Raw genomic sequence first — 105,723 nt, 5'->3', positions numbered from 1 at the left:
TAGAGGTGGAGAATATACCACTTTGGAATTTGATCAATTCTGTGAAAAATTTGGAATTGAAAGACAATTAACAGTCTCATACTCACCTCAGCAAAATGGCACTGCAGAGAGGAAGAATAGAACTATTGTAGAGATGGCTAAGGCAATGTTACATGAAAAACAAATGCCTAAGCATTTTTGGGGAGAAGCAGTCAATACTGCAGTCTATTTACTCAATAGATGTCCCACTAGAGCTTTGAAAAATGTGACTCCATTTGAGGAATTCAGTGGAAGGAAGCCTGGAGTCAAACACTTGAGAATCTTTGGTTCCATTTGTTACACTCATATTCCATCTCAACGAAGGCATAAGTTGGATGAATCTGGTCAGAAGGGAGTTTTTGTAGGCTATGGCATCAGGGAAAAGGGGTATAGAGTGTATGATCTAAGAACAGCCAGGGTTATTGTCTCTAGAAGTGTTGTGTTTGATGAGTCTGCCTTGTGAAATTGGGAAAAGGAAGAGATTATATATGCTACTGTGCCCTGGACAGATAGGGAAATTGAAGATGATATGTCTGCAAGCTCAGAATTGCCTAATCAAACTCAACACAGTGTGGAGGAATTCCCAAACAATGATCCTCCTGCTGCTGAAAATTCTTTGAGGTCAGATTCACCTGAAGTCAACTCAAGAAGTGAGATTGTGCTGACTGAAACTTATGACACTACTCCTTTAAAATGGAAGAACCTGAATGAAGTATTTGCTCATTGCAAACTTAGTGTCATTGAACCTGAAAGCTACTTTGATGCTGCAAAAGATCAAGCATGGCAAAAGGCTATGGAAGATGAGATCAATATGATAGAGAAAAATCATACCTGGGAACTTGTGTGTAGACCAGGAGATAAGCCTATTGTAGGAGTGAAATGGATCTTTAAAACAAAGCTTAATCTCGATGGCTCAATACAGAAACACAAAGCTAGACTGGTTGCAAAGGGGTACACTCAAAAGCCAGGAGTGGATTTCAACGAGACCTTTGCACCAGTAGCTAGATTGGATACAATCAGAACTTTAATTGCACTTGCAGCTCAGAAAGGGTGGAAGCTATATCAACTAGATGTGAAATCAGCTTTTCTCAATGGAGTACTAGAGGAAGAAGTTTATGTTGAACAGTCTGAGGGATTTGTGGTTCCAAATGCTGAAGACAAGGTGTACAAATTAAAAAAGGCTCTCTATGGACTTAAACAAGCTCCAAGAGCTTGGTACAGCAACATTGATTCATTTCTACTGCAGTGTGGTTTTGAAAAGAGCTCAAGTGAAGCAACTCTGTATGTGAGGCACAAAATGGGAAAATGGACACTCATTGTATCCATCTATGTGGATGATATTGTATACACAGGGAGTGATAAGGAAATGATGGAGGAATTCAAACAAGAAATGATGAGAAGATATGAAATGACAGATTTGGGATTATTACATCACTTTCTTGGCATTGGTGTTGTTCAAAAGGAAGGATGTATATTCATTCATCAACAAAAATATGCCTCAAGTCTGTTGGAGAAATTTGGCTTAAAAGATTGCAAGCCTGTCTCAATCCCACTTGCCACTACAGATAAGCTACGAAAAGAAGATGGAAGCAAGGCTGCAGATGAAGGGTTATATAGGAAAATGATTGGTAGTTTGCTTTACCTAACAGCAACTAGACCAGACATAATGTTTGCTTCTAGTTTGCTGGCTAGGTTTATGCATTGTCCAACCTACAAGCATCTTGGAACTGCCAAAAGGGTACTGAGGTACATCAGTGGTACAATTGACCATGGAATTCTATACAGAAAAGGGGAATCAGCACTTCTAATTGGCTACTGTGATAGTGACTGGAGTGGTGATGAAGATGACATGAAATCAACCTCTGGCTATGCATTCTCTTTTGGCAGTGGTGTTTTCTCCTGGGCATCTGTAAAGCAACAAAGTGTAGCATTATCCACTACAGAAGCTGAGTACATGAGTGCAGCAGAAGCCACCACTCAAGCTATCTGGTTGAGGTTTGTTTTACAAGACTTTGGTGAAGAACAAGTGGATCCAACCACTATAATGTGTGATAACACATCTGCTATTGCAATGACAAGGAACCCTGTGTTTCATCAACGATCAAAGCACATTAAAAGAAAGTTTCATTTCATCAGAGAGGCAATGCAGGAAGGGGAGATTGATCTTCTATACTGCAAGAGTGAAGATCAAATTGCAGATATATTCACCAAGGCTTTAGCAAAGGAAAGATTCTGTTTGTTGAGAAGTATGCTTGGTGTGAATTCAATTAAAACCTTAGAAGGGAGTGTTGGAATTAAGGATTATAATTGAATTCCTTTCTTAAGTAGCTGCTTTAATTCAAGATCAAGTTAGTTAATTAGTTACAAATGGTTGTATTAATTTTTTTGACAGTTGGCACTGTCTTATAGGACAGATGCATGAATGGTGATGATGTGATCACAGTCACTCCACCTCATTTGCTTTGTAACCGTTTTCTTGTCCTTACATGGACATGCCTTGATATAATGATTTTTGTTAGTGGCTGGCTCAGTGTGAGCATCACGCATATGCTGTGCCTCCTTCTTGCTCTCTTCTCTCCCAATTTCCTTTCTCTGTTTTTATCATTTTACATCAGTATTCAACAGTTTAGAGATCATACTTTAGTGCCTGTCCACAAGCCTCCCGAGCAAATATAAAGAGACATTTTTCTTGTGATTGCGATATTTGCTAGTAGTGACTACAAAATATATAGGGGATGCATATATATATAATATATATACATGCAAGATTTGATTTTTTATTATTTTAATTAATATCTTACACATGCAAGATAACCCCATGGAGTTAATGTATGTTGGTATGGCCCAGTCATAATAAAATCTTCGTGTTAATGGTATTATATATATGCACGCACGTAAAATATGATATGACAATGAATAATATTATTTAAACCATCTTAATCGGTTATTTTGTAGACTATTCTTTATAAAAGTAAAACTAGTTTATGTGATTCCCACATATGGTCCATAAGATGTCAATTGACAATTGAGAGTTGAGAGGACCAAATATTAATACTCTATGACAATTAGTGTTATCATTAGTACACTTAACAAATTTCTGTTCAAACAATTTAGTTTGCCACGAAGAAGTAAGTGCCGAGTCTTGAAGAGAACTTTAGTAAGAAGGTTTGCAATCTGCTCATTTGAGGGAACAAAGACGACGCGATGACTACCAAGACTCACCTTCTCACGCACAAAATGATAGTCGAGCTCAATGTGACGGGTGCGTGCGTGAAAAATGGGATTGGCAGCAAGATAAGAGGCACTGATGTTATCACATTGTAAAAGGGTAGGGAAAGTGAGTCGAACAGCAAGCTCATGTAAGAGATAGCCCAACCAAACTGTTTCTGCACATGCATGTGAAAGAGAATGATACTCAGATTCGGCGCTTGAACGAGAGACAGTGGGCTGTTTCTTAGAGCACCACGAAAAAAGGTTGTTGCCCAAAAAGATAAGGTACCCAGTGGTGGAACGGCGAGTGGATGAGCACCCAGCTCAATCCGCATTCAAGAAAGCATGCAAAGATGGGGAAGCCAGCAAGCATGAAAGAGATATACCAAGATCAAGAGAGCCTTTGAGATACCTTAAGATTCACTTTGCAGCCACAAGATGAGGTTGACGAGGAGAGCTCATAAAATGGGAACATTATTGACTACGAAGGAAATGTCAGGGTGAGTGAAAGTCAAATACTGAAGACTTTCAACAAGCTGGTGGTACTCAGTAGGATTAGACAAGAGAGAGCCATCCGTATGAGCAAGTGTAGACTTAGGAGATATAGGCGTGGCACAAGGCTTACAGCCAACCATGTCAAATCGATTGAGGAGATAAAGAATGTACTTAAGCTGGGATAGATGGAGACTATGTGAATGATGAGTGACCTCCAAACCAAGAAAATAGCTCAAAGAACCCAAGTCTGCGATGTCAAATTTAGAGCCCATCCAAGAAATAAACTGAGATAGAACACTAGAATCACTGCCAGTAAGCACAATATCATTGACATATAGAAAAGAAGAAGAACCTAAGAGCGCTGCTTATATATGAATAGAGAGGAGTCAGCCTTGCTTAATTTGATAAAAACCAAACTGAAGAAGAAAGTACTAAACCGATGGAACCAAGCCCGGGGAGCCTGCTTTAGACCATACAGAGCACGATGAAGCTTGCAAATATGAGAGGGACGGCCAGGATCAAGAAACTTAGGAGGCTGAGCCATATAAACATCTTCAGTCAAAAAGCCTTGAAGAAAGGCATTTTTGAAATCTAACTGTCGCATAGACCAACCCAAAGTAGTGGTAAGACTGAGAACAGTATGAATGGTGGCATGCTTCACTATAGGACTAAAAGTTTCATCATAATCAAGACCGGGCTGCTAATGAAAACCCTTAGCCACCAAGCGAGCCTTGTAACACTCAATTGTAGCATCTGACTTCCTCTTAATCTGAAACACCCACTTACAACCAACGAGATTGATAGAGGAAGAACTGGGAACTAAGGACCAAGTGATTTCCGAAGCAAAGCATTGAACTCGGCATTCATAGCATCATGCCACTCAGGAGACTTGGCTGCTTGGGAGAAGTAAGTTGGTTCAATTGGGGAAAGAAAGAGCCATCGCATATGCCTCTATCAAAGGGTAACGAACAATGCCATCATTACGTGTTTTAGGACAAACAATACCATATTTACTTCTAGTTTGCATGGCATGAGTGGGCACATGCGGGGCTGGAAGACTCTCAACCTAGGGAGGAGCAGGCGGTGGAGAGGGAGGGCTCTGAGGTTCCGGTGGGGGTGTAGGAGGCGGCTGTTGGAACTCCGCAGGAGGCGGCGGCATGGGAGAATGGACGTTATGAACTGGTAAAAGGTCAAGCTCAATGGTGGGAGAGGGCATGAGATCAGTCTTGGAAGCAAAAGGAAACCGATTTTCATCAAAAATTACATACCGAGAAATATAGACTTTGTTGGTCTTGGGGTCAAGACAGCTGTAGCCCTTGTGCTGCAAACTGTAACCTATAAACACACACTTAAGAGAACGGTTCATCAATTTGTTAGAAACATAAGCCCCTATATGCGGATAACAAATACACCCATAAACTCTAAGATGGGAGTATACTGGAGATCCTGGAAAAAGAAGAGAGAAAGGAGAAGACCAATGGAGAACCGAAGTGGGAAGCAAATTAATAATGTGGACGACTGTCAAATTAAGCAGCCTCAACCCATAAAGTCAAGGGAGCATGCGACATAAAGAGAAGGATCCTAGTCATGGTGGCAATATGACGGTGCTTGCGCTCAACATGCCCGTTTTAGTGATGTGTATAATGACAAGAGATTCTATGTTGAATGCCTAATGAGATGCAAAATTTAGAAAAAGAATGATTAATGTACTCAGTACCACCGTCACTTTGAAAATATTTGATGGATGAGTTAAAAATATTATTAATCATAGAAACAAAGGTTTTTAAATGAGTTAATACCTCAGATATCTTACGCATAGGGTAAACCCAAGAGTAGCGAGAATGATCATCAGTAAAAAGAACATATATCAAAAACCAGGAGTAGAAGCAATATGAGACATCAAATATCAGAGTGCACAATATAAAAAGGAAAAGGAGAAATTTTATTATTAATTGAAAATGATAAGTTGGGGGATTTTCCTAAAGCGCAAGACTCACAAAAGAAGCGTGCATTACATGAAAAACCTAATAAAGCACCTAAACAACTAAGAACGACGGAAGAAGGGTGACCAAAACGCCTATGCTAAAGATAGGTGGATGAGCTAACGGCAGATAGAGCTTGAAGTGAAGATGGATGAAGAGGATAAAGACCATCCTCACATGGGCCTTGAAACAAAGGAAAACCAGTTGTAAGTCATTAATGTGATATGCATAAGGATAAAAAGTAAAACTAACAGAATTATCACAAGTAAATTTGGCAACATAAAGAAGATTTTTATGAAGGGACGGAACATGAAAGACTTTATTGAGAGTAAATGACTTAGTCAAAATTTAGTGGGATGTTACTGGTGTGGGCTATGTTTAATGAATCACCGTTACCCAGGAGACTGTGTTGGGGCCATTGTAAGGAATGAGATGAGGCACATGATTGCTTGTCATGTGATGGGTGGCACCAATGTCTGAGATCCACGACATGTCAGGAAAAGATTGTTGAGGAGAAGCATAGTGCATGCCAAGAAAAGGAACCTGGAACGACTCCAAACCCAAGTACCTATAAGGACATGCATGGGCTGCATGTTGGTTGGTAGAACACGTAGGGCACCACGGCAAAGGAGCAGCACCCAACACACCATCTATGGGTGTAAACGAGCCGAGCCAAGCCAAATATCATTGTGCTCAAGCTTGGCTTGTTTTAAATGTTTCGAGCTTGAGTTTGGCTTGGTTTGTTTTTTATACGAGCCGATCTCGAATGAACAAAAAAAAAAAATCGAATCCGATACGAACTCGTGCTGTATCGAGCTTATTTACATAATTTTATCTAAGATATTTTACTAGCTACTATTTTAATAAAAATATTAGTTTTTATCGAACATTTTCTTTTTAAAAGCATTATAATATGTTAATTTAACTTAGAGTTAATATATATTTTTAATTAAATTAGATAGGCACCAAAGACTTCTTTAAAATACCATAAAAATGAATATGGTTTTCCTGAAATACAACTGTATCAAATAATTTCATCTAAACATTCATAACTTTTAACACTTGCAAAAATTCTCATTAAAAAAGAGACGTAAGGTAGTAGAAGTCTTATAACCAAACAATACAAAAACAAAGTAGGAAATAAAAATAGCAAGTCCTCATATAAATTATGAAAAATGAGGTATGAAACGTATAAACTAGAAAATACGAGTTGTTCATGAGCTTTCCGAGCCAAACATACTAAAGCTCAAGCTTGGCTTGCTTCTTAAATGAGCAAGTCTCGGCTTGCCTTGTTTTTTTACGAGCCGAGCTTAAATGAACTAAGCTCGAGCCAAACTCGATACGAACTCGAGCTATATCGAGCCGATTTACAACCCTAACACCATTACCACGAGCAAACGAAGGATAATAAGTGCCACGACCACCGGACTGATAAGAATCATAGTACACAGGCTGAGAAGACTGCTGCCCACGACCACCACCACGGCTGCGATTAAAGTGCTACTTTTGTGGATGTGGAGAGTAAGACTGCTGCAAAGACTGCGAAGGACGAGGCGATTGCGCAGGTTGCTGCTGAGTTAAGAAGGCAGTGGACTTAGAGGATGAAACATGTGTATGAGTCGTGTGAGCATCAAAGGATAAGAGACGAGACCATAGATCGACAGAGTCGGGAAGCGGATGAGAATTGAGCAGCGCCGTAACAAGCATATCATATTCAGACCCAAGTCCCCGAAGAGTGCTGTCACTGTTCACGTATTTAAAAAAAAATTAAATGACACAAATGAGCATCATATGCTTCAATATTTTTTAAAATATATTAATAAAAATCATATGCTTGCAGATGCATCTACATAACGACATGAATCAATATTTTTTTTTAAAAAAATTCATATGTTTGCAGATGCATCCTTAAAATGATTAATATGATATTTAGAAGCATCATTGCATATGCAAGAGATGCAGATGCATCTGAAACTGCAAGAGGCCGGATTTGCATGCATCTGCAAGCATATGCATCTATAAGCATAAGCATATACAAGCAGTGACAGATCTAGAAATCAACCGTTATGAAGTTAAGATTAAGAATTAAGCTCATGATGTATCTCACGTGACTCACCCTTTCTTCCCCTTCTTCTGGTCTTCTCTTCTCTTTAGACATTTACACAAACACCTTGCTTGCATTCTTGCCCCTGCACCTGCCACCAAGACTCAAGCTTCATAGAGTCAAAATGTTTCCTCAATCCCAACATTTATGGATTCATAGGGTTAATTGACTCCATTAACCCCACCCTGCATCCGCCAGTGTATGCAAGCAAGGTGCATCCGCATCTGCAAGCATATGCATATACATTTACATCTACAAGAATATGCATATGTATCTACAAGCATATGCATATGCATCTAAAACTGCTGTATTTGCATCTTGATGATGATTTGGGAAGAACTAACAAATATCTACATTTTATATAAAATTCTAGGCAAATGGGGGCAAAATTACCAAAATTATAATACGAAGTCACTGAAACATGTAAGTATCATTTTAACAAAATCAAATGGAAAATAGAAAACAAACCCTCAACAAAATTATGACCAAACATACTCTAGAAAAATCGAAAGATGAAGGGTTTGACTCAGAAATCACAATGGCCCATCACATCAATTAAAAATAAATAAATCACGAAGGTGCATCTGCAAGCAAGCAGATGGTGCATTTGTATGCATCAATGATCACATTTAGATTTCACTACATAATATCACTGCTCTTGGTTTCTTTACAATTTACAACATAAAATTTTGGGGCCAACCAAACAATAAGAGCAGCAGCTGCATTGCCTGTGTTGTTTTCCTCTATAAAATGATGGTAGAATTGATAATAAGTAGGACCAAGATACCAACAAAATCATAGCTAGTTGTGGAATGCCCGCTTTACATAATTACATATGATATATTAGGGGTATTTTTGTCCAAACAAATGTAAAAGGGTACAAAAAATTTATTTAGGAGGAAATGGTCAAAAAAAAACTTATTGCATATTAAAAAAAGTTATTAAATTAAATTACCCAAAGATTGATAAAGTGTAGATGCCTGCTGCTTGTATAAATGTGGGCGCCCACCATTTTAGAAATTTGTGATATATCATCGACAATTAATTCGACATGAAAGTCATGTTTTAATTTTCTATAATCCACGTGGACAGGTTTATTATCGAGCGTTTTCCTTTTAAAAAAAAAAAATGCTTTTATTGACATGGAGCATTGCATGTTGGCAAAGGCGACATATAAATTAATTGCTACCAACGAACGATAATGCATTTTAATTTCTTTTTCAAACAGCAAAAGTAGGGTAGTGCACGTAAATTGCATGGTACTGCCCTATCTTGCCATCCTCCTGATCGACTTTTCTTATGAAATATAAATTCATGACTATGAGTGATAATGACATCCTCAGAAAATGAGTTCATTCAGACCCCAAAAGAAAAAGAAAAGACAAAGAAAAATTGTTAATCTGCCTTCTTTTTCCTTTTTCATTTTTCTTTTAATAAAAAAAATCTATGTAAATATATGTACTCTTTCTCTAATCAAACTATCCTCATTTGAAGATAAGTAAGGACCATATTGTGGAAGCCCAACCGACAATATGGTTCAATGATTCAATAATGTTGTGGATCTCAAATGATGTGTCATTATACATATTAGTGTTTTAGTTGTGAAATAAATAATTCTTAATGTGGGCTATGTATGAATTAATAAAATAGCAAATTTGGGATCTCCGTTCTCATTTAGTCATATTAAAAATTTTTCAATTATAATAAAATATGTGTTTTTTATGTTATTATTAATTTGATGATAATTTAATGACTAAACAATTCTAAATATTTTTTTTAAGAAAATTAAAAAATTATACAATTTGAATCATTGGATCACATTATGAAATAACCTCACAATGTAATCATTACTTTTCTTAAAATGAAAATATCTTCATACCGTTTGACACTGCTTCTTTGAAAGCGTTTATATTCAGTATCGCTTTTATTGAAAGTGTTTCTGCTCTGAAGCACATATAAATTTTCATAAAAATTATAAGTGCTCCATGCAAAAACATTTAGAAATGCTTTATGAGGAAACACTTGATAATTCTTCTCAAAAAACCTCTTAAAAGTATTTTTATAACTTAAAAATATTTTTATTTATTTTTTACGAACGCAACCAAAAAATACTTTTATTAAACTGAAAATACTTTTAACAATTCTAAAAATAATGCCAAGAAACACACATCTAAATATCTACTGTAGAGTTTTTAAGTTGTGGGATGAAAATTGAATGGTTATCAACAGACACGTACCTTATCCTTCCTTTATTGGGCAATGGACCGATGTGGGCTCACTACTAGTATAACTTCTCCACCATTAACTTAATTATCTAAATTTACTATCTACATAAAGTTAGACCCAAACAAGGAATAAAATTTCGAGTTTCGAAGAAATTTCGATGGAAATTTCGACGAAAATTTTGAAGATTTTTAAATTTCGACAGAAATTAGATGGAAATGACGGAAATTACTATCAAAATACGGAAATTTTAAATGAAACTTTACCGTATGTTTATTTAACATATTATCTACTCAATTGATAAAAAACATTGAAGAAATTAAATTATATAGTAGGTTTCATGTGATATAAGGTGAATATAATGCGCGCTGGAGCAAATACTGTTAAATAAAATTAGTATAATGAATAAACAAAATTAGTATATTCTTAATTTATACTGTATAATTTAATTATATACTAAAATCTAAACTCTAATACTCTATATATTCTATATACCCTAATACTCTTTATACTCTATATACTCTATATTTTTTAGGATCTTAGGTTTTAAGCCCTTTAGGATACTTTTAATTATTTTTTTATATAGAAATGTATTAAAGTTTAAGGTTTAAAATAACTAAAAGAAATCTCAAACCTTTTTTTCTTCTTTCCAATTGCCCAAAGGCCCCAAACCCCCCTCTATTTTTTTTTTCTTTCCTTACTTTTTTTCCTCGTACCTCTCTCTTCAGTCTTTTTTTTATTTTTTTATCTTTCCTTCCTTTTTTCCCGTGTCTCTTACTTAGCCAAGCTTTGTCTTCACTAAGTGTAACAACCCAAATTTTGGCTTATGGTAATTTTGTTACTTAAATTTTTCAAATTTGTTTTAAGGTTTGTTTAAAGGAATTAGAAATTTCTTTAAATTTATTTTAACTAACTTAGACTTCTAGAGCTTAGTTGTGTGGAAATGAATTTTAGAAAATGAAAATTCAAGAATTTGACGATTATTATTTTTTTTCAGAATTAAATTATAAGAGTAGGATTTTTCATAATTTTTTTTAAAGCAATTTAACTATTTTGAGGTTATAGGAAATTAGTACTCATCAATACGAGTTTGTAGAATTTTTCAGTGAATTATTTGGAGTCTTGAGCTATTTTTGGTGAATTTTTGAAGTTGGAGAAAATAGAAAATAGAAAATATGAAAATTTCGATAATTTCGATAAATTTCGGTAAATTTCGATAAATTTCGGCGAAATTTTCCCGAAAAATTATTAAACATGTGTTTCGATTTCGACACCCTAAAAAAACGAAATTTTCGGTGAAATTTCGAAATTTAATTCCTTGGACCCAAATACCCGATTGGCCTATTTAGGTGTGAGATTTTATCTTTGAGTGGGATTATTTAGACCACCTAAAAGGATTGAGTTGACTACTCTCTCATTTTTTTTGCTCCTGAATTAAAAAAAAAAAAAAAACTCATTTTTCCAGATTTGGTCGACCCCATCCCTCCCCATCGCCGATCGACCCCACTCCTCCCATCGCCGGCGTGACCCCACCCCCGATCTCCCTTCTCTCTCTCTCTTCCGTCTCTCTGCCTTCCTCCCTCTCTCTTCCCTCTCTTTGCTTCCCTTTCTCACCGAACCACCATGGGTGGTCGGCGTGACCCCCGATCTGGAGGTCTATGGGGTTGCGCTGGGTGGTCCAGTGAGGGAGGGAGGCAGAGAGACCGAAGAGAGAGAGAAGGGAGATCGGGGGTGGGGTCGCGCAGGCGATGGGGAGGGGTGGGGTCGCGCTGGTGGTGAGGATGGGTGGCCGGTCAAATTGGAAAAATTAGTTTTTTGTTCAATGCAGGGACAAAATAGAAAAAAATAGACAAAAAAATAAGAGGGTGGTCAACTTAATCCTTTTGGGTGGTCAGAATAGTCCCCCCCTTTATCTTTTCACACCCATGATTTGATATCAAGCCACACAATTTTAACGCTCTCACCATTTTAAATGAACCCCAAATGCTTATGCCATTTACATACATACCCTACACCTTTGTCCGATTAACTGTTACATTGCAGATTTTCATCTACGAACTTACATCATAGTATAACAATATTATTTTTTACTTATTTTAATTCGTACTTATCATCTTGATTCCTCCTAAACTGAATCAAAGTGACATCACTGAGACATGCATGAACCAATATATTAATTATAGTGTAAAGAAGGCCCGAGAAAGTCTTGCTCTGAATGAGACCAGAGAAAATTTAGAAAAACAGAAAAAAATAAGGGTTTTTTTTTTCATATTTAGTACCTAAACTTAGACCATTGTCTTAATGTGGTACCTAAACTTTTATTTGTCCCAATTGAGTACCTAAACTTTTATTTTGTATCTAATAGGTACCAAAATGAATTTATGTTAAAATTGTCAACAAAAGTTAGGGGCAATATAGTCACTTCAAAAAATTTATATTTATATTTTAATTATAATTTATTATTTTTTTTGTTTGTTGTGTGTTTTTTTTTAATAATTTTAAACATATAAAGAAAATAATTAAAATATACTTTGACTATATTGTCCCTAACTTTTGTTGATAATTTTAATAGAAATTCATTTTGGTACCTATTAGACACCAAATAAAAGTTCATGTACTTAATTGGGACAAATAAAAGTTTAGGTACCACATTAAGACAAGAGTCAAAGTTTAGGTACTAAATATGAAATAAACCCAAAAAATAATTATAAAATATGGTTGGTATTGATCCCAAAGACAACCCAATGCTTTATATATATATATATATATATATATATGTTTATTGGGCTATATAAGTACTTTATATTCGTTTCTTAAAATTAATAAGAAAAATAACAACCCCAGAAAGTGATGCTAAATTGTTATATATTAATCAATGTTAAATGAAATCGAGCAGTCCAATAATAAAACGCCAAACACGTTTATTTGTAAAGTAGAGTCTTACTTGACTTTTTTGTCTGGTTTTGACAAAGTGATAGCAATGTGAACTTGGTTGCTTCCTCACACCAGTTCCGTGTGTAGGACCGTAGCTCATGGCATACACAACCTAATTGTTTGTTGTTGAAAACATTTTTTTAATGTTCGAAATACAAAAGAGATCAATAGTAAGATTACATACTTGGATGCAAAGGCAACGATGAGTTGAGCTTTACGGTTCAGTGTTTATGATTTAGGATTAGGGCTTATAAGCATTAATTAGCACTCGGTCCTAGAAACTAAGCCCTAAAATCTAAGCTTTAAACAGAATCTAAAAATTAATTTAACTCAAATATATAATTCTCATTGAGTTATATTTTCTTTGAGAGAGTTTTTTTTTTTTTATTTATTTATTTGGGGGGGAGGAGGGATCGAACTTGGGTGCATTGTGGGTAATTTTACGACCCTTCCAACTTAGCTCCTCAACAACTGCTTATTTGAGAGAGTTACACTTCATTGAATTGATTTAATCTCATTGAATTACATTTTACTTCAATGTATTTATGAGGATGTAGTGCGGGGCTGTCATTAGGGATAGTGCGGGGCGACTTGTGATTACTGCTACCAAATCTATTTTCGGTGGCTACTTGGTGGAGGAGACAGAGATCATGGCTGGGATTTTTGGGCTGCAGGTGGCTCAAGATCTGCAGCTCACTCATGTCATTCTGGAGATGGACTCCTTAAGAGTTATGCAGAGAGTCAATCAGTAACTTCCTTCGTTGGCAGCTGATGGGGTTATCATCGAGGATCTTAAGGATCTTTTAGCGGCATTTGATCATGCTCTGTGTCAATTTCGTCGGCGTGACTCTAATGTAATTGATCATTTACTAGCTCGTTTTGTATTATCTAACCTTGGGTGCTTTCTATGGTTGGATGTGAACTCGGGGCCTCCTTGGCTCGAGCATGCTTTGTATGAGGATTCCTTTCATCAACACAAATTCTCATCATTCTCACAAAAAAAAAAAGAAAGGATGTAGTATGGTTTATTAAGATTAAGAGTTTTAAAAATTTGGACGGAATACAATTACAAATTCAAGGGCTAGACCATAAATCCTTAGCACTAAATGATACCATAAAAATGATAAGTAAATTGAGAGCATTTTTGCTCACCTCCTTTAACTCAGGTGTATGCTCACCTTCCATCTAAAATTCTGCCATGTGTTTAAAAAATTAACCATGAGTTAAAATATTGTATTTAATTATTTGTGATATTATAATGATGAGAGAGAAAAATAATTTGACAACTCTTTTTTACTTTTATCCTTATCTTTTATTACTCAACTTTTTTATTACCTATTAATTTTTATTTTCTCTTTTATTTAATTATTTCTAATAATTTTTGCTTCTTTTGTTTTTTTGCTCTTCTACAGTACACCTCTAGTATCTAAAAAACCACATGCATTTAATAATTTTTGTTTTTTTTTTTTGCTCTTTTCTAATAAGCCTCCAATACCCAAAAAACCACATCCAATTTTTTTGGGTCAATTTCTCATGTATACACCTTTTATCTATTTTTTTAATTAATTAAAAAAAATAATCCAACAACACCTTTTTTTTTTTTGCCTAAGAATTCTTCTTTCTTGTCTCATACATGACCTTTTCATATCAAACAAATTCTTAGGTCAATCTAAGGTGTTGCAGCATTTGAAGAGAGAAGAATAGTTGCAACGACATAAATTTTTTTTTTTTAACTCATGTAACTTTTTTATTGGATTTTCTATGTATGTAAATGAGTTGTTTTAGATTTTTGTTTGGCCAACATTTTAGATTAAACTTTGCAAATGAGTTTTTTGTTCGAATTGCAAATGTGTTATTAGAATATTTTATTTTTTAATTAATTAAAAAAATAGATAAATGTGTATACAAGAGAAGACCCAAAAAAATGGATGTAATTTTTTGAGTATTAGAGGCGTACTGGAGAAGAGCAAAAAAACAAAAAAGTAAAAATTATTAGAAATAATTAAATAAAAGAGAAAAGAGAAATTAACAGGTGATAAAAAAAAAAGTTGAGTAATAAAAGATAAGGATAAAATAAGAAAAGAGTTGTCAAATTATTTTTCTCTCTCACCATTATAACATCATAAATAATTAAATACAATAGATTAACTCATGGTTAGTTTTTTAAACACGTGGCAGTATTTTAGATGGGAGGTGAGCATACACCTGAGTTAAAGGAGGTGAGCAAAACTGCTCTCAAGTAAATTAGTGTAATATTTAATTCTTACTGAGTTACAATTGGGTTTAATAATGAGAGTATATAATTAAGGACTTAGTCGTTTCCTCGAGTTGAACATGCAAGCCAACTTGCAAGCATGCCACCTGAGTGAGCAACTCTAGGAACCTTTGGGGACGGGCACATGACTTTCGAAAGGCGGTCATGTGTCTTTGTGGGATAGGAGGTCCTATATACAGTACAAGTGAGCCAAGCGAGCGGGAGAGCTAGCTAGTTTGTATTGCGTTGTGCACGCGCAGACAAGGCTACATGTGAGATTCTTTTATGCCGCACTATATGCACAACTTGTGAGCTATATGCGAACTCCTGGAGACTCTGTGGTGCACCTTGACCACATAGTACTCAATGAAGGCATCGACGTGGGTTCGATCATGCGTAATATATGATGCTAGCAATCACGGGAAGGGGCGACCCCGTGCTAACAAAAGAAAGCTAATGTGGGGCATCAGACAAGAGTTGCTCACTCATGTGGCATGCTTGCAAGTTGGGTTGCATGTTCAACTTGAGGAAAGAACTATGTGCATGAGCTATCCCTTAGTGCTATGACCATTAAAATGTGGGAACAAAGTAAGACCCGACATAAGAGAATGAAATGCCGACGTCATGAGAACCTATCGATCGGGCGAGTGTCTTGGCTAAGAACCTTGGCACAAGAAAACAATCGTATAGTTGCTACGAGCGAGACTCGAGATGAGTAGTTCTTGTTGGCAAACCTCGAGATGGTAACGAATGAGTCTAAATCTTGAAAGGAGCATACGAGAAGGAAAGACTGGCCTTGATTCAAAGGAATCTTGGCGTCTGATGAGTGTGCATTTTGCATCACTTTATGATACTAATTCCTTAACCTAGAGAGTTAGAACTCGATATTTTGTTTTTCTTGTCTTGTTTTTGTATTTTCAGGTCAAATGAAGCAGAAATAAGAAAATGAAGCAAATGGAGCCATTTTGGGACATTTCCTGGTCAAACTAGAAAAACGAGTGAAATCCTGGTCAAACCAGGAAAAGTGCAGAAATCCTAGTCAAATGAGGATTCCTAGTCACACTAGGAAACATCAAGCCTAGAACCATCATTGGGGAGCCAGAAATGAGAAATTCTAATTGGAACAGAAAATCCTGGTTGAACTAGGAAACCTAACCCTACTAGAAAAGGAGTCCTAATGACACTAGGAGACCCCAGGGGCAATATGGTCATTACGAGAAGTCGAAATGGATAAGGAATCCTTCATTTACAAGAAATCCTAGTTGCACTAGGAAATGTTGGTCAAAGTCAACTCTACAAAGTCAAGGTTCCAGAAGGTGGTGGACATCCATATAAATGAATAGAGAGAAGAAATGAATTCAAATTCAAATAGAAATGAGGGGCAAAATGAGAAGTCAAAGTCAATGGTCAAGGGTCAAGGGTTAAAGATGACAAGTCAACAAGTCAACAAGTCAAATGGGCCATGGGCCTATGCGATGCCAAAGTCAGATTGGTCATGCATGCATGCATGCGCCAAACCCTAGCAGCCCAAGCCCAATGCGCATGGTCCAAGGTGGCAGCCCATGCATGCACATGCATGCCATGCAAGCCACTTCAGCCCAACATGCAAGCCCAATGTGCAAGCCTCGAGATGATAGCCCATGGAGTGAAACCCTAGTCCACATTGTGCAAGCTCAATGCGCCAAGACTTCAGCCCAAGACCAGCAGCCATGCGCAAGGACAAGAGGAACCCTAGCTAGGCTAGGCGTGAGTCACTTAAGCCCAAAGGCTTTGCCCTTGCCGCAAGCCCACAAGCTCCTAACCCTAGCTGCTGCCGCAAGTCACCTTCTCCTTGCCTCTCAAGGATTTCACCTCTATATATACATCATATACTTCAGAACCCTAGACTTCTTCCTAGTTTAATTTTCAGTTTTCATTAGGTTTTATTTTCAGAAAGTGAGAGAGAGAGCTAGCCGAAATTTAGAGAGAGGAAGAGAGTGGCGTGGCAGCAAGGAAGAAGGACCCTTTGCCGCAAGCCCTAGCTCACCCTAGCCGTGAGCCACTTGCTTGTGTGAGGTTTCCTTCTCTTCCTTGCCTTGCCGCAACCCCTCTCATTTGTTTTCTTTAATTTTCTTCTAGAATTATGAATTATTGCTTAGTTTATGCTTATGAATTTATTTAGTTTATACTTTTGAATTTATTTAGTTTGTGTTTCTGAATTGTGCATCAATATGAATTGAGATTTTATTATTTGTTGCTTTTTATTTTATTTAATTTAATTATGTAAGTTTATCTATTCTATCTTGCATGTTAGTTGTAGGTTGATTAATAGATTTGCATGTTTTAACAAATCGTTTATCCGTCTCTTGGTCTGTTAGTTTGATGTTTGCATGTATTAAATTTCCATTATCTATTTGAACCTGTCACTAGTTGTTTGCATCCTTTGACTGGCCACCTTAGGGTAATTGCATCTAGTTTATTCGTTAGATTTAGCTGTGAAATAGTCAAAGACACTAAACGACAAGTAACAAGAGAATAAGGGATTATTCTTGGTAATGAGGTTGGGCGACCTCTATAAGGAAATAGTCAAAGCTTATATGTTGTGCATGTTTGACCTTCTCACGGATCTTAATGACTCTTACATGGGTAACAGCTGTCTTAGCTTGAACTAGGGAACATGTAAGTTAACTGATTAAGGAAGGCCCAAGAAGCTTTTAGTTTATGCCTTAGGAGAACAATTGCGAGAAAGTAACTAGCCAAACCTTTTTAGTAGTCAAACTTTAATACATTGTGTTCAAATTAACTGTCATTAGCCTTGGATGGTTATTGCATGCTTATCTGATTTGAAACTGAAAACTTAACATTGCAAGATAGAATAAAGGGTGTGTGCGTGTGGTGATGTGTGCGTGTGTTTTCATCTCTTAAAACCCCCCATTTAGTTATTCTAGTGATTATTTGAATTAATTTGTTGTTTATTAACCATTCCCTGTGGGATCGACCTCGTGTTTGTACGCTTTGCTACTGATGCGATTCGTGCACTTGCGAGTATACTTGGAATGAAATAGATGTTTATTTTGTTCTAAGAAAATATTCAATAGCGCCGTACGCGCGGGCATATTCCGCTGCTTGAAAAATGAGCCCGTGACAGTTGTGTAGAGTTTAGAAGTTTAGGATTTAATGTTTGGAAAAAAAAAATTTTGATTTTTGTGTTTTACCTAGAAAATATATTTGGTCCATGTGGTTTCAAAACTTTGCATTTGTTCTTTTATATTGTTTGTAATTTTATGACATTTTAAAACCAACATAAAATTTTTTCTCCAATTAAAACTAATAACTTGTGTAACCTCGCGAGTTTTACTAAAAATGACAAAAAAAATCATGTATGTAACCTTCAATTTAATTTTCAAACAAAATTAAAAATTTGAGTTTGTTAATATTGTCTTCATATTGCAAATAACATAAAACACATAGATCAAATTTAGAATTTTGAAACAACATAGATCAAATATATTTTCAGGGTAAAACACAGGGACTAATTAAAAACGGTTTTTTTTCCCTTAATCTTTTTGACATCCTAAACCTTAGAGACTAAAACTTAAAATATAATCCCGAATTGATTGAAAAATGGCATATATCCTTGTATTTTTTGCATAAAAAAAAAAGGAAAAAAAAAAACTTTTCAAAATTTGGTGAGTTGCTACCGCAAATGGCAAATGTCAAATGTCAAGTGACAAACGTCAAACTTTGTGCTAAATATGTCATGAAGAATAGCAACGGGAGTTTTGATGTCTCCACATTCCGATGCATAATTATTTTCAAGTCCATTGGATATGCTCTAAGTAAGGGTGGATTACCATGTTGGTTAGTAAAATAGGATTTTAAACTTAAAAGCCCCTTTCATTAGAGGCTTAAATAGGAATGATCAACTGCTCACCATAGAGTGGAAAATTCTTCGTTCATCACAAAGCAGAAAATTCAATGATCGAGACTGTCTATTTTTTAGGTCATTCCTTAAGGGTCGTCCATGTAAAAAATTGGTCAAATTAATAATTGTTTGGTCATCTAAACTGTACAGACAAATATAGTCCGTCAGATAAAATTGAAATGATATTGACATTAATACACTAGCTAAACAATTTTTGATTTGGTTGTTTTTTTTGTAAGGGTACGTGATCTTTGAATGATAACCTAAAATATGGATAATTCCGATAATTGAAATTCTTTATTGGATGGTTAGGGAGCGAGCAAGAGGGGAAGGAAGTGAGTTATCGTCCTTGTTCTTGCTGACATTGGTCATTCAACGATCGAGGATAGATGAAAATAGAATGATCGGTGAGAGAGAGAGAGAGAGAGAGAGAGAGAGAGAGAGAGAGAGAGAGAGAGAGAGAGAGAGAGAGAGAGAGAGAGAGAGAGAGAGAGAGAGAGAGAGAGAGAGAGCGCGAGAGAGAGAGAGAGAGAGAGAGAGAGAAACCCTGATTCAGACAAAAAATAAAATTGTTTTAATAAATGTATACAAGGAAATAAAAAAGAAAGGGCAAAATCGATATTTTCAATAATAAAAAGTGAACATGCACTCAAAATGTGTTGATTTAGGGAGTTTAGGCAAAAATCTAACTAAACTAGGAGGTTATGAATTAACTAGGATTTAGGCATGAGGCAATGAATTAACTGGACTATGATTAGGGGGTTTATAAATATTAACTATTAAAAAAATAAAAATAAAAACACCGTTTTTTCAATGTGAAACCAAACACCCAACTAGAAAATACCCAACGAGTCTGGTAGCTAAGCATTGTCGAGTCGAGTCAATAACAAATTAACAACAGCTATGTAGATAATAAAATTTAGTTAAACAAATAATTGTCAAGGACTCAAAAGGATATGAGAAACCAAACACTCTCTAGACTCCCACAAAAAATATATAAATATATAAAATTAATTAATACTAATATGAAAAGAATGTAAACAATTTGAATATAAAAATACATAAATTAAGGGAGGCGATTTTCGCGCTCCACTTTTCTTCATTTGCACTCCTTTTATTTTTTTAAATTGTTTTATTTTATTTTATTACTTCTATTTCCAAATCTACCCCTACAGCTATTGACTTTCAAATTTTTTTTTTTTAATTTTCATTAAAGATGTTTTTTATTATTTGTTCTTTTAATACGTTTAGTCTTCTATGATCGTCAAACCTTTTCCCTCTTTATCTCTTTCTATATTCCTATTGCCTTCTTTCATACCTAATCAATTTTACACTTCGATCTCTTTTTCTCTAAGTACAAACAGTATTGTCATTCTCTATGATTGATGGTAAAAGATTAAAAATTGATGAGCAACACACTATGGACCCCGAATTACAGAAGATTTTAGATATGTTATACAAAGATGATATGGAAGGAATTTCAAAGTTTAGTCATCCTTTAACTCGTTTGTAGCTATTGATCATGGTAAGTTTTATTACTAAGTCTAATTTTTTCATTGTTTTGTTGACTTTTGAAATTTAGGGTTTTTCTATTTCGATCTAGAAGTGCAGATGTAAATTTTCATAATAATCAATTGGTGGGTCTCCCTTACAAGTTACGGTTTGTTCTTTTCCCATTCATCTTTCTAACTAGCTAATATACGATACAATACTATATACAATTATTTTGTTGTGGTAATAGTTAATTACTTCTTATCATTGGTAGTGTGACTTTCTTATATACTGATTACAGAGAATTAGTTTTACAAGAATTCTATTTATCATTCCTCATTGTTACTACATACCATCTTTATATAATGTCTAATTAAATGATTACACAACTTTGATATAAATATTTACACATTGAAAGGATAGATGCATTACGCATTTATATAACTAGTTTATTTTATATAAATGAGATGATTTATGGTTCAGGAATTAATGAGCATGAGAAAATGCTCCCTCTGCTGGAAGCAAATTTTCAAAGTCGAGAAGAACTCCTTGGAGCTGTTCGTAATATTTCATTAATGCAAACGCATGCAACAGTTATTAGAAGCTGAAAAACTAATAGATATGTTATCATTGGTTGTGATAGAGGTGGAAATTACCGAGGCCCTAAAATTCGACTAGAGGAAAAGAAAAAAGAATCAGCATCTCACCTTATAAATTGTCCATTTGAAGTTTGGGGCAAAAGGAAACTTGAAGGATTTTGGAAGTTGGAAATAAAAAGTTTGTTGCATAACCATGAACCTTCAATTGACATGTTTGGACATCCCTCTTGTCGTCGATTTTCAAAAGAGGAAATATTACGGATTAAAGAAATGAGTAAGGCTGGTATACCACCACGCCAAATTATCTCTTCACTTCGACAAAGCATTCCTCATCTTCAAGCAATTTCTGGAAATGTCTATAATGTGAAAGCTAAAATTATGAAGGAGAGCCTAGTGGGGCGTATAGTTGTTCAAGCATTATTGGAAGAACTTGGTGAAGGTGGTTTGACTTATAACATTGAGTATGATCAAACAAGACACTTGACTCATTTAATCTTTGCTCATCCCCTTTCAATTGAATTGACTAAGAGTTACCCAAATGTTTTTGTGATGGATTGCACATATAAGACTAATAAGTAAAAAATGCCATTACTGGACATCATAGGAGTCTCAAGTTTCAACAAGTCATTGTATTCTTGTTTTGTTTTTATGTAGAAAAAGGAAGAAGAAGACTATGTGTGGGCTCTAAAGATGTTCAGTAAACTTTTGGGAGTTGAGAATCATCCATTGGTGATTATATCAGATAGAGAGTTAGCACTAATGAACGCTATAAGCATTGTCTTCCCAACAACTGCTAATCTCTTATGTGTGTGGCATATTGAGAAAAATATTCTTACAAATTGTAAGTCCCATTTTAAAGAAGAAGTTAATTGGGTTGCTTCATGTCTACTTGGATTAATTTAATCAAATCTCCTGATGAAACATCAGTTAATGAAGCTTGGAATCATTTTGAAGTTGAGTACAAGGACAATGCATCTATTTTGAATTATATTAGAGGTACTTAGCTTCCATTGAAAGAAAAATTTGTTAGTGCATGGACAGATGATGTTGCACACTTTGGTAATCGTGTTACTTCAAGAGCTGAAGGTGCACATGCTATGCTGAAGAAATATCTTCAAGTTTCAACAGGAGATCTTCGAGAAGTAAAAGAAAAAATTTGTCTTGCTATTGAAAATCAATTTCAAGAAATCAAAACTCAACTCTTAAGTGAAAAGCTTCGTGTTCCACATAAGCTTCGCATTCCCTTCTTCAAAGACCTTGTTACTCATTTATCTATATTTGCATTGGATGAGTTATATAAGCAATATGAAGTAGAGAAGTCTCATAATCTGTCATCTCAATGTAAGGGTCATTTTTTCAAGACAATGGGTTTTCCTTGTGGACATATGATCATGATAGAATTAGAGCATCCAACCCAAAACTAATTGGCAATGGGAGCGAGGAGTAGTCCAAACCCTTCTAAACCACTATAAAAAGGCTCTCACATCCTCAATGTGAGATTTCTCTTAACACGCTCCTGCACGTGTGACGTCATTTAAGCCTAACACGTGGACAATTTATATTAGGTGACGTGAGAGCACATGTGGCCGTTAGGCGCATCACGTAGATAACCTGCTCTGATACCATGAAGAAATGTAGGCATCTATCTCAAAACTAATTGGCAATGTGTGGAGAGGCCCAAGACTTATAAGCATATATGCTAAGCTCTAGTTTTCCGATGTGGAACATTGCTTCACATTACTCTCAACACGCCCCCGCACGTGTGGCGAGATTTTGAGCCTTACACCTGAACAAATTGTATTGGGTGACGTGGGAGCACTTGTGGCCGTTGGGCCTTACACGCGGATAACTAAGCTCTGATACCATGATAGAATTAGAGCATCCAACCCAAAACCAATTGGCAATAGGAGGAATAGTCCAAACCCTTATAAACCACTAGCAAAGCCCTCACATCCTCAATGTGAGATTTCTCTCAACAGATCAGGGAGATGAATAATCAAGTATTGCAACTAAACCACATACATGAACAATGGAGGATTGATACAAGATCATTTACTAATGGTCATCATACAAGCTTGGATAATGAAGAAGATCAAATAAACGATCTTTTACTTGGGTTTAAAGATAAGTATGGAAAGCTGCCCCTTATTCAAAAGAAGATACCAAAAGACAACTATCTCAATTTCTTGATACTTCTCTTCCTTTAATTCTTGAACCTAATATTCAACCTCATAAAGGTCGTCCTTTGGGATCAAAGAAGAGAAAGGAATCTAGCTCAACAAAGTCGTGAGCCTTCAAAATTTGAGATAATGGAGAAGTCTCGAAAGTGTAGTGCTTGCAAAAGTATTGGTCATAATAGCCGTACATGTCCGTTTAAGGCTAAAGCTACTGGGTAAAGCGTACAAATGGTCTTTCCTAGCAAAGTTGATAATGTAAGCATAGTTGATTTATATAAATTTAATGTATCTTGAGTCTGAATACTTCTATATTACTGTTTGAATGATATTTACCATGTTGTATTGCAGGAATAAAAACAAAAGTGTCATACTCATTGACTACACTTTTTGGCATGTCCTTAGTAGTTTAGATGTGCATAGAGCATATGAAGGTACTTGTACATGTGCTTTAAACTTTTCTTTATTCCTCATTTGTTTACTTTAATTTTATTTTATTTTGTAGGTCGATCTTTGGGGATGGAATTGAGTGGATTCATATCTTTTTTACAACATAGACATCTATCTTTTCGAACAATGAGCTGAATAGAGTGTTAGGACTTAATCATAGAGTCTGTGATGATATACTGTATTTTTTGATACATGAGATTATTATTATTTTTTTTTTTACCACTGAGACATGAGATTATTAAAGGATCAAAATTTGTTCTGATTGCTTCAGTCCTATTTTCTACAATTCATATGAATTATGTATATGCTCTATTACTAATTATCATCTTTACGTGCATTATTTTATAATTGAGTCTTTTATTGTTCTAAGATGATTACACTAACAGACTATTCATTCTAGAATGCAATGTTCATATTAAGTTTAAAGAACTTAATTTTGTACTATTCTAATAAAGAATGTACAATTGATACAATATAAGTGAAGGAGTACAACAATCTTTTAAACAAAAAAAAAAAAATCTAGCAGTGCACTCCTCATGAAAGGATTGTAGGACGTACATTAAAATTTACCAATTAAAGGCAAAGGTTAGCCGGCAAAAAAAAAGGCAAAGGTGGAGAGAGAGAGTACAAAAGTTGTATAATTCAAAGAGTTTTCTATTGTTCATAGAGAAAAAAAAAAAAAAAAAGAGTAGAGTGTAGATGCATGCACGTATTAAAAGAGAATACTTTTTTTCCGGGCCGGTTATAGAGAAGATTTAAATGTGTTAAAAAGAGAATTTTTAAAATAAAAAAAAATATTTTGAAAGTCAACAATGGTAAGGGTAGATTTGGAAATAGAAGTAATAAAATATAATAAAATAATTTAAAAAAAATAAAAGGAATGCAAATAAAGAAAAATGGAGTGCCAAAATTGCCTCCCTAAATTAATTAAAAAAATTTATGCTCCTGCACAGCAAGTTTAATTAATTAAGTAATTAAATTACGAACTAAACCAAATAAAAATATTAGTTGAAGCCGATGTTGAGTGTTGACTCTGCCCATAAGACCATGAGCTTTTCTCCCACTATAAAACCCAACACCTCTCTCTTTCTCACCACTCACCACTCACCACTCACTACGTACTCAAACGTCAACCCTCTACACTTTCAGTCTTTCAAACACAAAAACAAGAGATCAACCCACAGAAATTCGAAAGAAACCAACCAACAACACTTTACACTTGCAAATGGCTTCTTCAGCTACAATAACACCGACCGTCGATCAAGGCGACGGCGCTTCCATCTCTGCCGTCCATCCGGACATAATCATGGCCCACATCCTCACCCGCCTCGACGGCCAAACCCTCGCCTCCGCTGGCTGCGCCTCCTCCCAATTACACGCCTTCTCCACCGAAGAGAAGCTCTGGCGGGACATCTCCGCCGCCACGTGGCCCTCAATCACCGATCCACGTGTCCAACACCTCATTTCCACCTTCCCAGCCGGTCACCGCTCGCTCTACTCGGATTCCTTCCCGCGTCTGGATCACTCATCCTCTCAGTCGGATAATCTGAACCATTCATTTCCGGCCACGAACGAATTGATCTCGGCCGTCGATATTTTTTACCAAGACAAGCTCATCTTCTCCAAGGTCCAAGAGACCAAGACCAAAACCGATTGGTTTCTCTGCTGGCCGTTTCGGGTCGACCTGCTCGACCCGAAAGAGACGGTCCCCACCCCGATACAACAGGTCGTGGAAAACCAAGAATTTCTTAAGCATTTGGAGGAGAACTTGGCTTTGAGCTGGATCATGATCGACCCGACCCGAAAGCGGGCCGCCAATTTATCGAGCCGGAGGCCGGTGTCGGTGCAACTGCACTGGCTAACCGGCGAGATACAGCTCCAGTTCGCGACGATCATGGCGGGCGAGCGCCGCGGGGAGTTCGTGCAGTGTGGGATGGTGGTCACGTGCATGGCGAGCAAAGAAGGAGAGCTGCACGTGGGGGAGGTAAGCATGCACGTGGAGGGCATGGAGGGCAATCATTTGAATGGGAGGGATAGTTTGGTAATTTTGCAAGGGGCCATACATGGAGGGAAGAGGAAGAAGGAGAAGGAGAATGGAAGGGAAGGGAAAGCGAGGTTTGGAGAGTACTTGGAAATGAAGAGAGAGAGGAGAGAGAGAATGGAGAGGAGAGAGAAGACTTTGGACCTCATCTGCATTGCCACTGGTGTTACTATTCTCATGGTGGTATGGTCCTTCGTTTTGTTCAGATAGATCATCATCATCAACCCAAAAACGTAAACTTGGGTTTTAACGTTTAACAGAAGTTCTTCCAAAGGAGAAAGAAAAGCAAATTCATTATATTCATTTCTTTTTTAAACGTGTCATTGATTGTACCTGTATACAAATTTTTTGTTTCATGTTAAATTGTTAATAAAATATATGGATAATGCTGTTTAGCTGAACACTTATACTAACTTATGTGGCATGTTGATTTGGCCAATACATTTTAGAAAATTATAAATTAATATAAAATATTGAATGTTAATTAAGCTTCATTAGAGAACTTACAACTCGTCTCCAATCCAAACGTTTATGTTGGAAATATGGAACCGGCCTAAAAATCAAAGTCTCTCAATCCATCTCACAACTACTATAAAAAAAAATAGCTTAGGAGACGAAAATATTTCATCGATAAGTTCGTCTCTCAAAGTATGGCACCAAGACCATTTTGGAGCGTAACTTTGGGAGACAAATTGATTTCATCTCTCAAAGGTGCTTTAAGAGATGAACGCATGATTCGTTTCCTAAAGTCCCCTTAGGATTTAGGCGACGAATTTTGAAATTCGCCTCCTAAGGTTGTTTGAAGTTCGTCTCTCAAAGTTTTGTCTCCTAAATTATTATTTTTTTTGTAGTGAACCTCAAACCGACCTAGAAATCAAAATCTTAATACGGAAAAATTGATAAGTACAATCCAACCTGAATTCTCATTCAATTCTCTTCTTCTTGTGACCCAAACATATTTAAAGTCTTCCCAACTTGAGTAGAATTCGGGTTGGGAAGACTTTAAACATGTTTCTAATAACCTAAAAAATTGATTTGAGGTGTTGAATTCGAAGGAAATTAGGTGTATTCAATTGAGATTCTAATAAATTTTAAAAGAATTTGAAAATTCATAGAAATCTAGGTATATTCAATTCAGAATTTTAAGGATTTCATAGAAATCCAGGTGTATTCAATTCATAATTTTAAAAATTTCATTTAAATCCAGGTGTATATATTCAATCTTTCATGGACTTTAAAGGATTTCATTAAGTTGTGGATTTTGAACTAAAAACAAAGGTTATGAGAATTCTAACTTTTTTCCTTTAGATTTTGATAGATTTCATGAAATTCCATAAGAATCTATAGAATCCATGAAATCTGCATGAGTTTATAAATCTTTTAAAATCCATCAAAATATCAATTAAATACACAGTTGGAAGAAATTTTAAAAATCTGAATTTTTTTTTTTAAATTGGGCAGTTTTGTGTAGCCTACTTTGTGATCGTTTATCTTGAGCTTTTTTTTAAAAAAAAAAGTTCATGCATCAAACCGAGATAAAGTAAACAATAAGTGAACCAAATTAGTAATTTTTTCAAAGAAAATATGTATGAAAACATGCACACATGATATTAATGAGAAGAATAATGTTATATTTACCACATTCTTATATAATCTCATGTGTCATTACTTTATTGGATAGAGTTTTTATTTTTATTTTTTAATGTCTAATGTATGAATGCCATATAAGTTGCCATATAAAATGGTATAAAATTGTGATATAAAAATATGAGATATCTAGCACTACTGTAACGAGAATGAGTGTTAAAGCACTGACTGGTTAGTGTTCCAGATTTTCATTCAATAACATATCATAGTAAGTACCTTTTTAACACATCAACCAGTAAATGGAGAGGTGTGTTTCCACGTAACTTATCAAACAATCTAACAAAAAAACATATTATTGATTTATTTAAATTCTTACTTAACGTCTTGATTCTTCCTAATTAAACTGAATCAATCTGACATCACTGATAAAGTCATGTTGACATCAGACCAGAGAAAATTTAGCATTTTAGCAAAAACCGAAAAAAAAAAAAATGAATTATAAAATGGTTGGTATATGGTCTCCATTGAGACAACCCAATAATTTATTTACTTGTTTAATAGGTACAACCGTACAAGTACTTTTTGTTCTTTTTTAAAAATAAGAAAAATAACGACCCAGGAAAGTCTAAAAAATGTTAATGAAATCGAGCAGTCCAATAAATAAAACGCCAAACACGTTTTTTTCTAAAGTCGAAAGTCTGACTTGACTTTTTCTTTGAGTGCTGCTATGCTATTTGCACATTTTTTATTTTTTTACACTCTCGCTAATTTATTTTGTGAAATTACTTAATTGACACAAAAAGAAATTACTTTAAAAGACAATCTACATTATTTGGAAAAAAAAAAAACTCTCCTTACACATTTCAAACCCAACACTCCTAAATCACAGCTACACACCTCACCTTCAATCTCATCTCCAACCACAACCAAAACACACCCCACCCGTGACCCCACCTCCATTCCGAAATTGCCGATACCCACCTCCCGCCATCAACCCACCTTCATCGCCACCCATGCATTCTCTCTCCACCATAGCCATTGGAAGTTAGAGACATGCCCTAACCTAAAATTTTTGGATTTGAATGTAAATCTAATGCTTTCTTATCTAATTTCAATTGGTTAATCAATCATAATACATTTCTCGTCTGTTTGCGATGATTTGAAGTAAGGTTTTTTAGAGTGCAAGAGTGAATTTTCTAGTTATTCATTTTCGGATTCGCAGGTCGTTTGGCGCTGGTCTGCTGAACATTTCAGTTTCGTTCGGTAGTAAGCTGCCGAACGAAACTGAAAAGTTCGACAGCTTAGTACCGAACGAAATCGAAATGTTCGGTAGCTTACTACTGAATGAAACCGAAATATTCGGTAGACCAGTGCCGAATGACATGCGAAACCTTATAACTCAAACTCGAAATTTCAATCTTGAAATCCAGAAAGCCCGCACTCCAAATTATCTAAAAAAAATATATATATGTCTTGAGATGGATTAACCAATTTAAATTTGATAAAAAAACCCTAGATTTGCATATGAATCAAAATAATTTAACTTAAGGCATAACTATCGTGTTGACAACAATGGCTATGGCTTGGCTAGGAATGGGTGGGCGTGAGGTTGGGGGTGGGGGTATGTATTGTCTAAAAGGGTTGAGTGAGGTGTGTAAGAGAAATTTAGTAAGATTAATGAGATTTGAGGTATTTTGGTAATGATAGGAGTGTGTTAAAGGAGAAATTTTACATTTTAAAAAATGATAGAAGATGTGTAAGAGAAAAATGTGTGCAAAAAAAAAAAAAAAAGAGGTGTGCAAATAGCAGCTCTCTTTTCTTTTTGTCTAGTTTGGCTAAAGTGGACTGTGCCAATGTGAACTTGCTTGCTTCCTCACGCCAGCTCCATGTGTAGGACTGTAGCTAATCGTATTCACCGCCTAATTGTTGGTTGTTGGCACTGTTGCATAGGTTTTTGAATTTTTTTAAGAGGGCTGCTATTTGCACACTTTTTTTTTTCTTTTTGCACACCCTTTTGTAAAAAAAAAAAATCAAAAATCAAAGGAAAAGACACATCTCTCCTTCTCACACCCAAAAACCAACTCCATTTTCTTTCTTTTGCACACTCTATCAACAGACCAGAAAAAAACACACACACCCAGCCCCTTCATCTCCCTCACCTGACCACACCCACCCACGCAGCCCTCCCTCATCAGCCCTTTCCTCACCCAGCCCTTCGCCCCCTCACCCCGACCACTGAGAGCAGCACCCGAGCCCCACCCTTCCCTCCTCTCTCTCTTTTCTTCTCTTCTCCCTCCCTCTCTTTCTCTCTTTGCTTTCTCCTTCATTCGGCACTGGTTTGCCGAAAATTTGAGTTTCCTTCTGCAGCCACCCACTAAACATCCACAACTCATTCGACAGGTAGCCGCCGAACATCCACAACCCATTCGGCATATAGCCGCTGAACCAGCTGCAATTTTTTTGTTGGCAGTGGTGCTTCGTTGTGGTTGCAGCAGGTTTAGACGCGATGTTGCAGGCGAGCTCGCAGAAGAAGGGTGAGGCTCGACTTGCTAGTTGGAGACGATGTGCTCGGCCATTGGTGTTGTAGGCGAGACGAAGGAAGGAATGAAGGAAGGAAGGAAGGAAGGAAGGGAGGGAGGGAGGGAGGAGGAGGAGGTTGGGGGTGGGGTCGGGTGCTGCTTGTGGTGGTCGGGTGAGGAAGGGAGGGGGCTGGGTGGGTCGGGTGGGTAGGTGGGTGGGGGTGAGGCTGAGAATGAGGAGTGTGTTTTTTCTTTTTTGTCTGAGAATAAGGAGTGTGTTGGGTGAGGGGTGAGTGTGTCTTTTCTTTTGATTTTTAATTTTTTTTTTACAAAAAAGTGTGCAAAAAAAAAAAAAGTGCAAATAGCAACCCTTTTTTTTAATTGTTAAAAATATAAGAAGATCGAACGTAGGATTACATACTTGGATTCGAAGGCAATGAATTGATGCATGGAGTTGACCTACGAGATTGATTGAAGGAATCCTAACACCGTCAATCAAGCAAGTGATTAACAAGTCAAGTTTGGTACAATTGGCAATTAAGAGACAACACAATAAGATATGTGGTTAATTAAAGCCTCGGACCCAAGTATGTTCCTAGAAAGTTAGGCCATGTTATCTTTCATTAATTAATCAGAGTCAATCAAACAAAATCTCATTACTCCAATTTAAAATAATGTGAAATAACATTTTTAGTTCCTGCCATTCACATTAGGTTGCAATTAAACTCAAATCACTAACTTTTATCAATAAAATAGACAAAGTAATAACATTATCATCCCTAAATTCCCAAAATCTTTAAGCAAAAATTCTTACAAATTCATGTTTATGATGAGACGATAGTTAGGAGGTTTAAGAGATGCATGAAAGGATGAAAAATATCCTTGATCATGGCAAGCACATGATTACCATGTTAACTTTTTATCCAATTTATTGATAGGATTAGGAATTTGAACCTGATTCCAACCTAATACAGACTGCAAAAGTACGAATTGTGTGTATATAAACTATAAGGGATGAAAGCGAAACGCCCACCAGACTATATAAACTAAAAATATTATTTGGCCAAATGAAAATGAGCCTGAACCCTAAATTGAAAGATGAAAGTAAATTTCAATCTAGCTCCTGTTGGGATAAAAGGACTTCTTGCCGACAATATTTTGGTTTTCCAATTGAGTTTGAAATTGTAATTATTTGTTTGGTAGTGTCCTAAAGCAACACATGTGGCTCAAATCTAAAACCCTCTATCCACCAGAATGAACTTCGGACATTTTGTTAAATGTTGCAAGGATAGCAACCACACTCAAGATTAAACATGTCCATCTCCACAGTCAAGTAGTCAACATCTGACCACATCCCTACCAATACTCACAAATAACAGCCAAACACAAGGTTTCATTTTAGCCATTGAAATTTCAGTATATATTGTGAATAATCATGCTTGACAAAGGGAATGGTCAATGGTCAAAACTCATGCAACATACTTTATACTCTTTACCAATTGATGCAACCCTGCATCAAAAGTGTACTGATCCTTAGTTTTTACGGTTGGCAAGTTAATATGCGACTCAAAATTTAACATTAAGGTAACCAAAACTTGAGCAAGAGCAGAAGAGGTACAATCTGAACACTAGCTCAACACAAAATTTCAAGGGCTCTAAGCATCTGCCTGCTTCACATGGTCATTAGTCATCACCCCATGTTGATGGCCCGCCTATTCCAATATCATCCACAGGCGACGACTGAAGTGTAGAACTTGTGTTGCCCCTTTTAGCTTTTTTCCTCTTAGAAGGGATTACTAAGCCACCCAACAAATTTATGTCTTGACTAGTCTTGTCATTAACCTTCTTTTCACCACCATCCTTGGCATTTACCATGGTGTCAGCAGAAAAAAGCTCCAAAAACGAAGTGTCTGCATCATCAATAACATCAAGTTCACTTTGTTTCACCTTTGATTTCTCCAGTTTCTTTTCTTCCTTGGTATTATCTTCTTTATGGAATGCAACTTCTTCTCTCAAGAGCTTGCCATTCTTTTTCTGCTTCTTTTGCTTTGATTCCTTCTCCAAACCACCAGAATTGCCAATAGTATAATTATCTTGATTTAAAACATGATGTCTGTTCTTTTTCTTGACATGATCTACCTTTTCATCCCCATGGACCAAAACTTCTTGGTCTGAGACATTGTCATTTGCTTTCTGCCTTTTCCGTTTCAACTTCATATCAGTAGCATTTTCAAGGTTACGAATACCAACCTTAGCTTCACTTTCACCAATCACATGATGCTTGAAGTCTCTATTTTTTTGCTCTTCTTTTTGAGTTTCTTGCTTTTTAGCAGCATCATGTGAAGAATCATCAACTTCATCAACTCCAGCAACCTTCTCATTCTTGGTGAATTTATCTATCGGTCTTGCATTGAATATATGCAGGTTTGGCAACATCTTTTTAATCTACAGTAACATTGTTTCTATAAGAATATGTAAGGAAGGCAAAGCTGGAGTCAAAATAGAGATCAAAAAAAGAAAAGGACCAGGGCAATAACTAGTACCTTCTTTGCTAATTTATCTTTTTCAGCAATAGGGTTACCTTGCAGATTGAGATTTTTCAGATTGACCAATGAATTGAGCACCTACCACAGAATGTAACAAAGATTCAAGGTAAAAATTATTCCAAGGAAAAAGAAAGAAAATTTGTGAAACAAAAGTTTCAGCTCCTAAGTCTAACCTTCAGATCTGACCATCTTGTGATCACATTATTCCCCAAGTCCAGATTCTGGAGTTTCTTATTAAGAGCCAACTCATCCGGGAGACCCTGAGCAGAATTCACACAGAAATTGAGAGAGAGAGAGAGAGAGAGAGAGAGAGAGAGAGAGAGAGAGAGAATTAGCAACCTAATGAGTGAAACTGGATCAAACATACAGAGATCAAAACTAGCTAATTAATGAAAAACTAATTTTACATTAACGTAAAGTAATAAACATGAGAGGAAATCACTTACAAAATTAATAACTGAGCAGGAAGAAAAAGTAATGAGAATTAAAGAGTTTCTTAAAATTTACATTTGTGAAATCATGCTTTCCAAAAGGTACACCAATCGGCAAGAAAACAAAACCTTAATATCATTGTGACCAAGACGGAGCTCTTTCAGTTCAACACAGGACTTGAGCGAAGAGTGTATGGTCTCAAGTTGGCAGTGAGAGAGAGAAAGCTGAAACCAAGAAAAGTTTCAAGGGCTTTAGCAGAGTTTAAGTGAAATTACCACCAAGGACAATCAACCATCAGAGAACTCTTACCTTTGTAATAGATTTCACCTTCATCAGAGAATCACCAATCTCACGGATCGGATTTCTAGAAAGAACTACAGAAAAATCCCAAAAGTAAAAAAGCTCAGTTCATGTTCCCCGAAACAAAACTCTATTGTTTAGTATAAATTATGAACACGGATATATATATATATAATTTTATTCAGGTGCAGACGTTCGCCGTTTGCACTGATCGAGCCCTGTATATATATATATATATATATCGTGATAAGAATCAATCATGAACATGAATAAGCAGGAAAATTTTCGACAGAATAATAGAGTTGTCTGCTTTATAGGGGCAAAAGAAGAAACAGGGGAAGGAATGGCTTTTCACACAGATCTAGTTTGAACCAAGTGTGATGGAAATAGACAAATAATTAATCAAAGCTACTGTCAAGGTGGCCAGTACATGTTCTTAGCTTCCTTAGAAATTGTCTACAGAATTTATCAAGGGGAGGGTGTTTTACTAGTCAGATGGGGATAGTGTTTGTTCATTCAAATTTCACAACTAGACAGGTAATCGTACTCTAAAAGCCACAAGGCCTTTCTATATTTGAAATACTGAAATCATATGAAAGAATGGAAGGAAATTCCGATGTACCATGGCAAAATCTATGTTTAGACCACACTAGAATCCCACCCCTAAATTGAATCATAAGTAAATTGAACAGAGGTGCTCTTCTTAGTATCCCAAGCAACTTAGACTTTAAGAAGCCAGGTAAAGCCAAGCTGCTGGCTCCTTCATGTGATCCTAAATGAAACTAGGAAAAACTTCTTTGAAACGAGCCCCGTTACTTTGAGTATTTGGTGCATAAAATTTTCTCATGGTCAATAAAGAAATCCTAATTAGAGAGGTTGACATCATCATGGTGACTTAACAACCTTTTTCTCTTTTTGGATGTCAGAGGGGCAAACACTGGAAGACTTTCAAGCGAACACAGTAACTACTCCTACATACTGACTAGGGCATTCTGAATTCATCCTTAAATTTCTGTCCACTTTTAGGGTAAAGGCAGAGGAAGCCTAACTTTGCGTGGACAAGGGTAGTTACAGAAACAAGCTAAAATTTTATATTCATGTTCTCTCCATGAAATTATCTATGCCTCATCTTCTGTCTCATCTTTTTTCAATTCAAACAAAAACAGTCAATAGAGGTGGACTGTTGGTCTTCATCAAATTACAGTGCAAACTACACGTCATTAATGTAATTCATCAAACAATAATATTAGACTTAAGAACTCATACCAAGAGTGTTCAAGTCTTTCATCTGCTCAAGTCTGCAAATCGAAGCAATCTCATTGTCTACATAACCCAGAAGACAAAATGAGAGAGAGAAAGAGAATGAGAAAAAATAGAAATGGAAAAGAGAAAGACCATTGGGGGGGATGAGTCCTAAATGGATAGGCAATAAAAACAGCCAGGAAGTATTAATGCCACCATTAAGAAAAAGAGAATGTTCCTTTAGTGGCAGGCATCTGTCACATCAGCAAGTTACCAAGGCACAACAAAGGACCCAAAGCACATTTTTTGAGCATAGTGAACTGAGCAAGAAGCATGGTTCAACAGGCAAAAATATAAACGTGGTTCCAAACCCTAGAAGCCTCCATGGCATGGGACTTATCTATAATGAATAGCAATGCTGGGGGCAAAGGATTTGTTAGTTGTCCTTACCAATTAGTGTTGATGAAACATAGATACAGTACTTGCCCATAGGTATTACCTGTGCCAAGTACTTAGCCTCCAATACTACTATTCACTATAAATACGCCCACTTGACTATCATTAGGATATAATGATTTTGGCTATTTCTTCTCTCACATAATAAAGGTTTCTGGGATTTGGAGCCATTATTTTCTTGCTCTTATCATCAGTTAGAAAATGTGCTTACTGCTTAGCGTCTTCTAATGTGCCTTACCACGCTGATATGATAAAGGTCTACCATCAAAAGAACATTCTCTGCTAGTGTCGTTAATGCTACTAGTCTCATATTTTGTGCTTGTCCATTTTATTTTGTTTGGTTATCCCTTGTCTCTAAATTTCCATTTTTGCTCTTATTTTTCACTAACATAAAAAAGGGAAAAAAGAGGATATTTTAAGAAGAGATCCCAAATAATTATTCTCAGAATGTTCAAGCAAAAGCTCACCATTCAAAATTAATGCACGTAAGCTCACAATAGACTTGACCTCATCCATCACCTTAAGCTTATTCTTGGCTGCATTTAACACCTGATTTACAAAGATGAAACAAAGTGACTAGAAATGGGATTTACTGATTATAGAACTAGCTTGACCAAGGACTATCAATTGCCAGTTATTTAAAAGGCAAAAAGGAACTTAAATAAAAAAATGTCTAAAATGAGAAATTATCAACAGTCTTGGATGTAAGCTGCCTAAAATAGTGTTCTGGTAAGTACACAAACAAGAAAGTAAGAAGTAACAACTTCTCTCAAGGCCCACCCTTTACTTCTCTCAAGGCCCACCTTTTACTTCTCTCAAAAGCGGAAGATTCAGAGAAGTTGAGAGTTCTTTATTCTTTGATTTGGGAAGTGTTATTAGCACTCCAAAAATAGCTTCTTGCACTCCTCATATGTGAGTTCATGGAGGAGGGTGGGATTGGGAAGATAATTTTGGAGTGCATATATCATTTCCCTTGATTTAATGTTTCAGAATGCCCCTAATAATAGATCCCTTCTCCCCATTTGTTCCCTAGAAATAGAAACATAGAGGGGAAAACAAGAGATAATTTTTCTTCACTTCTCTCTTAAGTCCTAACTTAGATTTCTAAGCATGCCATCAGAATATTTTCTATCCTGCCAACTGATATATTTTTTCTTTTACCTAGTTCCACCTAGTCACAAATTTCTTGGTTTAGTGTAATTGTTTTATGTTTTTTTGTGCATGCAAAAGGAGAAAAGTAGCTGACAGTGGGCCTAGGCATTTATGAAACTGTTGGAAACCACAGTAAGAAGGTAGGTGGGTCCAGGCACAATACCTTCAGGAGACATTGGAATGAAATTTTCTTCATGTTATTAAGGATAGCAGTCAGGACACATTCTAGGTGAAACTCTTCGGCAAAAGAAAATTCCACTAATGATAAGGTTTTCAATATACTTGTAAGACACAGACCAGAGGTAAGGATTGAAATCATCTAATCTGAAGAAAATGGAACGTGTAGAAATTAATTCAAGAATTATGATTAATTGTTTAATTTCCTGCCACTTCACCAAAATAACCTTCACGAAGTACAAACCCTAAATATACAATATGGTTGTAAATTTTCAGTATTGTAATGTGAATTCTCAAAACCACAACGATGTGATTTGATCTTGTAGTAGAAATTAATGTTTATTGTTCTTAACATATATTGATTTGTAAATTTCACTTGATCAACCAATTTCCTGTATATCAAGTTATCAACACAAGCCAATAAAAGCCACAATAAATTTGGCTTTATTGGGATTGAGTTTGACTTGTTATTCTATGGTTATAAATTCTTCAAATCATCCTTGACACTCAACTATAGAGTCTCATTCATGAGCCACAAATAAAATCACATACTTTTACACACATCAATGATCGAAATCCATCACACAAAAAAAGAAAAAAAGACAATTATTATTTAATTGGGAACATATATAATTAACTGCACACTGTAAGAGTACTGTTTCCGTCATCTTTGTACCTTAACTCTCCCTCTTTCTTAACTCTCTCTCTCTCTCTCTCTCTCTCTCTCTCTCTCTCTCTCTCTCTCTCTCTCTCTCTCTCTCTCTCTCTCTCTCTCTCTCTCTCTCTCTCTCTCTCAATTCTCCAATCTTCACTCATCACTCTTTGAAACCCACAGAAAAATGGATTAATCTGAATTTGATCCCAAGGATACAAACTTGGGCAATAGCAGATAAATTGCTCAACCAAGGCACCGTCTTGATAAATGATGCTTAAGAACATTGTCTTGATATGTTTTAATACATATAGGGTTCCCTTCCCAAGAGGGACCCTTTTGATAAGAAGGAAAAGGGATTGCATTGTTGGGGAAACCCTACAATGTGGTCTAATGATTGGGGAGTTCCAATTAGGAGGAGGTTGAAAAGAGGAGAGTTGGAGGAAAAATGGGGGGGAGAGAGAGATTATAGTAAGGGAAGGGAGCTCAACAGTTATAGGCATAAAGAGATTGCAAATGCTCCTTGTACAGTTTGAATATCGTTCCCAAGAAAATGGTTAAGGACATTTATTTATTTATTTTTTTCATCACACATTTCCAACTGTTAGATTGGTTGAAAATATTTGTTAAATTAAGTAGTCCCTAAATGGGACCCGTAACTGTAACTCTTTAGAATTTTCTTACCATCCATATTTTTCTTCTTAAGAAATTTCCAAGGCCGCAGCACACATGGGTCTTCCATTCAAAAACATATCAAGGTATGATAAAAATAATTCAACCCACTGCAAAATATATTTTTGAATGAAAGACCCATGTGAGCTAGGACCCCAGAAATAAGCTCTTATTCATATACATGCAAAATGGCATGTAATTTAACTTTAAGAACTTAATATATGTGAATTAAATGTTCTGGAAGCACCCACGCTGGCTCTCATAGTAGCGATGATTTCTTCCTCCGTGTTGTTTACAAAACAAGTTGTTTAGAAAGCCTAAAAAGGTGCATAAGAAGGAAAGTCTTAGCTTAGAAATCCTAACAAATGGCGGCAACGGCAAAACCGTACACCAAAATGACTATTTGTTTATCAAGTTCATGGTCTAAGGACAAGGATTACTGTAGTATAAAAAGACCAAATGACCAAGGGAGTCCAATTGAAATTTCAAAAATTCCCAATCAAATGAGCTTTATGTACTAGTCCAGGCTACACAATGCACTACTCTACACAAATTTCCGCATCCAAATGCTGTTAATATCATATAGGAGCTTGTGGATACTTACAGTGAGCTTAGAAAGTCCTTCAATTCCTTTGAGGCTTTGCAGTTTATTTTGTGCAACCGATAACCATTTTATATTCACACATGACTTTAACCCCTGAATTTTTCAAACACACAAATTTAGCTTCACAAAATGCACAACCCACAAATGAAAGATGACAAATTGACAAGTAGTACCTCAAGAGAAGTGAGATTGTTGAAGCTTAGATCCAGCCTCTCCAAGTTCTTGAACTCGCTCAAGCACGACACCTACCCACACATTGCCATTACAAATATGAAGTCACATAAATCTACAATAAACCTCCAAAAAGAAAAAAATAGGAGATGGGAAGAGAAGAAAACGATGTCGTACGTCGGAAAGAGCTTTGTGAGTGAGCTTGAGAGTTAAAATGGTGTTGGGGTCCCGCGTGTTGTTGTCCTTCAGCACCTGCTCCAAGCTCAGCCGATTCATGGCTCTGGTTTTGCTGTGCTCTCGCTGAGGCTCTAGCTTTGCTTTTGCAATGCAAGCAACTTCAAGCTGCGGCGTATTGTTTTGGTGTGGGGACGATTGAGAGTCGGTCTCATTCACAAGCTGCGGCATATACAGTTTGACATTTGAGCAAGGTTTAGGGTTTATGAAAATCCGATTTTGAAACAACAGGGGTCCATAGCTCAGTGGTAGAGCATTTGACTGCAGATCAAGAGGTCACCGGTTCGAACCCGGTTGGGCCCTTTAAGTCGAGATTTTTATTTTATTCTATGTCTAATACTCAAATTTTTTAGTTTTCATCACAAAAAAAAAAAAAAATCATTTTCCGGTAAATTAATAATTAAAAGTTCACATTAACTCACCTATTAAACTTCAATTTTTAGATTTTTTACTAATTTAGAAATGAGACGGTTTTGCTTGAACTCCAAATTTCCTACTTTAGCCAACCCATTTTTATTAATAAAACTACTTTTATTTTCCTCAACTAATTTTTTGTTCATTCCTAGTTAAATAATAAAAAGAAAACCCTAATGCCAGCCATGGCCATCACTGATGGGTGAAGACACTCTTTGTTTTTTTTTTTTTTTTTTTTTTTGAAATGTTAAAATAAGGTTTAAATGTACAAAGAAAGAAGGTTCAAATAAAAAAATTTAGTTTCACCAAAAAAATATTCAGAAAATTACTCTATTTGATATCCTACTCAAATTTTTTTTTCAAAAATTAAGATTTTTTTTTATGTGAGTTTTCAAAATTTGAAACTTTTTTTGTATGAAATTTAAAAACAATTTTAAAATTGATGATAGCTAAAGAAGAAGAAAGTGTATAAATAAAAAATAAAAAAAAAGATGTTTTATCGTTTTTAAAAAGAAGCCTGTTTTCTTGACTAAAACATGTTTCCTTGTTTTTGAAAAAAAAATGGTTTTTGAATAGGATACCAAACAAGCCTGAGTTCAAAGAAATTTGGTACTCTTCATATGGATTTTTTTATTTTTTTATTTCGTGGCAATGTTTTTTAAGGACAATTTTTTCCCTACGCGGGCAATATTCCTGCATTTTTTTTAAAGAAGGAAAAGATGTTGGGCAGAATTCATAATTCGGTAAGTTTGATTCAAGTCCCCCTAATCACTGCCTTGATGGATCTCACCAGTTCAGCTTTGAGGCATTTGCTTAGACATATATCCCCCCCAGAGCTCATATACGATCTTCCTAAAATTTATGGTTTGCTTACCCCCAAAACTCACAAAGGAGCACAATTTCCTTGAAAGAGCTGAAGAAAATTGTGTTACCAAGTTGCTATTTTCGCTAATGTGATCTTTACATGATGAGTTATTTCTCCTTATTAGTCAATCATAATTTGACACGATCGATACACCGCCCCCGCCACGTGGTGTAACCAATTTAACGTATAAAAATATTGTTAAACGGCATATTTATCTCTCCTATGATATAATATTAATAACATTCATTCATATTATGACACATATACTGATTACACCACGTGGCGATGTATCGATTACACTGAAAAATCTCTCCATTAAGAGAAAGAAATAAAGAAATTATCAAGTGTCATATTATAATTGGCTTGCTAGCTAGGAGGAGGAATGACTTGTCACATGTAGAGGTAAGTATTTTTCTTCTACTGTAATTTAGGGAAAGGCAACATCCATGAACATCCTAATAAGCCTCACCTGAGGTAATAGAATTTTCATTTACCCTTCAGACGGAACACGAGGCTGGATGCTCACAAATGTGCAAGAAATGTTAGGGAAGCATATTGTTTTTGGCACACCTAATTGCATTCCCGATAAACAAGGAGAGAACAAAAGTGACAATGCAGTTAGAATCACCTGGACTGAGTTTTTACGCAGATAAAAAATACACATTAACCCACCCATCCATCACTTGGATTGATTCATTCCCCAGAGCACAGAAAAAATTAAACCATTTACTAAACAATGTGTCCCACCCGTGCAAAAGCCATGGAAAATTGGAATACAAAAACTAAGGCATGCAGAGACATTGCTCGGTAATGATCACGAAATATATTTTTCCTGCTGCTCTTGCAGAACCTTTGCTGAAGACTTTGCATCCAGATATAGCGTATCCACTTCCCCTAGGTCCTCCTATACATCATACAAATAATAAAACACTTATTTTGTTAATGATATGGCTTTGAACAAATCACAAGAATATATAATATTGTCAAATTTGTAGCTACCTTGCAGATGTTGTCTCGGCCATTCATTTTTGCCACAATGCTTGCAGGTGATAACAGCTGAACAGCATGCCTGAAGAAATACTAGAGTAAGCATCCTATAGAGGGAATGAACTCACAGTTACTGAATCTAAAATTTATGTCAGACCTTAAAGATGTTCGTTGTCCTATCTCTCCAAGGTAAGCCAAACTCTCCTCATCTACAACCAGTTCCTCCACCTGTGCACGGGTTGCTAAGATCTGGCTCAAGCAACAAGCAATAAAATAATCAGTAATTTGATACATATTTTTTTTAGTTTTTGAAATCAAAGAGCTAGTTTGATCCTTGAAAAGATGCTCGGGTGTAGAAAGAAAAATTCATAGACAACAAGCAAATAAAATTGATCTAGACCTTTATCATCTCTTCAGGACCATAAGTCTGCGTCCGGATAATGACCAACCGGTCCAACAAGTCAACAGGTATTCCATGAGGACTAGCCATATCAGTTCCTCTGCACAGTAACATATCCATGTTCAGAAAGTAAGACATTACAATTAGCATGCTGAAAAATTCTAGGATTGGCCTGAACAATTTGGACATGGAGAGATAGCATGGCATGCCTATGCCATGCTTTTATACTAGCATAAAAGGTAATACATGATAAGTTATTGAAGCAAATTCCTGTAAAGTTAGAGCAACTTTCATACCTTACGTTGCAAATTCCTCTATTTGTGGCAAATATTACTATTGGAGATAACGAGCTCTCTAAAGCACGATTCAAGTACGAAAAGCACTCCATGTCCAGCATATGTACCTGTCAATCAAGATTACATAAGTAATTTAGAGAAATGTAATAGTTGTAAAGAACCTGGAACTTGGAAGACAAAAGAACCTCATCAATGAACAGAACACCAGGTACAAGCTCCGCTACACCTTCATCAATGTACCGGTTAACAACCTGTCATCAATCATACTTTTCAAGTAAATGAAATATTTTCTTTTCCTTTTATTTTATAGCTAATGAGAATATTATTTGAAGGGGAACAAACAGCTAAAGGGGTGCAACCTATGTAAATTTGTTTGCATTAATCAAAATAACTTATTTTCCCTGGCCAAAAAAATAATAACTTATTTTCAAAGAAAATTTTTTATGGTCTAAGGTTTAGGATTTAGGAAGAAAGACAATAATTTATTTCAAATTATTAATTAAAATAATTTATTTGAGAAACCCGAGCCCACACCCCACACATAGACTAGAAGGAAAAAGAAATATAACGAGAACGTTCTAAAATCAGTATTTCAAGAAGCAGCCTATATATGGAACAGGGATCTAGAGAAAGTAGAAAATTGTGACTTAACAAAGCTTCTGCTTCCACACAAGTAAAAGCCTCACTTCTTCAAATGTACTATTGTTCCCTTCCTCCAAATAAACCACATTCAGTAAACTTGTCACAACCTCCCATGCCATTAAACTACTGCCACTTCCAAAGTTCCTAGCTTGACTGCCGACATCTCTACCACTGATAAAGGAATTACCCAATTAACCCCAGACAGGAGATGAATCCCTGGCCACAGGGTAGTACAGTAGCAAGCAATCCAACATAGGCCAATTCAATTCACATGATGAACTAAGAACACTAGAAACTCAAGAGATACTATTAAGTATTAGCTATGTCATCATCGACAGTAGAAGTTGGATTGAGTTAAAACATATTTAGTGAAGGAGATTAGCGTTCATCCACTATCATGTTTATCATCTTTAGGATTTATCACTTTTTTACCACTTTAGGATTTTGATCGTTTTCCTCTGTTTATCTAGATAATTATCCAGGATTTTTAGTGCTTATCTTAGATCACTTCACAAATGTTTTGGCCTCTATATACAAGCCATCATGTTTACATTTTCTGGTTAGACTTGATTAATGAATAAAACACCTCAGAATTTCTCTGTTTCTCCGTCTCTTCTTCCCTCATCTGTTTTTCTCTTATCTCCTTAGTTTAATTTCTTCCTCTGCTACGACCCTACTGGTACTACATCACTTAGTGTCATAATTCATTTTGAAAATGTGAAGAGGCTAACTGGAGCGCGGAATGAAATGGGTAAAAGAAGTGAGAATGAGCATAGTTAACAAAGCTGTACGATTGAGCACCGACTTAGCTAGTGCTGAACTGGCAAAAGGGAATTAATGTAATCAAGTCCAAATAGTTGAAACTAAAGTTGTAGTTGATTTGAACTGAAAGTATGTTTAAGTCCAAATCTTAGAAATATTTTTATCAGTTGACTTCTCAGAATCATTAGTAATTTGTAAACCGGCTTTTCCAAATTTATTGAACTAATTTGCAAGGAAATTTCTCACCAGGAAACCTTAGGTTCCTGCCACAGAAAGAAGATTGAATTTGGTCAACATACCTACACATTCACAAGATTGTACCTTATTTATTTCCTGTCGCAACTTGTCAGTAATTTCTGTTTTCCTTGGCTTCATCATCTGACCCATTAGAGATAATATATCTTGCCCACCTTGAGGCCGTGCATTTGCAGCATCCAGATCATGTAGTGTTACATCCTGTTATGGAGTTGCATGTAATCAGAAAATGAGCATCAACAGATGAGTAGATTATGTGTTGAACAATAAAAATTGAATGTGTTAACTAAAATTGAACATAATGATAATTTGAAGAAAGCATGAGGAAAAATTGGTCAGAAGACTCAGAACCACCAATTTAGGAAGAGATGCCCATATATGGTAAGTTCAGATGGTGTTCCAAGAGAATGTTAAATGCCCATTTCAGACAACTTGTCATGCCAAAATTCCAACTACTCAATTGCAGCTCAGTAAATTTTCAGCGTGTTTAAAGAACCCAAAAACATAGATATATATGATTTAGGAAACATCTGCATCATGCAAGGATGAGACATTCCTTCCCAAAAGATTTAGCACCACAGAGCCAGCCAGAATCATTCACTGATCAACTTGAGTAATAAGCCATGTAGCTACTAATCAGGCTAGCAGCTAATAAAAAACCCACCCAAGACAAGTATGATAAAACAGAATGCTATCAACATTACAGAGAACATTTACAACAAAAACACAGTTCACAGAGAACAAACCTGCACAATCTCCTTCTTTTTGTGAACCTCTCCTTTTGGAAGGGGGACATACTCTTCTGCTTCCAGATCAAATTCTGTAGCAAAAGCATCACTTCTACCTACCCTTTTTACTGCTCCGCTATTTGCTTCAATGTATATAACATCACCAACAGCTACCTGCATGTTGTATCAGGAGAATCATATTAAAAGAACAAATGGCCCAAAAAACAAAAGGTGCATTCAAGATGACAACAATAAGTCAGACATCCTTTAGACTGCTTTCCTACAATAGCTTCACATAGAATCTAAAATAAAAGTAAAATTAAATCATCAAGAAGATGAAACAAACATCTTTCTATTATAAACAAAATAACAAAGTAATAGAAGGACCTCACCTTTTCCTTAATCAATGCGTCATAAATAGTGGGGTCCAACTTCAGTTGCTTGGTTCCTTTAACAGTTTTTAATCCAATGATTACATGGCTAATGCTTTTACCATAGCCACCCGTAACACTCTCTGTTTCTTCTGGTGTGAGTTCTGTCACCTGGATTATCAAAACATCAACAGTAACCAACCAACTCAAATATGAAAACAATATAAAATAACATTATCACACCAACTTATTGACAAATAAAAAATGATATCATTAGAAACTTGCCTCTCCTTCATAGACCTCTTTATTTTCCTTTATACGTAGACCAATAGCCCGTCTAAAATTTTCCATTAAAACCTCAGTTTTCTTTACTTCCGAGGAGTATACTTCTGATCCAACCATTGGGCAGAATGGAACCTGCAAACAGGACCATCAACCATTTGGAATCAGAACAAAAAATCTATCCCTTGGAATATTGCAATATGATTAAAGAATCCCTTACAAAAAAAATTGGATTATTAAATAAAATTAAATAATGGGTGACCGAGGAAAATAGTGAGAAATACCTTACTCCCAAGCTCCTGGGAGATTCCAAGAGCCAGCGCTGTCTTTCCAGTTCCAGGAGGTCCAGCCATTAGAAGTGCCTTACCAGCCATTTTCTTCTGCCGTATCATATCAACAACAAGACCGGCAGCTTCTCTTGCCTCCCCCTGACCCACAAAGCCTGCAGCCCAAGGTATTGCTCTTCCATTGGCCTGGAAAAGAATGACACCCAAAAACCCACATAAGATTGCATTCATTCAGATGGAGGTGACTCTAGAAAAATAAAAGAAAATAAATAGAATAAAATTATGATTTATCAGTCTCAAAGTTAAACTCACATTAATCTCTTGCATTTTCAATTTGCAGAATAGGTTCATTCACCATTTTTCTGCCTGTAAAAGGGCCAGAAAAATTTAAGTTTTAAACTTCTCCATTTGCTATGTTGGTTTCTTTGGACCCAGAAGTATATTTACTTACTACTGTACCAGCAACACAGCATACTCTAAAGATAAAGAACTGACCTTTAATTTCAAACACACACTTACATGGAGTGTGGCTGAATATTGAAGGAAACAGTATTGCATTCAGTGAACAACAAAATAAAAAATGAAGCATTAGCTACAACCCCTTTAAAAATTTCAAGCAATCTAAGAGGAATGGCAAAAAAAATGCAGTGCACAAAACAGACCCTTAAACCCTAAACCCAAAAATCGAAGAAAGCTAGTACTTTTAAGGGATATAAAGGAAGAACCTTTGAGATAGTTTGAAATACACTAGCAATACGGCATTTCTTCATGGCTAATCGGTATATTTAGAACAAAAAACAGAGACATATAAAGAGAGAGAGAAACCTCAAGACCAAGGCCTTTGATGTGTGTGTGAGTGGCTATGCGCTGCTTCTTGGTAGTGGACTGAACCTCTTCTATCTTCACCTTGTCCATCTCTCTCGCTCTGGCTCTCAATTCGCTCTCGCTTTGTTGCTCTTTTGTTTGGGGTTTGCAGAGAAAATTCCAGTAGAGCTATGATGTATGGCTTATAAGGTTTTTCGGCCAGCCAGGCTAAAGTGCTAAACCCTGCAGACAGCGGAGTTTAATTGAAAGCTCGTCGACGAGTCGCCCCCGTAAGAAGAAGACAACCAAAGCATGTTATTGGGCTTTTTGTTCCTCATTCAGTGTAATTAGCCCATTTTGGCCCAACGAATGCAAAGGGAAATTGAAGGACAATATTCTTTAGACCTAAAGCTAGGACTGTAAAAGAGGCCAATTTTGGCCCAACGAATTCATTGGGAAGTTGAAGGACAACATTAAGAAACCCCAAAATTTCTTTCTCCACTCCACAAAAAGATTTTGTCCTATATTTTTCAATTTTATGCTCAATTGTAAAAAAAAAAAAAAAAAAAAAAAAAAAAGAGAATAAATTAATGTAGGATGCTTGATAAGCATCCTACATAAACTCTATTACACTTATTGCTAAAATGTAACAATAAGGTAACATTTATTATCTCTAAGTCACTTAATTTATTTAGTTTAGTTCTCTTTTTTGTGGAGAAAAAAATTTCTTTCAACGCTTATTTAACTCCCTTATGTCTCCTATAAAAGTAGCCCATTACTTCTCATTTAACACATTCACTTAAGTTTGCCTAAATTTATGGGCTGGGCCTTTTATTTATGGGCTTAAATTTAAAATATATTTTTTCTTTTTAGTGTTTGAGCTTAAGTTTAAATGTTAAAAAAAAATAATTTGGTTCAGTTCAATTGTGAATATTTTTAATAGTGAAACCAAATCAATTTTTGATAATCGGTTCGATTTGGGGTTGAACCCTAAAACCAAGCCGAACTAAATTGAACCCACCCCTAACCACATCTATTTATCTAATCAATTATTCTATATATTCACGCAACTTGCTTGGGTGGCCTACATCTCTAAGCAACTACTTTCATTTCTAAACATACTCTGCATCTCTCTCTAGCTAATCATTCTCTACACCACAATCCAATGTATCAACAGTTCTATCCCCGCTACATATATATGTATACTAATAACAGTATTAGAGCTCCTTATTGATTACCATTGGTTGTAGGGCTCATTCTAATCTTCCATCTCAATTCACAACTAATATCTTTAGCCAAATCTCTATTCCTCCTCTATTCCTCGATCTTCCAATATTTTTGAAACATCAAGATGAGAACATATTTTATGTGAAAATATTTTGATTTATATATTTCAAATATTTATAGAGCATTTCTGTAGAGTATATATATAGTCTTTCTCTTTACAAGATATTTGTTTTAATTAATTAAATAACGAATGCAGAGTTTTTTTTAGTTTTTTTTCACTTTTAGATTACATTCCGAAAGGGTTTAATACGTTAAAGTATATAATGGTCGAATCGTTAATCGAGACTCGTTACAATTAAATTTAAGTTTAAATCAAAATTTTTGGATTCCTCTTCGTCAATTAGATTTTAAACTCCATAGTTAAAATTAAAAATACAATCTTAAACGATTATTTTATATTTTAAAATATTAAAAATGGAAAGTTCATAAAAAACTCATTTATTGGGATTGTTATCCATACAGGGATGGTAAGCTACCCACCCTTGCCCATTACAAAGCTGCTATTAGCTTGACTTCTCCGGTCTTCCCTGATTGGTAGCTACGCTATGAAGCAGGTCCCAAATTTGTTTTTTGTTTTAACTTTTAAGTTGTCCTTAAATAATTTTATGTATTAAAAAAGTTATAATAAAAAAGATTATTAGGAAGAGGGTGAGAAAATAATATCGGATGTGGCAACTGGCAATAACACCACTCTTAATTAAAATAATTGGTCACAGAGTAGGCTACCCGAAACTGTCAAATTTTTCAAACAAATTGTCAATTTCGGATAGCCTAATTTGTGACTACTTATCTCACGTTTCATAGCTTCTTTTTGAATTATTTCTATATTGTTATAAAGAGGAGATTCATAGCTTCAAAATGAGTATAAGATTGTTGATTTTGGTGAAGATTTGATGAGGCAAAAGTTGAGGTGAAGTTGAGATAAAAACTAAAAAACATTTATTTATTTGCAAGTTTTTTAACTTGAGGTATGAACTTGAAAAACATGATAAAGTTGAGGTACTAAATTGAAATGAAGATTTTTAGTGGTGTGTCACGTCATCAGATAATGGCCTTTTTGACGGTCAGACTAACAAAGGTACCTAATTGACACGGTTTCGTAGTTGGTGTACCTTAATGCAACTTTTTGAACTTGAGGTATCAAGTTGAAAAGTGGTGTATAGTTGAGGTATATATTTATAATTTACCCAAAGATATTTGTAACTTGTAAATTTCCTTCCTGCCTTGTACTTTAACTATTGTCATAGCTTGACTCTCCTTCCCTCTCTTTCACAAGAGAAATGAAAGCAAGCATAGTTCTGTATCCAGCCCCTAGTTCCAACCACATGATCTCCATGGTAGAATTAGCAAAGCTAATCTCCAAACACCACTCCAACTTATCCATTACAATTTTACTCACAACCACTATAGACACATCCACCACATGCTCATTCATCAACCAACTCATCTCTCAACATCCTCTCATCTCCTTCTTCACCCTCCCGTCACTCCATGACCTCCCCCAACCGAGCCAACCCGAACCCGAACCCGAACCCGATCCGAATCCGCAATCGACTTGATGCGCCTCAACGTCCCCAACGTCCTCCATGCCCTCCAAACCATTTCTCTTACTTCCACCGTCCTCGCCTTCATCACCTCAGCCGTCCACCACCCGTACGACCCTCACATCCCAACTTACTATCACTTCACCTCTTGCGCCTCCGCTCTTGCTCTCTTTCTCTTTCTACCCACCCTCCACAACCAAACACCTAAAAGCTTCAAAGACCTAAATGACGACGTCTTCCACTTTCCCGGCTTGCCACCTGTCCGAGCCTTTCAAATGCCTCAGCCTCTGCTCGACTGCGACAGCTTTGCGTATCGTTACTTTCTTGACTTCGCTGCTTGTCTGCCAAAATCAAAGGGAATTATCACCAACACATTCGAAGCACTCGAGCCTTATGCGATCAAGGCCAAAACAGACGGTGCTTGTGTACCCAATCATGAAACTCCGCCGATATGTTGAGTTGACCACCCTAACATATTTTGTTCAACTTTTTCTTATTTTACCTTTTACTGCAAAAACATGATGAAATCATCCAGATTCATTCGGTAGTTATCTACCGAAACATTCACCAATGTTTGGTAGATAAGTGTCGAATAAACACAAACATTTCGGCAGATAAATGTCGAATGCTTTTTTCATTTCCATTTGATGGTTATCCACCGAAAAATCCACTAATGTTCAGGAGATAACTATCAAATAACCACAAATATTTCAGTAGATAATTGTCGAATGACCCGACGAACAAAATTAAAATTTTTTGTTTTAAGGGTAAAATTGAAATTTTAAAATAAAGTGGTCAACTCAGCTATTTAGGGTGATTGGAATAGCACCACTCTATACAATGCCCCCAAACCCTCAAGTCACCTAACGTCTTGTCAAGGTTTAGGGAATTTAATGCCTTGACAAACCAATTAGGGGAATGAGGAGTTGGTAGGAAATGCCAGAGATATTTGTACAGCAACTCCTCGATCTCTGAGAGTAAGAGCTACCAAATATCAAGAGTCAGGTTCCTGCCCTGACGAGGAACACCGACCCGAGGTGGCTGGAAAGTACTAGCCTCCACGTATCAGTCTGAGGAAACTACAGCGGTTGGGTCAATCGATGATGCCTTGGTCGGAGGATGATGCGGTCATGAGCACACTGTGACAGCCCTGGACCAGTGTTCAAGGAAATAAGACACGTGTTAGCACAATATAGGACCATAAGGATGAGCGGATTGGTGTATCAACACTCTTGATCATTAATTTTGGTTTTGGTATACTTTGATTTTTTAGGTATTTATACTTACACTCCTAAAGTTTATCGTCTTTTTACATACACCCCTGGAGTTTCAAAAATTACACATACACTCCCTGAGGTTTCAAAACTATTGCACATAACCCCTATAATGAGACAAAAAATGCTGAGAAAGTATGCAAAAATGTATGCTAAGGGTGGAATGACCTAATAAAATTACTTAAGGTGTAAGGTCCAACCTCAATACAAATATCTTTTTCTTTGTTTATTTATTGTTTTCTCTTGCAGGGGATTATATGCAACAATTTTGAAATCTCAGAGGGTGTATATGTAAATAACTCGTATAATTATGTTGCATCATTAGAGGAGTCTATCAGTATAATCAATCCTAAATTGACTCCTACAAATATGGAATATAAAAAATCAAATATTTAATGACGAGAGTATTTTGGGAACAAATAAATTAATAAAAGTATTAAAAATCAAATAAATATGAGCTGTAATATGGATGCTGATATGGACAATAGTAAAACAACTAAAACCAATTTCTAATCTTACAACGGGTCTTATTGAATATGTAATCTTAGACTAAGGCCCCGTTTGAGATTGCAGTGGAGGATCCAAAAGCTGTTGTGGATGATAATTTTCAATCACCTACAATAGTTTTGATGTTTGATAAAAAAAAATTAAAAATTGTTTTTCCCTACAATTCTCAACTCCCCACAGTAAAAACAGAAAGCAGGTTTTTATATGCTTTTGAAAACTACAGTGAATCACAACAATAATTTTAATAATTATACACAACCACAACACTTTTACATTAATATTTACCAAATATTTTGATACTTTTGTACTCACAGCACTTTTGAAAACATAATTTACTAAACACTCAACTGCTTTATTTTACAGCTGACTTTATTTCACAATTATTTTACTTCATAACTGTTTTGCCTTATAGCAATACGATCTAGAAGCCCCGGTCTTTGATTACGTGCATATCCATACATAATATATTAAATATTAATGTAGTAGCACAGAGGTCATATCCATATATATCCATTTATGCTCGGGTAAGGTGAGCATCAATAACTTTGGAGAGATCAACTACCAACTGAAGCTTGGGATGTGGGTCTGAAACATCGCCGTGCAGCTTTTCATACTCTATAGTCCAGTGCACCAAGCTGCCCTCACCTTTTGGAGTGACTTGAAAACTGATCTTGAAGCTCTTGTAATACTCCAGAGGGTCTCCTTCAATGACAGTGAAAGTAATCGAATTGTTCTCGTCGTCTACGGCTTCAAATAACTCCTTAGCAGCTATGGCTTTCCCATCTGAGAATTCACAAAAGCAACAATTTATTAATAAATGCCTCATTTTCGTGTTAGATCATTTGATGAGAATAATTAGTTTAACAGAGATCTTGTTCGTCTCAACTCATCATATCCTCCAAAACTGATCTCGACACAACTTGAGCACGATTCATTAATAACACAAATTGTGACTCTACCTATATATAGTAATATAGGTATATTTGAGAAACTATAAAAAAGTGATTCATTTTTATAAGAGTTGAAAGGGATTGTATGTGGGCCCAATCTTTGATGCAATTTAATGATCGGAACTGTTTATTTGTTTAGCAACAACTCATTCAATCTTCCTGATAAATATTAAAATAATTGTGATGATAATTAAATAGTCAAATGAGTTCCAATTTTTTATTTTACAAAGATAATTTGTAAATAAGTACATGAAACTTATACGATTCAGATCACTAGACCACACTGCACGTTGGAAAAATTATTGTCTTCTATATATCTATATATATATAAATTATTATTAATTATCTATATATCTTTTTATTTCAAGAAGCGATCGACAATTAAAAATAAAATGCTGCGCAATCGACGTTGTTTGCCAATCCATGCAACTAGAAATCCACGAAAACAAAAAATGCAATATATATATATATATATATATATACAGATTTCTTCTATTGAGGTATATCTCAACTTAAATAAGTTGAGGTATACTCTATTAAGGCTCACAAGAGCCGTTTTGTGTCGATCCGAATCGTTCATTTTTTACATCTTTATTGATAGATCATCCTTGCAAACATCAATATCTGGAGCCTAGAGGCTTACCTAGCATATAATTCCAGTAGATGATAGAACCCAGTTTTCCCCAATCGCCTTCAAGTAGTTTACAACTCTGAACTTCTTCAGGAGATATATCGCATATTTGGTATGGTGTTTGCGTGAAGAATTCGTGGAACCTGCGAGCTGGAGCCTTGATTTCAACATCCACCTCCAACTTACCAATTGCAAACTTGGACATAATTTTTCACCAAACTAAAACAGATAATTAACTGAAATAATAACCTAGTGACAAACTCACAAACTAGGAAGAAGCTAATGCAGTACTGCCAATGTTGAATATGGTGACTCGTATGAATCTCCTTCCCATTAATATATAATTGTAAAAAGTAAAGCACGTTTAAGGAAGAGTACAAAATTCTACATAAAATAAAAATCTAGAGGCCGGCTGTCTTTCATCTTCTTCCATGCCTGCTTCTCGATCTCTACTCTCATAATTAATCTTTCTCTGTTTTCTTATCTGTCTTATGTGCTATGGGTTATTGGAGTTTTAGTGGGTTTAACGAATGGACCATATTTGTCTTTATCTTCTTAGTATGAATCATTTCAAGCTATTAATATTATGGTCAAGTATGAATCATTACAAAGAGTGGTGAGATGTGGGGTTTTTGTTGGGTACATAGAGTAATAGGTGAGATGTGGTGTTGAGTTTTAGTAAGGATAATTTGGAAAAATTTGTTGGATATATTAATAAATTTTTATTTAGTTGTAAAAAGTGTATTGGAGTTACTGATAAAAAAAATTAAATCCAGATAGCGACACCCATCTCAAAATATGGAGATTTAGAAGTTGAGTAACTACAACGCTCTTTCTCCCCCATTTTCAGTTGGAAGACTTATTTTCATCCACCTTCTTTTTTTCTTTTCTTATCTGTTATTTATTTTTGTTTACTAATCTATGTTGATTTTACTTGTTTACCCTTAACATATTAAATTGTTGTGCTCGATTATATTTGTTAATAAAAGGCATCTTTGGATTTCTAAATGTTTAACCTTACTCTCCCTTCTCCATTTAAATTTATAGATAGATTATTGGATCAATTAACTCAAAGAGTTAAAAGAAAAGCTAATTAAGAAAATCATACCTTTTTTTTATTTGGACCTAAGAATAATGCTTCATTTTTTTATTAAAAAATAATGGTTCATTAAATGGCGGCAAAACATTACTTGCAAATTAAGAAAGAGATTTCCAGGGCCGAGAAGGATGTGATGACCGCCTGCAATTCTTTTAAAGTCTACAATGACTCCAAAGTAATTCATACTTCTCCTTCAGTCTCAATCCCTAGGGTTCCACCTCCAATCTCTCTGTCGCTGCCGTCTCTGCAATTAGGGATTTTGGGTTGTGAATCGAATTCTCCCCAATTAGGTTTGGCTTCGACGTTTTCGAGCTGTAAATTTCCGATTTTGGCGATGAATATGAGACACATGTTAAACGCTAAACGTGTTTTATGGTTTTTTTTTTTTTTTCTTTAAGTTGGCTTGATAAATTCTTTCTTGGGTTTCACTATTATACCCTTACTTTATTAAATTGCATCTTGTAACTCTATTTTTAAGAAGGGTGTAGTTTTGGAGTTATTGAATGTTTGACCTTTCTCCCCTTCATATACTAGCCTCTTGGCACGTGCTTCACACATGTCAATTGACATTTTTACTATGTGTTTTTTCTTTTTGTATTATGTTATTAGTTTTATATTGTTATGTTTGAAGGTAGTGAGCTGTTTTTCTTTTTACTTTTTAAATTTTATTTTAATGTTTATATTTTATAACTGTGTCTTTATTTATTGGTTTTTTTTTTTTTATGATATTGTTAGTTGAATGAAGGGTAATTTAGGTAATCTCATTTTTTGTGAAACTTGTAACACCAAATTCTTCTTTTGCCTTTATAATAGTAAAGATAGATAGATAGATATAAATTATTGGATCAATTAACTCAAACTCTCAAAGAGTTGAAATGCTAATTAAGAAAAAATCATACCTTTTTTTTCTTTGGACCTGAGAATAATGCTTCATTTTTTTATTAAAAAATAATGCTTCATTAAATGGCGGCAAAACATTACTTGCAAATTAAGAAAGAGATTTCCAGGGCCGAGAAGGATGTGATGACCGCCTGCAATTCTTTTAAAGTCTACAATGACTCCAAAGTAATTCATACTTCTCCTTCAGTCCCAATCCCCAGGGTTCCACCTCCAATCTCTCTGTCGCTGCCGTCTCCGCAATTAGGGATTTTGGGTTGTGAATCGAATTCTCCCCAATTAGGTTTGGCATCGACGTTTTCGAGCTGTAAATTTCCGATTTTGGCGACCCAAAAGATGCAGATAGAGCCATGGCTGAGTCTGAGTTAGGTTCGATTATGTGGAGCTCCGTCGCGAACCGGAATTCGGGTGGCATGGAATTGGGGTCGTCCGACATGTGGTTTATCGGCTGCCGGTTTCGTCTTCGATCGGCATTGGATTCGTACTCCGTGGCTTGCGAGGCATTCTCTGAACAGCGTCGTCTTCTTAACCTTGTTCCGGTTGGGGTTTAAATCAAGCTCCTTTGAGAAATCGTTTTCGTGTTTTCGCTCTCTGAAGAAACAAAAAATTGTTTCTTTGGTCGTTTTGGGTATGATTACTGTTCTGGTTTGATGGGTTATGGTGAGGTTGTGGAGGAGGATCCAACTGGGAGATACTTGCGGTATGATGAAATCTTGGGGAGGGGAGCATTCAAGACTGTATATAAGGCATTTGATGAAGAAGATGGAATAGAAGTAGCCTGGAGCCAAGTGAATATTGAGGAGGTATTGCAGTCCCCGGAACAGCTTCAAAGATTGTACTCGGAGATTCATCTGCTCAAGTCACTAAAACATGAAAATATTATCAACTTGTTTAACTCTTGGGTGGATGATAAGAACAAGACTTTCAACATGATAACAGAGTTATTCACTTCTGGGAGTTTGAGGCAGTATCGGAGGAAGCATAAAAACGTTGAGCTCAAGGCCATCAAGAACTGGGCAAGGCAGATTCTTCGAGGCTTACACTATCTGCATTCTCACAATCCTCCAATCGTTCATAGAGATTTGAAATGTGACAACATATTTGTCAATGGAAATAATGGAGAAGTTAAAATTGGAGATCTTGGATTGGCAATAGTCATGCAGCAACCTACTGCCCACAGTGTGATTGGCACTCTGGAATTCATGGCTCTAGAGCTTTATGAAGAGGAGTATAATGAATTAGTTGACATTTATTCTTTTGGCATGTGCATGTTAGAAATGGTGACCTGTGAATACCCTTACAGTGAATGTAAAAATTCAGCACAAATTTATAAGAAAGTTACCTCTGGTATAAAGCCTGCTTCACTCAGTAAAGTGAGCAATCCTCAACTCAAGCAGTTCATAGAAAAGTGTCTAGTTCCAGCACCTATGAGATTGCCTGCAATTGAGCTTTTGAAAGATCCATTCCTTGCAACTGAGCTCAGTTGTGATCCATCCAGATTGCCCAAATCAGTGAACTTGCCACAGCCTGAAGCTCGTTCTTGTACAACAAGTGGCAATGTAACATCTAACTCTTCAACTATGCAGTTACAGAGGTTCACTGAGAATAATGAATTCACTTTAAGAGCAGAGAAAATTGCTGATGATACCATCTTTTTAACTTTGCGCATTACTGATCCATGTGGTCGGGGTGCGAGGAATATCCAGTTTGAGTTCTATCTTGATTCTGATACTGCAATTTCAATTACTGGGGAGATGGTTGAGGAGCTTGATCTTTCAAATGAAGATGCCTCTGTCATAGCTGAGTTAATTGATAACTTGATTGTGAAGCTTGTACCCAGCTGGAAACCTTCATTCAGAAGTTCATCATCTGGAGCAAATAGTTCATGCCAGGATTATCCTATACTTGAACATGATGTAACCTTATCCTCCGAGGCACAGTTGGCGTATGTGAAAGACCAAGTTGGTTCTGATGTTTACAGTTCAAGTCCACATTGTATGGTCCGTGGTGGGCTTAAGTTGAAGAGTTATGAAGCAAATTCTGGTGATTCTGTCATCATGAATGACTCAGCAGTCAACTCTCGTACCTCATATATTGATTCATGCCCTGGCATATCGAAAACTTTTAGCTTGTCAAGCATTTGTTCCTTGTCCGAGTTGTCTCTAGGGGGCAAACATGAGTATGGTGAGCTAAAATTGGAGCTGGATGCCATTGATATGCAGTTTAATCAACCGTTTCGTGAACTCTTTAGGATGAGGGAAGAAGCAATACAAAGTGCAAAGAAGAGGTGGATAGCACAAGAGACAATAGCCGTCAATTGATGTACTATAATACTTTAGTTTTTCTAGGCTGTTCTTTTTATTTTCATTTTTTTTCCCAATGTATGACATTCATTTGGAAATGTTATATCGAAGTTACTCTTATGCTGCAAAAGGAAGTCGGCCATAAACATAAAGTAAAGACTAAAGAAAAATATTCTGCCTGTACGGCTGTACCTAAAGAAAAATAATGAAGCAAAAATTTTGGTTTACCTTTTGAGCAGTGTTATATTAAAGGGAAATGTCTTTTGATCACTAGTCTACACCCAGTATTTAAAAAATATATATGATTTTGTTTATTTGTCATGTGTAAAATTACTTTGAAAAAGCATGTTGGGAATACACATTACACATGAAACAGTTTATATTACATATGACAATTTTGGTTAAAGTGCATTAACTTGCTGTGAAAATTTTGAGTAGCCAGCCTATTTGCAGTCATTCCTACTTGCAGATGATCCAAACCTATTTTTGATAAGGTTATATGATGGGGGTTTAATGACTGCAAACTCATAAACTGGGGGCCATATCACTTGGTTTGATTTTTGTGACAAAGACAAATTGTCCATGCTTGAAATGGATGACATGGTCAAAAGTTTGTGTTATAGTGGGATAATTAGATATTGGTATAAGGTGATGTTGGCCCCAATGAATGGTGCTTTAACTCTTCTACAAACTGACAGGGATGTAGAGGATATATGTTCCCTTGTACCAGATGTTACCCGAGTGATAGATAGAATGCTTGAGCATGTGAAAGCTGTTGAATTTTTACAGAGTCAGAATGCTAGTGTGGAAATAAGAGAGATTGATGTAGATGGTCCAGAATTTTCTATAATCAAGAAACTGCAGCTGTTCCAAATTACAATATCAGGGGAATAAAGATCTGTACCTCACGACCAGCAAGATTGGTCGTCTTAAAATAAACTGCAGCCACAAGAAAATGCCTCTTAATGACTTTGGGAACCTGCCTGCCTTTCCAGTTTCCAGGATATTGAGGCATTTTCAATAATCCAACACCAAGTTGAGCCACTTCTATTCATTAGTTGTCTCCAAATTCCACCACTGAAAGAACAATTAAAGAATAAATGAGCATGCGTTTGAGGGACCATGTTCACAGAAACACAAAGGGGATTGGCATTTGGAGAAAATATTTAACACTCTATCCATGGTGGCTAGACGACCTACAATAACAGAAACTTGATTGGAAAGAGGTAGTAAATAAGCTAATCTAGATGAGGTACAATTTATCAAGATTGGTCATCTTAAATTTATTTTCATGAGCTATGATAGCGTTACATTCTTAGTGTTGCTAAAAAAAAAAGAAAAGGAAGTTCATTTTCCTAGCACAAGTATAAAGACAAAAAAATGCATTCACAGTGATAAAACCTGACAACAAAAAAAAGTGAAAAAACATGACAAGGAATTAAAGGATAACTGTCTACTGAAAAAAGTAACAAAAAAATACATTTCTTGTATCACTTGGTTCACTTGTCTCCGCATTGAAAAAATTATAATAGAACCAATGAATTCCAAAAAGAAAAATAGACTATAGCACCAAAAAAAAAAATGTGCCAACAAAAGAAATTAACTTATTGAAACCAAACATTTGGGTCATTCTCAGTGTTCAAATTACTTTTAACAAGTATAACAAGTCACTTGACTACTTCTAAAAGAAAAAAAATATCAAAATTTGATTCATCACAGGCCAATATAGTAGTTGACCAACAGAATGATGAAACAAATTTCTTAAAGACAACACTAGCAGCACTACGCTCACCTTGACAAATAATAGGCAAATGGCAGCACTGTTGAGAATGATTGTACAAAATTAATAAGTCGCTGCTTGACATCCTGGCTAGCTTCTGAAGGTAGGAGTTTAGGACTACATATACGAGTTTCCAAAACCGCATATCCCTAACATGAAACACAAAAGATGAGAATGACAGATTTGACTGTAAACACAGAAACAAACATTAACCAAAACCAAACCTAAATTTCTTACCTCCAAAATTACAGAAAAATAACATAAAATAAAAAAATAAAAATTAAAGGCAAAATAAAAACAAGACTAAAGTAAAAATAAAAAACTTATAACAGATTTATCGGCTGCCTTTCATCATATATAAGATAGAGAAGTTGTGTCATCATCTTCATAATATGCAATTGAGTGGTGTGCTCCCTTTCCATTTGGGAAGCTCTCTAAGTTGAAACTCTTGCTCCTTCATTTCAACAATCTCGAAGGTTCTCTGTCCCTATCTTTGATGAATTGAACAACCTTTCATTTGGAAGGAGATATCTCTGGGCTTAATTTCTCAAAACTTGTAGGCTTAGTAAACTTGATCTTGTGAAGAATCACTTCAGTGGTACCTTTCCAATAAGCCTTTACTCATGCAAGTCCCTCAAAGCAATTCGAATAAGCAAAAATGGTCAAGAGGGACAAACACAGCCTCAAAGCAATTCGAATAAGCCTTTCCAAGCAGAGTTGGATGCTTCCCAGAGTTACAAAATCAGTGTACCTTCTCGAGTACCTGTATTATATCCTCTATGTATAAGCATCTTCAAGATAATCTGAAGATTGAAGTGACGTAGTATTCGGACCCTGATGCCTGTTTAGTTGATTGGTTCAAGTTAATTTATGGAAGTTATACCAGTAGTTTATCTCTGTTGATTGATCTCTGATCAAGTCATGTTTATTTTACAGTATCCAACAAAGTGTGGGCTGTAAAACTACACGAGCCATTCTAAGTATCTTGTACAAGTCTCTGTATTAGTTTTTTCGGCTGAGAATATACAATCAAATATAGAGTTCTTCTTGAGGGCCCCCCCATTTCTTTTATTTTCCTGGAAAAACTTGGATGGAATTTTTTTTCATGCTGCACTATATATTCTGCAACAGCTTAGTAACAGAGCCTTCAAAAACTTCATCTGCACCATGGTTGGACGAAGTAGAGGCCATGGCGGGAGTGGAAACCAAGCTCAAGAAATAGAGATAAAAGACATGGGGCGTATGATTGAAACTTTGTTGCGAGCTGTGTTAGCGTGTGCACTAGATTTAGATTGGAATTCAAGCCTAAAATATAATAGACAAAAAGAACCCCTTTCATGATGCTAGACACATAACTAGAACTAAATGATGGATTCATTGTGAAGTATCATTAATAAACTGATGACTATCTACATTAATGATATGCAAAAATTATAAAAAGAACAAATGAATTTTATACATCGGAAAAAAAATGAAAATAAAAAGAACAGCATAGCAAAACTAAAGTATTATAGTACATCAATTGACGGCTATTGTCTCTTGTGCTATCCACCTCTTCTTTGCACTTTGTATTGCTTCTTCCCTCATCCTAAAGAGTTCACGAAACCGTTGATGAAACTGCATATCAATGGCATCCAGCTCCAATTTTAGCTCACCATACTCATGTTTGCCCCCTAGAGACAACTCGGACAAGGAACAAATGCTTGACAAGCTAAAAGTTTTCGATATGCCAGGGCATGAATCAATATATGAGGTACGAGAGTTGACTGCTGAGTCATTCATGATGACAGAATCACCAGAATTTGCTTCATAACTCTTCAACTTAAGCCCACCACGAACCATACAATCTGGACTAGAACTGTAAACATCAGAACCAACTTGGTCTTTCACATACGCCAACTGTGCCTCGGAGGATAAGGTTACATCATGTTCAAGTAGAGGATAATCCTGGCATGAACTATTTGCTCCAGATGATGAACTTCTGAATGAAAGTTTCCAGCTGGGTACAAGCTTCACAATCAAGTTATCAATTAACTCAGCTATGACAGAGGCATCTTCATTTGAAAGATCAAGCTCCTCAACCATCTCCCCAGCAATTGAAATTGCAGTATCAGAATCAAGATAGAACTCAAACTGGATATTCCTCGCACCCCGACCACATGGATCAGTAATGCGCAAAGTTAAAGAGATGGTATTATCAGCATTTTTCTCTGCTCTTAAAGTGAATTCATTATTCTCAGTGAACCTCTGTAACTCCATAGTTGAAGAGTTAGATGTTACATTGCCACTTGTTGTACAAGAACGAGCTTCAGGCTGTGGCAAGTTCACTGATTTGGGCAATCTGGATGGATCACAACTGAGCTCAGTTGCAAGGAATGGATCTTTCAAAAGCTCAATTGCAGGCAATCTCATAGGTGCTGGAACTAGACACTTTTCTATGAACTGCTTGAGTTGAGGATTGCTCACTTTACTGAGTGAAGCAGGCTTTATACCAGAGGTAACTTTCTTATAAATCTGTGCTGGATTTTTACATTCACTGTAAGGGTATTCACAGGTCACCATTTCTAACATGCACATGCCAAAAGAATAAATGTCGACTAATTCATTATACTCCTCTTCATAAAGCTCTGGAGCCATGAATTCCAGAGTGCCAATCACACTGTGGGCAGTAGGTTGCTGCATGACTATTGCCAATCCAAGATCTCCAATTTTAACTTCTCCATTATTTCCATTGACAAATATGTTGTCACATTTCAAATCTCTATGAATGATTGGAGGATTGTGAGAATGCAGATAGTGTAAGCCTCGAAGAATCTGCCTTGCCCAGTTCTTGATGGCCTTGAGCTCAACATTTTTATGCTTCCTCCGATACTGCCTCAAACTCCCAGAAGTGAATAACTCTGTTATCATGTTGAAAGTCTTGTTCTTATCATCCACCCAAGAGTTAAACAAGTTGATAATATTTTCATGTTTTAGTGACTTGAGCAGATGAACCTCCGAGTACAATCTTTGAAGCTGTTCCGGGGACTGCAATACCTCCTCAATATTCACTTGGCTCCAGGCTACTTCTATTCCATCTTCTTCATCAAATGCCTTATATACAGTCTTGAATGCTCCCCTCCCCAACATTTCATCATACCGCAAGTATCTCCCAGTTGGATCCTCCTCCACAACCTCACCATAACCCATCAAACCAGAACAGTAATCCATACCCAAAACGACCAAAGAAACAATTTTTTGTTTCTTCAGAGAGCGAAAACACGAAAACGATTTCTCAAAGGAGCTTGATTTAAACCCCAACCGGAACAAGGTTAAGAAGACGACGCTGTTCAGAGAATGCCTCGCAAGCCACGGAGTACGAATCCAATGCCGATCGAAGACGAAACCGGCAGCCGATAAACCACATGTCGGACGACCCCAATTCCATGCCACCCGAATTCCGGTTCGCGACGGAGCTCCACATAATCGAACCTAACTCAGACTCAGCCATGGCTCTATCTGCATCTTTTGGGTCGCCAAAATCGGAAATTTACAGCTCGAAAACGTCGATGCCAAACGTAATTGGGGAGAATTCGATTCACAACCCAAAATCCCTAATTGCGGAGACGGCAGCAACAGAGAGATTGGAGGTGGAACCCTAGGGATTGGGACTGAAGGAGAAGTATGAATTACTTTGGAGTCATTGTAGACTTTAAAAGAATTGCAGGTCGGTCATCGCATCCTTCTTGGCTCTGGAAATCTCTTTCTTAATTTGCAAGTAATGTTTTACCGCCATTTAATTAAGCATTATTCTCAGGTCCAAAGAAAAAAAATGTATGATTTTTCTTAATTAGCGTTTCTTTTAACTCTTTGATTTAATTGATCCAATAATATATAAGTTCCAGATCTAGACCCAATATACAATCCGGCCCGATTGCAAAAAATCGGTACCAAGCCGGTCTTGGCGCATGAACGATGTAGTGGATTTCCGTGGCCATCTATGGCCGAATGGCGAAACGGCGAAGAGAGGTAAGTTTGAGGGAGAGAGGTTGCACACGAGGAAAAAAGAGAAAGAGAAAAGAGAGAAAGAAACTATTTAATTGCAATAAGAAACTATGTATTTGTTATTGTGAGACATTAATTATTTAAATTATAAAATACTTTATTAATTGTTATTATTCGGCAATGACAATCATTATTACTGTCGCACAGTAACAATCATTGCCTGCCAAACAGTGCGACAATAGCAATTTGCTTAGTTTCCAAAAAAAAAAAACCATGGAAAAAAAAAAACTTAGACTTTATTTGTATAAAGTAGACTTATTTATCATTTTTAATTTGTAAATAGGTTTTTTTTTAGTACAAAGGGCTTTAAAATAGACTTTTTAGTAATTTACTGTAATATATATATAATTAGATATATACAAACTTGTGAGTAGGGCCTGACCAAAAATAAAATAATGACTTGTGAGCAATCAAAATCTAACATATACAAAGTTATAACCCTATGTCTCTGATTACAACTAATAGGAGAGAGACATTATTGAAATAATCCCCATTCCGTTGAACTTAAATCTGGCTGAGAGAATCCTAACGTATACGACACAAAATCTATCCAAGCCGGATCAAGTTTGCTGAACATGCGGTTATCCTACTCTTTTACTTTTTTCTTGACCAACTGCTTCATTGTTGCAAGGAAGGTTGTTAAGCTTGTTTAAAAAAGATGTATAATAAATCGTTGATTGCTATTCTTGAACCTCTTCACCATGCTTTAATAAGATTTAGGAATTCTCCAACATAATGGGTTTCCACGTTTCAATGGCAAATCCAGAGGCAGATGAAAAAATATGGCTTTGTGGGAATCATGAAGTGAATGCAATGCTTGTCGAAGCATTTGAACATGTATCACAATCGACATTAGCTTCCTTAATTCTGATCGAGTAAGGCTTAACATTGTTTATGCACAGTGCTCCATATATTCAGGAGAGACGGCTTCTATTATTGAACCACGAGTCATCTCTAGAGCAAACATTCGCATTTTTTTCATGAATTTAAGGTGTCGAGTACTCAGCATTCATATATCGTTGAGCACTTGGCAACATATTTTTCGCTCCTCTGAGCCATTGGCATCTAGTTTGTCGATTTGAAATTAGGTTTTCTACACCCTATATATGCGGATGAACTTGTCAGAGAACGAGGCTAAAAACAACGAAAGAAGCACCATCGATCGCTGCAAGAAGAGAATTACAGTTTTAAAAATTAAGCGTCGAATGCCCATTGATGGAAATTCACTAGAAAAAAAATGTCAGCATATACTCTAGCGATTTTTTTTTTAACCCCACAAAATGATATGTTTAAGTAGTGTATATGTATTTTTGGCCAAAAAAAAGCATTACATATGTATTTATAATTTTATACAACCTTAGCTAACAAATATTCCAAATACCTAAACTTTTTTTTTTTTGCCATAAACTAGCTAACCTAGCTTTTTTTTTTTTTTTTGCCACTGAAACTAGCTAACCTCAAATATAAAAAAATGTGTACAATAATACTCGAACACCCCCCAACAAACTCATAGTGAAGCTGCAAGGAACATTGTGAGTTGCAATAGTAGGCGACTTGGTGGTAAAAACAAAAAAAAAAACAAAAACAAAAACAAAAACAAAAAAAACCTAACTGCATAATAGAAGAGACAAACAATAGATTTGGTACCAAGCTGAAGCCTGAAGGTGTTGGCCTACAAAGTGAGGAACGGTAGATTTGGTACCAATATGTTTTGTGCGGTCATGATCGAAAGACAAAATTATGAGCAATTTGGATGACACTCTTATCGTCGCAATACGCCAATACGTACATAGAAGTTGAAGAGAGAAACACCCGTATCAACCAGCAGCCAAACTATCTCAGCAATAGTGTCAGCCATCCATAGCATGATATTCAGCTTCACAAAAAGATATGTATGATGTATGACCATACTTAGTGAAGGAGATTAGCGTTCATCCACTATCATGTTTATCATGTTTAAGAAGTGAGAAAGAACATAGTTAACAAAGCTATGTATGATTGAGCATACCTCATGATCATACCTCTCTTCTCCTCCTCTACAACTTATCTTCATATTTATCATTATTTGTAGCCAATTTGTTTGTAGCTTATAGCATATATCTTTTTGTTATACTCCAAGTCTCTGTTAGCCAAGTACTAAACTCATTATTCATGGGCTTAAGTATGAAACCCAAACCCTACTCCCCCAATCTTCCGCAGCTCATAGATTTCAGAAACTTTCTCGCTTCGGTATTTGAACATCTACTTTTTTGGGATGTTGTTCAATGGATGGTGACGATGGAGAGTAAAATATTATGTTGGTTGCCCCAAATTTGCGCTTTTGCTCCAAATCTTCTACATCAAATGGGTGTGCTACACGAGTTTGTTCAGTAAAATAGGAATTATAGGATCTAGAGGCCGAGTTGTTAATTTGTCCCAAATGGGTTAAGTGAGAGGCTTTTAATCTAAGTTGTCCAAGTCATCGTGCGGCTGAAAATGGAATTTCATTGCAACCATATTTTGCAAAAATAATAGAAAATAGAAGTTTAATTGAGGGATAAATATTGGGAAATTAAATTGATAAGATCAAATTAAAAGAAGGGAGACTTAGAGTTCAGTCCATTTTATTGATAGAATTAGAGCATCCAACCCAAAACCAATTGGCAATGGGTGGAGAGGCCCAAGACTTATAAGCACATATACGAAGCTCTAGTTTTCCGATGTGGGACATTGCTCCACATTACTCTCAACACGCCCCCGCACGTGTGGCGAGATTTTGAGCCTTACACGTGAACAAATTGTATTGGGTGACGTGGGAGCACGTGTGGCCGTTGGGCCTTACACGCGGATAACCTGGCTCTGATACCATGATAGAATTAGAGCATCCAACCCAAAACCAATTGGCAATGGGTGGAGAGGCCCAAGACTTATAAGCACATATACGAAGCTCTAGTTTTCCGATGTGGGACATTGCTCCACATTACTCTCAACATTTATAAGTGTTTCTTAGACTAAAACCGTTAGTAATTTAAGGTTTTTAATCAGGTCTTTTTTTTTTTTTTTTTACGGCTTTATGTTAGGTTTTAACTTTGAGATTTTGGGTAGAAACATGCAGCCTCTACAAAGTCCACTCTACACCCTAGGAAAGAAAATACCCTTCAAATAGAGGGAAATAATATTCAAATCGGGGAATGACTTTATTATGAATTAAAAAGATTTTCTTATAAATTTTAAAACACTCCCGGTCTCCATCTAAAAACTATTTTTCTAAAGGATCTAAGTTTAATTATCTCTTAAAAGAATAAGAAATAAAAGAGAGAAGATGACATTTTGGGAGTGCCAATAGCACCCCATTTTTCTAATAGGGAAATTCTATTCATACTCAACCATTTTCTTTTCTTACCCAATGTTCTCACTACACCCAAACATTCACTTTATTTTTTCTTCATTTTGTCATTATACCTAACCTACTTTCCTATTATACCCTTATGTTAGTAAAACCTACACCAACATTAAAATATCTCTCCTTACCCAACATCACTCTCACCTAGGGGTGTAAATGAGCCGAGTCAAGCCGACTACCACCGTGCTCAAGCCTGGCTAATTTTAAATTTTTCAAACTTGAGCTTGGCTTGGCTTGGCTTATTTCTTATACGAGCTGAACTTGAATGAGATAAAAAAAAAAATCGAACTCAATACGAACTCGAGTTGTATCGAGCTTATTTACATAATTTTATCTAAGGTATTTCATTAGCTACTATTGAAAAAAAAAATTAATTTCTATTGAACATTTTCTTCTTGAAATCACTATAATATGTTAATTAAACTTAGAGTTAATATATATATTTTTAATTAAATTGATAGGCACCAAAAACTTCTTTAAAACGCCATATATATAGATGAATATGAGTTTCCTTAAATACAATTATACCAAATAATTTCATCTAAACATTTATAACTTATAACACTTGCAAAAATTCTCATTAAAAAAGAGACGTAAGGTAGTAGAAGTTTCGTAACCAAATAATACAAAAACAAACTAGCAAATAAAAATAGCAAATCCTTATAGAAGTTATGAAAAAATAGGTATGAAACATATAAACTAGAAAATACGAGCTATTCACGAGCTTTCTGAGCCGAATATACCAAAGTTCAAGCTTGGCTTGTTTCTTAAACGACCGAATCTTGGCTTGGCTTGTTTTTTTTTTTAACGAGCCGAACTCTAACGAGGCAACATGAGCACGTCCAACACCATATCTATAATTCATAATGTTGTACTATTTTTCCTTCGCTTTGGTTTTTTCCCATTGGATTTTCCAAGCAAAAGTTTTAATGAGGCACCTATCATTGTATGATGGACATCCAAAAGGGAGTGTTATAAACTATAAACTTTAATGTGTGAATGACCACCATTACTATACCTTTGAATATCATGTAACCTATGTGTAATGATGGTTTTGTAACCTATATCCTAATGATGGTGATTAGTGGTTAACCTACAATTTATTAGTGGTTAATGATTTGTATTAAGAGTCCTATCATTGTAAACCTATAAATAGGCATCTCTACCAAAGATGGAATACACAAGCTAATTGAGAAACACTCTTTGTTACTTCAGTTTCCATACTTTCGTTTCTAGTTTATAACATTATACAAATTATAATCAATCCCCTAAAATCATGAATGTTAATTGATAAATTTAATATCTGAAAATTTGCACAATCAACAACAAAAAACGTGAAAAATTGCAATATGGGTAGTTGGGTACAAAAAAAAATGACAAAACAAGGATGAATAAAAAAGGCTGACGTTGACAATAATTAAAAGTTGGATGCTGATCGATTTGCATGTATATGTAGTCAGATGATTAAAATTAGAATCCCAAATGTCATCAAGTTTATAGAAAAAACTAACCTTTTAATTAAAGACTCTCAAATCTATTTATAAATTCAGCTAATATTACGTTGGAAAAATTGTGCTTTTGAATGACTCCAGCTAAGTGATATTCTCAGTATAATTGCAATTGCTTTCATGTGGGGCAACGTTGGAATAAATCAACAAGAACGCGTACAACTTAAAACTTGTGGGTTATTCTCAGTATTCGCTGCTAGCTGCTTGATGACAAACCCTCCAAATTGACAAATTCAACGCAAATGTGAACATTAGGAGGTCTGGTCCTCTCACAGTGGTGAGTGGCCCCTCTTCAGACTTCAGACCCAGTGAGCAAGGTGACGACTTCGGTCTTTCTGTATTGGAGATCTCATTACTTTCGACCTATTGAGACGTACTCAATGGCTTGGATCATTTGTATTGTGTGGTTCTGGACATTTCTCATTAATTTCGACGTACGTATTAAGGTGGATTGAATTATTTGTAATCTTTGGTTCTGTACATATCTCATCAATTTCGACGTATTGAGAGGGCTAGGATCATTTGACATTTGTATTGTGTGGTTCTCGTGGTTTCCAACTTTCTTGGTTAATTTGCCAGTGATGTTTTGCAGTTTATTGAAATATCATTTTCAGGCAACAAGAAAGAAAGACTGCTTTTTCTTGGCTGGCTGTAAATGTTTCTAACGTACCCTTTAATTTGCTCCAATGTGTTATATATATACACAAACCTGTGAGCAATAATCTAACAGTCTAATACAAACATATATGGCAATGGCACATCCCGTGCCTCATGGCTGCTTCTTTCTCATCCTGATCTCACTCTCTCTCATTGTATCAACAAATCATGCCTGCAATCAAACTGAACACAGCTCTCTTCTGTCATTTGCCCTCACTCTATCTTCTCCTCCTTTAAACTGGACTTGGTCAAATTGTTGCAATTGGGAGGGCATCACTTGTAATCAAGATGGCCAGGTCACCCATTTGCGCTTACCCTCTAAAGGGCTCAAAGGCAGTAAATTTCTCTCACCACTTGGAAATCTCACACATCTCACCCATCTCAATCTCTCCCACAATTTCCTTTATGGTTCAATAGATCAAATGGGATCCTTCTCGTCCTTGAACCGGCTTGAGATCCTTGATTTGAGCTATAATCTTCTTTCTGGAGGGCTGCCACTTGCCCTACCATCAAGTAATAATATTCAGATAGTGGATTTGTCAAGCAATCACTTACATGGTGCAATTCCATCATCATTCTTCCAAGAAGCTTGGCATTTGACTAGTTTCAATGTCAGCAACAATACCTTCAGTGGATCTATCCCATCCTCTACATGTCTTCATCATTCTCCCTTGATCAGGCTATTGGATTTTTCCAACAATGAATTCAGTGGCAATATCTCTAAGGGACTAGGTAAGTGTTCCAAACTCCATGTTTTTCGTGCTGGTTACAATGACCTCTCAGGATTACTTCCAGAAGATATCTATAATGCTACCACACTTACAGAAATTTCATTGCCTGTTAGTTCACTTTATGGAGTCATTAGTGATAGAATTGTCAACCTCAGCAACCTCACAATTCTTGATCTATACTTAAATCAATTGAGTGGTGTGCTCCCTTTCCAATTTGGGAAGCTCTCTAAGTTGAAACTCTTGCGCCTTCATTTCAACAATCTTGAAGGTTCTCTGCCCCTATCTTTGATGAATTGCACAAACCTTCGAGAAATACATTTGGGATACAACCATTTGGAAGGAGATATCTCTGGGCTTAATTTCTCAAAACTTAGTAGGCTTAGTAAACTTGATCTTGTGAAGAATCGCTTCACTGGTACCATTCCAATAAGCCTTTACTCATGCAAGTCCCTCAAAGCAATTCGAATAAGCAAAAATGATCTAGAGGGACAGATACAGCCTGAGATTCTGTCATTGAAGTCCTTGTCCTTCCTCTCACTTGGTTACAATAGATTTACCAATATCACAAGGGCATTGAATATAATGATGCGTTCCAGAAGTCTCTTATTGCTATCCTTTGCATCTAGTTTTGTAGGTGAGGAAATGCCAGCTGACATTGGATTGGATGATTTTGATGGATTCCAAAACCTTCAAGTCTTGGATTTGGGTTATTCCAAGCTCACTGGTCAACTACCTGTATGGTTATCTAAGCTCAAGAAGCTAGAGGTCTTGAATTTTGATTTTAACAGCATCACAGGGTCAATTCCTAGTTGGCTGGGGACTCTTCCAAGGGTCTTCTTTATAAACTTGGAGTCTAACCTTATTTCAGGAGAATTTCCAAAGGAGCTTTGCAGACTACCCATGATGGTATCTAAACAAATTGCTGCTCAAGTAGAGCATAACTATCTTGAGTTGCCTGTTTACGTTGAACACAATATCGGAAAACCTACACAGTACAATTATTTGTTTCGCTTTCCACCATCAATATACCTCCAAAACAATAGCATTAGTGGCAATATACCTACTGAGATTGGCCAGTTGCAGCTTCTCCATGTGTTGGATCTTACTGCCAACAACTTCTCTGGCAACATTCCAGACCAAATATCTAACCTCAAAAACTTGGATACATTGGATCTTGCCATGAATCATTTGTCCGGAAAAATCCCGGCGTCATTGTCAAGTCTTAATTTCTTGTCGAATTTGAATGTCTCATACAATAATCTCGAAGGACCAATACCAATAGGCACTCAGCTCCAGAGCATGAATGCCTCTGCATTTGAAGGGAATCCAAGACTTTGTGGTGCTCCACTTCCAAATGAGTGCCCACCAATTAATGGCATTGATGCAGACACTAAGAACAGCCAAGATGTGGACAATAATGGACATCAAATTCCATGGTTTCATATTTTTGTTGCTCTTGGGTTCATTATAGGATTTTGGGGAGTTTGTGGTCCTTTGGTTCTTAAGAAGACATGGAGATATGCATATTTCCAATTCCTAGACAATGTACAAGATAGGCTCTATGTGATGATAACCGTGCGAATGAACAAGATGAAGAGAAGGCTTAATTAGAAGATAGACTGCACCCACTTTGTATTTTATATTTTCAGTTTTCTTTTTTTTTGTTGGCTGATGTTAGGCACAGTTTGTGTTTGTTCGCATAGTTCGATCTGTCTTTCTTCTTTTCCTTGTCAGACTATTCTCTATGCTAAATGAAAGAAACGAAAGCATATATACAGAAAGCATCTAAACCCACAACAGGCCTACATCCATTAATAAACCCTCTCTTGCATGCCTCTAAACAAACATACAGTCTCGATCTCAAACTTGGGTTGATGCCCAATCATTTCAATTTGATCTTAACTGTGGACCAAGGATTGGTCCTCTTGATTTCATCAACATAATCTCAAAGCCTTGAATATTGTTCCCTCAAGGTTCCCTCTATCACCTTGAAAGCCATCTTCTTAGCTCTGTATAGTTGCATAAATGATGCCCCTCCTCAGACAATGCTTCTTTTATAGCTTGAATAGGCATATATATCAGGATTTGCCTTAAGCCTATCCATGAACTTCTTTCACAACCACTTAGTATTCACATTCTTGTTGTCAAACACCCTATTACAGAATTCATGTTCAGGTTGATATGTTCTCACCTAGCAAAACAAAAAAGGCCAATGGATTAGTATACAACAGCAGTTAAAAACAATGCACACATGCAACAAAAAATAAGCTAAGTCACTAGCATACCTGCAAGGTACCATTTTCCCTTAGCCTTGATGCATACTTATGCCATGGACAACCTAGGATATAGCATTCAACCTTGATTTTATAATATGCATCTTAATATGCTTCCATTTCTCATCCTCGTATTCATCATCTCCACTGAGTAAGTCATCAGACTTGTATTCTTCTTCATCAACATCATCATCACCTACCTTAAATCCAAAAGCCTCTTCAACTGGATCAATCCATTCACTCCTATTACTCTTCCCCACATACCATTCAACACTCTTGTCAATAACATCCTCAAACAGAAAATAATATATTTGTCTGCACTATAGTCACTCTCAAAAAAATCAGAGTCTTGAGAGTCATCATCTTCCTCTTCCTCGCTGTGACCATTTTGTACTTCCACTTCAATATATCTCATCAACTAGATTTATATCAGCAGTAGTTGTTGGTCGGACCACCAAAACTAGTAGTGTAGGATACACCACCAGAAGTAGTACTGTAGTAGTGTTGGCTGGACCATCTACATCAATCTCTCTTATTTCCACACTAGCATTCTGACTGTAAAAATTCAACAGCTTTCACATGCTCAAGTATTTTATCTATCAATCGGGTAACATCTGGTACAAGGGCACACATATCCTCTACATCCCTGTCAGTTTGTAGAAGAGTTAAAGCACTATTCATTGGGGCCAACATCACCTTATACCAATATTTAATTATCCCACTATAACACAAACTTTTGATCATGTCATCCATTTCAAGCATGGACATTTTGTCTTTGTCATGAAAATCAAACCAAGTGATATGGCCCCCAATATATGAGTTTGCAGTCATTAAACCCCCATGATATAACCTTATCGAAAATAGGTTTGGGTCATCTGCAAGTAGGAATGACACCAAATAGGCTACTCAAAATTTTCACAGCAAGTTAATGAACTTTAACCAAAATTGTCATATGTAATATAAACTGTTTCATGTGTTATGTGTATTCCCAACAAACTTTTTCACAGTAATCTTACACATGACAAATAAACAAAATCATATATATTTTTTAAATACTGGGTGTAGACTAGTGATCAAAAGACATTTCCTATTAATATAATATACTGCCCAAAAGGTAAACCAAAATTTTTGGTTCATTGTTTCTTTAGGTACAGGCAGAATATTTTTCTTTAGTCTTTACTTTATGTTTATGGCTGACTTCCTTTGCAGCATAAGAGTAACTTCCATATAAGAATTCCAACCATTTTAAGCCTAGTGTTGAAAAGCAAACATATATATATATATATATGGATTTTCTCTACAGAGTGATAAACAATTATCCTCAGCCAATGTCTATCCAACGTCAGAGCCTCAAGAGTCCCCAATTCATCCAAAGGCTACGTCTCTATCTCCTGGGCCATATCCATCTACTGGATCATCATCAGTTTCTATTAGATAATGTTTGCTTTGCTATTATCTCTTTATGTATCACTTATCCTCCGTATAAAGGATGTCTTGTACCTTAGATAGGACTCTTGTATGCTTTTCCTATATATTGAATGCAATACAGAACCCTCTGTATCAAAGAGGATTACAATTTATATTATGGTATCAGAGCCATAAAAGTCACACGACTTCTCTGGTTATTTTCTTTTTCTATTTTTCATGGCTTCTATCTCACAACCCAGTACTCCTATCACCAATCAGGATGAATTACCTATCCCAGCTTCACCTGTTGCACCTCCAATCATGTCCACCACCACCACCACTGTTATCACTTCTCCTTTTCCTACCATACCTGTTAAACTTACTAAACTTAATTTTCTCGCCTGGCGTGCTCAAGTCACTCCACTCATTAAGAGTAGAGGTCTGTGGAGTTTTGTGGATGGCTCCAGCAAATGTCCCCCTGCATTTCTTGAACAAGATGTGGTGAATCCCGCCTTTGAAGAGTGGATTCAAAAGGACCAGACTGTGCTAAGTTTTATCAACACCTCTCTCTCTGAACCTATTCTGGGAGGAGTTGCTTTGAGTACTTGTGCTCATGATATTTGGACGGCACTTGAGGCACGATATGCCTCTCAATCTCAACATCGAATTCTGGCGTTACGTAATGAACTATTGCGTACTACACGAGGTGATGCTTCTATTTCTACATTTTTTGAGAAAATTAATCGTCTTTCCGATCTCTTATCTGTGGCAGGACACCGTGTTCCTGAAAGTGAGTTGGTTTCCATTATCATGGACGGTGTTGGTCCGTTATATGACAACACAATGAGTTCTGCTCAAGCTCGTGATAGTTTGATCTCACTTGACGGTCTTGAATCTCTGCTTTTGACTGCTGAACGACGATATCGAAATCAAGGGCTCTTGGGACATGATTCTGAACCGCCATTACAGGCCATGAGTGCTAATTGTGGTAGAGGTCGTGGAGGCCGTGGTGGTCGAGGTTCTTCCACTTACCAGGCTCACAACCACCAGGGGTCTCGTTTCCATGAGTCTCCACATGCATTTGCTCACGGCCCTGCTACTAATCCATATTCACCTCATAGGCGTTTTACTCCTGGTATGTTTGCTGCTGGTTCTGTTGGTAATTCAATTACTAATCGAAATGCTTCTATTCTTGGTCCAGCTCCATCGAGTTCCTCTTCTTCTGGTTTTTCAAATAGCAATCACACAGCCACAAACAATTCCACTGGGCGTGTTCAGTGTCAAATCTGCGGAAGAACAAATCATTCTGCTATTGATTGCTACCAACGTATGAATCATGCTTATGAAGGTCGAGTGCCAGCAAGTAAACTCTCTGCCATGGCTGCCACTTCACACGGTGGACAGGATCCAAATCACTGGTTGCTTGATACAGGTGCTAATGCTCATATTACACATACGCTTGATAATCTTCAACATCCACGAGATTTCCAAGGGGATACTGTTGGTGGTGTGATTACCGATTCAGGTTTGAACATTCATAAAACTGGTTTTAAAAATTTTATTCATGATTCTAAGATTTATTCTCTTTCTCCTCTTCTTTACTCTCCTCATGCTTCCGCCAATATTCTTTATGTTCATCATTTTCTTAAAGATAATAATTGTAACCTTTTGCTTTCTCCTGCTTCTTTTTGTTTGAAGGATCGAACTTCGGGGAAGATCCTTTTCCACGGCACGAGTAAAGATGGGCTCTATCCCATTATTCTTCCTCGCTCCGTGTTGAGAGTAATGTGGAGCAATGTCCCACATCGAAAAACTAAGGCTTAGCATATGTGCTTATAAGTCTTGGGCTTCTCCACCCATTGCCAATTGGTTTTGGGTTGGATGCTCTAATTCTATCATGGTATCAGAGCTTGGTTATCCGCGTGTAAGGCCCAACGGTCACACGTGCTCCCACGTCACCCAATATAATTTGTTCACGTGTAAGGCTCAAAATATCGCCACACGTGCGGGGGCGTGTTGAGAGTAATGTGGAGCAATGTCCCACATCGAAAAACTAAGGCTTAGCATATGTGCTTATAAGTCTTGGGCTTCTCCACCCATTGCTAATTGGTTTTGGGTTAGATGCTCTAATTCTATCACAGAGAATGTTTGCATTTTTTAAATTTTGTGGATGTGTGGACTATCTGGTCGACAGGTGCTGTAGCAAGTTTAGATGTTAATTCACACGGACAGTCCACACATCCAAACTTGCTACAGCACCTATCGACCGGATAGTCCACATAGCGACCAATAGTCCACATATTTGCGAAATTTGAAAAATGTAGACATCCTCTCTAGAGAATGACTATATATATACATATATATATATATATATATACACTCACACACAAAATGAAAAACAATTGCTGCAATTTTTAAAAAGCTAGGTTAATAAGGCTTCTTACCCAAATTAAAAAAAAAAAAGAAAAGACTAGCTAGCATTTAAAAATTAAGAAAGTTAATGCATCTGTTTTTGTTTTTATACAGCATATAATTAAACAAACAGTATTTTTCTTTATTAATTTGGATGAGCAAATTCGATCTTGTTTTTATGCTCACTGCAAGTAACAAAAGCCAACAACTGCAACTCTGCAAGCATGGCATCCATGGTCTAAGTTTATGTTTCAGATATACATTTTCCAAGACATGCAATTCCATTACATAATGAAAATTTGGGTGGCTTTCATTATCGTGCTATAGCTTGAACCAGAACTAAAGTAGCTTACTTTGCCTAGCAAAACTAAAGTATTATAGTACATCAATTGACGGCTATTGTCTCTTGTGCTATCCACCTCTTCTTTGCACTTTGTATTGCTTCTTCCCTCATCCTAAAGAGTTCACGAAACCGTTGATTAAACTGCATATCAATGGCATCCAGCTCCAATTTTAGCTCACCATACTCATGTTTGCCCCCTAGAGACAACTCGGACAAGGAACAAATGCTTGACAAGCTAAAAGTTTTCGATATGCCAGGGCATGAATCAATATATGAGGTACGAGAGTTGACTGCTGAGTCATTCATGATGACAGAATCACCAGAATTTGCTTCATAACTCTTCAACTTAAGCCCACCACGAACCATACAATCTGGACTAGAACTGTAAACATCAGAACCAACTTGGTCTTTCACATACGCCAACTGTGCCTCGGAGGATAAGGTTACATCATGTTCAAGTAGAGGATAATCCTGGCATGAACTATTTGCTCCAGATGATGAACTTCTGAATGAAGGTTTCCAGCTGGGTACAAGCTTCACAATCAAGTTATCAATTAACTCAGCTATGACAGAGGCATCTTCATTTGAAAGATCAAGCTCCTCAACCATCTCCCCAGCAATTGAAATTGCAGTATCAGAATCAAGATAGCACTCAAATTGGATATTCCTCGCACCCCGACCACATGGATCAGTAATGCGCAAAGTTAAAGAGATGGTATTATCAGCATTTTTCTCTGCTCTTAAAGTGAATTCATTATTCTCAGTGAACCTCTGTAACTCCATGGTTGAAGAGTTAGATGTTAAATTGCCACTTGTTGTACAAGAACGAGCTTCAGGCTGTGGCAAGTTCACTGATTTGGGCAATCTGGATGGATCACAACTGAGCTCAGTTGCAAGGAATGGATCTTTCAAAAGCTCAATTGCAGGCAATCTCATAGGTGCTGGAAGCCTGGAACTAGACACTTTTCTATGAACTGCTTGAGTTGAGGATTGCTCACTTTACTGAGTGAAGCAGGCTTTATACCAGAGGTAACTTTCTTATAAATCTGTGCTGGATTTTTACATTCACTGTAAGGGTATTCACAGGTCACCATTTCTAACATGCACATGCCAAAAGAATAAATGTCGACTAATTCATTATACTCCTCTTCATAAAGCTCTGGAGCCATGAATTCCAGAGTGCCAATCACACTGTGGGCAGTAGGTTGCTGCATGACTATTGCCAATCCAAGATCTCCAATTTTAACTTCTCCATTATTTCCATTGACAAATATGTTGTCACATTTCAAATCTCTATGAATGATTGGAGGATTGTGAGAATGCAGATAGTGTAAGCCTCGAAGAATCTGCCTTGCCCAGTTCTTGATGGCCTTGAGCTCAACATTTTTATGCTTCCTCCGATACTGCCTCAAACTCCCAGAAGTGAATAACTCTGTTATCATGTTGAAGGTCTTGTTCTTATCATCCACCCAAGAGTTAAACAAGTTGATAATATTTTCATGTTTTAGTGACTTGAGCAGATGAACCTCCGAGTACAATCTTTGAAGCTGTTCCGGGGACTGCAATACCTCCTCAATATTCACTTGGCTCCAGGCTACTTCTATTCCATCTTCTTCATCAAATGCCTTATATACAGTCTTGAATGCTCCCCTCCCCAACATTTCATCATACCGCAAGTATCTCCCAGTTGGATCCTCCTCCACAACCTCACCATAACCCATCAAACCAGAACAGTAATCCATACCCAAAACGACCAAAGAAACAATTTTTTGTTTCTTCAGAGAGCGAAAACACGAAAACGATTTCTCAAAGGAGCTTGATTTAAACCCCAACCGGAACAAGGTTAAGAAGACGACGCTGTTCAGAGAATGCCTCGCAAGCCACGGAGTACGAATCCAATGCCGATCGAAGACGAAACCGGCAGCCGATAAACCACATGTCGGACGACCCCAATTCCATGCCACCCGAATTCTGGTTCGCGACGGAGCTCCACATAATCGAACCTAACCCAGACTCAGCCATGGCTCTATCTGCATCTTTTGGGTCGCCAAAATCGGAAATTTACAGCTCGAAAACGTCGATGCCAAACGTAATTGGGGAGAATTCGATTCACAACCCAAAATCCCTAATTGCGGAGACGGCAGCGACAGAGAGATTGGAGGTGGAACCCTAGGGATTGGGACTGAAGGAGAAGTATGAATTACTTTGGAGTCATTGTAGACTTTAAAAGAATTGCAGGTCGGTCATCACATCCTTCTCGGCTCTGGAAATCTCTTTCTTAATTTGCAAGTAATGTTTTACCGCCATTTAATCAAGCATTATTTTTTAATAAAAAAATGAAGCATGATTCTCAAGTTTATTAAAAAAAAAAAAAAAGGTATTATTTTCTTAAACAAATACTGTCATACAGATACTGAAATTAATAATCTCACACATATATTGAAACAGATATTGTCACATATATACTAAAACAAATACTTTCACATAGATATTGTGCGACAGTCACTGATTCGAAATCAGTAATTGTGTGACAATCACCAATTCAAAAGTGTTTATTATGTTATTGTGATTTTAGATAGATTAAAGATCAAAAAATTTGGGCAGTCCAATTTTATATAGGAGAAACTTGTCAACTTGACATTTTAGAGTAGAAAACTTTAAGCAAAAATTCAATGGGTATTGTTGACTTCACAAAGGGATATTTCACTAATTGCGATCCAAATTAGTTAACATCAATATTAGATATTATCAGATAATGTGCATATTAGACACTGTTAGACGGTGTGCATATTAAACACAGGCAATGTCTAATATGCCGATTTTAAATTAGAAATTATCACACAGTTTCGAAAACATATTAAACACTGATAATAAATTGAAAATTGTAAAAATCTAAACATATAATGTTACATTGATACTGAAACAGACACTGTCACAAAGATACTGTCAGACACTGTGACACAGATACTAAAACAGACACTATCACACAGATAATAAAACAGACACTATCACACAAATACTGAAACAGAAACAATGAAATTCAATCCCTATCTAACTCAAACATCTTAACAATAAGTACTGAATAAACTAGAAAAAGGCTAAGATTTTCTTCTCTATGTTCCTTCTCTTCTTCAATCTCTACCATTCTTTCTCTCTTTTCCAACTCTCTCCATTATTTTTCGATTTCTCACCCTGTCCTACATAAATTGGTATCATAAAAATATATGTCCTACATATTTCCAAGGAGTTCACTAGAAGTATAAAAAAGAAATCACTTAAGACTCCTTGCTCTAAAAACACAAAGCACAAAAGACAAAAATCAGTCAAGACATCAACTAACACAATCCTTTATCTCAGTGAGACTTACTTTAGATAGTATAGGCATTGAGTTCATTGTTTGCTAGAGCAAAAGCTGCAGAAGACACCAGCAGGATATGTATGCCCAGCCAATTACATAGAGGGCCAGTTTGGTATTGCTGTGAGGAAAAAAAGTTGTGAAATAAAACAGTTGTGAAGTAAAGTCAGCTGTAAAGTAAAACAGTTAAGTGTTTGGTAAATTATGTTTTCAAAAGTGTTGTGAGTACAAAAAAAACAGTATCAAAGTGTTTGGTAAATGTTAATGTAAAAGTGCTGTGATTGTGTATAATTACTAAAATGGACATGATGCTGAAAATACCTTTCACTTATTTATTTGGTAAAAACAAAATGTTTTTTTACTTGTTTTTGAAATTTTTTGCTACAAATTTTTATTAGCATTAATTTTTCTAAGGACAACATTATTAAATAAGTATGCCTATTATTTTTTAGGTATATTATAATTTTAATCGTACAAATAAAATATCATAATTAATTATCACAATATAAAATATAACTAACAATGAACATATTTTTAAATTTAAAATAAACAAATAAAAATTATAAAAATTAATGAGGGTATTATGGGTAAAGTAAAATATTCATTATTGATGTGATTCGCTGCAGCTTTCAAAAGCACCTAGAAATCTGCTTTCTGTTTTTGTTGTGGGGAGTTGAGAATTGTGGGGAAAAACAGTTTTTAATTTTTTTACCAAACACCAAAATTGTTATAGGTGATTGAGAATTGTCATCCACAGCAGTTTTTGGGTCCTCCACCACAATCCCAAACAATGCCATAAAGAATCTCTTAATTTCACTAGAAGCGACTTATTTTGAACTTCATTGCGAGAAGAAATTGACATGTACATCTGATGATTCGAGCACATCTCAGATATTGAAAAATGTACAAACCAAGGGAATTAAGTCCATAACAGTCCTAAATGTAGAAACGCCCAGAATTGCATAAATTATTTGTATCATTGTTGTAGCACTGTAACTGGATGACGTAAACATGCCATTATGGCCCGCACACCTATTCACCAAAACGTAATTATCAAAAAGAAAACAATGGACTGGAGCTCGCATAGGCACATACTTCTCGACTAAAGTGTAATTATCAAAATTAAAACAAGGGAGATTTAGAGTCCAATCTATTTTATGAGTATTTCTTAAACTAACACCGGTAGTGATTTAAAACATAACATGCAGCCTCTACAAATTCCACTCTACACCCTAAGAGGGGAAATACCTTCAAATAGAGGAAAATACTCTTCAAATCAGGGAATAACTTTATTATAAATTAAAGAGATTTTTATATAAATTAAAAAGACTTTATTATAAATTAAAAAGATTTTTTTATAAATTATTATGAATTAAAAAATTTTCTTCTAAATTTTAAAACACCCCTGGTCTCCATCTAAAAACTGTTTTTATAAAGGACTTAAGTCTAAGTATCTCTTAAAACAATGGGTTGAGGGTAAAATAAAGTAAAAAAAATAGTAATGGGATGGGGCCCATAGGCTATTGACAAAAATGTAATTTATGAAATTATATGATTAACTAAAATGGGATAGAAAATTTGGTATTGACCTTTTTGTAATTTTCAAATGTTTTATTGACTTATTTGTAATTATCTATATTCCAAATACCTAAAATAGCTAACCTTTTTTTATTTATAGAAAATTAGGATTAAATACAAAATATCAATAGTTTTTTAGCAAAGCAATAAGACACTAAGGGCTCGTTTGGTACATCTGACTATACTAACTAATTTCTGTTGGATAGTATTAATCAATTCCGGAGAGTACTGATTGTTTATCCAGAATATTATTAGGCGTTTGGTACTGTTCCGGATAAATAGTTAGACTAAGGGGGGTGTATTCAATTAGGATTTTAAATGACTTTGGTGGAATTAAAAAGTCTAGTGATATTCAATCAAAACTTTTAGGAATTTATAAAAGTCTGGTGGTATTCAATCAAAACTTTTAAAAAGTTTATGGTATTCAATTAAGACTTTTAAAGAGTCTATAAAAGTGACATAGTATTCAAAAAGTCATTGACTTTATTAAATGATAGACTTTAAAAGACTTTCATGGACTTTGTAGTGTAAATTATGTTATATCAAAGTCAATAATTCTTCAGCGTTCTCCCTACATATTTCAAAGGATTTCAAATATTAACAAGCTATTAAAAAAGTAGTTTTTTTTTTTTTTAAGAATGATGCTAAATCCCCTAATCTTATTTCTTCACCCACTTCTTACTTTATTTTTTTTTCTAATTACTATATCCTCTTATATTAATTTTATTTTCTCTCATATTAATTGACTCCTCATTCTGGGTTGGAACCAACAGTGTTGCCACAATGCAATGTAACAGCAAAATATTCAAACCAACCACTTTACAGTCTTTAAGTACTCAACAAAATCACAAGATTATATATATTCATAATTTTAGAAATAATTTTACCACCACATCATATAATGTTCTCAACCTGTCAATTCAATTAGACAAATTCCAACAACTCGTTAAAACACAATATTTGACAGTCTAACAACATAAAAACATAAAATTCAGAACACTTATAATAAATTATGGAACAAAATAATTTTGGTCCCTACAATTTTAGTCCCAACTTTTTATATTATTTGCAATATTAGGACAATTTATAACACATGCATCTCGGTCTTGAAGCTCATCCCCATTCCACTCACTCACGGAGGACAAAAAAATATAAAACATATTGAAGAAATCCTAAAATAAATAATAAAAAATTAGGTCTATTGACTTTAGGTACCAAATTATAATGTTTTTTCATTTCAACTACTAAAACATTTATGTCATTTCAGTTTAGGTTCTAAATTTCAGTTTAGGTACCAACTTTAAAAAACATAGTTATATCAAACTGTGACTGTCTAACAGTCATAACTTTTTTATTAATTTATTGTTTTTTCAATATTTGCAAGGCTTAAACTTTAATATTTAGTCTTTTGGTTATAGGATTTCATCCACCAAACCTAAATCAAAAGTATGAAACCCTAAAAATTTTGATTTTTTATAAATTTTAAATAGTCACAACTGTGACTGTTCAACAATTACAACTGTAACTGTTCGACAGTCACAACTGTATGACAAACTGATTTGTGACCTAATCCAAAATGTTTTACTCTAGGTTAGTACCTAAACTAAAAAAAATTAGTGTATTGCTGCTTTATTAAAAAACTATTGATATTTGGTATTTAATCCTAATTTTCTATAAAAAATTATATCAAAGTTATTAAAAGTCTATAAAAATCCTTCAAAATCTATGAGAAAAGTCAGAAAAACTCTAAATAGAATTTTCTCAAAGTCTATGTAGAGTTTATGAAAGTCATTAAAAATTCATCAACTCTACCAAAGTCAATGACTTTTAAAAACTCTACAAAAGTCCATTAAAATCCTAATTGAATACACCTCCCTAAGTTATATTGTGTTTGGTACTCCATTGAATAGCAGCAGATCATACCTTTTTTTTTCTTAATTCTTTAATAATTTAGTGGAAATTGAAAGTACACAAAGGAGGTGCATTGTGAAATGACGGTTGTGGCGTTGAATCCGGGTGTGATACACACGGAGATGCTTGTTTCTTGCTTTGGGACCAAGTCTGCGAGCCAACACATGGAGCCTGGGGTTTGGGCCTTGAAGGCTGCCACTATGATATTGAATCTTACAGCGGCTAACAATGGAGCTTCTCTCACTGTATGAGTTTTGACTTCGATTGTATCAAAACAGATTCTCATTCTATTTTGCTATCATATGGATGATACCCACAATTTCAATCTCAATCTTTGCCAACAAGCAACAATTTCAGTTTCTGTGTTCAGGCTACAACCCCTACAAAAGCTAGGTATGGAATTTAGGAATATAGGATAGATAACTAGTTAATTACAGCAAGATGGACAATTTATAATCATTTGGATAGAATTTTAATTGCCAAAACTATTGCCTTTACTCATTATTTGGTGCTTAATATTTGTTCGCCTAACCTGTGTGGAGAAGATAGTAGAGAAAAACCATAAGAAGAAGAAGATGAAAAGTGTGTTTGTTGTTTTTCACGTAGAAAGCGTGTTTTTCTTTACTCAAGTTTTTTTAATTAAGCGTATATTATCTAATCTCGGGTGTGTGGGTTTAATTAGTTAGTCAGGTAAGGAGAGTATTAAAAGCCCAGTCCGATTTAAATAGTCAGGTAATTAAATAATACAAGTTGACACCAAACAACTGACATAGACTATTTACTCATATCTAGAGTCTAATACAGTGTACCAAACATGCCCTAATTTTTTTTAGTTTAGGTACTAACTTAGAGCAAAACATTTTGGATTAGGTCACAAATTGGTTTGCTATACAGTTCTGACTGTCAAATAGTCACTCATAGTTGTGACTGTTTCAAATTCATAAAAATTCAAAATTTATAAACATTTAATACTTTTGATTTAGGTTTGAGGATGAAGTCATATAACTCATAGACTAAACATTAAATTTTAAGTCTTATAAATATTAAAAAATTAACAAATTAATAAAAAAGTTATGATTATTAGACAGTCACAGCTCGGTATAACCATATTTTTTAAAGTTGGTACCTAAATTAAAATTTATTTTTTAAAGTAAAATTACATAAACGTTTTGGTAGTTAAAATAAAAAAACATTACAATTTGTTATCTAAAATTAACGGATTTTTTTTTTGTTTTTTTTTTTTTTTTTACCACAAACTAGCTAACCTTAAATATAAATGTGTACAATAATACTCGGAACACCCCCCAACAAACTCATAGTGAAAAAAAACAAAAAAAAACTAACTGCATAGCATGCAGAAGAGACAAATGGTAGATTTGGTACCAATATCAATATGTTTTGACTGTTTTGTGTGCTCATGATCGAAAGACAAAATTACGAGCAATTTGGATGACACGCTTATTGTCGCAATACATAGAAGTTGAAGAGAGAAACAAAATATCTCAGCAAAAGTGTCAGCCATCCATAGCATGATATTCTGCTTCAGCAAAAGATATGTATATATGAAGTTGCAATTTTTTCAATCTTTATGATGATCATGCCAAAAAGATATGACATCCCCTCAATAATGCAAAACTAAGATGCATGCAAAACTACCACTTAGATGATGTTGAAGGATTTCAATTAGCCTATATATGCCCTCAATAATGAGAAGGTTTTAAAATTAGTATTTTTCAAGAAGCAGCCTATATATGCAACAGGGAACTAGAGAAAGAAGAAAATTGTGACTTAACAAATTACAAAGCTCCTGCTTCCACACAAGTAAAATCTCCACTTCTTCAAAGGTACTTTTGTTCCCTTTCTCCAAATAAACCACATTCAGTACTATATCATCATTGACAATAGAAGTTGGATTGAGTTAAAACATACTTAGTGAAGGAGATTAGCGTTCATCCACTATCATGTTTATCATCTTTACGATTTATCACTTTTTTTATCACTTTTGGATCTTGATCTTTTTCCTGTATTTATCTAGGTAATTATCTAGAATCTTTAGTGTTTATCTTGGATCACTTCACCAATGTTTTTGCCTCTATATACATGCCATCATGTTTTACATTTTCTAGTTAAACTTGATTAATGAATAAAAACAACCTCAGGATTTCTCTGTTTCTCCGTCTCTTCTTCTGTCATTTTTTTTTCTTATCTCCTTAGTTTAATTTCTTCCTCTGCTAAAACCCAATGGCTTTGTTTGGAAGACAGGACAGGTCTGGACAGCACAAAAGAATAAAAATTTAATTTTGAGGCAGCTTTTCTGGTGGAGGAAGAAGAAGGTAAAGATGGCCAAAGTAAGTCATGAATGAAAAATTCTATTCTGAGGTAACCCATGTGTTTAGAGGGGGCAATTGTCCTGAGCTCTTATGGACACTTTCCCTAACATTTTGCCATCTCTACCTTTTCTTCTTCCACCAGAAAAACTGTCTCATACTGATATTTTATTATTTAGTGTTGTCCAGACCTGTCCAGCAATCCAAACAAAGCCTACGGGTACTATATCACTTATTAGAGTCTTAATTCATTTTGAAAAGACTTATTTACTATTTTACCCCCTAAAAATAACTTCTAATCTATCTTTACCCCCTAAAGTTTATTTTGTATCACATTATCTCCTAAAACTTATTTTCGTGTATCACTTTGCCCACTTCCTATTTTTACAAACTTTGGAAATCAATTAAAAATAGCTCCGGACTCAGAAAAATACACGAAAAAATTCATACAGACTCGTCTTCACTAGTACTAATTTACTATGGAGTTAAATTACCAATTTTTTATCCGAGTGTTTCCAAAAAATTAAAATATTGTAGACTCTTTAGAAATTCATAGGATAATCTCCCAAACTCCAAAAAATACGAGGTTTGCACCGTTGGTCTTCTAAACAATAACACTACCTTTCTTGTGAACACTTTCTACCCAAAAGACCTTTCGTTCTTAGAGGAAAATAAATTTCCCTCTATAAAATAAATTTTAGAAAAATTCTAGAATTTCCGTAAAGTCTCAGAAGAATTCTCTAAAACAAGTTTTTGGTAATTTCCAAAATATTTTTGAGAATTCATCCGAGACTTTACGGAAATTTTAGAATTTTTATAGAGGGAAATTTATTTTAATTTTCTACAAATAAATTTGGACTTCCCAAATTTTTTAGAAATTCTCAGAGAGCAAATTGGTACTTTGACCGCATAGTAAATTAGAACTAATCAAGACGAGTCCGTAGGACTTTTCCGTGTATTTTTCTGAGTCCGGAGCTATTTTTAATTAATTTTAAAAATTTTAAAAATTGAAAAGTAGGCAAAGTGATACACGAGAATTAATTTCAGGAGGTAATGTGATACAAAATAAACCTTAGAGGTTGAAGCTAGATTAGAAGTTACTTTCAGAGGACAAACTAATAAATAAGCCTTTTGAAAATGTAATGGAGCATGGAATGAAATGGGTAAAAGATGTGAGAAAGAGCATAGTTAACATAGATGTGTATGATTGAGCATGCCTCATTATCATACCTCTCTTCTCCTTTCCTTCTACAACTTATCTTCATATTTATCATTATCTATAGTCAATTTATTTGTAGCATATATATATATATATAGACTCCTTCTGTTGAGGTATATCTCAACTTATTTATGTTGAGGTATACCCTGTTGGGGCCCACACGAGTCGTTTTGTGTCGATCCGAACCGTTCAATTTTTACATCTCCATAGATAAATCATCATTGCAAAAAATTAGCCAAATCGGAAACCATTTGTTTTATCAAAGTTAGATAGGCAAATGATTTCCGATTTGGCTAATTTTTTGCAATGATGATCTATCAATGAAGATGATCCTTGCGAACAGTTCGGATGGACACAAAACGATTTGTGTGGGCCCCAACAAGGTCATACCTCAACTTATTTATGTTGAGGTATACCATATTAGGGCTCACACGAGTCATTTTGTGTCGATCTGAACCGTTCATTTTTTACATCTCTATTGATAAATCATCCTTGCAAAAAATTAGCCAAATCAAAAATCATTTGCCTATCTAACTTTGATCAAATAAATGGATGAACCAAATATTTTCGATGAAACCGTCCATTTGTTTTATCAAAGTTAGATAGGCAAATGATTTCCGATTTGACTAACTTTTTGCAAGGATGATTTATCAATGAAGATGATCATTGCGAACGGTTCGGATCAACACAAAACAGCTCGTGTGGGCCGCAACAAGATCATACCTCAACATAAATAAGTTGATATATGTATATCTCAATAGAAAGAACCTATATATATATATATCATTTTGTTATACACTCCAAGTCTCTGTAAGCCAAGTACTAAACTTATTATTCATGGGCTTAAGTATGAAACCCAAACCCCACTCCCCCAATCTTCCGCAGCTCATAGATATCTAAAATTTCCTCGCTTCGGTATTTGAACATTTACTTTTTGGGAACATTCTTCACTTGATGGTGAGTTGGTGACAATGGAAAGTAAAATATTATGTTGTATATGTTTAATGTTTGAATTTTTTTATGGATTAGAATTGATTTTTAATCACTTGGGGCCATAATCTCTAGCTCATAAATCTTAAACCCTTATATAACTTATTTGTGACTACACAATCACAATTATTTAAATGTTAATATACTAAAACGGTGTAGCTACTCTATAAAATAATAAACACTAAACCCAAAATCAGAAATCAGAAATCCTTGAACACTAACATATATTTATAAACGCCAAAAAAGCGTTATAGACCTTAGCCCCTTATGAACTCAAACGGTTTGTCACACAGTTACTTATGCCTCTTAGTGATGAAACGCTTATAAACCATTTAGCACAAAAGAAGCCATAATCTAGTTGGTGGGATGCACTTTTTTGAAGTATAAGGTCAGGTGTTCCAATCCCCCCAACCACATTAAGCTCATTTTCTTTCTTTAATGTGGAGAAGACATGTGACGCATGGATATATATAACATGGAAATGAGATGGCATGTGAGGCATGGACAACAAGAAGATGACAAATGGTTCATGGAAAACATGGAGAATAGTGACATATGACAGTTTGGCAAAGGTCTAGTGGGTGATCGGAGCCACGTGGCGATGATATGTGATGACAAGTGGTAGGGTATTGGTGCGACATGTGTCAAATGGGAAGAACATAGTTAAAATTGACAACTTTGTCATTTTTAAAGCCCCAAATGCCCATTGACTTACTCTTTTGAGTTTATTGTAATCAAAATCCAAAACTCATTGACCAAACCCAAAAATAAAAGCTCAAGACTTCTATTATGTAATCATGAAATATTTTATTCATTTAACTTTGATGATATCATTATTATTATAATGATCCTTAACTCCACTATAGACTTTCAATTGTATCATTAACCCACCAAATATTTGCAATTTTGAAAATGTCCACTCTTATCTTTACAAATGATAAGAAGCTCATGTTATCAATGTGGAGGTGCTAAAACAACGACGACGTTTGAGTTTTTTTTTTTTTTTTCCTAAATCACTGTCATTGTCATAATACCAAGTCCCAAATTAGGGTGGATGTGACTGTATAACCTTGAATTTTGTGTTTTATGTGTTGTTGTAGTTTGTGAATTAAATCCAAATTCTCAATGTCATGATAAGTAATAATTCGATGAAAGAAAATAATCAAGCCAATATAACAGATAAATCAAGCCCACATAAACACACCAATAGTAACGAGGTTTTACAAAATTCATCTATATGTCCTCAGGAAAGATCTTTGTTCTTCACTATGAGAATAAACAGTACAAGATTACAATTGGACTAAATCACATAACTCAATCCCCAAATCCTTTGTACACCATCTCTTATAGTGTTTCCTAAGAATCCTAGTTCTCTCACCCATGATTAATTACCAAATCATGCTCTCACCAACCTTAATTGGGTGCCTCTCACAATCCCTAAAGCCTTACTCTCACAATTAACCTGAGAACTCTCCCTTCTTTGTTCTAATTTTCCTAAAACCCTAAGTTCCTATTTATAATTCATAGGCCTTAGAATATAATCTCGGATGAAGTAGGAAACAAGTTAACTTTGAGTAAGGAAATAAGTAACCTTTATACACAAGGAAAACCCTAAAAACACTCAAAACTTGCCCAAAACGCAGTCCAAAGCACATCAATCGATGATGTCTTCGTCAGGATTGTTCCCGCAGAGTTTATCAAAATTTAGCAACACAGAATCAATCCCGCAAAGAAAAACACTATTTTTTCTTTTCTCTTGCACTTCGCAATCAATCCTCCTTCAATCCTAAGCCCTTTTGTAACCTTCCAACACCATGGAAAAGCTTCCGTGAACCCAAAAATCATCAAATGCGAACCAAATTTTTTTGGGCACTGCATTATGTTGGTTTATTAATTCTCAACATGTTTATGTTTTTGTAAGAAAAAAATATATATCTATAAGTATCCATAAAGCGTGTGGGTCGGCCTATTAGGGCATCTTTAGTTTTGACCTAAAAAAAACCTTTATTAATATTATTACAGTAAATGATAAAAAAGGTTCCCTTAGGAAAAAACCTTTATTAATATTATTACAGTAAATGATAAAAAAGGTTCCCTTAGGATCCCATAAAAAAATAACCCAACTAATATAATTAGTGTTAAAAAGGTTCAACCATTTTTGTTAGGATGATAAACAGGCCCACAATATAGAATGAGTAGCGTGTTTGTACAGTGCTGAATGCTCGGCTCCTTTAGCGAGCGTTTGTCATGTCCTCCTTTATTTTTGGATACTTCACAGGCCAGTCTAATTTTCTTTCATCTCTTAGACTAATACCTTAATGCTTTTTATTTTTTATTGAGGTCCAAAAATATTGTCTAGATGTTTTTAATTTAAAAAAATGTCTAATATTATCCTAAAATTAACGATATTTAAATCTGAATATTATCCTAGTATTATAATAATATTATTCTAGTTTTATATTATCTTAATATTATATTATCCTAAAATTAATTGTGGGATTTTAATTATATAAATCTAATAAAAATGCATCAACCCAAAAAAAAAGAAAATAATCAAATAAGGAAAAGAATTCTTTATGGGTACATTTCAATTGTACCAATCGATCGATGGTTTGTCAGCATTTATGCTATGGTTTAACTCTGAGATTTTGGGTAAAATCCCATAGCCAAACTCTAATATAACATCTCCACCAAACTCATTTTATACCCTAAAAAGGGATGAAGTGAAAATATAGGGATTTACCCTCAAAACTTGCACCCAAAATCCCAGAGCTAAAGTCTAACATAACGCTTCTACCAAGCTCATTCTATAACTTAGGAGGAGATGAAGTGAAAAGATGAGGATTTACCCTCAAAACTCTGGGAATGAAGCAACATGGCCAAGTGATCGGCAGCAGAAACCTAGCGTTCGGATCAGGTGCGCATGTTCGTTGGTGTGCACCTAATCGAATATGTATATATATATATATATATATATATATATACAAGCCCTTTTAAGTGTGTGATCCCATAAATAATTTTATTTGTGGGATCCCTCATAGGGCTCACTTCATATAATATTTTAACGATCCAAACTGTCTATTCTTTTAAGACTCTATTCAAAAATCATCCTTGCAAAAAATTAGTCAAATCGAAAATCATTTGTCTATCTAACTTTGATCAAACAAATAGACGAACCAAATATTTTTAACAAAACCGTCTATTTATTTGATCAAAGTTAGATTAGTAAATGATTTTCGATTTGGCTAATTTTTTACAAAGATGATCTATGAATAGAGGCCTAAAAAATAGTCGATTCAGATTATTAAAAACTACATGGAATGAGCCTATCTACTTCATCCCACATTTAACACTAAATATGAGATCTCACACTTGAAGCTCTTTGTATATATATACCAACCCAGGTATTGATACAATTGAAATGTACCTATATATTAATTTTTAAAATAAATTCAAATGAATTATCTTAATTTTAAGAGATAATATGAGTCAAAATTTTTTAAAAATCCAATTTTTAGACCTTAGCCTTAAAAATTCAATTTAAATACAAATCTAAATTCCTATATAGTTTTAGTCTAAATGATCTTTTAAAATTGGACCTACTTCTAAATAAGTTTATTTTTCTACTAAACGGTTGAAAAACCTTTGCCAAAAAAATAATAGAAGCCAAGCGAAAACAAGACATTCTCCAGGGATAACGCCCTTCTCTCTCCCTCTTATCTCCAATCAAAATCAGTCATCCCTGCAGCTCGCTCACTCACTCACTCACTCACTCATGAGATATTTTGAATACCGTACAGAGAATTAGCCACAGACAACACCCCACACATGGAGACCCTTCTCAGGGTTGGTTGCTCCTCATTCCCAAGAACTCCTCCAATCCCTCATCGTTCACTTCCCAGTAGAACCCCAACTGTCTCAGCCCTACGAACAACCCCACCTCCTGGTAATAAGCCCCTTGATCAATTTCGCACTCAAAAGCTTTTGAAACGCTTCGTTTAGTAGTTTGTATGTAATGGGTTTTAATTCATTTTTTCGGCATTGCAGTGAGTGAACTTGCAGAAGAGGACGTTCTGCAGACGTTCTTTAAGGAAAGACAACTAAATGGAGACTTTGTATCGAAAGTTTCTGATGTGTTTTGGCAGAAGGAGTGTACGAAATTTGGCGGTGCTGATGATGTTGGCGAACTTGCTGCTGCAGACACCCCTCAGCAAGCAGAGCAGGTACAAGAACAAATTTGATGAATCAAGCTGCTCAGGATTAGTGAAAGATTATACATTTTAGTTAATGTGCCTCAGTGTTGAGATTTAATGAATCAACCCATATGGATTCTGGGTTTTTTTTAGGGGGAAATAACAATTTTAATTTATTTGTTCAAATTTGTATCCAATATGTGGTTATTGCAAAAGTGCTTCCCTGCTTCTAAAGTCTTAACAAATTTATCATTTACTGTCAACAAGCTGGATTTGAAGCTATCTGCCTTATGATTATTATAATTTGATGCAATCCTAAGCTGTGTTGTAATCCTCAACTGACAATTTGTGTTTGGAAATAGTTTTTGGTTTGTAATTGCTTTTTGTTTTTCTGGCCCAATTTTTCATCTTTCCCGAAGTCTCTTAAACTGCAAGAACAATTTTTGTTTTTGTTTTCTAAATGCTTGCATTCCCACATTGCTATCTTATATTTTTATTTTTTTTAAATAGAGCATGTAGGTAGTTATGAGGAAAGTGAAGTAATTGTTGCAAGATGTTGGGTTTTTGGCTTTGGAATTTATATGAAAACATACATTGTCCTCGTAAAAATAAAAAAGGGAGTTTTAATGTATGTGAGGGTATTTCTCGGAAAGAATAAATTTTGGATACGAAAGGGAGTTCCCTCTCTATAATAGTATAGCTTATTGTTTTCGTAAAGTACTTATGCATACTCCAACCAAAAAAGAAAAGTACTTATGCATACAGTGTTTCTTTTTTGTTATTATTTTTTTAAATGGCACATGAAGTTATTCTCTTAAGATCATTATGTATATTGGATCTTAGAGAATTTACAGTCATTCTCTTGATATCATTTTTCTCTTTTGTACTTTCATACTGGTGCTTTAGTTTCTTTAGTTACAATAAAGGAAAGTTTTAATATGTGAATGTCTGTGGGAAAGTTATGTAGTCCAGTGATGCACACGCTTTGATCCTTGAGACTTAAACCTTGTGAGCATGGATTTAGTTAATGAATCAGTTGGCAAACAGGATGAATATAATGAAGGTCAGGAGGGCCTCATTTTGCTTCCTAAGTTCCTGAAAGACTTCATTGCCATTGCCTTTAGCATTTTTTTTTTCTGATAATTATTGCTTTTTTGTTTCATTTGCTCAAGGATTACTATATCCAATTGCTAAATGTCTTAGTATTAGATCATTTCAAATTTAAATTGGTTAGAAAACAAATTTATTCACTTTTTATTTTTTTTTAATGAATCTACATTTTTAGGTTGTGACAAATGATGCTGGTGGGTTTTTGAAACTGTCAAGCACTCAGGAATGGGTGTTAGGTGACATATCTGCACCAATTAATAAAAAAGCCATTGCTAAGGTATGCTTTTCATGGGTTATCCTAACATAATAACATTTCTCTTATGCTTGCTTTGAACACTGCCATAGTGACAAAAGGAAGGGAAAAAGAAAGAAAATTTTTAGAATTGGTTTAATCTAATGAAACTAAAAATAGTGCCTTTCAAGGGGGATATTTGATATTTCTATCTGTTGTTACCTTACACGTCTTAACAGGCCTTGCAGAATGACAGTGAAAGAAGGAAGAAACTCAACCTTCTTAGATATGAAGCTGTATGATACTTGAACTCAGTATGTTCCTTGGTTTTTTGTGTAAGTCAGTTTGGGTTATGTATATATTGTTTCCAATATATACATATGTGTGTGTATGCGTGCGTGCGTGTACTTGTCTCTGCGTGTGTTTTTATTTTCCGTTGGTAGGCAATTAACGCTGTTGATTCTTTCTTCCAGAGTTTCTTTTTTAGGTAAACTTTCAGATATTTCAGAATTTATTGTTACTCTTTTTCTTTTCTTCTTGCCCCCGCCCTATTTATTCTGAAATTGAAATTGCTTCCCAAGTTACTGGGAAATGGCTTTGTCGATGTTTGTTGCTTTTTGCTGCTCTTAGTTTTAGGCTTTATATTTTTTTTTTCTTCTTGAAAAAAAAAAAAAAAAAAAAAAAAAACTTAAACCCGAAATGAATCTATATATATTATGTTTTGCAATCAATATCAAAGAAAGGCTGAATCTATGTCCTTCTTGCAGATACAGAGAGAACTGATGCTTTTATCCATTGGTATTGGAACTGCTTGTACTGGGTATTGTTTAGTAGTATTATCATTCCAGGTATACCTTTCAAGAGAAAAAAAACTAGCTTTAAATTTAGTGTTACCAATACTGCCATTTTGTTGGGAATGTTATGTTTAATTGATGAAAGAATGAATAGGAGTTAGTGCCTGAAATAGTACAATAATGGTTTTGGCTTTGTAAATTCCCTAGTTTTATTATGTTTTTCTTTTTATTTTTGGGGAACTGACATGCAAGTTAACCATGCAGGCTGCTATCAGTTATGCGACAGGAGTTCTTTTCAGGTGTGTTGATACAACTTAATATGTTGAGGTTAATTTTTCAAAAGCAATAGCTTACACCAGTGATCGAGACACAATTCTTGTTTTATCAGGTTTACGATGATATACCAAGACTTGCGGTTATTTTTTTATTTTTTATTTTTTAAATGATAAAGGTTTAGGAAAGAGCAGAGGAAGTTTTTCACTTTGTTAATGCAGCTCTTTTTATTTGTGATATCTCAAATTTTAACTTATATAATTTTCGAAACAGTTTCTTGTACCTTAAACTCTTGTACCAGCACGTTGACAACATATCCAGAGAAGCAGTCCCTCAAATTTTCAGGCAGAAGAAATCCAAGAAGTACAACAAAAAACATCTTTGTATTGTTTCTTTTAGTAGTTGGTCTTATTCTCTCTGTTAAATATTCCTAGCGCTTGTTTGCTCAAGCTAACATTCATTTTCTCATCCAGAATTGGAATAAGAAGTGAGGATGTTGAGGATTTTCTAGAGAAATCCATAAAGGGTTGTGGTATTGCTCTTTCATCCCCAAGGCTTGTGATACCAGCAGCTATATATGGATTGTGGGCTCTGTCTCATCAATATTTTGCCAGTGATCTCTTTGAGTTCCAGGTAAACCTAGAAACTATTCTTGTGTCACAAAATCCTTTTCTGAAACCATGCAACTTGACCGTTCATAGAAAGGCTGAAGAACTCAAACCGATAAATTATTGTTTACTGCTTATTGATCACAGCTTGTTCCAGCTATGCTTGGGATGTTTGTCTATAAAGCTGCTGCTCTTGTTCAAGTCTATAGAGATAATGAAGACCTGCAACTTATCTTTCCAGATAATGAATAAAGCTCAAAGTGACTGAAACATTTGTTTTTTTATCTATTGGAGCCTTGGAGGGGTACATCTCCACCTTCTAGTTGATAATTTTCACAAGCAGAGTTATATGCTTCCCAGAATTTGCCTTATATGGTTACAAAATCAGCCTGCCTTCTCGAGTACCTGTATTATATCCTCTATGTATAAGCATCTTCAAGATAATCTGAAGACTGAAGTGAAGTAACATTCGGACCCTGATGCCCGTTTGATTGAATGGTTCAAGTTAATTTCTGGAAGTTATACCAGTAGTTGATCTCTGTTGATTGATATCCGATCAAGTCATGTTTATTTTACAGTATCCAACAAAGTGTGGGCTGTGAAAATACTCTAGCCATTCTAAATATCATGTACAAGTCTCTGTATTAGTTTTTTCGGCTGAGAATATACAATCAAAATATAGAGTTCTTCTTGAGGCCCCCCCATTTCTTTTATTTTCCTGCAAAAACTTGGGTGGAATTTTTTTTACTTCCAAAACCCCACAATCTGTTTTTCTCAAATATTTTCAATCTTACCCCTCAATATATATATATATATATATATATATAAAGACAACAAACCAAATTCATCCTCTCTCAAGCCCCACTGCACCCCCACCACCCACCACGCCGCCGGCTCCAGTATCGGTAATCCCTTCTCTCCCTTCTCTTATTTCTTTCTCTTTCATTCCCCTCTTTCTCTCCCTCTTCCCTTCTCTTTCTTGGGGAAGGAGAAGGAGAGAGAGAGAAGGGAGGAGAGAGAGGAGGGGCTGACAATGGAGTGGGTGGGTGGGTGGGTGGGGTAGGATGGGATGGGATGGGATGGGATGGGATGGGATGGGATTGGGATGAATATGGTATGTTTGTCTTATTATTATTTGCACTTAGGGGTAAAATTGGAAATATTTGAGAAAGAAATTGTGGGTTTTGAAAGTAAACAATGGGGATCTTTTAAGGAATGCTAGATGTCTTCTCCTTGTGACTTCTCCTTATGCCTTCTCTTTTCTCTCAAATCTCACTCATTTCACGGTTAGTTTCACAAATGGAATCTAGATAGTTTTTATAATAGTTAAATTACCTCCATTACTTGATAACAGTTATATAACTAATCGATTTCTAATTTGATTAAGTTTTTTATTGAAATAATCTTTAAAAGGTGATCTAAAAAATGAACAAATCTGATTATAAGACTAATTGCAAAATAAAGAGAGAATGTTCAATAAAAAGACACAACTGCACTATCCAACAAGTCATATACAATTTAGCCTTGAAGCCCAAATAGCACTATGCTTAACTCATTGCTGGTTATGATTCATATGTAATGCCAGTAGATATGGCTCATGGTCGGCCTTATATCACAGACATAACAATAGAAAACTCATTTAATTTTGCAAGGATGAGATGCTCCAAAGTCCAAGCAGAGAAACAAGTGCGGGAGTGTTCCAGTGAGAGTCAGTCCACCCTAAACTAACCCACTCTCACTCGTACTCTCCGACCAGAAGCACTTTACATCTCTCTCTGACTTCTCTGTGGCTCCGATCCCAAACCCTAGAGACCAGAGAGAGAGAGAGAGTAGATCCACTTCCTCATCAATGGCTCAAGCGAAGCCTGGCGAGCGCCAAGTGCTGGAGTCCGTGTACTCGGTGATCGCGCTCGTCTTCATCCTCTTCGCCTGCGTCGAGCTCTGCGACGCCGCCACCGTCGTCGACGTCTACCGTCTGATCCAGTACGACATCTCCGGTGCGCCGTTCGGATCTCGCCTTGCCAGCCTCAACCACCATGCTGGCTCTCTGCACTTCCCTCCTGGCTCTGATCTCTCCCGCACTGTCCTCATCATCCCCTTACGCGAACTCAACATCTCCTTCGTCAAAGGTACTCTCTCTCTCTCTCTCTTTCCATCTTAGAGTTGAATGAATCTTAAGGTTTTTTTAGTAGCTAAATAAGATATGTTGAATTGAACTTGAAATATATGAATGTTAGAGAGACCAGATTGAGCAGAGTGTTTGACCCCATTGACTTTTTGTAGTATATATAGCTCATTTTTAGTGCCTTTGTTAAGTTGGTTGAGTGTTGACCAACTTTCTTCCTTTTCGCTAATTGCTGATTGAGAGATTGTTAATCATGTGGCAGAATATATTTCTCAAAAGCAGACACTGGGAGGCTTGCTGTTTTTGCTGCCCCAGATGTTTAGTCCTAAAAATAGAGAAAGGGCAAAAAGTAATCATCAAACTGATGGAGATGAGCCAATGAAGAATTCTTTGGCCGAACTCGAAAAGCTACTCGTACATTCCAAGATACCTGTAAGTCAAGCAGACATAAATTTCCTTATTCATTTTGCATTCTAAGACATATGCTGTTGTATTTAGCTTTATTAATGCTTAACAACTAGCTTCTATTGTGTCCCTTTTACCTCAAAACTTCCTATGTATAATTTATTAAAGTATTGATAAAAAATAAATACTATTATTTTCTGAGTTTTTTTTTTTTTGGATCAGTTTCTGATTGTTCAAGTGTTTAACCTTGGTTTAAGAAATAATGAATTTTTTTCCCTAATGCCACAAACCATGTTATTGAGGTTTTCTTTTGATCATTATAAAAAATCAGTTCAATAGAGCTTTGGTGACAAGCTACTTACTGTTGCTTCTTAGTTACACAACCCTTGTTACCATGCAGCTTTTCATAAGGTGGTGAACTTTCTAAAATCCTATAAAATCATATTTTTCCCAATGCCCCAACCCCCAATTGTTTCGTCATTCCTTGTCATATCTTGCATCTTCAGTTTGAAGTAAATGACCCCTCAATTGAAGTACAAAAGTCATATTTTTTGTTGCACATGCCATATTTTTCATTTATATTAATTAGTTAATTGTGATGACACATGTTCATTTTGTTAGCCCATGCTTAAAAGTGCGTTCATCAGTCTTTTCTGCACACGTATGAATTATGAACTATCTTAGGGCATTTTCATTCATCTTGTTTTTTATGTCATTTTTTTATGAAAATTTGAACCTTTGACCTATCTGAATCAAAGCCACAAAGCACTTAACCGTACCCTCAAAGTTCAAGCCAACACATCTCTTTGCAACTTTCACACATGAATGATAAAATTGGAGGCCTCATGACTGTCTTAAATAAGTTCTCCCATGTTTGATTTACCGTTCAATCATACTACAAACTTAATTAATCGTAGCATGCTCTAATTACTTTGGCTGTATAGGTGATCAATGGTGATGCAGGACAGGAGCAAAGGGCTGCTGTCCAGCTATAGTAATAGGGCAAAAACCACAGTAGAAAGGAAAATCCAGCAATAACAGTAGAAAAGAGAGAGAATAAAGCTATAGAATCAAAGTTGGAACGTAGATAGATGAGTTCTAGGTTTTGGGAACCCAAAAGAAGCTCTCAAATCTGAATTATCAGAAAAATATAATGCATAAAAAAATGTCTATTACAACCTAAGCCTTAAGCTTATATAGGAAAACAATTTCCTCAATTGACTAGGAAAACAATAAACCTTAGCTAACTAGGAAAACATAAAGTAAAATTACCTTAAAGACCTAATGAAATAAGGAAACTAGACTCTAAATCCAGGTAGGAAATAAAAATTAAAAAGCTACTAAAAAAAATAATAAGTTTTGGAACCCTAGGAGATGCTCCTGCATCAAATGGCCATAGGATTCTCAAAAGTGGCCTTCTACATTCGCTATTACATAATTGACATTTCTAGTTAAAAGTTTCTAATTGGTAAATGTATTTACGTAGTCTCTAATTCAAGATTTGACATTTCTAATTGGTAAATGTATATACCTAGTCTCTAATTCAAGATTTCAAGGTAGAGTGTCATAATCTATTCTACTTCCATATTCTACATGTTATTAGTCATAGAATGATCCATGCAATTCTTTTTTTTTTCTTAGAGTCTTCCTAATATTTTTATGGGACAGTGCTTACAAATATGGGTGAGATGTTAATCCTTGATTGTTGCACCATATTTTGTAAGAACTTTATTAGAACTTATTAAAAATTTCTTTTAATCTAGTCAATGGGAACCTAATCAGTTCTTTGTTCTAGTTGCAGATGTAATGAATTGCATTCCTTATCCATAAATGAAATTATTTTCATGTTAATTTTGGCTTCTTTGTGATTCACTGCTTAAATGATGTTTTCTTGGGGAATCCAGATGTTACAATGGGACTAATTCTTTAGATACTTTTTATTTTTTCTTCTGCCTTAAAGTTATTTTTGTCTAAAGGATTATTTGGGTGTTCTGTTACAGTATCCTGTATATTTTGCTTTTGAAGATGATGATATTGAGGCGGTGTTGGCTGATGTCAAGAGGAATGATGCCACCGGTCAGCCTGCTACTGCAACTACTGGCGGGTACGTAATCAACTTTATGATCGAAACTATGGCACTTGTCTCTAGACAGACAGCTGCATACTAATATGGATGTTATATTACAATTAGATGAATTTCATATTTATTTTATGTAACTATATTTGTCTTATAAAAGATGGGTCCTAGAGAGAGAGAGAGGGAGATTGGGTTATAGTGAGAGGGTGGCCCCTAGAGTGAGTTCAAGTCCTTATAGATTATACAGAGAATGTGATGCGGGGATTGAGAAGAAAATCTTTGTGTAGCAAGTTCATCAGGATTCTGGAGGAGCGGCGATCAAAATCATTGAAAGAAATTGACTGAAGGTGGACCTTGGCTCAGCTTACTGGTTGTAGTAGGCTTAGAGGAGGCAGTGACTAAGCTTATAGATAACTTATTCTTCAGGAAACACTAGGCATATGATTCATTCTTTTGGATTGGAAGGTACTTGAACAAGAGTGGCATTTATCTTGAAGTGGTTAAAGTAAAGGTTTTTTACTGTCTTTTGCAGCCCTGTCTCTAGGATTTCATATAGCCAAACACACCCTATATCTGGGCATGGACCAGTGTTGGTCACCATAATCAAATCCATATAATCTAGGTCCTAGCTTCGTAGGCTTGAATAGTGATTGTCATTGTTCACAAGAGTGTATTATAGACATTTTTAGTCATGCCAATAACAATGTACTTATAATATACTTGTTATTCCTCATTTGGCATGAGCTTGAGGAGGTCATAATGTTTAATTGTCATAATACAACTCTGAATCTCTGATCCTTTTTTTTTTTTTTTTGGTGAAACATTGCAGATACAAGCTTGTTGTTTCAGTGTCAGAACCTAAGAAACGTGCATCACCCACCATCACAAACATTCAGGTTCGAATTTGAGGGAAAAAAGTCCCTTGTTTATTTCCCACATTCTTTTTTGTTTTTTTTTATTTTTCTTTTATTTATAATGTATCCTTGTGTTAGCTACATTTCCCTTTAGAAGACTTTGAAGATTCTTATTTATTTGACTTTGAATGTTCCTTTTGAATGAGTACAGGGATGGTTGTCAGGATTGAAAGCAGATGGAGATGCAAATCAACTTCCAACTATTGCTATAGTAGCATCATATGACACTTTTGGGGCAGCTCCTGTATGTAACTTTACAACATATCATCAATAGCTTCAGCTACTGTTAACCTTATAAAGGTGCACTTTATGTTTGTAGGCTTTGTCAGTGGGAAGTGATAGCAAAGGAAGTGGTGTTGTGGCTCTTCTTGAAATTGCTAGGTTATTTTCTATTCTCTACTCAAACCCTAAGACAAGAGGAAGGTACAATTTACTTTTCGGGTTAACATCTGGAGGACCTTATAACTACAATGGAACTAATAAGGTGCTCATCTCCTGGTTTATTACAACTTTCATTCTATCTTCTGTTATTCCCTTATCCATCTGCTTAAATCTTCTGTCATCTGTTTATCTATTATTGCTTATCTTAGTTATTTGCATTTTACAGTGGCTTCGGAGTTTTGATCAACGACTGCGCGAGAGTGTTGACTATGCTATTTGCTTGAATAGTATTGGCTCATGGGACAATGATTTGTGGATTCATGTGTCTAAGCCTCCAGAAAATGCCTACATAAAGCAAATTTTTGAAGTAAGCTGATTAAATTTTACGGGATAATTATGAAATATGTTTGAATTACATTTAGTGCTGCATCCTATGGTTTAAATGTTGGGATTTCTTGTAGGGTTTCTCTAATGTAGCAGAAGAGTTGGGCATTAAAGTTGGTCTGAAGCACAAGAAAATAAATATATCAAATCCTCGAGTAAGTTTATATACTTGAAATACCATATTAATGGTGAAGAAATAAGAATATTTTATTATGTTATAATACTGGTATGAGAAAGATTTCTACGACTAAGTTCAATGCTTAATGCCTCAAGCTAGGAATATTTTTGTTGTTATCCACTTTATTCTTTGGAACAATAAAACTATTATTTATCATAACTCAGGAAGTAGTTTGCATTGATTTGTCTAGGCTATGTACTTGTCTTTGCAAACCTGGTTGCTAGGTTGGTTGCAAATTGTGTACCAGGGGAGCTTATGATGTCTACAGTCATTTTCAGTACTGGCTTAGACAGGGAAATTATCAGAACTGAATACCATAAAAACATATCACAATTCATATAATGAAGTTTTATGAAAAATGTGACAACTTGATAAAATAAGAATAGAAGTATTTACCCAAATATCAGAACTAGGATAATCAAACTGATTATTCTGTTATGCATGGGATTCATTGTGGCTTAATCTATTTTCATCTTTATATATCATCCACAAAAACAAAACAACTCCTCTATAATAATTTACTGGTTCAGCCTATGTCGAGGTCAAACCTTATGTACACAGTTTTTTGGTTTGTTGTTAACTTTTTGGTGCTACAACTAAACAGGAAGCTACTTAGTTTGTGTTTTCTGTGAGCTTGTAAATCAATCAGGATGCACCTTTCTTCAATCTCTGTTTTATTCTTCCTAGTTACTTTTCCTTCATTGCTTTAAATATGATGTGCTTTCAGTGCACTCCTATATTCTACTGTTTATACTGGGTGATAAACCATTTTACTTGCTGTAGGTAGCTTGGGAGCATGAACAGTTCTCACGGCTGAGAGTTACTGCTGCCACCCTTTCTGAACTCCCTGTTGCTCCTGAACTGTTAGAGAGCACTGGAAGTCTGCTTGATGGCTGGTTCTGTTTTCTTAAACCCACTTCTCTTGCTGCTGGTCCCCTTATTATAAATATTCTTTTGCTGAGATCTTTGTTTTTTTGCAGGTCTTTTGTGAGTGAAACTGCAATCATCAAAAGTGTCAAGTTAGTTGCTGAGAGCCTTGCGGTAAGGTTGATTTATCTGGAAATTAATCTTTAGCTTGTTTTTGTTATATGATTCTCTTCTTAATTCTAAGACTATCTCTGTAAGCATTAACTCTGTTTTTTAGTTTGTATACTATCAATTTAACTGTACTATTACTTTTGTCTTACAAGTTAATGTAAGGAGATACAGCGTTTACCAATGTTTTAGAGAAAACCTAAACCTTCTATAGGTGAGAGATTTATGTAAAATATTCTGCCTGTTAACATTGAATATATTTGACAATTAGACTGATGGTCTGGAGAGGCATGATGAAGTCTATCTGGATCAATGGTGTGTGCCTTAAAAGCTTTGGGTGACTTGCTTTATTGAAGTGGAAACTTGGGCATCATGTCATTTAGAAACTTTGTAATCATGTTATTTAGAAACTTGTTCTTTCATTTACACTGTAAATGGAGCTAAGCTTGGTTACTTCCATGTCCTCGGATATTGGAATTAGAAGAATTTATGACCTAAATGTGTTTGTGTATTCATGCGCACAATTAATTTATGTTCATTATCAAAACAACTTTGATATGGCAATAGTTTCTTGAACATGAAGTGTGTAACATTGTATTCTGATATGTGAATTGCTAAAATATGTTCTCATAGATTTGAATATGGTTAACCAGAAAAATTACTAAATGGGTTAGAAATAATTGAATGCTGACCTTAATTGTTTATAATCTCTAATGCAGTCTTCTCTTCTATTTTATGCAGAGGCATATCTATGGTCATGAAGGAAAGAACGTTCAAATCTTTGCAGACAACAGTAGTTTAGCAGTTAATCCTTCTTACATAAAATCATGGTTGGATCTATTGTCACAAACACCTCGAGTGGCGCCATTTTTATCAAAGAGTGATCCATTTATCTTGGCATTGAAAAAGGTTTTTACTATTTTCATATTTTCCATACATTTTATGGTTTATTCCTCTGTATTTGCAATTGCATTCACTTAATAATACGCTTAAATTTTTTTACCATTAAATATATACATTTATGTTCTCTAGTTTTCTTAATTTATGAAAAAGAACTAAGTTAGAGAGTTGAAAATAGGTTGGAAGCATCTACTGTTTCTCTATTGTTGGCAAATGTTCCGTATTCAATCTTTAGAAATTTGACAATGATAGATATGTAACAACTGCATTATGCAATATTTTTTATGTAGAATTTTGGGGTCTTCTAAAATTAGAATGACTTTTTCTGAAATCACATTACCTAAATTTAGACTTCATGTGTGGCATATGGTCAAACTGCAAGCATGCCAACTTGCTCACAGGTAAGCATTATTTAGGAATTGGGGAAGGGCAGCACCCAGTGTGTTTCAGGCAGCCAATTGTAGGTCGGGTAGGGTATTCTGTGCTAGACGATAGGATAAGCAACGAAAGAGAAACCAATAAAATACCGGGGGAGGGTGGACCTTATGGTCAGAGAGGAAACATCAAATCAACTTGCTTCTTAAAGAATAAATCTTCTCTCTTTCCCATTTCATTGGTATTTGTTTTTGACTTGTCAGATTATATATTATTGTTGACAGGAATTGGAAGATCATACAGATGAGGTTAATGTGCAACATGAGGTGCTTGATGGGATGTTTACTTTCTATGATTCAACTAGGGCTAGCCTTAACGTGTATCAGGTATTAATTGTGTATTAGAAAAAAAAAAAAAAAAGTAAAAAGGTACCAATATTGTGTTATTTTATATTGATTTCTCATACTTGCTACTTTTCTAGTTTAACCATTCCATCTCCAGCTCTTATATCAATGCCCTTTAGTAATTACAAAATTCTTGGTTCAATATAGTTTCAAGGCATTATGTAATTACAACTTTTTTATTTAAATGTTCTATTTATTTGTAACAAGGGTATATGTAGGTTCTCTAATTGTTATAAAGGTCAAGCTTAAACAAGTTTCTCTTCAAATTTCTTTTATGTTTGAACTGCCAAAGGATATGGAGATAGAAGGGTTCAGGAATTGTGTCATATATTTGTTTCATTTGTTTTTAGTTACTCATCAGTTCTTTCTTGGCCTAAAAGGTAATCAGTTCAACCATGTTATTTCAGGTTGCTAGTGTGACATTCGACTTGCTGTTGCTTCTAGTGCTGGGATCATATTTGATAGTACTCTTCAGTTTTCTTGTCATCACAACTAGGGTATTGCTCCTAATCCTTATAATATCAAAGCATCAAATTTTGATTAATCCCATTCTCATACTTGTTATGGTAGTTTGAATGGAATAGAGCAGAAATCTGAATTTTCTGAATCTCTAATGCTGCTCTTTGGCAGGGTCTTGATGATCTAATTAGTTTATTTCGACGACCTCCCTCACGTAAGGTGAAAACAGCTTGATTACCAGACGCAGGATTTTATGCCAGAAAATTGCTTTTTGGTACTGAAGAGTCTTTGTGGCTTAGATAGATTGAAATGACAAGTTTACGAGTTTGTTAGTGGTTCCATCCATGTCTTGGCTAGTTCATGTCACGAGGATCATTCAGCTGCTGGTTATAGGAGATTTTTATAACTTATTGCACCAGAATGAGAACCATCAAGGTGCTGAGAAAATTTTTGTTGAGATTCATATTTTATCCGAGTAACTTTTCTGGGCATAGGATGAAGTTTACGTTTGTGCATGACAATTCCATTGGAATACTCGCCAAACAAACATGGGCAAGGTGAAGATAGGAACATTTGTCTATTATTTTGCTAGAAACATGATCAAATCGCAGCAAAGAGATGCAAATTTAGATGTTTTATTTGTTTGTCACTTGCTAGTTAGCAGAAGCCAATTTTTCAGAGTGATCAATTTCATCACACAATTTGTTTTGCTCGTCTGCTATGTTGTATGTCTGACCCTATTAAGCTCCGTATAATGTGGACTATGATGTGGTTTTTAGGTTAAATTAGGCTTTTATCGTTGTTTATTCTGAATTTATTTGCGTCCTTCTTATTCATAGTTCTAACCAACATATTTATTTTTATACTTGACAGTTTGTAGGCCTGACCCTATCAATTTGGTATAAATTGATAATTGTATTCGCTTTGATCGGTCGTATAATCCGAAGGTGAACCACACAAGGTTGGGGGAAGAGATAAAAGAATGTTACTTGTCTAATATGTTCACTTTCTATATAATTTTCACATCAGTAATGCTAGGTATACCACATTTTTATACCATAATTTCATACCACCTTATGTGGCAACTTACATGGCATTCATACATTGGATACTAAAAAATAAAAATAAAAATTCAAAAAAAAAAAGAAAAACTCTGTCCAATAAAGTAATGACACGTGAGATGGTATAAGAATGTGGTATAAGAAATGTGGTAAGTATAGCATTATTCTTTTCACATTTTTGAACCAAGACAGGGTGGCGCATGCAATTTTTCCGGCGCTTAAAGTAATAAATAAAAGTTATCCTCTAAGTTATTGAATATATCAAATCCTGAAATTCTAAATTACCCGTAATCCCAATTAAGATCTAAAATTTCTAATAATAAACCAAAATCTCGGACATGATTAGTTACAAACATTTTTTACAAGCATTTGCCATATTAGGTCATGTGAACCAAAATTCTATTTATTGATAAGAATGCATTCTAACTAATTCCTTCATAGCCTATTTATTGATAATAATGCATTCCAACTACTTCCCAAAATTTGTATTGAATTAGAACTTGATTCAATAGTATTTAGTTAAAATATCATGTCGGTCCAAATGAATTACCCTTTCTACGGAGGTAATCTTTAACATGTGTTTTGGATATGCGTTTTTGTATACTAACAAAATATCAATAGTAAATTAGCAAAAAGCCCCAAAAACAATTCGAAAGTTTAAATTAGATTCGACCATAGCATGTTTGGAATTGTAATCGGACAACCAAAAGCTATTGTAGATGACAATTTTAAGTCACTCATTACAGTTTTAAAAAGCAGTTATCCACATACTTTTCAAAACTATTGTGAATGTTTTTCAAAACTATTGTAAATGAAAGTCGTGGGCTCCATTAATAAAAATTTTGAGTTGCCCAATATACCCTAAATTTTTATTCAAAATGAAGGGTTATTCCTTATTTTAGGAACTTTCAAAATCATGTACATTTTAATAATTATACACAACAACAACAGTTTTATATTAAAATTTACCAAACATCTTTATACTGCTTTTTGCACTCAATACACTTTTAAAAACATAGTTTACCAAACACTTAACTTTTTTGGTTTACAACTGACTTTATTATGTATTTATTTTTTCTCATTGTAATACCAAACTAAGCATAATGGCGAAAAAAAAAAAAAACCATTACTTTTATTGAAAAAGAGTTTCGGTCAGATTTAACTTTGTCATAGCATAGAAAAAGGGTTTTGTATACTAACCTTTTTTCTTTGCTTGTACTTTTCTAGTTCATGTTTCTTTAGTAGTTACTTTTTAATGTAATGTAGTTTCTTTAGTAGTTCCTTTTAGTGTAATGTAATTATATTTTTTTTAAGGCAAATGACTAATTCGGTCCCTGTAACTTGTCTTTTATTTTATTTGGATCTCTATAGTTTCAATTTTTTAAATCAAGTTCCTTAGTTTATTTAATATTATAATAGTGTCCAAAATTAAAATTCCGTCATAATTATAGACGGAAATTTCATGTGGAAACAATGTGTAACGTTAGCCTTTCTAAGGTTAGGGGTGAAATGGTCATAAAATATGAACGGTTGCACTTGTCCTTCAAAGGATATCACCGTCTAAAATTTGGACATAGTTTGAATTTTTAACTTGATTGTAACAAAATGTAAGCTACAACGGCTAAACTACAGACCCAAAAACCAAACTATGGGAACCAAATCAGTTATTTGCCCTATTTTTTAGCCATAC

The 105,723-nt window shown here is 35.4% G+C and overlaps 5 protein-coding genes, 1 non-coding gene and 8 pseudogenes across 8 annotated transcripts; 9 read left to right on the top strand and 5 right to left on the bottom strand.

Annotated features, from left to right (window-relative positions):
* The first annotated feature begins 20,502 nt into the window (after positions 1-20,502).
* Positions 20,503-23,610, top strand: LOC147299119 (PKS-NRPS hybrid synthetase cheA-like; annotated as a pseudogene).
* Positions 23,611-24,972: 1,362 nt separating this feature from the next.
* On the top strand, positions 24,973-26,270 carry LOC147299118 (F-box protein At2g27310 pseudogene; annotated as a pseudogene).
* Positions 26,271-31,437: 5,167 nt separating this feature from the next.
* On the bottom strand, positions 31,438-38,765 carry LOC147299117 (Leucine-rich repeat (LRR) family protein). The gene is made up of 10 exons (XM_086254427.1): positions 38,567-38,765; positions 38,392-38,463; positions 38,219-38,311; positions 35,429-35,510; positions 34,530-34,586; positions 33,273-33,337; positions 33,092-33,187; positions 32,705-32,791; positions 32,529-32,609; positions 31,438-32,430 (listed from the first exon to the last, which is right to left on the bottom strand). The coding sequence occupies exons 1-10, from the start codon at positions 38,663-38,665 to the stop codon at positions 31,669-31,671; spliced, it is 1,494 nt and encodes a 497-aa protein (XP_086110553.1). The 5' UTR covers positions 38,666-38,765; the 3' UTR covers positions 31,438-31,668.
* An 89-nt stretch (positions 38,766-38,854) lies between these two features.
* On the top strand, positions 38,855-38,926 carry TRNAC-GCA (transfer RNA cysteine (anticodon GCA)). The gene has a single exon. It is a non-coding gene; the product is annotated as a tRNA-Cys (tRNA).
* Positions 38,927-40,433: 1,507 nt separating this feature from the next.
* RIN1 (P-loop containing nucleoside triphosphate hydrolases superfamily protein) lies at positions 40,434-45,968 on the bottom strand. Its single transcript, XM_086229919.1, has 12 exons — positions 45,738-45,968; positions 44,910-45,098; positions 44,629-44,760; positions 44,365-44,514; positions 43,991-44,146; positions 43,311-43,445; positions 41,771-41,836; positions 41,586-41,692; positions 41,290-41,389; positions 41,047-41,138; positions 40,902-40,971; positions 40,434-40,806 (listed from the first exon to the last, which is right to left on the bottom strand). Exons 1-12 carry the CDS (start codon positions 45,825-45,827, stop codon positions 40,717-40,719), a joined length of 1,377 nt encoding a protein of 458 aa, XP_086086045.1. The 5' UTR covers positions 45,828-45,968; the 3' UTR covers positions 40,434-40,716.
* Positions 45,969-48,283: 2,315 nt separating this feature from the next.
* Positions 48,284-49,005, top strand: LOC147299114 (UDP-glycosyltransferase 88F5 pseudogene; annotated as a pseudogene).
* A 1,837-nt stretch (positions 49,006-50,842) lies between these two features.
* Positions 50,843-52,114, bottom strand: LOC147299113 (MLP-like protein 31 pseudogene; annotated as a pseudogene).
* A 2,429-nt stretch (positions 52,115-54,543) lies between these two features.
* Positions 54,544-56,310, top strand: LOC147299112 (serine/threonine-protein kinase WNK8 pseudogene; annotated as a pseudogene).
* A 3,150-nt stretch (positions 56,311-59,460) lies between these two features.
* LOC147299111 (serine/threonine-protein kinase WNK8 pseudogene) lies at positions 59,461-61,749 on the bottom strand (annotated as a pseudogene).
* A 5,887-nt stretch (positions 61,750-67,636) lies between these two features.
* On the top strand, positions 67,637-70,120 carry LOC147299110 (receptor-like protein 2 pseudogene; annotated as a pseudogene).
* Positions 70,121-72,227: 2,107 nt separating this feature from the next.
* On the top strand, positions 72,228-73,729 carry LOC147299109 (uncharacterized). Its single transcript, XM_086229450.1, has 2 exons — positions 72,228-73,515; positions 73,689-73,729. Exons 1-2 carry the CDS (start codon positions 72,228-72,230, stop codon positions 73,727-73,729), a joined length of 1,329 nt encoding a protein of 442 aa, XP_086085576.1.
* An 855-nt stretch (positions 73,730-74,584) lies between these two features.
* On the bottom strand, positions 74,585-77,026 carry LOC147299108 (serine/threonine-protein kinase WNK8 pseudogene; annotated as a pseudogene).
* Positions 77,027-89,796: 12,770 nt separating this feature from the next.
* LOC147299107 (NF-kappa-B inhibitor-like protein) lies at positions 89,797-94,035 on the top strand. Of its 2 annotated transcripts, XM_086244435.1 has the most exons (9): positions 89,797-90,071; positions 90,173-90,348; positions 91,604-91,705; positions 91,900-91,956; positions 92,428-92,508; positions 92,719-92,753; positions 93,001-93,090; positions 93,201-93,360; positions 93,483-94,035. In XM_086244435.1, exons 1-9 carry the CDS (start codon positions 89,954-89,956, stop codon positions 93,585-93,587), a joined length of 924 nt encoding a protein of 307 aa, XP_086100561.1. In that variant the 5' UTR covers positions 89,797-89,953; the 3' UTR covers positions 93,588-94,035. The 2 variants fall into 2 exon arrangements, with proteins under 2 accessions (XP_086100561.1, XP_086100570.1); XM_086244444.1 differs by lacking the exon at positions 93,001-93,090.
* Positions 94,036-94,958: 923 nt separating this feature from the next.
* On the top strand, positions 94,959-103,776 carry LOC147299106 (M28 Zn-peptidase nicastrin). 2 transcript variants are annotated; one of them, XM_086243890.1, is made up of 14 exons: positions 94,961-95,464; positions 95,723-95,892; positions 97,866-97,969; positions 98,772-98,838; positions 99,008-99,100; positions 99,176-99,340; positions 99,464-99,604; positions 99,699-99,776; positions 100,583-100,695; positions 100,780-100,840; positions 101,576-101,743; positions 102,394-102,495; positions 102,921-103,010; positions 103,144-103,776. In XM_086243890.1, the coding sequence occupies exons 1-14, from the start codon at positions 95,185-95,187 to the stop codon at positions 103,204-103,206; spliced, it is 1,695 nt and encodes a 564-aa protein (XP_086100016.1). In that variant the 5' UTR covers positions 94,961-95,184; the 3' UTR covers positions 103,207-103,776. The 2 variants fall into 2 exon arrangements, with proteins under 2 accessions (XP_086100011.1, XP_086100016.1); XM_086243885.1 differs by having other exon boundaries at positions 94,959-95,464; positions 100,583-100,840.
* The last annotated feature ends 1,947 nt before the right edge of the window (positions 103,777-105,723 follow it).

This window comes from Dryas octopetala, chromosome 1, assembly GCF_963921425.1.
Source record: "Dryas octopetala chromosome 1, drDryOcto1.1, whole genome shotgun sequence".
NCBI classification, from domain to species: Eukaryota; Viridiplantae; Streptophyta; class Magnoliopsida; order Rosales; family Rosaceae; genus Dryas; species Dryas octopetala.
Note: the sequence above shows the minus strand (reverse complement) of the source record. Positions and strands in the feature narration are given on the sequence as shown.

What these genes read in the sequence shown, in the direction of transcription:
- LOC147299117 (XM_086254427.1), bottom strand. Translation starts at nt 38,665, where the DNA reads ATGAATCGGCTGAGCTTGGAGCAGGTGCTGAAGGACAACAACACGCGG. An exon ending in ACAATCTCACTTCTCTTGAG is followed by an intron (nt 38,312 to 38,391) that starts GTACTACTTGTC and finishes TGAAAAATTCAG; the next exon opens with GGGTTAAAGTCATGTGTGAA. An exon ending in TTGGTCACAATGATATTAAG is followed by an intron (nt 32,792 to 33,091) that starts GTTTTGTTTTCT and finishes AATTCTGCTCAG; the next exon opens with GGTCTCCCGGATGAGTTGGC.
- RIN1 (XM_086229919.1), bottom strand. Translation starts at nt 45,827, where the DNA reads ATGGACAAGGTGAAGATAGAAGAGGTTCAGTCCACTACCAAGAAGCAG. An exon ending in AAGAGGTCTATGAAGGAGAG is followed by an intron (nt 44,515 to 44,628) that starts GCAAGTTTCTAA and finishes TTGATAATCCAG; the next exon opens with GTGACAGAACTCACACCAGA. An exon ending in GGACAACGAACATCTTTAAG is followed by an intron (nt 40,972 to 41,046) that starts GTCTGACATAAA and finishes GTATTTCTTCAG; the next exon opens with GCATGCTGTTCAGCTGTTAT.
- LOC147299107 (XM_086244435.1), top strand. Translation starts at nt 89,954, where the DNA reads ATGGAGACCCTTCTCAGGGTTGGTTGCTCCTCATTCCCAAGAACTCCT. An exon ending in ACGAACAACCCCACCTCCTG is followed by an intron (nt 90,072 to 90,172) that starts GTAATAAGCCCC and finishes TCGGCATTGCAG; the next exon opens with TGAGTGAACTTGCAGAAGAG. An exon ending in ACCTTCTTAGATATGAAGCT is followed by an intron (nt 91,957 to 92,427) that starts GTATGATACTTG and finishes TCCTTCTTGCAG; the next exon opens with ATACAGAGAGAACTGATGCT.
- LOC147299109 (XM_086229450.1), top strand. Translation starts at nt 72,228, where the DNA reads ATGGCTTCTATCTCACAACCCAGTACTCCTATCACCAATCAGGATGAA. An exon ending in TGGTGTGATTACCGATTCAG is followed by an intron (nt 73,516 to 73,688) that starts GTTTGAACATTC and finishes TTTTGTTTGAAG; the next exon opens with GATCGAACTTCGGGGAAGAT.
- LOC147299106 (XM_086243885.1), top strand. Translation starts at nt 95,185, where the DNA reads ATGGCTCAAGCGAAGCCTGGCGAGCGCCAAGTGCTGGAGTCCGTGTAC. An exon ending in ACATAAAGCAAATTTTTGAA is followed by an intron (nt 99,605 to 99,698) that starts GTAAGCTGATTA and finishes GATTTCTTGTAG; the next exon opens with GGTTTCTCTAATGTAGCAGA. An exon ending in TTCTTGTCATCACAACTAGG is followed by an intron (nt 103,011 to 103,143) that starts GTATTGCTCCTA and finishes GCTCTTTGGCAG; the next exon opens with GGTCTTGATGATCTAATTAG.